This window comes from Microchirus variegatus (genome assembly GCF_963457635.1).
Source record: "Microchirus variegatus genome assembly, chromosome: 4".
NCBI lineage: Eukaryota > Metazoa > Chordata > Actinopteri > Pleuronectiformes > Soleidae > Microchirus > Microchirus variegatus.
The window spans coordinates 13,660,953-13,805,131 of NC_139805.1; the positions used below are offsets into that span (position 1 = coordinate 13,660,953).

Genomic DNA, 144,179 nt, shown 5'->3' on the forward strand with positions numbered 1-144,179 from the left:
AGCGCACACATGCATGCACGCGGTGGCTCGTGTTGCCTCGCCTCGCATGGCGCTTCGCCCCGAGAAATGGCACCGGTGAGCCGGTGATGGTCCTGGAGCAGAGCAGCAGTGAGCGATCACTGTGCCACAACACACGTTTAGACCCAGTCTTCATCAGCCCTTTGTTTGTTTGTTTGTTTGTTTGTTTGTTTGTTTTATGTTCTGAAGAGAGAGACAACAAGCTGAGTCCATTTCTGCCTGGTGCAGGTTTTTTTTTTTAAAATATATCTTATTTGATCAAACATTCTTCATAGCTGTTCTATAATGGACCACTATTCAATATGATTCAAATGAAGTGTGCTCAACCTTCTCAACAAACATAATGTGATATTCATTTTGGTAGTAAGGCAACTTAGTTGAGTTTTTAAGATTGTGTAGCAAATACATGCCTTCCTCAGGCTGCAGGGACGACACACTGCTCCATCCTTTGTGCATAAAAAAACCCCAAAAAAAACCCATCTGAATTAATGCTAGTGAGAATTCCAACAGTTTGTAAGGAACATATTAGCATATCAAAGTGGCTACAGCCTTCACACAATGGACAGTCGTATTTTCCTGTCACAGGTTTTGGCTGAAGCCTCAGAGAAGCCTTGAGAAAGAGTGAGTGAGTGAGTGTGAGCTGGTGAATGTGAAACACTGAAATGTGTATCTTTGCCTCATTCTTGTGAACACGAAGAAGGTCTGTATAACATCTCGCGCAAAAAAAAAAAAAAACACATAATCTCACTTGTACCTATTTGCACGGACACCAGTGTGGGAGAGTATGTTGGAGATTTCACACGGCATGGTTGGAAAAATTAAAATGCATTTCAACATTTTTCAATCCTTTAAAAAGAACAACATTTTTTGTTTTTTTGTTTTTAGAAATTGTTATTCCATTTGCCAGCGTCTGAAAAACAGGTGCATGTACACTCTGTGGAGGTGATGGAGACCACTGGTGAATGCAGATTTAAGAAACTTTCTACTCGAATGTCTCATTGTCTGATGTCTTTAGCTCCAGCGTGCCATTATGAGCGTTTCATGGTTGAACCCAGAGTGAGAGCGAGAGTGCATTTTTTCTGTCTACATCCTTGTTTCCTTGATGGTGCGTCCGGTTTCAAAAGAACTACAGCTTCCCTTGATCTGCGAGAGGACCAGATTGCGTCTCTTTGCTTTTGTGCGTTCGTTAAGACTCTTCTGGATCGGCACACGGCACGCTTATATAATGTGGCACAAAGTGCTACATGTCGCTCTCCTCCTAACTCTTTACATCACACTTGATCAGCACACCGGCGAGTGAGAAATGAGTGAGGGAGTGTGAATATATCCAAATTTGTTGCTTCATCCTCCGTGGAGATGTTTTTCCTCCAGAACGGCAGCTGAGATTTTGTGCCATTTCCGATACTTGACTGGTGCGCTAAAATGCAGCTTTCATATCCTCACATTTATACACAGCAAGAAGCCATGCACTTAGATTCTTCTCTGTTTGCTGTTTAAATCACTACACACTGCCAAGTTGCTACATTTGCTCACTTTGTTTATTTTTTTTATTTTTTTTTTTGCACTGTCTCATATGCGAGCATGTCAGCCAGGTGTCTTTTGTGTGAGCAGCGATTGGCAAAGTCCCTATGACTGATTTAAGGGTTGCATTGTGCCTAAAAAGGACTGTTTGTGCCAGTGTAGAGATGTTCGGCTTTTATCCACAGCGAATGCCAATTTCAAGCTCGTCTTTGTTTTTTCCTTCACTAGCATTACACCTTTTGTTAGCTTACAATGTAAAAGGAACGGGGCACCGAATTCAGTGTCTTGCAAATGATGTGTTTGCTACTCCACTGCAAAGTCAGGCAAATGACGGAGATTGTGAATGTGTGCAAAGTAGATGTTTGCAGTCGAGTTAAAGCGTTTAGATTTACTTCCCATTGCTTATTTGGCAGGCGAAATTGTAGGCTTGTGTTCTCAGATGCAGTCCTTTTTCGGTTGCTTAACCACCTACATGGAGCCATACTGTGCAGATAACTGTTTGCCATTAAAGGTCATAAACAAGACTGTAAAAAGAAAGCTATGGTAAATTTGATGCACTGTACAGGCCTTTGGTGGGCCAGAGTATCTGCCCTTTCATGACTGATTTTATTTTACGATTGGCAATCAGTAAAATGCAGTGTGCGCCAGTGTGCGTCCCCCCCCCCCCTCCCTGCCATTTTGTGAAACATTTGTTTCCACTTGCCAAAGGCCTCTCGTGCAGCGGGGGATTCGGTACCCCTGAAATGGTAGGTGAAACTTTCTGCTTGCCTGAATAATTTCCGAGCAGAACGTTACACAGCAAGGACATAGGTGGTGGAAAAGTGAGGGTCAATTCAAGCTCCTGTGACAAGAAACAACATGGATATTAGCCGATGGCTCTGGTGTAGTTCTCTGCTCTGGTTAAGTGGCAGCCTTCCTGAGCTTATCTGGCATCTCTTTTTCATTGCTTCCCTAAAAGCTACGTAAAAAGGAACGGCAGTGCAAAGTGCAAAAGTGGGTTGTGAAATCTGCTCTGCCCCGGTCACAAAACGACGTATATATAACCCACTGGCCCGGTTTATGATTGTAGCTCGTGTTTTTTTTTTTTTTTCTGTTCATTGTGAACATAACACAGTGTTGGTTTTGGATATGATTTGCTGTGTGCCATTAGTAGTGTGTGTGTGTGTGTGTGTGTGTGTGTGTGTGTTTGGGTCACTCCCAACACTGTCAATACAGCAGTGAACTTTACAGGAATCTGTCCACAGAGTGTTTTTATTTAAATGTTTTATTTTTTATTTTATTTTTGTAAAGAAACGTTATGCAGATAACAAGATGAGCGATAATTGCTTTATATCACTTGAATAATTAAAGGATAATTAGAAAATTACAAAGTGGTTTTTAATGAAAAGGGGGAAATGAATTTGTTTTCACGATTACAATTTAAACACGGTAGTAGTTTTAATTGGTCTCATAAAATGAAGGTTTATTTTTTATTTAAATAATTTAAATATTCCACACACACACACACACACACACACACACACACACACACACACACACACACACACACACACACACACACACACACACACAGAGAGAGAGAGCACTGACTCCCTGTTTGTGCTATATGTGAACAGGACTTGTCCTTATCTGTGCACAACTGCAATGCTATTTGGGAAAATATTCAATTTCTGTGTGACAGAGGAGAACCTGGGAGGCTGGGCTCTGAGCAAACAGCAGTTATTGCGGCTCTGCCATAGCAGCCGAGAGCAAGATCTGGCTGGGAGAGAGACGGGGGATCTGCAGACGTCTGCCAGGGGAAGGAGTAATGTCTCGGCTGGATTATAGCAGAGTGAAGCACATCCACACTTAAAAGCCCCCTTTTCCAACAAGACAGAGCTGTTATTTAGGAAGGGTTTGTTTGTGTAAAAACTACAGAGCAATATACGTCTCCCATATAGGTCGCTGTTGTCCTTGACAATTGTGACTCATTGCATGCGGGAAAACTTTTCCTTACTGTGCCTTTTCAGTCCTTTAAAAAGAAAAAAAGAAATGTGGATGATTTTCAGCATATCCAAATCAATCAAACAGCAGTTTTTTTTGTCTGTTGCAGTGCTTTTTATTTTATTATTTTCTCTTTAGTCTCATTGGTGCTGGATCTAGTTCTAAATGTCTGTCAGATGTTTTGCATACCAGTTGTTTTGAATACATGTTTTGCATTTTAGTAAACGGTGGTGCCAGCTCCTAGAATACTGAATACAAAGCTCAAAAACAATTTTAGATATATAGCGTCGTTGGCAGCAGCAGCAGCAGCAGCAGCAGCGACCTGATGAAGCTGTATGAAAATAAACCCATGATAGTATGTCTTCCAATAGAGGGAGGTGATGGTGATTATGATTACATAAAATTGTGTGTGGTTTGCTAGTTCCCACACGAGTGTCCTTGTTGATGTAGTGTGGGGTGCTTTAATTCTGGAAAAAAAAAAACAAAGTAGATGCTCACCTGGCTTGGAAGTTGTTTTTTTTGTTTTTTTTTATGTTGGAGTGCAGTTTACACGTAATCACTGATTTGCAATGATCACGCAGATGAAAGAGTATGAGATAAATCTGTGAGGAAACAAGTGGAAGAATTTCAAGTAAATGCACTTCAAAGCAGAGCATTTGCAGTTGAAAACCTGCCAGGTGCGTCTCCCGGCTTATGTAATGTACGCTATATATGCATCACCCGCATATTCCATCCTATGTGCTTCTTTAGTTGTCTGCTTGATTTGAAAGTCTGAGACTTTGGTGTATGACATCTTATTGTACAGTGTTCAGTGAGGGAGTGTGGAAGCTTTGTTCCAGTCGTGTAGTTGCCAAGTCAGATGGAGTGTGGCGTCTGGTCTGGGAGTTTCAGAGGAATATCACAGGCATGGTAAGTTGCTAAAAAACTAAGCTAATCAACAAAATAATCGTCTGTTCAATTGCTCGCATGCCAGACACATCAAACACCACCGAGGTTGAAAAAAAAACAATCAAATTATCTCTTAATGATTGCTCATGCTGACACACGAACACTGGTGAGCTGCTTTTGTTTGTCGGCGACATATGTGAGGGAGAGGGAGTTCGTGGTGGCTCGCTGTATATTCTTTGTACATTTTTAGAATCAACGACGTGTAGATGTGTATCATCACCTGTAAAACACACAAAAAAACCAATATAAAACACAATGATAACTTGCATTATTTGGCATAGAAACTGAGAGAACAGTATTAGCCTGTTAATTTCCAACAGTGAATCATGAATCCTGCTGCTTTTATCTTCGCAGTCTCCTCCATGTGTGGTCCTCAAAATTTTTTTCTCTGTTTCCTCTGCCGGCTAAAGTTTGGCACTCGCGTCTGCTCACTCTCTATTTTGCTTTCCGCCTCATACCCCCCACCCCCCCCACCCCCACAGATTTTTCTTTCTCTTTCTTTCTTGCTCTCTCTCTGCGTAGATAATGTCTCTGCAAATGATTTAACCACCCTTGTTGAGGCTTCTTCCAGTAATTCAACAAGCCGAGACTGGCCGCTTTACAGGAAAACAATAGTCACGTTATCTCGCGTAACCACAACTCTGAGATTCAACAAAACTCCGCCTCGGACTGGACTTTTGCTACTTCAAGGGTCGTGACTGAAGAAAGGAGTGAGGGTTTTCTCTCTAACACTAACTAAATACAGTAAGAATTTGGTGGCCGTTCATGTTCTGTCGGCGTGATCATGTCTGAAGCGTAGCATGTCAGATCCACAGAGAGGTGAAGTTACTTGCTTGACTTAGGAAAGCATGCAGGTAAGGAGGACTTGGTTATTCATTAATCCGTTTTGACAAATAATGTGAATTCTTGTCGCAATATTTAGTTACTGATTTTACAAATTTGTCATAAAATTCCATTTAGACAAATTATGTAAATTTGAATGTCATTTTTAATGATTTTTATGATTATTGTGGTTTATAATCTTGTCTCAAATGTTGTCTCAATCCTCCATATTTTGACTGTGTTTGCTTCAGGTTAGAATTGGCTGTGTTTTTTTTTTGGCAGAGCGAGGGGAGCTTTGATTGTGTTGTTGTGGAGTGGGATTGACCTTATGTGTCAGAATGAGGTTTTTCTAAGCCTTGTTTCACAGAGTACTCTTAGACTAAAATGGCCTTAGGAGGAGTTGATCTTGACAGAGATGCATTGTTTCAGGCAGCCAATAAACCACCGCACTGAGTGGGTACATCTGTGAACCTCATCTCGTCTACAGTGTGGGGCTAGCAACAACACGGCAACTGTCACAGCTGCACCTGCTGCTGTCTCCGTACAGAGCATCCCTCTCTGTGGCCCACGGAACCGCATCACTCTTTTTCTCCGTGACAAGCCAGCGGCAGTGGTCTGTGCTTGGGTCAACTGCAGAGAATCTTCTTGGGGAAACATTTGAAAAACAGAGGACAAAATGTCAGTCCCCAAAAAAGAGATGTTAAAACGAAATTCCTTGCCCTCAGGGCTAGGATTTGGTTTCATTGGAGCATGGATATAAAGTCCCGCCTGTAAAACATTGTGGGGTTTACAATTGCCGGCATAATAAAACCTGACCGCCACTTTGAGTGATCATTCTTTAGTGCATTTGTCCAGCTATGGTAACATTGTGGGGTATGATATGACAGCAACTTGTCTCTCCATAATATTGTGAGTGATGAATCCAGATAAGTGGGGCAGAGTCTTTCACATACGCAACCACCCTCCATGTGTATTGAGGCCATTCAGAAGATGATGTGATCAGTTAAGAAGAGATTCAGGAGCATTAGTGGCTCTTAAATCTTATATGTGCTTATTTCCTGCACTGCTGCTAAAAGTCACAAAGCCAGGATCTAACGTCGGAATAACATGAATAACCCTCTTTGCCTTCACCTCAATTTGGTTCACTGAATGCCTGAAAGAGAAAAGATGACTATTGGAACAAATGTACATCAGGACACAGCTATCATGCTGTCAAAAAAAAAAAAAAAGATTATTGGACGGGAACAATGCTGAGAGGATTTTCAGCCAGAAGAAATGATGCAACGTATCCATTTTCCTGCTTTCCTGCCAAATTGAATGTAGGAGTGTGAACAGCGATGCAGGCACACGGGTGTGACTTGAATGCAGATAGTGTGGGATTAACACAGGTGAAGATTGAGTGACAGTGGCCGGTGACTCCTCTTTACAGCTTTGCTTGTACAGCTGTGCCAGTCCTGGCATTCATTGTTGCCCGTTAGGTCCAATTCCTCTTCCACTGCCGGGAGGAGAGGTAATGAACACCTTAAATACTGCAGATAAGTTGAGCCCCTGCATGTGAATGTAGATTATTCATGTATTTATAATGGAAATCAGAACGCTTAATATTGACACCTCTGTGTGACGGTGCAATTTGATCTTTTTGGCATTCGTACAGGAAACATTCATTTGCAGGCGGCCCTAATTATTCATCATGCCTCCCTCTAAATGAGGTGTGAGGCAGCTCCGCTGCTGCGAATCCTGCTATAAATCACACATACTCTGCTTTATCCAGAAGACTGACCCGTTTGTCTAATTCAACTATTCGGCCCCTGAGCAGCGGTTTTAGCAATTAAGACGAGTGTGAGAACTTCGGCTTCTAATTCTTCACACCTGGTGTGCTATCACTGGGAAGGAGGTGTGGAGCCAGCAGGAAGGCATTAGCCACAAAATGACAATGAAGTTGACGAGGTTACATCACAGCGTTCTTCAAATCAGAACAACCCATTACAGGCATTTTTGATGAGGTAACTAGGGACTAATAACAAGAACTTAATTATTATTAGAACATAATGACTGGGTTGACTTACGTGTAAACATCAATGCTTCATACTGGGCATTATTCAGCTGATCTAATACATTTTTTTAAATAGTTTATTACATTTCAGTCCACATTAAATCCATTTATCTAAATCGGTACATTTTCAGATACAATTGTCTTCTTTGTCAGACAAAAACATGTATGTATATATATATATATATATAAATAAAGATATATATATATAAATTAAAGATATTTAATTTACAATATACATACATACTGGATATATGCTTGCATTTTAAATTACAGTCCTATGATCAAAGTAAGCATTTTTTTTGTCCTCAATCATCGTGTAATAAAATCAAAGACCAGTTAAATGATGACCAGACAGAAATCTCTGAATGAGCTCCATGAAATTCACGAGCAGTGCGTCTGCAACACATGTCTCATTTTTAGCTTTAGCATCAGAAGCTGAACCAATGTGATGAGTGGTTATTTTGTAATAGCTGATGGAAATGTAGAAAAAGGGGTAGCAGTGTAAAGGGGACAGTTAAATGGGCGGCACCAAACGCGTGCATTTCTGTCGTTTGCAGAAGGTAGAGCCACTGGCGTGTCTGTCATTCATCAGTCTGAGCTGATTACTAGTGAATCTGGAGTGAGCTGACAGGTTTGTGGCTTCTGCAGCCATTACCATCAGAAATAGGTCCAGCAAGCCTGGAGGTAGGTGAGGAGCTGCGGCTCCAAGAGGCAGAGAACCTGCCTGAAGGATGGAAGGCAGGTTGCTTTGCTTTGCTGTGCCCAGAAAGCTGTTTGTGAGTGTGGTGATGTTGTAGTTATTTTGATTAGATTTTTCACTTCAAAGGCTTTGGCGCATGATGAATCCCAGGAGCTCACGAGATGAGCAAGATTTACACATTCACCCAAAGAGGCTTGTGGATTCCTGTGCATAATGTAAGGCGAGTGCGTGCAGACTTGACTTGGAGGACAGACAGTGGGTTGTCGTCTCGTGTATTGTGTTGGTTACCTGCAGACTTTTTCACTTGGGCAGAGATCCATGAACATAAATCCATAAATACGTTGATGGTCTGACAGGCCCAGCCCATAGATACGATGGCCCGCTGGGATGTGTCCAAGTATTCCCAGTGGCCAGTGCAACACTGCATATGCTGTTATGATCCACCCCCCCACCCCCCCACGCCGCAATCTCGTGCACACCCGTCCCTGAGCAATAGCCCATAATAACCGCCGCAGCTGCATACTTGGTATTTAAACTTTAACAGAAGTTAAACATTTTGTGCCAAGACAGAAGTGTGTAATGAAGCTTGCAGAACACAACTGATCCAACTGGAGCATGCAGTAATAGCCCCAAACAAAAGTGCTAATTGACACTGTGGATATTTTTGGTGTATAGAACAAAAAAAAAGTATGCCAGAGATTGGGGGAATGAGTCAGAGGACATGACTAAACTTTATTATTTAGTCAAGAATTTCTGCATAAAAGTTTAGTCTATTTGCTGGTTTTAACCTGGTTCCCACAGAGCCACATTTGCAGTAGCTCACTGCAATGAAACTTTATGGGATACAAATCCACACTTTTGTGAAGTGTTTGAATTTGTTGAATGTTGAATTAGTGAACTGTTAGGTCACACACAGCATGTTTAAACAAAATAAATTATAAAGCAATTTTGGCATAACATTTAATTTTTTGTGATTTATTTTTTTAAAGACTTTTCCCTCTGTTGCAAAGGTTAAACATTAAGAATTAGATTTCATACAGATGGTAAATAAATGTACAGTTATTATTGATTATGCTGGAGCAATAATAAGACTCCTCTAATATAATCTGCAGGCTCTTTATTATGTCAAGAAGAAGTCAGAGGAGATGTTGTTCTGAGGATTCTTTCTCCCAAGCGACGAGTATTACCATCTCTCCCACAAATTGACTTTTTTTTTTTATCACCCTCACTTCATATTCATAGTCAGCTGTAGCAATTTCACTTCAGTGGATTACCTATGTTTGAGATTAAAATCTATGCTTTACATTACATTCCGCGTGGCAGTTGAGATTCGCACCCCTTTATGCAATCCGCCATTATCTGGCAATTCAGTTTGTCAGTCTTTCAGCGTGTGTTTGGGAATGTGAATCCCTTTTGTGATTCAAAACAGGAAGGCCTCGTGACAGGAAGATAATTTCCTTAAAATGTTCCTCTGCCGTCAGATTAGCAGTCACCTGCTCCTCTCCTTGTTACTCCCCTTGTGTCTTCAGATTCTGCCTTTGGCTCGGTTATTCAGAGAACAAAAAATAAATAAACAACATATAAAAGAAAGCAGTATTTGTTTCCCCCCTCCCTGTTGTTATCACAAAACAGTAAACGCATATTAAACATAAACACGGTGCAGAAGCGGTGGCTGCTGTAGCTGCAGTTCCTGCTGTGAGTGATGGGATGATAACCTAAGCTGCATGTTTATTTACAGGTGTATTTTATACAATGGTCAGTTTGATTCTTGAAAATAGATTTTTAACAAAAATGCTGAACCTTTCTTTTCATAATTGTCCCTGTATCGTCATACTCTACCACTGGTCTGCCATCTATTTAGTGTTTGTGGAGTTAACATCTCTCTCTCATCCAAAACTGAGGCGGAAATTGTTCTCCTATTTAAATATCTACACTCTGTCAGTCCCAAAGTGAGATACTGCTCCATTTTACAGTGAGCCGGCAGGAGTAAAATCCTACAGCACCTTAGTTATTAAAATAGGGGGCAGGAATGAGCCAATCTGTGCTTGTTTGCATCACAATCCCCCACATAGTCCTGATGTTATGCTAATGAAGACGGTGGAGAAGGCTCAGCCCCAAAACTGTCCTCTCTCTTCACAGCTGAAGGTGGGGAGAGGGCAGGGATTAGTGACACTGAAACTGCACAAGGAAACCTAATGATGCAGCCTATAAAATTCAAATGCGATTCAAATGAATATTTTTGTTATGTTGCTGTGTACACATTTCATAACGGAGCTTGTCTCTCTCTCTCTCTCTTTTTTTTTTTAACATTTTCTCTCCTTTTTTTGAAAGTCTGTTTTAGTTTATTGTGCAGCCGAGTGTATAAAGCATCAATTTCTGAAGCAGCAGCCGGATGCCTTTTAGACATTGCCTTGACATGTGTCTTTGAAAAAAGGCCAATATCCCTTCATCAGGTTTAACAAGCACCATTACCTGTCAGGGCAGTACTGAGTGAAGATTTAAGGCTGACAAGTGATTGCATCCAGGAAAGACTACACCTACTCCTTTTGTCTGAGCGCACTGACGAGACATCGTGCTATACCTTGTTTTAGGTTGACACACGCCGCTTCCTCTGTCTGACGAATGCATTCATGCCATGTTTTAGATTGAAAATAGATACAGCAGCGCTGGGACAGAAATGTGCGAGGATGAATCGGGCTATAGCAGAGCCCTGTCTCTGCTGAAATAATTTGTTTGGTAGTTTTCTATTTCAGTGAGGACTGAGGTATATGTGACGTCCCTTATTTGGGTTGTTTGTCCTCCCTCTAAGCCACAGAAAGGTTAAAAGCCTCAATTAGACATTGAGCCAGGGTTGGTCGTATTATGCACAATGCCGTTCTTCGGGAAAAATTAGCACCCTTCAAAAATCTAAATAGCCACCAATCCAGAGATGCTTTGCAGGTTTTTACAGCATTTTTCGAGACATTTTCAAACGGTTTTCTTTATTAAGTAATATACAATGCAAATACATTGCAAATGCTCAAGTGCAATGATGAGTTTAATCCAGTTTAAAGCTATTATTAAGCCTTTGTTAGATGCACCACTTACCAAGGAGGAACTGTAGCTCAACAAGCAAAGCAAACAAAGAAGAGAAAGAATTTGGGGCTTTTAGGCTTTTGAGACGTGGATTGTGGAAAACATGGCTTTGTGTCTGGATTGTACATTCAGTGGAAGTCAAGTATTCTTTTATGACGCGTCGTGCATTCAAGGTGAGGTTAAACGCCCATCATCCCTCAATTTATACCATGAGATAAGTGAGAAAGGCATAAAAACAGATGAATTTCTAATTGTCCTGCTCACTTGTCTTCCATTTTAAGCGTCTCTCACAACTCATCTTCTGGGTTTACCTTCTTTGTGCTTTGTATTGCTGCCTGCTACCTTAAAAAAAAAAAATCATTCTGTTTAATAACACCTCACAATCACTGTGCATTATTGATGTTGCGGCCCTTAATAGAAGGATAGAGCAGGTTTTTTAACCATTCAGGTGCTCTTTCAAAGCTGGGGGTGGGAGGTTGAGGGTGAGGGTTATCTGCTTACTGGTGCATATCTGAGTAAATACAGCACATTATTACCAGAGACTTGGACGCTTCTCTGCAAACAAACATTGTTGTATTTAGTTTAGAGTGGCACCGCAACTAATTAAATGCAGAACTCGGTAACAGTTATTTCACTGAACGTAACCCCAATGAGCAAAATCTCTGACCTCCACTTGTTTACTTGTTCACTGCTGCTCAGTTTCAAGCAGGCTGTCATGAATGATTTAAGCAGTTTTATCTGACACCAAGTGGTTGTGTCTTTGAATCTGCAGTTTTTGTCCCCACTGCTCGACTCTGCTTACCCACAATGCTGCGTGCTCGTCTTGCATGAATGCAACAATAATGTACTCGTGCTGAAATTGAGAAGATGACTTGGGGAGAGTGTCTGGGCCAACTGTCGGGCTCAGTTTGTATAATCCCTGATTTTTTTTTAAACTAATTTAGCCATGGTAAACTGGATCACACAACAAATGTTTCTTTTATTGTGTCCTAATGCGCTCTCCAAGCACAAACCCTCCAAGTATTTATGTGCACATTCTGATTGGGCTCGGTTTCTGGATGAGGGGGGAGTATACACGACATACTGCATATGCTCTGTGTATTCCAAGGTGAATCATGCTGTCTCAAGGACTTATTGGACTTGATTGGCAGGTACTATCACCATGAGATGCCCATATAATGGCAGGGCTCCCATTCCTGACCTTCCTATTTATCTTTCTGTATTAATGTCAGCCTATTAATTCCTAAGCGCAGGAACATTTGGCAAAGACACCGTTTAACAGCCCTGGTTAAATCATTCTTATCTCAACAGACCTGAAAGGAGTAGTTTTGTGCTATCAGCAGGTGGAAATGACATTTCGAAAAATTTCATTTGAGATAATCCACTTCACTTTCCAGTAAAACATCAAAATTACAAGTAAAATGTATGGAACCTGTATTAAAACTTTGTTACCATAGCAATTCACCTGGCTATAATCCATGTGGACAGACAGGTGTAGGTATCTTTCACCGCTAATAGGATTTTTGTTGCACTGCTAAAGTGATTATCCGTCTGTGGAGTTCATATGCAGTATATTCACGCAGAGAGATATATAGCACAGGAAGCGCCTCAGGAAACATTTGAAAACAACACGTGAAACATACTGTTTACAGCTTACATATTGACATTTTTTTAAATGATAAACACGGTTCCCTCATATTTAATTCTACACCTGTAATAGAGAATTTTCCATTTCATGAGTTTTTTTTATTTTTTTACAATGGCTATATTTGTGTGTCCATAAATAACTTTCTTTTTTTCTTGTAGCCGGAGAGCTTCAGAGTTTGCTTCATAGTTGCTCCATTTAGTATCCATAGGCCCTGACCAGTGGGGAGTACTTTAATCGATTAATTGAGTGGCTCATAAAAATGATGACTGTTGCAAACACTGAGAGCGATGGGCATGACGGCCACCGCGTCTTTGTCACCCACTCTGGCTTTTGCAGTGTGGCTTTCATGAGAACTGTCATTTGTTTGGACTACAGCATTGTGTGACTCTTCAATACATTTTTTGTTTCCACTGACATTACTGTTTGGTTGGGTCTTTATTCTTTGTTGTATTTATTACACTGCACTGGCGGTGGTTTTAGCCAATTGTTATTTAAGTTATAGGTTCTTTGGGGGTCTGAGATTAGTACTCGGGACTCCTTTGTACGCCTGACCAATACAAATAAAATAAAAAATAATATTAATTTCCTTCCTGATGTAGTAAGTGTTAGGCCCCCGACTTAACTGGCAACAAAATACTTCAGACTGTTACGCTACTACTTTATAAATTAATAGCATACCCCACCTCTACTACGCTGTTGTTTTCCCCTTCTCTGTGGTGCACATAGTTGTCTATTCTGTGCCCCCCCCCCCCCCTAAAAAAAAGTCATACGGTCCTGTTGAGCAGCGTGTTCCTGGTATTTCAGTGGTTGAGCTCCTGTCAGGTCAGGGCCGTCGTTCTGGGCACCAGCAGTCAAAGAGTGTGTGGTTGGGTGTCATTCAGCTCCTCTGGCCCTGTGCTGCCTTCAATCATTCCCTCAGCAGAGGGTTTAGCCTCTGATTCCTCTCTGCCCCATATTTGACTCAGTGGGGCTCCAGATTCATCCGATCACCTGCCCAATCTCTCCCCTCAGGAGTGTGAATTTTCCTGATTTACGCTCGCAAAATTGTACATCTTCAGCACTGTCAGTGCGGGAATGCAATATCTATGGGGAATACATTTCCTCGACAGCTGAGGCTGAACATTCTGTAACTTGAGCTCTGTGTCGCTGAGTGTTTGATTTTTTTTTCCCCCTTTAAAATGGGCAAGAAATACAGAGATAAGTGGAGCATTATAGTATGTATGAGTTCATGTATGAGGATGCTGTTGGGAAATCCCAGGAGAAACCAAATGTGTTCTCCCCCTGCAACATGTGGTGGTCAGTTGGTTCTGATTTACATTAGAGTGAGTCTTCGGCCCCAAATTTCCTTTCTTTTGCATTGCTCTGATGTTCCATGACAATTAACATCCCAACTCTTTCTTGAGATTTGTTGAAAGCTCGGGGGCTAATTCAAGGGTCAAGCAAGACTTGCAAGCTGTCAGTCTTTTATTGTAACTGGAGTCCCCCTCCCCCACTTGGATTCTTTATTCTGGGTCCCCCCTCTATTCTCCCAGACCTTGTTTAATGGAATGGCTCGGCTCCTCTATTCTCCTGCGGTCCTCTAACAGCTAGAAAGGGACAACACGAAGCTTTGTCTGAGGAGGCTGGCATTCTTTCACATCTGCCTCTTGTTTTCAGACCCCCGCTGCATTCAAATTTCAAACTGTCTTTTTCCAATCCCCCTTCCTCCTCCCTAATATCCCCCCTTCCTCCCAAGTCTTTCATTTTTTTTTTTTTCCTAAGGAGACCAACTGAGCTCCCGCATTTCAGAATTTTCACTACGTTGTCAATTATATGGCACATATTTCATGTACACATGTGTTGAAACCCTCTGGGCCCATGTTCACATGGCTTATTCATTTCTCAGAGTACTTAAACATCTGCCTGCATTGACTTTATATTTAGCCAAAACAGTGCGATGCCTGTTGACATTTTAACAATCTGTGCTTAACAATCATAGATCATTGCCATGATTGTGTGTGCGGTGCCCGAGAAGCAGCCACGATGTTGATGTTATTCATCATTTGTCTGCGCTCCACCTCCCGCCGTATGAACTCAGTGTTTTTGCAGATGCTTAAACCTGTTCTGAGCTCACACCCATGTTGAGGACTTCTCAGGAAAATAGTCAAGGATTGGGTCAGTGGCGGTTTCTGTTGCAAGGTGAAGAGCGAAAAGCAACATCCAGCTGAGAGGGGAGATCTCTGCACATTAATGAGTAGACTAACAGCCAGGCAGACTCCCTTAAGTCTGTGCCTCTGGTGCCTCAGCATGTTAAACACTCACAGCGTGATACAAAACATATTAAAGTATAGCACTGTTATCATCGATTTTCAGAACACCCAGCCCCGTGTGCAATCAACATTCTGCATTCTTTTTTTCATGGCAAGAGTTTTGCCTTGGAGGCAAAACAGTTTTAAGGCATCTTCTTTGTCTTCACATTCTGACACAGAAGGTCTGCTGAGCATGCTGCCTCTTTTTTTTTTTACACTAAGCAACGATGACAGGGTAGCAAGAATAATCATGTTGATTCAACACAGTTATCTCAGCGAGTTATCGCAGTTGTTATCCCTTTTTAAAAAAAAAAAAAATACATATACATGACAGCCATAGCCACCAAAGATAAACACACATAATGGAATGAATGCTTCTTACGTGATATTAACATTTATCAACGTTTATATTATATATTTTTTTAATGCAAACAGTGGATGAAAAATACCATGAATGAATCGTTGTGAGAACTCACAGGGGGGGAACTCACAGTGAAACAAATTCAATGCTACAACTAACACACCTAGTGATAGAGGCTGAAATGACTGGGTAAAATATTCTGTTAAAAACACCAAAGGAAACATATACATTATGCATGACACACACTTTATTTTGTGTCTGTGCGTATTTCTCTTTTTCTATTTGAATAGGTCTTGTTTGTCACACATTCACCTTAAACTGTATCAAGGTAGACATTTACAATTTAATGTTATTATTATTATTAAAGTACTTTGGCTATATTTTAAATCTGAGTTTTCACAGTCCATTTCTTACTGCCGGATACTGAAATGACTGAATAGGATTATCATCCCTCAGATCTCAGCTGCAATTCAAGTATTGTCTGCCTCACTATAAGTGGACAAAACAGTGAAGAGCTAAGACTGTGTGCATGGATGAGGATCCTTAAGCCTCCGTGATCATTGTACTGCTTTATTGTGGAGACAATCTGCTTAAGGCCTAATTATACTGCGTCAACCTTTAGTGTAGGCTGATTTTATGTGGGCACTTGCCCGATAAATATAATTAACGCTACATGCACAGATCAAATGAAAAACATGGGTTAGCGTTTTGTTGGAATCCAGTGTCTGGTCTCCATCATCGACTGTCAACTGTCGAGTCTCAAGACTGCACATTATTCCATTGAAAGTAATACACTGTGGGTGCAGTGCTCTGTTCCTGTTAACCTCTGTTAAATGGCTCTAAAATTAGAGGTCTCAGGTGAGGTGTAATGTCATACTAGGTGAGCTGATTATGGCAGGCTTAATTATAACTTTGTTGGCTAATGTGTGCGCTCTGCATGTTTTCTCAATGATGAATTATTACACTGTCTGAGACCTCAGACAAAATGGATCAAAGACTCCTCATCCCGTGGATATTCTCCAGTGGAGGAGTCGGCCTAACCTGACTGCGGCAGCTGTGACTGAACAAGGCAAACAAATCCTTCACTGTCTTTTTTCAGTTGAGTTCTCTTTTTAGCTGCTAGTATGAGGGATAACATTCAGTTCCCTTGAACCTTGCAAACCATCGCAGGTGGCAGACGTGCAAAAAAATGGAATGTTGTTTTTGAATGTGCTAAATAATACAACAAAAAAAAAACCACAACAGTTTCTAATGGGTTCCTATGTGCCTTGTTGCCAGAGCAATGCCATATCCCATGGTGAACGTGCTAATGGTTCATGGGAGTGAGAGAACGGAGCTTAGCCCACCAGTGTAAACACACAGACAAAAGGGAGTTGTTAGGAGTGTGAAACACATGCCTGGGCGCGCAGGTAGGAATTAGGTTTCACCCAACACAGCTCCAGCACTGTATCCATGACAAGGAGGAGGTCATTTGCTTTTGTAGCAAAAGAAAGCAAAAACAAACATTTAAACAGACTGGTTCTAGAGGGACAGGTATGGATGAGGTGGGGAGAGAGGAATTCTGGTTTGAAGACATGTGAGAGAGAGAAAGGGAGGGGCTGGAGAGATAAGGTAGTTTGTGGTCAGCCATAACCATTTGTGTTTGTTTGTTTGTTTGACTTCGTGTCGGAGGAGTGACAGAGTATCACTCAACAGAAGCACTCTTTCTTTTGAAGTACTAGAAGTGAAACGCCAGTTCGCCATTTGTAGGAAAATCCATATTTGACAAAACAATAGTACGTTTTTAATCCCCCCCCCCCTTTTTTTTTTTTTATCACAAAATAGATGCAAACAAATAGGATTATAGCTGCATTCAGAGCTTCCTGGCTAATGTTTGACGAGCTATTAACATGGACAATCGGGTAAAACATTTTAATGTGCTGTCAGTTTATATAGTTGTTTTGTTCACCATCCAACTTCTCTGTACAGATACTTTTATTAGTTGAAATAATAAAAAGAAAAAAAAAAGAGGAAGAATTCTCAGCAGATGATAAATCATTGCGATTACCGATCTATATCTTGTGTAAGGTTTTACACCTGACTTACACATGCTCTTTGCTTAGGTGCAGAAAATATAATTAGACACAGCACTGATAAGGTTAGCATCGCTTGCTATAGGTCACAGGCATATGAACTGGGTGGGACCTGTTTGAAAGCCCCTCCCGTCTTCCGTTCCCCAGTGAAGTGGTTAGCACTCAGCTGCCATCATGGGATTTCCCCTCTCAGGATTAGTGACCTTCTGAGCTTGTGTCATTTTTAGTGGTATGCACGAGTTTGTAGCATTTCACAGCTTAAGGTTTGTCACATTTTTTTCAGCGGGAATGTATGTCCTGCATCAAGTGCCTTGTGATTAAAGAAAAAAAAAACGTGTGAACGAGTGACTTCTCCTGTGAAATCATGCAGGAAGTTCACACATGGCGTTGAATTGAACTCTGAACTGAGCATCTGTCTCGTCTGTTCCACAGGTGAGAAGATCGACGATGAGCGTCTCTGAGACCAGTTGGCTTGGACTTTTTTAATCAGAACCTTTTAGTCACAGCACAAACCTGCTGCAAACCATCAACGCCCAGGCACCATGGCACACTCCTTGTGGAATCTACACACCTTCTGCTGGTTTCTCATCACACTAGCCCAAGTGCACTCCACAGAGGGTAAGTAAATATCAAACTGTCTTGTTTGTTTTCTATAAAGAAAACATATCGTTTTTGCTTTGATGCCAGTATTTGTTTTTACAGCATCTTTTGAATGCTCTATGGCAGCCGGTGCCAGAGATCTCTTTCATCTTACCTAGGAATATGACATGAGCAATGACATTGAGACTCAAGCCAGAGCTGCTCCTTTGAGCGCTGGCAGTGCTTGTGCAAGTAATTCAGCTCTGAGGGCACTGGGCAGAGGCGGATGGGGGACAATCTTGAGCGCTTTCATTAGTTGGTAAATTGTGATTTGTCTGAGATTTTCCGCTTCAAAGCGTCAGTTGTTCCCAGTGGCATCAGGGCTGCATCCATTTGTAAATTCTTTGCTTAAATGTTCTGTCTCATGGAAGACGCACATATTTCACACATCAAAAGGTATAAAGCTTTATGGTGTTTTAATCATAGCTTTCATTACATCACTCTCAGCTGCACCATAACTGCAAGATTTATGTATCTCACAAACTACATCCTGTATATATTAGTGTTGAATCTAAAGAATAGTGGTGGGTTCCTCAAATGTTTCAAGACTTGATTTAAAGTAAATATCACTGGCATCTTTTCAGTACAAGACATCAAAACAGCCATCACTTTTTTTGGCTTGTGGGTGCCAACTGTGGAAGTTCTGGCAAACTAATTTCGATAACTGCTTTACTGATTAACAAAACTCGGTAATTAAGGATTACTTTTTCAAGTTTGGATGAAAGTCATATCTCGAGATGCTTCAGTCACATTGGCATGATTTATAGCAAATGCAAGTATCATCTGGGCATAGATTTGATTTTTCATGTAAGACGTCGGCGATATGAGTCATGTGTTGCTATTTTTTATTTGCTATTTATAATAGCATTTATCCCATATACAGTAAATCACCACACTGACTTTTTGTATTGTGTAGAAACCACAAGAAAATATTACAAGTTAACAGTCTTTAGTAGTCAGGCATTTGGAACAATTGCTGTCATCTCATGGAGTTTCTGTCCCATGTTGTAGCACTTGGGTTTCACTAACTCTCCCATAGAAGGCACTCGGTAGTGTTAATGAGGTGGGAAAAGCCAGTGAAAAGATCTTGATGTAATGCAGCACCTCATTTATTCATTTTCCTACTGCTTTATCCTCCACGCGAGGGTCACTGGAGCCATTCCCAGCTGACATAGGGTGAAAGGCAGGGTACACTCAGGTCCATTGCAGGGCTAACATAAAACATCCATCCTTAATTGACCACTCCTATGGTCACACACACACAAGGAGAACATGCAAACTTGCATCGAACATGCAAACTTGCATTGTTCTTGCTGTGAGGCCAACTCCTTATGCTTGATGAAGTTAAATCTGACAAAGGACAGGGTCGTGTTTTGAGTCTCGCTGTTGACAGGTGATTCCACAATGCAAACAAAATGGAAACTGAATGTGTCACAAAGCATCAGAAACTGCAGAAACGCCTGTTTTAAATTAGCGGATGAAGTTATTTGCGACATTTGTTGTTCCCCTTTTCCTCTCGCCGCCCCGCCACCCCCTGCTCACTCTTCACACCTGCACATACAAATACACACACGTACACACACCATCTCCTCCATTTCCCCATTTCGGCCTCAGAGATCAACCCACAAACAGTTCATTATAAACAATATCCCCGAGTAAACATGCTTCATTAAACTGCGTCTACCCCTAATATCTTTTTAATGCATTTTTATAATTGAATTAAATGGGTTAGTGGAATGCTGTAAATAGTCTGAAGTTGTTTTTTTCTCCTATAGTTTTTGTGTTTGACAGAAGAGATATGCACACGGCCATTTGCACACGGCCATGATTGATACTGTGGCTGTTGGGGGTTGTGTTTGTTTCTAAACTACTTCTCTATAATATTTTCCCTTCTGCACTTTTATCTCCGGGTTTTTGACACACGTTCATATTCATGTACGTGTCTGCGATCAGCGTTTGTATTTGTTCAGCTGACCCACCTTTCAACACCCGTTTTATTTATTCTCTCCACATCATAACACGGTACAATGCACTGTGATTGCTTGAATCATGAATGGTGCCCAGCAGCGTCTTATTATAACATCAGTGTTTTAATCAGTTTTAATATGGACATCATGTGATATTCAATATCATCTTGAACAGTTATAATATAGAAGTCAACGCTAAACCCCCCCCCCCCCCCACACACACACACACACACACCGTTAAGCTTCGTAATGTGTAAATTAAACAGTTTCAAATTCAATAAGAGCCAGTCCACAAATTGAATTTGTATTTAAGGGAAAGTCAACGTTATAAACTGAGGGTTTAGAGTGAATGTAAAAAAAAAGAAGAGTCAAACAAAAGACTGTTGAGTTGCATTAGGCTCGAGGTAGAATCGAGAGCTTTTGGAGCTTGATTCACACGTCAGCGTTTCTAAATCCCTGCTGTTCTGATATTGATGATAAAGATCTTTTGTTCCGCTCATTCCTACAACAAATGTATTGATTGCTGGAATATACAGTATGTTTGGCAGGGCTAAACTGTGTGTGGTGAAAAACTATTGCAATGGCAGTTTTAATTCAAATTGAAAGTTCACGTTATTATTCACTGTGTTAAAAAAGCTTAAAGAAACATTTGCAGCATTTGCTAATTAGATTTCTTACAGGATGTTATGTATAGAAAAATAATTGTGTCAATCTCTGTCTATGTATATTTTGCACTTGGTTTCCATTCAGGTGTCAAAGCAGTGAGTTGAGTCGCAAGGTTTATATTTACACAGTTGTATGTTTAATTAAGAGGGTAGTGAATGAAGTGGCAGCATCTGTCCATCACTTCAATTAACATGCTTTACTACAACCCTGACCTACCTATATAATTATATATATACTCTATGTATATACTGTATGTATATAGTTTAAACATTAGTACTCGTTTGGCCTCTGGCATTTGGAGAGAGTTGTTTTGAAGCAGCAGCTTTATATGGTGATATCTGCAAATGTCACCATAGCAACCCAGATGAAATTAGGTTTAATTTATTATGTAATGGTTTAAAACCAAAAAAAAAAAAAAAAAGCAGTGAGAATTTTCTTTTGCAACACATGAATAAATTGAATCGCCTGTCTTTCAGAATAATTCAGTCGAGTCTAGTGGGGTTTAAATGATTTGTCTGAATCAGTGACAGAATAACAGTTAACATCTCTTCAAATCCTGAAGCTTGTTAGAACTATGCCGATGCAAACTCCCAGAGCAAAGCGGAGGATTCTGTGTTTAGAGTGAATGAGGTCAAAGTTTGTGGCCTGACAAATTTATATAAGGAAATGTACTGCTTTGAATTGAAAAAAAAAGATGTGAAAAAAAGATATCCTTATAAATAGAATAACATACAGTAGTAAAAGACCATACTTAGTTGAAGTATATAAAAGCAAGTTTCTCATCTATCCAGGTCACAGTTATCTTCACTACTTAGCTATAGGCAATATAACCTCCTAGATTTTTCTGTTTTCTTCCACAGCAAATAAACGGCCAATGAAATCTTGCGGACTAACGATTACTCTGGTCGACCATAAGGGGGCAGCTCTACTGGGGATACCTCTCTAGACTCAGAGAATAGTCAAGTTAAACAGCGCAGGTCGTTGTATATAAAAGCAAAGCATTGTGGAGTAATTTAAGAAGGTTTAATGCAACAATCATTTAATAACAATTGTTCCTTTTCCGTTGTTACAATAAACATCTGGCTTTTGTCAGCATTGGCAATGGATACAGTCGGAATTCAGATGACTCTGTGGGTTTTTAGTGACCTAAAGTCATTCAGGTGCTGCCTAGTTTGGAAGAGGAACTGAAGTGAAAGATATTTCAGTAAGTGTACCCTATGAAACATTTTTGGTGTGCCATTATGTATGTTTCACTTCTGCTTCGTAGCTTTTGTTATTTATGTTTGCGTTGTCGGTCAACAAAGAGAATAATCAGAGAGTCAAACTGGCAATGGGAAAGGAGACGATCGCCATGTTTCTACCTGCTTATTTTGATCTTTTGATATTGTTATTTCATTACCGTGGGCCCTGTGCTGTGCTGCCCGTGTAGGAAAGGTTATACTAAGAGTTTGTGATAATATAAAAACTGTGTTTCAGTGACAAAACTTGTGTGAACAAACCTGACACTGAGCATTTCCTTTACCTCTCGACATCGTGAAGCCGCACCATTGTTTCTCATCAGAATGCTTAAGGTTTGAAGCACTTGAGACTTCTCAAGGGCAACAAGGAAGGACACTTTTAAACGTCCTGTTTTTGTGCTATGTAAAAGGAAGAAAAAAGAGACTCGAAGCCTTCATCTCAAAGTGAATAGAATGAAATAGACAATCAAGGTGTTCTGAAATGTAATTACTAAAAGTAAAAGCCGTGGGCTTAATGTAAGCCAGAGCTTTCGAGAACAGGGCTGAGCAACTCTCAGCTGCGTCACAACCTATTTGTCCTGGTTGGCCTTGCTGTAACCACAAAATCAAAGTTATGTATACAACTTCCTGAATATGACAAATCTTTCAGTTCCCTTTTCACCTACCTGACCTCAGCGTGATCTTTGTCATGGAACATAGAAAAGCAGCTAGCAGGTTAATTCTAATTAAGTTAAGTACATCCACATATAAGGTAATTCTGCAGAGGCAGTGTGATTGTTTATCTCTGATGATCGGCTTCTCATTCTTTCTACCAGGGGCTTCCTTGTCAGTAGCTTCACCTTAACATTTTAATACCATCTGTCAATTAGAGCCATGGGGAGTAGAGATAGATCCTTTGATGTACTAATGTACTTTGATGCACACCACTACATCCCCACACCTGCATTCCCCCAACCACTTAATTTGGTATTTAAGGTAATTTGAAAAGGTAATACTAATGTACCTATTAATTGTCACTGATTCATACTGAAGACAGCAGTAAGACAGTTAAAGGGGTTCATTCTTTTTCACTTATGGCTAAGGCAAACAACTTGAGTTGGTTTTGTCTCCCCCCCCCCCCCCCCCCCACTGCTTGATGTCATCTCAGTTGTTTGCAGCAGACTGGGGAATCTGGCTTCCCATGGAGCCAGGCAGGCGTAGGGCCTGTGTACGAAGGCCCACCATGCTGTCATGTCTCTTTCATCGCCAGTCAGGCTTGGCCAATAAGGAGATAAGGAGACAATGAGCGGGTGAGCAAGCAGTGGCAAGGTGTAACCATAGCCCCCGGGTCTCCTGCCTGCTGAGCACTTCAAATCCTCATTAGGATCTTCAGCAAAGGAAGGAGGGATTTTCTGGATTAGGGCTTTGTCACAGCTGGCTCCAGGTGGGTGTTTGTCATGCAGGAGAATGGTGGAGGTCTGACATCTTGTCACCCTTTTCCCTCCCACCCCACCATGTTCCCTGCCTTCACCTGCATGGCCAATGGGGCAGTTAAACAATGCTCCACTGACTCCCTATGAAAGTCATCGTTAAGGCCTTATCCACACGAGAAAAAAGAACTTTCCCTGTACAATTTTTCTTTTGTAGTTTCTAAAAGGTTTTAAACATGGCATGGAAAAAATGTAAACATGGCATTGTGTCAAGAAATATTTTTCATCTACACAAAAAAAGGACTTTAAACACTGTAGTATAGGCTTGTTCGTGGCACTGTAAAGCTTCAACAGAAATATGCCAAAAATGGAGAAGAGAATGTGTACAAACTTTCTATTAAAATAAAACTATAATAACAGTAATCAAAAAAAATAAGTGGATTCTCCCAGACTTGTTTTCATGTGTACGGTCCCTAATTCACTGCCCTTGCAAGGGTTTCTTATTCCATTCCAGCACAACTGTATGTTGGTGTCTGTGAGCTTGGGCTGCAGCATTAGCATTCTTCTTAATAGTTATTTGCGCCGAGATAACCTTGGGAAGCATCATTAGTTCGTTGTTTACTGTCACTGTCTGTAACTCATGCTGAGATTTTGGATGGGACACCAATGCGGCAGTTCAGACAGGAGATATTAGGACATGTTTCAACTCCGGTTTCTCTTCTCCACATAGTTGTGGCACAGACAATGAAAATGCTATTTTTGAGGCTATTTATCCCCTTACATCTAATTTATTTTGTGGTTCCCAAGCTGTATGTTTTCCCTGTAAACCCAAGAACATGTTTTTCTCAAGCAAACGTGGCCATTTGTCTATTAAGCCATTAGTCTTGTGCATGTCTCACACAAACCACAGGACTTTCTGTGTCTCAACACACGGCTCAGTCTCTAACATGGCCTTAATTAAGTCTCAGACTTTCCTTGGAGAGTGGTTCAGCATGACAGGTCTTCAGACTTTGTGTTAAACCTACCTTCTCTTTGTAGAGGTTCTTGCTGGGTGGGATGTCGTACACCATAGATAAGTCATCCATCTACATATCCCTATCTGCCTTGTAGTTTGCTGTCATGCTTTGTCTAACTTTGTTCTTTCCCTGGTAGAATGATGTGGGTCCCTAACAACTGTATCCCAAACAATCTACAAAACATGTTGCGATAAAACATACAGTCTCCTCACTGAATCCCAAATATGGGAAAACAGATATGACTTCTCAATATCCAGTGCAGTGATCTACTGTATAACCACAGACCTGTTGTTCATGGTGCATTTATTGTTTTGTGCTTTTGTTTGGTTGTCTCTGATCTGGCTATGGCAGATGTGACTCGCGACATATGGGCATCTTTCTGTAAGCAGGCTTCAATTTGTCAGAGATATGCCTCCATTTGAAAACTTGTGCCTTTGTTTGTTTCTTTGTCTGACATTTTAGCCATGGTAGTGGAAGGCAAACATGGCATTATCTCGGGTCGCCTGGAGAATTGAATTGTATAAGAAAAAAAGGCACAAATACAGTACCTGACGCTTCCCATATGATAACATGTTGCTGTGTAGTGGACATCAAGGACTGCAGATGGACCTCATGCAACGGCTGCTGATGAAGTGCTGTCTGGAAGGGGCGGATGAGGAGAATGTTTTTGATTATCCAGTGTAGAAGGTATTTCAAACAGGAACCAGCATGTACACCTTGCGCCAGACAAATGAAACAGCACAGCTGGTCAAAGGGCATATGTAGTGTGGTTTCCTGTTTGCCACTGTAATACTGTGGGATTTCAATGTGATTAGACTGCAGTGGTTGGGTCACGGAGAGTGCAGCGCTGCAATATTCAATTGCTATCTATATAAAGCAAAGCTTTTAATGTGAATGGCAGGCCGATGTTGACTGTTGACTTCGTACTTTACTGCGAGGCTTCACAAGGTGAATTATATAGTGAGCAATTTACTCTCTACACTATCTGATTTGGCCATAAATTACAATTCAGGAATAAAGCATCATTTGAGAACATCCATTGTTGAAATGGCACATGCCTGTATGTTTTTCCGTTCCATATCAGCTAAAATTCTCATTTTAAATAACAACAACACATTTTCATTGTGAGGATAATTTAGGAAAACAAGGTTCACCGGAAAGTGTGGTTTTGATTTGGCTGCCATGCATTGAAAAGTGAGTGCAGAACATAACACGTAATGAAATATTCTGCTGAGGGATCATAATATGTATCCTATAATGCTTGTGATTTCACTGACTGTACTGTTAACACTCAAGAGTCAGGTGCAAGATATTCTTTCTTGCCCTTAGTGGAAATCCTTTTTGTCCTCGTGCTTTCAGTCCTGATTTAGAGCAGCTATAAATCCTGAAGAGGCTCCTGTAAACTACACCCACTAATATAAAGGATTTAGAACCAGGGCCTTTGAAGAAACTCTGTACGTTAACAAGCTTCATAAATGCACTCAGGGTTTCACTCATACATTCAGTTTTTTCCCTGTTTTGTACAATGTTGTAATTGCCCTTTCTTAATAATGAGGCCTAAAACCTGCCTGACCAAAGGCAAACTGCTCTAATATGTTCTCAGTCTACAACAACGTTGTTTTTGCCCATTGGCTCATTTATGTATGGCCTTATTTATAGAGTAGAATTCATCAAGTTTACGTTTCCCTAATTGTCATTTGATCACTGGTAGATCGCTACCTTGTCATAATGACCCCAGAGTGCATACATATGTCATAGGTTTGGGCCTCCGCTCTTAAACACAGCTCTCGAGTAAATGATGGGGAAAAGAAAATAGTTGTGAAAGACATTTTTCCCCTGTGAGAAGGTGTTACAGATCAATATCAAATGCAATTACTCATCTCGAAACAACTCTTGTTTGTACAAGTGTATGTCTTTTATAAGACTTGCTGCACAGTTGGAGAATAGCCTCATCACAGTTGCTCTTGTGCATTAATTTCAATCACACACAGACTAACACAGACTCCCCAAATTATATCCTAACTATCAATAAGCAATAATTACAGGAAATAAATAAGGCAGGCATCTGGCTTCAGTCCCTGCTGTGACAATACGATGGCTGAAAACAAATGAAGGAGTGTGAAAGAAGCGCAGGCTTAGTCTATTGACAAACAGGGTTAATCCAACTCTAAATCTGTTTTAATTAAAGACATTTTTTGGCAATGAGCGAGTGAACAATCAGTTTACTTACATATGCAATGGAAAGTCATCATGATCAGATTCAGGCTCTGGATTATTTGGTCAATACATCACTGACAAATTGAAACAAGAGTAAATTCAATTTGAACTTTGCCTGCCTTTTCTTCAACCACTAGACGATAGAACACAAACAAGAAATGCTATAGTTTCCCTTGTGCTACAACGGTCAGATAAGTACTGTGTAGGTTTGCGGAATACATGTGGAGCCAGGCAGGAGACAAAAGAAAAAAAGGTCAATGTACTGTAAATATTTAAAGGAAAAAAAAAAAACTCTTAGCGTAGAACGAGGCAAGTCTGCAGTTGTGTCTGAATAAAAGCTGCATAAAGAATGCAGTAGGAGCAGCAGTCGTGTCACTGGGCCATGACTACCCAGTTGGTCAGGGAATTTAAATGCCAGGCAGGGGTCACTTGAAGCAGCTGAATAATATGGCACAAATGCATTCACATGAGCACGGTCTCAGGAACAGGAACCGCTGCTGTGGTGTGGTCTACCTTCGCGAGTGCACTCTGGGAATGCAACCTAACCAGATGGACCCTTGTCATTTGTGTGTACCGCCACTGGTGACCCATTGGGAAATGTTTCCTTATTGAATCGAAGAGCTTCAAAGGCTTCATCGGAGCAGAGAGGGAAGTCTGCTGGAGCGATGTATCCGAGTCCATTTTTTTTCATTTGTAATGGAAACTGAGGAAATGATATAGACGCAAGCATAGCATGAGCTGACAAACACATCACATATCCGGTCTAAGAAAAAAAAAAAAATCACAAGAAATATGACTAACATCTTTTAAACTCTCTATCATTTGATATCGTATGAAATTGTCACTGATAAGGCTGAGTAATGAGGTCCAAAGAGCTTTCGGTTGCTAAAAGGCACCGTAATTTATGGCCAGCCCTGTATCAGTTCTGTTTGGGAATAAATCACCACTTCAGTCCACTACTTATGAAGCAAAGCATGCTTTAAATGTAGTCGGCTCACTGTCTGCTTTTAAAACGCGAGGCTTAACTGCAGTACACACACATCTCTAACTAAAGAAATCAGTCATTTCTGAATTTTGAAGGACATTTGCTTCCTGAGTCCTTAAATGTATCACAAAAGTGTAACACAATGGTTGAGGGGCCTTGACCTTTTTTTTTGATAATTTATCGCTGTTTAAGGCAAGGCAAGGCAAGTTTATTTGTATAGCACCATTCTTACACAAGGCAATTCATAGTGCTTAACAGGCAGGAAATACATTTGAAATTAAAACACAATCAATTAAAAAATCAAGTAAAGAAATTAAAACCATTTAAAACATCAAACAATTTAAAAAAAAAGCAGAAATGAGTGTAATATAGGCTCAAATCTACCAGTGACTGTTTGTTAAGGACCATGAGGCAGAATTTACTGTTTGATGGTCACCACAGCCATTTCATTACCAGAAGATGTCCTTGCTTTTTTTGTGTGACCTAAAAAGCACTTCTCCTCCTCTCTCTCCCACACAAACACACACACACACACACACCACCTGGCCCCAGGGCTATCCGATATTAGACAGTTAGATGACATTGTGTGCTTGTGAGAGTGCAGTCAGCCGACATGTGCAGATGATGTGAAGTCAATAATGCATTATGAAAAAAGCGGATTTATGACCTTGATGAGCCCCGCAGAGCTTAATTAGGCCTAAAGGTTGATTTACATACAAGTGTATATGGAATTTGATGAGGCTGTGTTTTCCTTCCGCTGCTCTACATTTTCATTCCGTCTGCTGACAACACTTAATACTTTGTATCTGTTTAATTTCTTCTATATTAGGTACACATTAAGACATGTCTTGGCTACCGATATCTGCAACTGAACACAGTGAAATCAAGCACTACGGCACATAATGTTTCACATGTGCAAGTGGGTAGGATTGTTGTCTCGCAGCAAGAAGGATCCCGTTTAGATCCCGGAGGGTTGCATGTTCTCCCAGAGTGTGTGTGGGTTCGCTTTCCTCTCACAGCCATAAAAAAACATGCACATTAGGTTAATTGGACGCTCTAAATTGACCATAGGTGTGAGCGTGAGAGTGAATGGTTGTTCGTCACTGTATGTTGGCGTGGCGATGGTTGCACGGCCAGTCCAGGTTGTACCCCGCTGTTCGCCTCATGTTAGCTGGGATTGGCTCCAGCCCCCCCGCAACCATCTTGTGGAGGATAAAGCAGTAGAAAGTGAATGAAAAAAACGGCCACAGAATCAAATCCCTTTCCTGTGCAATGATGGTATTTCCTGTGTAGGCTTATGTGTCTACAAGCTCTGGTTAGAGATGAGGTAAGGTCTGTGAAAAGAAGCCAACCTTAACACTAAGAGCAAGTGAGGAAGAAAAAAAAAAATCTTTCATTGTGTCTTTTCAGAGAGAAATGACAAGATCTTTTTCAGAGTCATGTACCTATATCAAAGATGCTCCTGATAGCCCCCCTGCTGTTGCTATGGAGGTAGCAGAGATGTAAATGAACTGGAGTGAACTGGATGGTGGAGAATACAAATGAGGCTGGAATGCTTGGTTCCCCTGCTGCTCTTTGCCTCTTTTTCTTCTCCCAATATTTTCGTTTCTCTCTCCCTGCACACGTATATTTCACGTATTTTGACACGTTCATGAAGTAATATTGTATTTGCTTGGTGTTTTTTATTATTATTTCTTATTATTTTTTTTTTCTGCAAATGGATTTAACCTATTTTTCAAAGTGTGTATTCGGAGATAAAATTAACAAAATGTGTCATGTGTTGAAAAGGAGAATCTCTGCATTTGCTTTACACCCACCTTTACACAGATCTCGATGGATACACGCAAATCCATTTTCTGTGTGATGCTGTGCATTGTGAATGGTTAAAATAAGAACATGAAATCAACTTTCCTTTCTCTGAGAACGACTGGGGTTTTTCCCCAATCAACTCGGATATAAATATGAGCTAAGATTTTGTGTCAGTCTATTCTGTGATACATATGGCATAGCTTCAACGTTGGTTGTCAAAGACTTTTATAATCTACAGATGTTCTGACCCGAATTACAGGGGAGAAAAAAACCTCTACATGAGCGACTGTCGTTTGCTGTTAGCCATGCCCAAAAATGACATCAGCTTTCAACACACGAAGCAGAAAACAGATATTCACTTTTGAGTTTCAGTCAATGTTTAGACATTCAGAAGAATATTAAAATCTGGCATGCCGGTCATTTTTTTTTACAATGGTCACACAGTCAGCAGTCTAATGCATACTCTGCTGTTTGTGGGATATATGCAATATTTTCTTTCTTCTTGTCCTCCCCCCCCGTGTGTGGACATGACTTCTTAAGAACACATGCTGTTGTAAAGGAGATACTGGATTATAGAATCAGCACTGTGGGGAGAGTCTTGACTTAAAAATGACTTTTCTTAACACACTCTGAGAAGGGTTGGGGTGGCAGAACCTGGAGACCTCAAGCTGTATTTCCTGTGTCCACAGAGCTAATTCTATAGGCCACACATTTCTTTCACCCCAAATCCCCCCAGCATGTGACCTTGTTTGGCTCAAGAGTGCCAAATAATGGTTGGCTGAGCGGAGATGCTAGCTCATTTACAAGCAGCTGTTAAGCTCCCATCCGAATAACGAGATACATCAAAGGGCTGTCTTAACGTTAGACGACAAGCGTCGGGAGCGTCCCCGTCACACTTTAGTCTGGCTCTTGACAGAAAAAATTATCTGGTTTCACATCAAAATAATCTGCTGACCTCTTTTGTGCTCTGGCCACAATGACGGCAGCATGAGTGGCTGAATGGACCTTTTGATGAGCCTCTGCTTTGCCCTTGAACTAACTTTAAAAACTGTTTATATGATTCAAGATAAGCATTTAGTGATCCTAAACACTAGGGCTGCACAATGTAGGATGCGGATTTTCAAAAAGTTACCCGCAATATCTCCATCGGCTCTGGTACATATGCCAGGACTAGAAGTTGCCAGTTTTTTTTTTGCAATATCGTGCAGCCCTACTTAACACCTTTTCTGTCATCAGATAGCGCTTCACCACATGCATTTACACGTGTTATTAACATGCATCTCCGGTGTCCACATCAAGGTCCGATTGCAGCCCTATCACGGGTCATCCTTCCTTCCAACAGACTACATCCGATCACAGAAATCACATTTTAATGCCAGGTGTAAAGGAGTGGGGGGGGGGGTATGAGGGTTGAGTCAATTTGTCCTTTATGCTGCATAATCGACACAAAGCAATAGTGGTATAACCTTCCACGTCTTGCACTCAGTACATGTATGGCTGTTCCAGAAGCTGATTTCATCCCCATATACTTGGCACGTCCTTCATGACATGTCTCTTAAATTCATCACAATAATGTCAAGCTTCAGAGGACTTTGCATAGTAGGCTGTCCCTACATGGCTGATGGAGATCCTAATGACTCCTATTTTCTGTGAAATAGGAAGGCATTTGGTTTTATTACCTTAGCCAGCCTCGGTTACAGTCATATCCTACCAGATGGTCAATTTCCAATTGATTTGGCTCATCAATGGAAACAAAAAGGATTAAAACATTACAGCACCAAAGAGATGGCGCATAATGGGTCCCCTTTACATTTGGGAGTTTCTCACACTTCTTCAGCTGTGGAATCATCACAAAGGTTACACATGGTAGTAAATGCCACCCTGGGAAGCTTTAAATAGAGTTTCCTCATTGGTGTAATAAAGTGCTATTACCCATGGAAATAGAGGTCCTGTACACCAATCAAAATCAATTACCAACACGTGAGAACAACATGTACCATAAGGTCATGTCAAAAGGTTTAGTGATCGCATATTATATAAAAGCAAACAGCTGTTTTGTTGATGGCAAGACACAAAACCACTTCAACCACAACGGTTATTTACACTTGTTGGGTGTGAAACGGTATAGTCAGTGCTTGTAGTCTAATTTTAGTCCGTGCAAAGACAGAGTAGAGCCCCGGCTGAATGGTTTGCCTTTGTATGATGACAGTGATCGCTGCTCAGTACAGTGCTTGTCACATGAGGAGGAATTGAAATGTTTTTCTAGTGGTGGTGGGGTGGATGTGTGACCACCAGAATGGCTGATTAGGGAGTGTCAACAAGTCCATGAGAAGACTTTAGCCACATGTCTCTGCTGGACCATGTTGCCATGGTCACAGGATTGAGCTTTTCACATATTTTGTTTTGGCTCTATTTTAACTAGCCTCAGCTTGTAGTCTAAAGTGCATGACACAAGTGGATTTTGTCAGAATTATATTCACCATTGCTAATTAAATTTTACCATAAGGCTACATCCACACTTCCACTTTTTATTTAAAAAAAAAAAAAAACACTACTTTGGGTTTTTTATGCCCCTAACATGGAGAACATTGGACATTTCTGGATGAGCAGAAAGTGAGATAATGATGCAGTCTCTTAACAATTGGATCTTACCAGTTACGACTCAAATACTATGTGGTAAATGCAAAGCGTTTCTACAATTTCCTGTCAGTTACAGTTCCACTTAGTTAGTCCAAGAACAGAATTCTCCTCTGTTACATTTCACCATAGCCATGTCTTATTAATAGTATTTTCTGCAACTCAGCAGCGATCTGTAAAGAGACGTCCTCCTAATGCAAGTGGATTTAATGTAAGAGTGTTTTACTGTGGACGAAGCTTACTTCTGATACAGAGCTAAAGCATTGAAATGATTATATTACATTGTATTATATTATAAATGTGCTTTACGACTAAAATTCCTTCAAACTTGCGTATAGACAGACATGAATTCACAGTAATTCCAGTTGTTTCTGCCGGGACACATGGCTTTCCTGCAATTAGTTATAGTGCAGAGAATGTAACTCTCTACTTCTAAGGTGTTTGATTGATATTCATCGCCCTATTCAACCCATGTGTAGGTTTTGATGCACTATCAGAGTGAAAGTACATCAAAGCTAGTAACTAACATGTCATATTTGGAGGAGGTGTCTGAAGTGTGTGTTACCTGTGAAGAGGAGAGTGCTCACTTTCTCCTTTGAGTTTGGTAAGTGTCATGTGGCTCTATTTTTGCACCGCTGTGCATCAATGGCGTGTGTGGCACCGTTTTCGTTTTCGGTCGGCAGCCGTTTCCGAAATCATAGGAAGAGCAGAGGTAGAAAGCCACCGGAGACGCCATAACACTTCCCGCTGTGCCGATACACTTTTGATTTTATACAAAGTGATTTGAGAAGACTCACAAAAGCTCAAAGTAGATAGTAAGTAGAGAAGAAATGTCAATATTTCACTGTGCATTGACACTCTTAAATGATTTACTTTTGCTGTATTAGAAGTAAATAATTTGCATATCATCTCATAATCTACAAATAGTTATTCAAATGGCCCTTGGGCAAAAAAAAAAAATCTTTATGAATATTTCATTCTGTTGTGCTTGCAGTGCATTGTCATGTCACATCATGATCCATGGCAGGCATGTCCAAAGTCTGGCCTGCAGGCCAATCGTGGACCTTGGTGAGATTTTTTTTTACGGCAGGCAGCTTTGGTTTTATAATGTATTATTTATGGCCAGGGAGGGACTAGAACAGAAAATGGGCCTCAGTCACGTGTCATCCCCGTTAGCTCAGTTGGTAAGGAGTTGCGCTGTGAAACAAGATTCCTGGATTAGAAACCCACCTGTGACAGACGGATATATTCACTCATCTCATATTATGTTATTAGACTCCATATGTTGAAGAAAAGCATTTTTTTCTCGAAACGGACTAGTTTAATGCATTATGGATATGGGATTACACCAAATTTCCACCGTACGTCAGCACCACGGTTTTGCGATGTCCTCTGCCCAGCGTCAATCCCCACTGTGCACTGCTCACATTGATTAGAGTGGCAGCGATCAGCTCCGATGACTGCGGCGCTGACGCACCCGGTGGAAATCCTGGGTTAGTCTGGTTCTGGTGCCGATGGTCTTCGCGGTCTATTTTGGTTTGTTTAGAACTATGCATATGTGAACGCAAACTGTACCCACGTCACATCTGTTTTCTTCATTGTAACATGTTTCTGATTGGTGCGGACCAAAGCAATCGAACTATAGGTGTGAAAGCGCCCTTAGCGTATTTTTATTTTTGATGAAATTGCAGATCAGTGGTCAAGGCCTGTATGACCACAGCACAGGGTTATGACCATCACTTCACAATTATGGCAGACATTTCACACACAAACATCTCATAATGATCACAACAATAACAAGAACAGAAGATCAGATGAGCTCATCTGCACCACTGATAATCAATGAGTGTGATGTTGGTAACGTATTAGAAACATATCAGAAAATGAAAGAGCACATGTATTATGGTCATGCATGGAGCTGAAATTTGTTTACTGGACTTGTGATTGTCCCCACATTGATTTGTCTGTGTCCCTCATCTCCCCATGTACCAAAAGTACCATCTGACACCAGGGTGAGAAAGTAGTTTAGCATGAAGGTCTAATCAATGGAGAGAAGGTCCATGATGCACAGACCCAGCTGGCATGAAAAATGCACTGAGAGGACAGCAATTTACTTTGATTTGAACACAAAAATGTATCATTATTACAGGGCCTGTCATCAGCATGGGTTGAAAAGGTGCTAGTGTATTTCGCCCGAGGTCTTGTGGTACTCTCAAGCACACATTTACCTCCTCAGTGCTCCGGTCTCAGTTTTCCTATTTAAACAGAGAGACTGCATCAATTCTAAATCCCAAAAGCAGAAGCAGTGATTGCAAAGGCACAGCGGAGTGATTTAAATGTTTTAACAGTGTTCTTGGGACACCGAGTATCGGTGTGTTTGGCTGTGGATTTGGAGATCAAACTTTTGCACACGGCCAAAGAGCCAAATCACTTCAAAAGTAGGCCAGCGCCGTTAAAGCATCATAACCAGTGATGCGTATTCACGTAAAAGTCTTCATGACCTCTATAGTAACAGGCAAATGGATATGTATGGCATGATAATGTGATATAAAGATCTTCAGCTGTGTGGCATATATACTTTCTTGGTGTCGCGGCCTGTTTTCATATCATTTAAATCTTACATCGTTTTAAAAAGCTTTTAATATGTCATGACACCGTATGTGGCCAGTCGTTTGCCTTTTTAACGAGACAACCTGTGAGAACAAGGCGGTGTGCACCTGTTATGTTTGAGTCACAGTTTGATGACAGTACAGCTGTACTGTGGCATTGACAGGTGTTTTCTATAGGTTGAGCTTGCTGACGGTGAAAGGAGCTATGCCTGAGTGTGTTAAAACTTGCTGTCAAATACCGATCCTTACATACCATTCCTTTCATTTCTTTTCCAGTTGGAATTTTTCTTTCAAGCCAACTTTTCTAAAAAAAAAACTTTCACTTCACTGTCACTTTTTTTTTTACTCCAGAGAGAAAAGACATGATATATAGCTGAAATGACATTTGAAAGCCTTTACTTTTCATGACTATTGGTCACACGAGAAAGTGGGACTTCCAAAAGAGCAAGACGATCTCAAACTCATTATTTCTTATGCAGGATAAATAGGCCAGAAAAGCTGCTGTCGCCCCATACAATTATATCTTCCGTTTACCCTGAGCTTTTCATAGACGACCTTAAAAGGAGGAGTTTAACCTTATTGGTGCGCAAGTGATAGATCAGGCAATGCAAACTGACATTTATCTCCTTTGGAAAATATCACAGTAGCATCTCCCGGTGTGCAGCACTATACAGAATGCTAATCCCCTGCCATGGCAGCATAGCATTTAATCAGATAGAGATAATTGTATTGGTAGTTAAGCAATGAAGCGTCCAATGGGTTAAAACAAACCTTTTAACTAAACAGTTGCACTAAGCATATCTCACAGGATGACTCAAGGAAAGCGCTTTGTAAATATCAAATGTCCATAAAGATTGGTGTGACTAGGGAGCGGCACTGGAGGTTGTGACTACACTGTATTTTCAATGTCTTTAGGGGAATAGATGCTTAGAAACAGAGACAACATCGAGTCACATGTAACACTGTTATTTAAAGACTCAAATAGAGAAATACTTGGCAAATTTAGGTCAAAAAAGGCACATCTAAAACTGTTTTTAAAGCATTAAGCCACTCTCCTCTAACACTTGACATGTAAAAGGCTGCTCTGACTCAAAATATCTCACATTTGGATCGGTATAGTTCTGAATGTGGAGATTCACTAGTCGTGAGTTCACAGTGTAAATATGGTTTTTGGCATTGTTCACGTTTGCACAGCACAAAGCCACAATATTGATTTCTCTTCTATTTTTCCTACCCCCTCACCCTGTCTGACAGACACACACACACACACACACACACACACACACACATGGGTTTGTGCCGCAGCTATTCTTCTGAGGACACTACATTTAGACAGTATAAACAAAGCGTTAGCCTTAACCTTAACCAGTTAATGCCTAACTAAACCTAACCATGATTCACACCCAGCCCCTTAACTTATCCAGTCCGTGAGAAATGAGCTCTCCTTCATTAGGACCAGGTTTCCATGAGGTTTACTGGTCCTCAAAAGGTCCTAAAGCGGTAACAAATACAAGAACACACACAAACACATGCGTATACATACACGCTCTTCTCTTTTTTCAGCCTCCCAGTGGCTTTGGTTTGACTGTCAGCACTGCAATGTGGATTAAATTGCACTAATGTTGTACTGATGCTTTTTGTATTTTTTTGTTTTGCTTACGAAAATGTGCATTGCAAGTTAACCACAAGTCTCCAGTGACTCGTGAGTCTGTGGTGATGACAGTATATTCGCATATTGAAATGAAACATGAAACAGCCGTGTGGCAAAGAAAAAGGAAAAAGGAAAAAACAGGTGCTGGGCTGAGTTTTTACAAATAAAAACGGCATGGAAAATGAATTCTCAATTTGGCCTTGTTTTTTTCTGTCATTTCGGATGTCATTTTGGTTGTAGGTGTTGTATTAGTGTGTTTACTTTAGATACTAATGCTCACTGGTGCAGTCACTGTGTGAAGTCTGATGTACAGTATGTAAGGCTCTGCCCACATAGCTATGCAGTTTCTTTTAATCAGCAATTATTGCTACTTGTTACACGCAATAAAGTGTTCCTTTTGTGTTTATGCAGCACATCCAGCTCTGTTTCTTCCCCCGTGTCAGCCAGACTATACATTTCTCTTAGATTTCCACTGATACATTCTCTTTTCTCTTGCTCTTTCCTCTCAGGATTTAGTCGAGCTGCCCTGCCCTTTGGCTTAGTACGGAGGGAGTTGTCTTGTGAGGGTTATCCCATCGATCTGCGATGTCCAGGAAGTGATGTCATAATGATTGAAAGTGCCAATTATGGCCGAACGGATGACAAGATCTGCGACGCCGACCCTTTCCAGATGGAGAACATCAACTGCTATCTACCAGACGCCTACAAGATCATGTCACAAAGGTAAAACTGCACGCAAACCACACTGTAGTCCCAGCAGTTGTTGTTTAAAAAAAATGAGGTATCAGTTAGAGTTGCAGGACCCTCAGAAAATAATTGAGAGGGCTCAGCAGTAACCGTTGCATAGTTGCCCTGAGCAACCATATCTGGAACACAGTCAAGCATTTAATTTTGTCTGGTTGCCCCTGTTGGCATCAATTTCCCATGTTTAGAATAATCTCCTGCTCCCCTTGCTTTTGGAGTAAAATCTTCCACCAAGGAGAATAACAGGAGAGCTCCAGGACTGGGTTACAATCTGAGTCCAAGTGTGTTAGCACCGATACAGAGACAGCAGAACCTGAATGAAAGAGAATTAAAAAAAAATGTATAAAAAAATACCATCAACTTTGGAGACAGAAAAAAAAATCACATTTATGAACTTTATGATAAAGTTTATGATGATTTAATATGATTATAAAATCAGACAACTGTCATAGATTAGACCATTTAGCAGTTTTTGACCACCGAGATAAAACAACATATATTTGTTTAACTTAAATGGGACATTTCTTAATGTAGAAATAGCATACAATTTTAAATGTGGGGCGTTTTGCTTGTAATCCTGTTTTATAGCACATGCCACTTGACATTAGAGTAGCACTCTTCTGTGTTGGCCCTCTGGTAAATCCTTGATTTGGCATGACCACCGTAGACACACACACACCATGTCTTCTAAACTCCCAGTGATTGATCACTGACCACATATGTACCCGTCATTTGCAAAGCCTCTGTCTCTGTAGCCATCACTCATGTGAAATGAAGGATGATTTGGTGTGGAAAACAAACCCCTACTGAGGTCCATGTTCTTGCGTGCACACACATGCATCTCAGCAGGGTTCCACTGCTTGCGCTGTATACATGTGACCTTATACATGAGACCAGTTGTCACATAGGTATGCCATCTGAGCCCAAAGTGCACGGGATGGAATGACATATGAGTGCCACAGAGAGAAATATTGGATGGTATGAGACCGTCAGCAACTCCTGGCAAGTCGCCTTGGGAAATAAAAAAAAAAATAATAAAATAAAACAGTAGAGCCCTTGTATTCAGGGGGTTTATTGTCAAGCCTTGTTTGATGAAGTCAAATAGCTGACTCACATTGTCTGTCTTTAAAGGCTGCAGCCTGCCTGCTCCCTGTTTGCGACCCTGTGTATTACAATGCCCTCACCCTGGCTTGAACAAAAACAGTCCACTGAAGCACAAATACACAGATCTTCAGCAGGAGCTGCCTGACAAGAAAAAAAAAAAAAAGGGAAATGAAAAAACAGTCGCGTCCAAACATTCTCCACCAGCGCCTGTAGAGGAGTCAAGTTTATTCCTCATGCGCATATTCTAAGAGTGCCAGAGGCCATAGTTCAGATGTTATTTTAAATGTGTTTTTAGCATTTCAACGGAACTGCTGAGCTATCGTCCTCGGAGCAAAGGGAGAAATGTGTGTGTTTTATGAAACGGGCCTGATTACAAAAGGTGTCTCTGGTGTGGGTTAAAAAAAACTCACGTAAAAGGTTTATATCTGATACAAATGGAAATCTAAAAGAGATCAAGCGGTACAAAAATAGAGACTATGGCTCATTTTTATTTAAAGTGAAAATCCACATTTTTAATCTCTTCAAATTCTTGTGAGCTACAGTACGTATGAGGAGGAACGGCTATGTTTTATGTGAAAATGAACCACAAATTTAGTTCTTACAAGCAAAATAAATATCCCCGAATCCCCAGAAATGCGATAGTGTTTTTTTTGTCTATTTTGAATTTAATGCTTGTGTTCGCCATTACAAAGTCTGAGCACGTCATTTCTCCACCACAAGTCCAAAACTGAGCTGAAAGTTTCCATATGTGGGGCAACACGTCGCACACACACACACACACACACACACACACACACACACACACACACACACACACACACACACACACAGTACGGAGGAAAAAAAAAAGACCTACTGTACAGTTTCAATCGGTAAATTAGTAAAGTGCCAAAAATATTTGTTGCCGTAATTACCCTGGCCTACTAATTTCAGTGCGAGGAAAGAATATCACTCCAGCACTTGGTGGAAAAGTGTGTTCACTTTTGTGCACGTGAAGTGTGGAGAATTACATTGAGTCTTCGCTGAGTTTGATAGATCCTGTTGGCACTTGAAGTTGTTTTTATATCTGGCTGGCATATTATATTCATGAGCACAATGATTTTATGAAAATAGCCTTAGGACTGTTGTGGCTCAATTAGAACATTCAGCTGCAAGCAATTAGTCGACTCAAGTGGGTGATAATCTGTACTGGAATTTTTCATGTGGACACCTCTCCAGCAGATGTGAGAACTGCATGGCAGTACAGTTTGAAAGAATTAATTTGTTGATAATAATAGTCAGTGAGTTGATTTTTCATGTTCTTCTGTTCAAGATTTTGAGTTTTAATAATTCCATTTCCTCGTCTGCTCTGATGATAATTAGTATAATTGCAAGCACTGTAATATCGAAGAGTTTATAACTGCAGTTTAAATATATTTAAATATTACTCGTCACACCGCCGGGTCATGCACCAACCATCTGGTTCTTAGCCTTTAATTGATTTAATTGTAACCTCAAGTCCTAATCAAAGGAGCTTGAGGAATAGCAAAGATGACACTGTCGCATCGTGACTAATACTTTTCAAAAAACCTACATATACAGATATACAATATGAATAGATGTCCCAAATATATCGATTGCTCGCCGACTAATGAGCTTCATTGTAAGTATTCAATGACAATGTCATTGATTGTTGTAACCTAACATGGCTGGGGCCTGTCACGCATGGATTTTCCGAGGAGCGTATCGTTTTCAAGAATGATCAATGTAGCAGTGCTCTTTATCAGAGGCTGTACAATTCATCTGTGGCATTTCAGGACAGACACGAGCTGGACTGTGGTGAGTTTTTGTTAGTAATCATTAATTAAATATCATGTGTATCAATCAGGTTTTTTTATTTTTTTTTTTCAGCTTAAAGGTGCATTACGTTAAAAAAAAAATATTTTGCAGACCGCAAATTATGTTTATGTTTTGAAATCGTGTTTTGGCATGTGGCGCCACCTACCGCCATCTACCAATCATTGCAGTCAGTAGAGTCTCAGCTGCCGAGCAACCAACAGGTTGCAAGCTAAGTCTGAGCTACTATGGCAGAGAAAACAAAACCTAAAAGACCTTGGTATTTTGAAGTCGAGTGTACTAACCATTTTTGGCCACATTCTTACATATGGTGCCTTTAAACCTGGGGATGTAAATATGGAAGTAGATTTGTGTCAATATTTTCAAGCAACACTTTTTAAGAAGCAAATACAATATGAATTTAATCATTCAAAACTATTGTATTTTATTGTTTGAAAATACACTTGTTCTTTGCACCGTTGTTTTTTGTTTGTGATTCTGACCATGAGCCAGCCTTAGGAAGCTGCCTGCTGATTGGCTACTGAGTTTTGGCGCAACATCTCAATGAACCCCAAGTAGTCACGTGCTTGGACTCACTGTCCGTCTGGAACTTGTTCCCCAAGTTTCCCCCATTAACATCCGAAAAAGTATCTAATGTTTGTCAGATAAAAAAAAATAACAAATCAGGAACAAGAACAAGTGTATTTTCGAACAATAAAATACTATATCTTTGAATGGTTAAATCAATATTTTATTTGCGTCTTAAACAGTGTTTGCTTCATGAAAAGAGTTCTTTGAAAATATTGACACAAATCTAATTCCACAATGTAGCAGCTGACTTGTAATGTTAAAATTACCCAGCATTATTAGCATGTCATCAGCTGTATTTTCCAGGTTTTTGTCGAGATAGTTGAGGCAGTCCTAGAGACGGAATAATCTTGCCTACACTATTTATATCAGTGACAGGACTGCTTGCTGGGCTCTCCGAGGAGCTCCATTGTTGCCGCCTGACAGCACACTGCCTTGTTCTTTGTCTCTGGACATACAGTGTCGGTGTTTATTTAAAGCACAACAGATTAAGATTTCATAAAGATTCCAGATTCAGCTCGGGCGTTTCAGAGGGGTGTACACAAGTTCATGAGCCATGAAACTGCTCTCTACTCAAGACTTTATCTGCGATGATGTGCTAAATTAAAAAGTGTCTGAACAGTCATTAGTGCACATCATTAAACAAACATCTACTAATGCCAACAAGTAACACTCATGCAATAAATTTTGGTGTCAACAAAACTTTTTTTTTATTCATTAGAATAAGGGGGAAATTGATTTTGATTGGTTAACTGACATGCTTAATAATAACAACAGGGCTGATATACATGCATGTGACATATTCTGTCAGTTTATGGCATTTTTTTAACCATAAAAGGGTCAGAAAATGTCCTGTGATTATGTGCTTTTTGTCAATTTTTCCAGAATAACTTTCAACATCTGGCAGTTATTTACAATTAACTGCATGTTAAAATAGTGTATTAACAATTTAAAATGAAGAAAAACAGTTAAAAAAAACAAAAAACAGTGAAGTTGTACACAGACACCAGATTTTATGTTTTAAATTTGAAATTTAAAGAGTATAACATTTAAAATAACATTTGTTTGAGTTTTTCTCTCAATGTGCAAAAACAGGACAAATATACATTGCAATTATTGTTATATTGCCAGCCCTGTTTGCAACGTTGACTTGACTAATTATATTAAATCATCAATAACATAATAAAATAAAAAGATTGATTCATATCTGAAGGCTGACCCTGTGACTTAACACTTTTTTCTTTAGTTTCTTTAGCGTTTTCCATGAGTGTGACAGCACTGCCTGCTGCTTTCTTATAAATGTTGAACTTTTCCACTTGAATAATACGACAAGTGTATTTTTTATTTTTAAATTACATAATTCTGCAGCATGATGATTCACCTTTGCTGGTTAGGAGGTTAAAAATAAATTGCTGTTGATGGAGGGATATGAGTCAGACAGCAGTCCTACTGACTTTGTAATAGACTGGACCCCCACCACCACCCCCAAATATTGCATAAACACAAGCATATGACAGTAATTACAAGTTTCTGGGATGCCTTAGCCGGATATTGGGTCAGACCTCGAGTTGAAAGCAGGATGCTAATGGTTAATTCCTAACAACCTATTTCCTGAAACACCGTTGGAGCCCCCCCTTCGAAAATACTCTAAGTATACTCATGTTGAAGGGAACATACATGTGATGTGTGTGGGGGGCATGTGTGTGTTTCATGTCCTGTCTGCAAATGGATTTTTTTTTTTCCCGGTGCCATTCTGTGGCCCTGGAAATTATTTAATTTTTCAGTGGCCTGTCTCCTATCAACAGGCTTGCCTCTTGAGAGAGATGTCTGCCTTGATAATTGTGCCATGAACCTCATCAGCATTTCAGATGAAATGGAGCTAGACGGGTCACTTTGAGTTTAAGAGATGCTAATTTGATTGAAATTCAAACTGGGAGCACCAGGAAGTAGATTTGTGCCTCTTTCTGTAATGTGCTCCCCTCACTCATGTCGCCTTTTCTCCTCCAGTTACACAGCGATTGTTCTCGGTGCTGCCGCTGTATTTTCATATTGTGAATTTCCGAGTGACGACTTGGGCTTTAAGCAGTGAAGGATAGACGGTCATTGTGTGATGTCACATGAGCGGCACGTGTTGTTAGAACCTCCATATTTGTTCTTTTCACACTAAGTCAGTTTGAAAGCAGGTGGTGTAGAATAAGACCAAGTCAACTGGGTTTAAAGGTCTCATATTATGCAAAATCAACTTTTTAATCATTTAAATCCTTATATTTGGGACTTTGGAGGCCCAATCATTCGAAGTGTGAAAAAAGATGACTCACTCATGTTTTTGTGGTCCTCCTCAGTCCAAGTACAGGAGATAAAACACGCAACGTTGACTTCCGCGCTCACTGGGACGACACAAGAAGCAACATTCCTGGAATTGTTGTCTCATAGAGCTCCGCTTTGTCCATAAAACACGCGAGAGTGCTGGCGAGGGGAACAGTATCCGAAAACCAGAAGTCCGCAAAGTCTATTCTTGGCTCCACAGTGCAGCACAGAGTTCTACACAAACCTCCAGCCTCAGAGGATTTATCTGTCCAGTGGATACATGTTATATATGACAACAACAACAAAAAAAAACATGATATTGATACCATGACAACCATGATATTTAATGTAGTGGCACCAAATATGTCTAGTGAATAGGACATGCCATAGTTAAAATGGTGTAAGTAGATGTATTGTTTCTGAGTTAAGCTGTGTTACAAACCACACAGCACATATAGAGTCATTGATTAAAATTACTTTTTCTATCTGAGAAATGGATTGACTAAGCAGTTTTGAATTACAGTTGTTTATGGTTCTTTAGACCAACTGCAAATGAAGCATTTCACCACCCGTCTTAGTGGAAATATATAGTGTTGTATTTCTCTTACTTAAAGCAATTTATTATATGTTTAGCGCATTACTCTCTTGTCCAATTATTCATCAGACTGTGCTTTGTGATGACAGCAGAAAAGGTTAAATTGCATTTAGATACATGGCATCAGGAAAGCTATCAGTTGTTACCTTGTTGGCTTCTTATCGCGCGATCTCTCAGGAGGGAGTGCTCATTTCGAAAGGATTTGCAGCGCCGCACGCAGCATTTATGACACTCCAATTGTGCTCATGTCTGCCTGTCCCAAATGGTCAGAGATGTGATGGGATTACGTTTGGAATACTTCAGTCTGATTAACAGGCTGATTAAAGCAGAACGTACTGTAGCTTTGTCCTGTACGTACTTAGAATATCATTTAAGGGACAAATTAAACCGCATGCTAACTAATTACATAACACTTTAAATTGTAAGTGCTTATACACAACTACAAGCTAAACTACATTACACACAATAACAACTGTCAAATGATGATGAATTTTTGGAAACAGTTGTATTTCTGATATTAATTTGATTTCAGTTGGCAATTTGTTCCAGAGTTGACAAACTTTAATGCCCTTAAAACTTTAGTTTTTATTAATTGTTTTGTTTTTAGGGTTATTAGATATTACTGTGTACTGTGTAGGGAGCAAAACAGCCACACCTATATATTTAAAACTGGAAAACAAAATTAAAAAATTTTTTTGCATTTAAACTGTGATCAGAGGTTTCCCACGACATGATCTGGAATATCAGCAGTTATTTAATGTCCCAGGCTGAAACGATTCTGGGTTAAATGTATGTCACGTTAAGACCTTCAACAGTTGGCTCATTTTCTCTTGCAGTGCAGGATAAAATTAATTTTTAGGCTACTATTTTTGCCTCGGTACAATCCTGTTGAGCAGCTGGGGTATTTATAGAAATTGGAAGTTTCACTCTTGAGAAAACTGTGGAACATTTTCGGTTAACTTAACATTCATTATGTACATAATTAATTACTATATAGCCTCAGACTATCAAAAGCAAGTGAGGAATATCATATTTTACATGTATTTAATTAGAGTGCAGTTTGAAACCTGCGTCTGGGTATAGGCCCAAATGTTGGAACTTTTTTTTTATGTGAGGAATTTCAATTACACGCACTCGCTCAATCTGAGGGCTCGGTCTATACATAGTGTCATTGGGGCTTTGTCAGTTTGTCTCAGGAGATGCCTGTGATTTCACAGATCAGACAGAGTAAGAGTCATGCAATCCCAGCTCTAAAATTAGGGCAATATATCAGAAAGAGCTATCAACAGCTATGTCAACAATGTTTCCAAAGAAATATGAGGATCTTTTCCTCCCCAGTGCTTATGTTCTGTTGTTTAATGGATTTGACTGGGAAAAGATGACAGGTATACGTCTCATTAGTGTCATGAATTTTATTTTCAATATCACTCTTGTTTCATGTGCCGAGCATAAACCACGGCGTTCATTTCCTGGACTCGTTGGGATCTGTTAGATAAAGCGCTGCAATTTATTTGGCCTCGTGCATTATATGCTAATGTGTGACAAAGTGGGACGAGATCATCAAAGTGACCATATAATATATGTAAAATACTGCAGATGTCATGAAATATTACCCACAAAAACAAGCGGGGTATTATGGGCCCAGCATGACGTGCATGTTTTAATTCCACAGCAGTCATTAATTTCCATAAAAACAAATATAACGTGCTGATTTTCTCATCTGTTATCACGTGCGAGGGTCATTAATACAGTGAAACGACCAGCGAGACCTTCGCTAAACACAGACACATACTGAGTCATAAAGTGTTATTATGACTATGTGATACAATACACCATTTGAATATGACCTAAAAATTCCCCCTCTCATGATGAAAATGTTCTCTGTCATCTGTGTTTGAAAGATAAATGAGCCAAACTTTTGAATGGCGTACATGCAGACTGCAGGGAAATGGCCAGCGGTAGCAACAATGTTTTTTTTACTGCTACTATTTTAATACAATAACTTATTTCATTTGTTGGATAAATACTTGTGCTGTAAAGCACACTTTCTTATTTTACGGCATGCACCTAAATGGTGGTTGTTTTCAATCTGGAACCTAAAGAGGGCACACTTGTAGCCCCGTGTGTCTGATCAATGGTCTACACCTCAACGTTAACCAACTCTGTACTGTCTCACTGTGCTACCTAACATTATATTAAACACCATTTGGACACAGAGCAGTTATTACCTTGGCAGCCCAAAGCAAAGACAAAAAACACAGAGCACAATGCAGTGCAACCAGTAATACATTTTCCAGTGATTTGCTTTAAATGGGTGCAAAGGCCTATGATAAGAAGAAACAAATATCATCTGTGGTCCCTGCTAAATCAGCAGAACAGCGGTATTGATCTGGCGCCTTACATTGCCAATAGAATTTTAAGTCCCCCCCGGTAACACATAAGGCTTTTCTCGGGATATTGATGTCATTATCATGATTTCAGTACAGCAAAGGGGTGGTCACCTGCAATTCCCCGGGTCTCAGAGCAGACCACAGGCTCAATGAGAATGTCTGCTCTCCAGATGTTAAAGGCATGAAGCAGAATTTACGTTTGACACTGCATAGGACTGCTGTAAGGGTATAAAACATATATATATATATAAATATATATATAGATAGATTTTAATACATAGGCTTTTTAGGATGCAAAGGATTTTTACTTTCATTTTATTACTTAGGACAACATAATTTCCTATAATGATGCACCCGGTAACTCACTGAGTTATTATTATTATTATTAGGGTCCGAGTTTCCTTGAAATCAATTTCCCCAAAACGCATGGATTTTTTTTGAGATCGCACTATCCTGGTCGAAATTTCCGTCTGACAGTGGTTTGGTGAAAGGGGTGAAATTTAATTTTATTGTATTGTTTTTTTTTTAATGCAGAATTTCATTTGTAAAGATTCATTCAGATAGAGTAATATAAAACCTTGTTGTAAAAGTTACTGGAAAAGGGCAGAGGGGACAAGAAGGCCACGTAACCTTTTGGATTCTTCCATTTAGCTGTAGACAATCATGCAAATAGTTTGAGCTCTTGGAAATTTTTTTTGAAGAAGTTCACATGTACTTTAGCTGCGAAGATTCAAAGGCAAGAGCTGAATTATAAGCGGTTCACTTGGCCCCGACTGTATTGCCAAAAGAGCTGAAAGCATACAAACTTCTTTGTTGGTGAATATGAATATTTCACCATCTGAACATGAGTTAAGAACTGTTGGTTTTGCATTATTGAAAAATATTTACTCCACATGCACACAATTTTTGAGCAGTTTGTAATTTATTTTACTTCAGAAAATATCTAAATGTTATTGGTTATTAAATGTGTTTGTTTCTGTTTATTTGACAGATGTAACAATCGGACCCAGTGCATCGTGATCACAGGTTCAGATGTCTTCCCTGATCCCTGCCCAGGAACTTACAAATACCTGGAGGTCCAGTATGAGTGTGTGCCCTACAGTAAGTACGACCCTTCTGTCATGACTTGAGAACTCCCTCCCCCCCCTCCTTTTTCCTCTCCCACACATCACATCCTCAGTGTCTCTTTTGTGCCCTCTATCTCTCGTGTCACATCATATCTTGTCCAATTTCTTCCCTCTGCCTTGTCCAGACAGTGAGCTTTCTCCGTTTGCAACACCTTCCAGCACCATTTTCCTCTGTCTCTTCTTCCATCTGTGTCAAACCATGAGCATTTTGTGAAATATGACCTGTAAAAACCCTGTGGTTCTTTTCTGCACCGCCTTTATTATTGATGCTGCTCAGCGTATTTCGAAAAGGATCGAGCATTCTGAGTATGAGGCTGCAGAGTGTAGGGAGGGCAGAGAAAGTAATGCTAACTCTCCACGATGGCAAGTTAGTGGTTCATTACTCAAGTCTTGTATGGAGACGCCTATCAGGAGAAAACACAGCTCACCTTGATGGCTTAATATATAGTACATCCATACTACAGGTGTTGAAATGTGTTAACAGATGTTTCATTATGTAACAGAGCAGAATGACTCCGCTTGTAAGTCAACAAGGTAATAATTCATCTAAAGAGATAGTGTTAACATTTTGTCTTCTTCGTGGATGCTAAAATATTCATTGCCATTCAGCCTCCAAACAATCTTTAGGTTGCCCTTTGCATTCGAATTCCCCTTTGTCCTTTAAGCTGCCATGTTCATTTGCAATTTGTGAGGGAAATTCCCCCATGTAACCTTTACAAACTGATTAATGGCAAAGATAAGATGACTAGTGAGAGTCACTAATCAGGTGGAACTGAAATAATTAGAGTGGGAATGATGGCTAGATTTAAGCATTTGGCAGCACTTGCAGATATTAAAAAGAATATCTTGTACACTGATGTCTTGAGATATGTTTCAATGTCAAGTCTGCAAAAAAAAAAAAAAAAGCCCAAAAACGATTAAGCCCATATATAAATAATGTACCTTAATTCCTCAGAACTTTTTGTGTTTGACATATCACTGCTTCACTGCTCATTACCAGTATACCTGTTCACACTGTTGCCCCTAAGTGTTAAATCAGAACATATTAGTGGACATCATTAGATGGTGAACCTCATTACATTGTAAAGGTTAACCTCTCCAAGGCTTTGAGAACCTGTAATAATGAGCCAGCTCATCAAGCGAAGCCAAATCCTGTAGCCTGTATATTACGTGTCAAAGAATGTTTCTGCATTTCCCCCCCCCCATTTTCATAATGCCTTATTGTTAAGTGACTTATCGATTCTTGCGTGTCTTGCTGTGTTACCTCAAACCTTAATAGCAGGATTAGCCTCAAGGTTCACTCATGTTCACCTTGTCCTGTTATGATTATCTTTTGCCTCCATGTTGCACCAATGAGACAGACAAGGACTGCCGTAGTGTGGTGAACAGTAAACGCCTGCCCAAGGACTCCCACGTCTGGCAAAGTCTGTCTCACAAAAACAATTCCAAACAGGTCCTCACTACACTCTTGAGCAGTTTCAAAAATGCATGTCTGTAGCCCCGTCTTTTTGCTTCTCAAGGTCCATGCCCAACCAGTGTAGGACCAAGAACACAGAATGTATCCTATCGCAACTGCCCTGGTAAGTGCTTAGTGTTCTCCCAGTCTGATGTAGTCCACACAAGCCCAGTCCAGCATTCCCCACTCAAACCCTGTTGTAAACTATGTTAAACTGTCGTTTAAAAGCAAGTTCCGTGTTTTGTCCCCCCCCCCCCCCCCCCTCAACAATCCCCTGTCTCCTCTTATCTCAAAATAAAATCCACTCAGATTTCCACACTAGATCAAACCAGTACTTTTCCAATTTTCACAAGTAGATCACATGCCAAATTCCAAGATTTGTGATTAAAGACATTGAAGTGGATCAGGAGCTTAGGATCCCTGGATTTGCTGGGACACGAGCCTTCAGAATCTTGTTTTGCAAGAAAAAGTATTAAGTCCCCATTAAGCTGATCAACGACGGGACCTCAGACCCCAGTGTCCTCATTTTGAGTCATTACCACTGCACTTTAAAGTCAGTCGGTCCCATGAAATACAAGCATTTTAATAATAATGAGTGATTAATGAGTGATAGACAGTTGTCTTTTTTGTCACAGACATAATATAATTTGGTATTTTATTGATTTATTCAGTTGACCAAGCCTTTTCATAATTGCCAAAGTCATTTTTTATTTTTTGTTTTACTTCTGTACGAGAGGCCTTTCCTACAAGTTTTCCACCATTTTCACCGTTTTGGCTTCATAATTCGGTTCTTGCCATGAATGCCCTCATTAGCAACATCACCTTCATGTTCCAGCCAAGGATGTAAATGTCGCCTTCACCTAGCACTGAGTCACCCTCAGAATTGGCTCTAGTATCTGCTTGAATCAGGCAACATAAAAAACAAGATGTTCCTTTATTAATAAGCCTGTTCTGTGTAGGCTATTTGAAATGAGAAAAAAACAAGTAATAGTTTCATCCATGGTTTTACATCTTTAAAAAAAAGAATAGTACCAGTGGTCATAAAAAGTGTTAAAATGTCCACTGCCCATCACATGCTAATGTTGGTAAATGCTGAGGTCCATGTGATTAGTGTGTTAAACTGTAAACGCATGCGTTTTGACTCCCCATTCGTTTTTGTGTTCACTTTTATTTTGGTTCAGTGTAGTTTTGATGCATTCCTTTAATTAAAGACTATTGAAATCCACCTATAACAATATAGGAAAATAGATTCTATAATAGTCTAATGCATAGGAGTAGTTCTTACAAAGCAGGAACTCCCAAGAACAGCGGTTCTCAACCTTTGTTGAGTCACGACCCCCCAGAATCACAACACCCAGATGCAAATGTATTCTTTGCTCAGGCCACATACAGCAGCAGATGCACTGTATGTTGGCAAGTGTTGTTTTCCGTCTCTAAATATTTTGGCATGTCATTACTCTAAACCCCACAGCTCAGCAAGTGGGTGTTTGTGCTGTGGAATGGTGAAATGAGAATAGCTAAATTAGGGGGTGCATGTGCAGGTGCGGCTTTGTCCTTATTACTGAAACCGAGTGGAGGAGACAGACAGACAGACAGACAAACAGAAAAAAAGTAATTAAGTTCAGTTTCTCAGGCTGTTTTTTTCTTCTTCTTCTTGATTTTAAATAGAACGTTTTGGTCCTTATTTTATCCTGACTTAAAATGATTACCGTGAATGTGTAGTGTTAGTCTGGGTTGGGTTGTGCCATCTTTGTTTTTAATTGTTTCTGTGTTAAAAGTGTCTGACTCTCTTCCCTTCCCCCTGTGAAATCTGCAGGTAACCTCCACGGCTATCTGACTCTTTCTCTTCATCCAGTGACTGATTTGTGTTTTCAATTTTTACATTTCTACTAACATCATCACGTTTCTATCTTGTGTTCTTTTCTTTCCAGAGGCACACGCCATCATTGTCTCTGTTGCTCTTGTTTGTGTTGTGGAATCAGCTTGTGAGAATTTAACTGTTGACATGTTTGCCTCCCTATCCTTGTTTGGTCTTGTAGTTAGCTGCAGGACACTTGAATTTCTTCTCCAGAATGTCGTGAAACTGTGTATGGATTCTTCGTAATCTCTTTTTTACCATTGAAGCCTACGTCAGAATACAAAGTCTCTTAAGATCCGGCACTAATTGGAGTTTGAGAGTTGCAGAATTCAAGTTGAACCCAATTTATTATTGCTCTAGTTTTGCCATGGTGCAATCTAGTCTTAAATTCATACATTATCATTCAAACCTCTGAGTTTGTTTATTGTGAAGTATTAGATGCTGAAACATGAGGCCATAGTAAGAAAAACAATATTGGAGTTTGTTGTCTCGGCTTGTGAGATTAAATTTGTAATCAGTTAGTGATGTTTTTTTTTTTTTTTAATCTCAAATTAACTGATACTTAGTCGCAGTCCAAATGTACCTTCAGTGTCAAATAATCTTCATAATGATGTCTAGAAACCTCCATACTCTGACCTAGGCTTCTGACCAAGCAGAGAATCATATTTGTTCATTCTCAGAATATTTTGCATCTGTGTACAAGTATGAGAAAAAACGTTTTAAAATGAAATCTGAGGTCTGTCAGTTAAACAGATACACCGTTGCATTTCATCCAGGGTCAGCGCACACAAAGTGTGAAGGACCCTATTGAAATTGCAAGGGTTTGTATACTCACTTACTGACTATAGTGATTGTTAGTGAAGTTGCCCTCAGAGTGCCTTGTTAGATTATATATGTGACCTTTGTCATTAGGCTCTGCTGCTTTTAGGTACAAATTTCACGGAGGCAGTTGGATGGAGCACTGGACTGGTTTATTGCTGCAACATGGGACAAACACACAACCAGTCTGCTGTTAATACACATGACGTTTACTGTCGCTCGAACTACAGCGCATCATTCGACTTCTGATCGTATAGTGGCATCATTTGCAAATTACAGTTCACTAATCTCACATCAACACATCAATCACCTGCCAAGCTCCGTTTTTTGCATTTACATATTAAAACACACACAACAACATTACACACTCAAAAGTGCAAATAACATACCTGCAACATGGGACAAACACACAACCAGTCTGCTGTTAATACACATGACGTTTACTGTCGCTCGAACTATAAAAAAAGAGGAGTTCCGTGTTAGTATACTCAAATCACGCACACTCTGTACTGTTCATAGCTAGCTTAAACACTGTTCGCACGTGTCGGTAGCTAACCTACACACTCTTTGCACATTCTTACAATAATTAGTCACAAAGCAATAAAACCACAGGTTTTAGCAGCGTTTCATTAGACAAGCATCTCATACAGTAAATGCCGATTGATTTTATATGTCAGGTGAAGCATAAATTACACATACAACGGAGTTTTATGTCCGAGCGAACAGAACGACAACTTACCTACAGCGCATCATTCGACTTCTGAGCACTAAACAAGATGCGCAGCATTAAGTGCGGCACAGCCTTCCGCTGTAGATTTTCAAAATAAAATGACATTGGTTGTAGTCCCAAGTTTGACAGGAATTTACAATAAAGACAAGACATTATTACACCGTTACATACACCCCCTTTAAATTCTGTTAAACTCCAGACAAATCCAGAGTATCATAACAGGAAAACAAGAAAAAAATAAATAAATGTGGGGTTGCTCAAAGTGAAACCACATCACCGACGCGAATTACAGCCGACACAAAATCCTCCCCTAGGGAGTGCAAAAGGATTAGGAGGTACCAAGCCCAATACTTTCCACAGACCAATAACAGGTGCCATATACACCTATTGAACATCGTTCAAGGCAATACACATTGCATACCCAAGCTCACAAAAACAAAACAAATAACACCTGGACGTAGCCCAACAAAACTGGGGGGGTGCAGGGGGGGGGTAAACAAAACAACTACAACATCAACAAAAAGAAATCTCCTGCCATTCAGACCTTAAACAGTCCATGGAAAAATGCATACACAGGGCTCGAACCAGGAAAGGTCTGCTCAACCTTTTGTGTCGACATCTCATGAACCAGCTTCTTAGGGGGTCTGACATGTCTCCCATATCTGGTAGTAACTGCACCACCCTCGCCTATATGAGCACTAAGGGGCTGTGAACAAATAGCAGTGCTCCCACCATCACCTTCCACAGGAGTCAAGGGAGAGATTTCTGGTACAGGCAAATGAGAAACACTGGCAGGGACTGAGTCAGGTAAGTGATTCACACCAACAGGGACTGAGTCAGGGGAATGAATTAGCCAGTCCATAGTCCGGTTGTAGCCATCTGCATCATCTACCTCTACAGAGTCTCGACCACTTGCGCATGCCAGATCCTGGTCATCCGAATCCACAAGGGAAGCAGGAGACTCATCCACGGTAAGAAAGTCAACCGGGAGAAGAAGGTTTCGGTGCACAACTCTCTCTCTGCCAGTTATGGCATCTCTTATCCTGTATACGTTGATCCCAGACCTCACTGACACAACATCATAAGGTGTGGAGTCCCACTTGTCAGCAAGCTTCCTTTTTCCTTTCTCACCACGGTTGGCTAACAGCACTCGATCTCCCGTAGCCAGTGGAGAGCCCTTGACTTTCCGGTTGTACAGCCTGGCATGACGTGCTTGTTCATCAAGGCTGTGTTTCCGAGCGATCCGTGAGGCCTCACTCAAATCCCGCTTCAAATTTAGGACAAACTCATTATGACTGATCACTTTGTCATCTTGAATCACATGCTGAAACATGACGTCGACAGGGAGACGTGGAACCCGTCCATACATGAGGTAAAATGGGGCAAACCCGGTCGTCTCATGCACTGTACAGTTGTAGCAAAAGGTTAGAGTCCTCAGCATCTGAGGCCACCTGGCTTTTGCAGTTGGAGGGAGGGTTCTCAACATATTCCCCAGCGTCCTATTAAAGCGTTCTGTGACACCATTACCCATTGGGTGGTAAGGTGTGGTGTGCGACTTCTTCACTCCCGCCATCTCCAAAAGTTCTCTCAAGAGCCTGCTTTCAAAGTTGGCCCCCTGATCCGAATGAAGCCTCTTAGGAAACCCATATACACAGAAGAAATCATCCCACAATCGACGGGCAACATGTTTGGCAGTTTGATTCCGACAGGGAAAGGCGTGCGCCATTTTAGAGAAGTGGTCAGTTATAACCAAGACATCAACCACTTTTTTGTCAGACAATTCAGCTGTCCAAAAATCGATGCACACCAGTTCCATCGGTTCAGATGTGTGAATGGATTCAAGAGGTGCACGTGCTGCAGGTTCAAGGGTCTTGCCGACAACACATCTCTCACATCGTCGTACATGGTCCGTTACGTCTGTTTCCATGCCAACCCAGAAAAAACGTTCCCTGGCGAGGGAGAGAGTACGAGCACGGCCCTGATGACCAGCATTGTCGTGGAGGCCTAGGAGAATCTGGTGTTTAAGGCCATCTGGCACAACGAACTGGGACAGTTTTCTGTTCAACCGGTTGTCCTTCTTCACCCTGTACAAAATGCCATTTTGCACTCTGAGTTTTTTCCAGTGTCTGAGGAGCTTACTGACGCAGGCAGGTTCAGCTGCAGCCTCACGTCTGGTGGCTTTCCTTTTCCGCTGCACATAGAACAGGACTCTACTTATCGTTTGGTCTCGCTCCTGATGGCTCAAAAGTTGGCTCTGAGGGATAACAGTGGAAAGATCTTCATCAGGCAACTGTGGCAATGGTAGGTCAGCAGTGAGATTACCACAACCATGATGAGCGCTTAGTGCAGCCGACACCTCATCTGAGCTGATGGAACTTCCCTCAATCTGAGGATCAAGCACATCACTGAGGTCTGATGACTGTGACCTCGCACTCTGAACAACCTGACAGTTGTTCGTCAGTCGAAAAGCATCCTGCACTGTGCCTCCGACAACACCACTGACTTCGCCCAATAATGCAACATAGGGTTCTTTTAGCAAGCGGTGACCAACACATGATTGAACAAATGGTTCACGGCTCAAAGCATCTGCAACAGTGTTCTTAATCCCTGGAACGTACTTGAGATCAAAGTCAAACGCTGCCAGCTTGGCCACCCACCTTTGCTCACATGCATCCAAGCGTGGTTTTGTCAGGATGTATGACAGGGGATTGTTATCCGTCCAGGCGGTGAAGTGTTTCGCCTTCAGCCAATGACTGAATTTGTCACACACGGCCCACTTCAATGCTAGAAATTCCAGCCTGTGTGCAGGATAGTTCATCTGAGACCGGGACAATGTCTTACTGGCAAAGGCAACAGGCCTTGCGATTGTCTCACCAGGTGCTACTTGAGACAAGACAGCTCCAATGCCATCAAAAGAAGCGTCAACAGCAAGGATGAAAGGTTGGTCGAAGTTAGGATGAGCCAAGGTGACACCATGAGCAAGTTCATGTTTCAGAGTTTGGAACGATTCCTGACATGCAGCAGTCCAGTCACTTGGTGCCATAGCTGGTGGGGCAGAGAACTTCTTTTTGAACTTCCCTCTTTTCTTGGCCTGAGATTGAACTTGCCGCCCTGAAATGAGCCTGAAGAGAGGTTTAGCTTTTGCGGAGCAGTCAGCAATGAAATGTTGGTAATAAAAAATCATGCCGAGAAAGGACCTGATCTTTTTCCAGGAAGGTGTAACACCATCATCTTCCATTAACTCTGCTTCTCCTAGATCAGTAATGTTCTTGACCTTGTCTGGGTCTGTTCTCACCCCATCTGCACAGATGATGTGCCCCAGAAACCTAACTGAGCTCTTCAGGAGATGACATTTCTTGGGAGCCAGCTTAAGTTTGTGAGATTTCAGACGAGAGAACACCATCCCCAGACGTTCAAGGGCCAACTCCTCACTGGGGGCAAAGACCATCAGGTCGTCCAAGTAGCAGAGCAAGCTGCTGAAGTTTTCGCCACCAAAGATTGACAACATCATCCGCATGAAGGTCGCGGGACTGTTACATAGACCTTGGGGCATTCTATTGTACTCATAGAGGCCAAAGGGGGAAGAAAAGGCTGTGTACTTCTTGTGTGCCTCATAAAGTGGTACATTGTAAAATCCAGAAGTTAAGTCCATGGTGGAAAAGAAGACGTTTCCCCCAAGTGCAGCAAGGGTATCAGCTTGGTGGGGCAGTGGGTGCGCATCTTTCACTGTCTTTGCATTGAGCCACCTGAAATCAGTGCAAATGCGCAGGCTGCCATCCTTCTTCCACACCAAGACGAGAGGCGAAGCGTACTCACTGTGTGACTTCTGGATTATGCCTTTCTCCTCCATTACAGTCAGTGCAGTCCTCAGCTCCTTGTACTGTGTTGGTGGCACTCTGCGGTAGGGCAGACGAAATGGCCTCTCGTCCACAAGGTGTATTTTGTGGACAAAGTCTGTAGCCTCCCCACAGTCCATTTTGTCCCTTGAAAAGACTGACTCATACTCCACAACGAGGTGCAAAAGCCTATCTTTCCACTGGTCAGACACCTCACAACCATCCAAGTCCAAATCTTGTAGCCCTAAACTGCTTAAGACCTCTTTTCTCTGCTCCGGTGACCTTGTCGGCACAGGGCCCTGCATAACACTCTGGACATTGAAAGAAACCTTTTCAGGTGAAGGCAGCTCTTCAACTGCGACACATGGGAAGACGTCTGCAATCTTACAGTTCCTCCTGAGAGACACTGCCTTGTCGCTAGGATTGATTAGTTTTAGTGGGACCCACCTATCGCCCCACAGAGGTGTAACAACACGACCAACCAGCACATTTCTGGGCCTTGATCTTGACTGAGTCGGTTCGACGATGACTGTGCTCCCTACTGACAAATGTGTGGATGCGGGCAGCTTGCCCCAGACAAGGTGTTCACGCAGAGGTTCAAGTGTAATACTCTGCCTTAACTTCACTGTGCCGACCTTGTCAGGCATGGGTCCTCCCCGCCATTTTTCAGAGTTAGAGAGCAGGGATAAAAACTGGCCACAGTCATCATCTGCAACGTTAAATGGAGCAACCATAAGTCTCCAATAGTCTTCGGACTTTTTCATCAAATGTATGAGTAGCTTGATAGCATTACTACCAACAATCATGTCGTCCGTTTGTCCAGGAATGACCAGTGTTGGGATGAGCAACTTGCAGCCATAGATAACCACCTCCAAATCACAAACTGCTTTTGGGTAGACATGGTGACCTCCTGCACCAACAACAACAATATCATCAGCAGGACTACTCTCCAGATCGGAGCAGTGTTGCAAGAGACGTGCAGCAGCAGATTCACTTATAGAGCAAGACATGGAACCACTATCAATCATAGCTTTCATTTGAACGCCACCTGCAACACAAACATCAGTGTAGAACAAGCTGTCAGACTTCTGGATTCTGTGGGTCGACTGGAAAACAACTGTCTTTCCAGCTGGTGCAAAGGAGCAAAGAGATTCATACAAAGATTCCAAGTCATCACTGTCACAGCTGGGAGACTCACCATCATGATCCACACTGTCCTCCCTAAAGTGCGGACCCACTAGTTTTCCGACTGCTGATGAATGGTTAAGGAAGTGCGGCCAGGACAAGCACGACTTGAGTGGTTTGGCGAATGGCACTGAAAGCAGAGCTTATGCTCACGGCAGTGAGCGAAGGCGGAGTGAGCAGCGTCACGACAGACAGAACAAGGCAAGTCATGTAATCCTTCAATCCTGGGACGCCGCGGACCAGACTGCCTGGTCGGACCCGACTGAACAGGTCTCTGCAAAAGCACCTTCTCCAGCATGGTAATAAGACGTTCCAGGGTAGCAGATTCTGCGGCCTGCGGCTGTGGTGGGTCCTGTCCCCCAATCAGTGGTACAGGTGGTGGAGAAGCAGTGTGCTGAATGTTCATTGTTACTTTCTCCTTGGCTACCTTGCTCACAGTGAACGACATGCCTGAATGATACTCACATAAGATTTCTTGGACTTCATGAGCAGTCCACTTGTCCATGGTCTTTGAACGAAAGGTCATAGAAAGCTCAGGAGTGGGACAGTTCTTTATGAACATGCGTGTTACCTCAGTGCCAGGACTCTCCAGCGTTTTGCCATGCTCTTTCAGGCGTTCAACAGCAATGTCAACGGCACGGTGTAGCCTGAGCCAATAGTCAAATGCCTCCTCGCCTTTCTCAGGCAGAGTGGTATAGAAATCTGCCAATGGAAGCGGTGAGCATGAGGCAGAGCCAAAGTGCTTTCGTAGGAGACCATAGATAGCCTCAGGGTCACGGGTGATGTCTATGTCACTGTTTCTGGTACCGACCCGGGCAACGTCTTTTGCCTTACCTCTAAGATGAACAAGGATCTCCTCAGCTTGTTCCTCAGGTTTCAGGTTACTCTTCTTAATATAAGACCTCATGAGGTCCTCCCACTCTCTCACAGACACAGTGTCAGAGCTCTCCCCTCTGAAGCATGGGGGATCTTTAAGCTTTCTGTGGGACACAAGCTGCACATGAGAAGCGTCAAGCATGTTCGAAGTAGACATGTCAGCGTTCGCTGGCGAAGTGGCAGCATTGGTTAAGGGAATACTCATTGGTGGGCTGAGTTGGGTTATAACATTCTGTACAACCTTCTGAGTAACATGCTGAATTACATCTCCCATCTGATTGACAATCTCATTAGCGAGGGCCTCAGGGGAAGGGATAGCAGAACTGGTGTGTTGAGGCACATGTGAATTACCCACAGGGCTTGAGGACACATCCCTACTGATCAAAGGGAACCCCGGTGTACCCACACTACCCCCCAAAACAATTCCACGACCATGTACAGGTGTCTCAAACTGTAAGAACCTAGGAGAACTCAACACTCCTCTCCCTCTGCCAACACTGAGAGGGGTGCTATCCACCTCTCGAATAATACTCATTGTGAAGAGAAAAAAAATAAATGTACAATGTCACAAACAAAATTTAAATACTCAAAACGTAACAAAGCAAGTGCAAACGAACAGCAAGAAAACAATAAAACTCACTATATACTCTGACAGCTCAACTGGTCAAATAAAATTTCCACCTGAGTACCCAAAAGAGGAGCAGCAGCACTAAGAATCCCCGGATCGTGCTGAAGAAGTCACCGTCCAGCTGGAGATCGATGAGTCACGGCACCAATGTGACCTTTGTCATTAGGCTCTGCTGCTTTTAGGTACAAATTTCACGGAGGCAGTTGGATGGAGCACTGGACTGGTTTATTGCTGCAACATGGGACAAACACACAACCAGTCTGCTGTTAATACACATGACGTTTACTGTCGCTCGAACTACAGCGCATCATTCGACTTCTGATCGTATAGTGGCATCATTTGCAAATTACAGTTCACTAATCTCACATCAACACATCAATCACCTGCCAAGCTCCGTTTTTTGCATTTACATATTAAAACACACACAACAACATTACACACTCAAAAGTGCAAATAACATACCTGCAACATGGGACAAACACACAACCAGTCTGCTGTTAATACACATGACGTTTACTGTCGCTCGAACTATAAAAAAAGAGGAGTTCCGTGTTAGTATACTCAAATCACGCACACTCTGTACTGTTCATAGCTAGCTTAAACACTGTTCGCACGTGTCGGTAGCTAACCTACACACTCTTTGCACATTCTTACAATAATTAGTCACAAAGCAATAAAACCACAGGTTTTAGCAGCGTTTCATTAGACAAGCATCTCATACAGTAAATGCCGATTGATTTTATATGTCAGGTGAAGCATAAATTACACATACAACGGAGTTTTATGTCCGAGCGAACAGAACGACAACTTACCTACAGCGCATCATTCGACTTCTGAGCACTAAACAAGATGCGCAGCATTAAGTGCGGCACAGCCTTCCGCTGTAGATTTTCAAAATAAAATGACATTGGTTGTAGTCCCAAGTTTGACAGGAATTTACAATAAAGACAAGACATTATTACACCGTTACATATATATAAAAAAAGATCAACAAGTTAAAGGTGCATTATGTAATAAATCTAAAGCAACTGGCCATAAAATCCTCCTAATATGTCACAGAGACTCAGGAAAAATGTTCATATAACAAACTGAACTCACCAACAACAACAGTACAGCCAAAATCTTTTGCAGACTGCAAATCATGTTTATGTTTTGAAATCGTGTTTTGGCATGTGGCGCCACCTACCGCCGTCTACCAATCATTGCAGTCAGTAGAGTCTCAGCTGCCGAGCAACCACAGGTTGCCAGTTACGTCAGAAAACGAAACCTAAAAGACCTCGGTATTTTGAATTTGAATGTAGTAACCGTTTTTGGCCACATTCTTACATATGGCTCCTTTAAGCATTTTGTGAAATATGGAATGAAATACATACATTCACATCATAGTATATGATAATGTATTTACTGTAATAGTTTACATTGATGATGAGTCATTTTAGCATAATATGGTAACCCATGATTAACTTTCAACTATCAACTTTAACTATCAACTTTCACATTGGTTCAGTCAGTGGCGGTTGCTGTTTGAAACAAGTGAAGCTCATTTCAGGCACAATTATTTATCCTTAAACTCTTTCATAAATATACTATACTATTGTTTTGTTGTATTTACAGTGTATATGTACAAATGAAAATCCACACAGGACTGAGGCAGAAATGGCTTCTCTGTCGTGTTTCTGCAACGCTGTCAATCAAAAACGGGTTCTGCCTTTCAGACAGATCCGCCAATCATCACGCAGAAGCCCAGCGTCTGCATCCACCCACTACGCCCCATCCGTCACCTTTAGTTTTGAAATATAAATACAACACAATACATACTTGACGACATTTTAGAGGAAGCTGAGATTCCCTTGCTGTCTTAGAGCAATCGCCACTGTTCAGAATGGTAAAAATGACACCTATATTATATTTACTTTTTATTTCAAAAGATATGCATGTACTGCATATACACAAGCTGTATCTCACCGTAGGGCTGGAAGACTTGGACAAAATCCTACATTGTTCATCATAATTATCATGATAAATGTTGCATGATTCAAGATTGATTTTTGTGTAAGTTAAAGGGGATGTGTGTAAGATTTATGCTAAAATGGTTTATGCAGTCTACAGTTTGTAGAGCGTGGTTGGCAAAGTTACCAAAACAGACCCTAATGTTGATTTTACTCTGGTTGGGACATTATTGAAAGGCATATTTAGGATTTATTTGTGTCGGTATGACATTTCAAAACCACTCTGCAGCTAGATGTATTAAGGCGGATTTCCACTGGGCGCGTTACAGCCACGGCACGTCAGCGGCGCGGTTTTTCTTCGTCCTCTGCCCGGCGTCAATCCCCACCGGGCGCATTACGGCAGCGAACCGGTGCCTTGGGAGCCAGCGGTATTCACGGAAGATCGCGCGATAATCCTGAACAGACGCGAGTTTGCGAGATCCCGTGGTAGACTGTGTGTACAAAGGAAACAACAACACAGCTTCTTTTCATTCTCCAACGTGGAAGAACTGTTGATCTGGTGTCATAAATGATTTTATGATTCTCCACTTCAACAATCAGTCTCTCGTCGTACATTATGACTCTCCGAGACGCTCTGATTAATTGACTGTTGACCTGGCAGCGCCGGTCACGACGTAATGTTGATGTGAAGTTGTGACAGGCTATATGACCTGCGTATTGTGTTGAGCTTGGCGCGACTCAGCAGTGGCAACGGCAAAAATGGAACTGGTACCGATCTATCGCATCTGGTGGAAATGCTCACATTGATTAGAATGGAAACGATCGGCAGCGGCGCGTGCCCAGTGGCTGTAACGTGTCCAGTGGAAATCCGCCTTTAGAGCAAATCTGGGCGTCTAAGTGCTGTGACCTGCATTATTGGGAGGGCGGTACAACAGATCCAATACATCAAACCAAAACATAAACAGAGTTTGCGGTATTTAAATTGGGATATATATATATACTGTTTATATATACTGGCTTTAGTGATAACAATGATGCAGCCAGTATATACCCAATTTAAATGTCCATGTATAGACCGCAAACTCTGTTTATGTTTTGGTTTGATATATTGGATCTGTTGTATCACCCTCCCAACAATGTAGGTCATAGCACTTAGACGCCAAGGTTAGCTCTAATTTAGCATTTAATTTAATCCCTGATGACATCAGGTCATTTTGTGACTTAAGATAAATCATGTCTTACATGTAGCCCCTTTAACAAACCTGTTCATAGTGGTTTCAAACAACAACCAGCAAATATTTCATACATCTAAAGTCAAATATTCAAAGTGAATGCATGGGTTTTAACTCGACGTTTGTTTGTGCGATGCATGAGCGTTATATTTCTATATGGTATGCTATATGAGGCTCTGTTACATTAGTTTGAAGTAGGTTATACTGCAGTGTGTATACAGTTATTGAATTATTGCACGACCTTACCTCACCTCAGTTTAATTTGAAATTTAAGTAATTCAACATTGTACATTCAAGTGTAAATTAAAGGCTAAAGGGCTTGTTTTCATAGAATTGGAATAATAGAATAAACCTGGTTTATGGTGGTGGATAGATTTGAAGAGTGCAAATGTTTAAAGCAAGTATAGTTACCATTTAATACCATTTAATTATTATTCAATCAACCAAAAGGAACATAATTTATAATGTGAATCCCATGTGAATACAAGACATCCCCTGTGTGTCAAAGAAACATCCAGTATCCTTTAATAATGTCAGATGTGACAGAACTGACTGAAGTCATGCATCTGATGACAGCATGTACTTAATTATTTAGATTTAAAAAAAGAAAAAAAAATCTATCCACCACTGTGTTAAAAACCCAACTGTTATAATTGAACACAGTTGTGATCAGATCACTGATGTACTAACATGACCTTTTTCCCTTAGACCGGACCTTCTTGGCTGCGTGTGTGTCAACTTTTTTTTCACCTTTCCTCCTTTCTCTGAACAGGCGTACCTGACTCTGTCTCATGTCTCATAACGTGTTCTGCATATGTAACCATACTTATGACAGATTATTCATATTAATCTCTTTTTTTCCCCTTGCACTCCTTTCATTCTCTCTTCCAACGCTTAAAATAGAAGTGGAGCAAAAAGGTAAATAACAGACACGAAACCCCAGCTCCTTGTTTTGTGGCATCTGGTTGTAAACTACCTTTTTTTCCCATGGTGGCCCCTACAAACCCATTGCAGACATTATCTATACAGCCCCCCAACTGTATTATTGATGACTACAGTAGTGCAACAAGAGAAATAAGGCTGACCATAAGGAAGTAAGCCAAAAGATATAAATGGGGTGTATTGGCTGCAGTCCATATAGGGGCTTCCTCTCCTCATTTTCCCTGGGTGCTTCTTCTACTCAGCAGAACCTCATATTGCCTGGCTTCAAACCCTTTTCCATAGCATGCCATGGTAACAGTGTTTCTTGCCCCCTTTTTTTCAAGCTATTGCTTCCTGTTGTCCCTTTGCTTTCCAAGCCTCCCTCTCTCTTTCTCTCTCACACACACACACTCCCCATTACTCTCACTTGACCACTTTGCTGCTTTTTATCTGTTGATTTTTTGTGCCTCCTCTTTTGCCTCAGCACGACAGCCTCAAAACGCCTCAAGAGATGTTTCTTCTATTTTCTTTTTTCTTTTTTCTCCAAACATTTTTAATGGTTGTGACATTTGCACCACTCCGTAATGACAAGCCTCTCCGGTATACGCTGTACCATAGCAAAGGTGGTGAAACCAAGACACAACCAAGTACACAAACACTTTGCGGACTCTTCTGACTCCTGCTCTCTCATAACCTCTCCCGTCTTTTGCCACGTGACTTTAGTTGTTGTTTACAGGACCAATTGTTTTGTTAAATTTTGTTTCTGTTCTGTTTCCCCTCATTTGTGTTCTATTCCCAACAGTAAATGTCTATGAGGCCACGCTTCTTTTTTTTTCTCTCTCTCTTTCTCCTTCACTATCGCTCTACTTTTTACATTTAAACATTATGCTTAACACTTTTCCTGTTTCTTTTTTCTTCCTATGCACAAAACCAAAATCCTTACACTGCCTGTAAATATTGGCTATAGCCATTAGTTGTTTTGGCCACTTCTCTAATGTGTGTTTGTCCCCATTCCTCTTGGACATCCCGTAAAAAAATGAAGACATTACAGATTTGATTGACATTACATATCGGTTAATATAGTCTAATATTACACATGTTAACCCATGCCTCTTTTTTTTTTATTCTACTCTTCTCCCATTACTAGTTTTTCTTTGTCCTGGGACCCTGAAAGCTGTCGGTGATCCTTCCTTTGTATTTGAAGCGGAACAACAAGCTGGTGCCTGGTGCAAAGACCCACTGCAAGCTGGTGACAAAATCTACTTCATGCCTTGGACTCCTTATAGGACAGACACTCTCATTGAGTATTCCTCCTTGGAGGACTTCCAAAATGCCCGACAAACCATCACATACAAGCTCCCCCACCGGGTAGATGGGACTGGATTTGTGGTCTATGATGGGGCCGTGTTTTTCAACAAGGAACGTACGCGCAACATCGTGAAGTTTGACCTGCGGACTCGTATCAAAAGTGGTGAAGCAATCATCAATAACGCAAACTACCACGACACGTCGCCCTACAAGTGGGGTGGCAAAACAGACATTGATCTGGCAGTCGATGAGAACGGGCTGTGGGTGATCTACGCCACGGAACAGAACAATGGCATGATGGTAATCAGTCAATTGAACCCCTACACGCTGCGCTTTGAGGCGACCTGGGACACGGCATATGACAAGCGCTCAGCCTCCAATGCCTTCATGGTGTGTGGAGTACTTTATGTCGTGCGCTCCACCTATGAAGACAATGAAAGTGAGGTCAGCAAGAGCCTGATCGATTACATCTATAATACCAAACAGAACCGTGGGGAATATGTTGATATCCACTTTCCAAACCAGTACCAATACATTGCAGCTGTGGATTATAATCCGCGAGATAATCAGCTCTATGTGTGGAATAATTTTTACATCCTGAGGTACAATCTGGAGTTTGGCCAACCTGATCCAGCACATGGTAAGAACCCAAACCCCCAGTCATTTCTCCTGCAAACAATATTGTAAGATGGAATTGCTGAAATTGTGATTTTTTATTTTTTTTGCTGCCGTCAAGCGCTCTTTGTTATTCCTTTGGAATTTTCCATCTACATATCAAGTGTCACAGCTGACTGATTTTTAATTTAGAATCTCATATGTGCTGGATATATTTCCAAAGCTTTAGAGTAGAGAAAATTATTGTGTGTAGGGAGAGGAGTGTTCTGTGATAAACAACACCTTAAAGCCACTTAGCATATCATGAGGGATCAGTATCTCAGGGATTCGGGGAGGTTTTTCATCCGGATGTTCTCCCAGATGGTGAACGCTTGAGGGACCCCTGCTAGCGTACCCCTTATTTTAGAGACCGTGAGACAGGGAGAGACAAATATACTCTCACGCCTGGAAACATACATGCCTGGACAGGTGCAAAGTCTCGCCTGGGGCAAGGTTAGATCACAGTGATGCTGAAACTCCAAAGCTCCATCGGCTGTTAAAAACTCCTACTCTTTCAGAGTTAAAGTTCTGTCTAAGAGAGAAAGAGATGGTGCACACAAAGGAGATGGATCAATCAGTCAGAGTTGAATCATTTAAAATATGCACCATGCTTTTAATTCAGCTGTCAAGAGCTTAGGAGAGACTAGCCCAGGCTTGTCATGGTCCTTACACTGAGACTATAACATTAATTATCCTAATCCCTTCCATGCCCAGAGTTCGAAGTCAACGCAGTCAGTAATGAGCCACGGAGGTCAAGCAACTTTTCACAGATTATCCAAGAGCTCAGTGTTTATTAATGTTTGCTTGTCTAGCTATAAATACGGGCATGTGCTAGGGCGGCTAAAGTCAAATTAGCCAGTGGAACAGCATCAATCTTGCCAGGAAAAAAAGCAAGTCTGACCGTGACAAAGAACATCATCCAGGATTGAAAGCGGAATTTTTGTGCACTGTGTAAACTCCTGCAACAACCACGAGGACAGGGACAAAGAAAAAAAGTGAAACTTTCCAGCTCTGAATAACATGTTTGAAGTTTGACAGTTTTCAGAATTATCATTTGCATGTAACAAGTTCAGCCACAGACAATTTCCCTCTTTTATGTCATGTCCAAAAAATAATTTTCATACACTCATTTCAACCCACATGCTAAAATACCAGATAGCTGCTGTAAATTGGTAATATTAATATATATATATAATGTTCTAATAACACTTGTGATTTGTCCCCTATACACAATATTTCACAGGATCTTCAACACTCTTTATATTTAGCTTGGCTGTTATAGATTTTTGGAATAAGCTGTGTATAGGCAGACTGCACACTCTATTGATTTATTCATTTGTTGAATGGATGCTGATTACTGATCATTGATCAGAGGTCAAGATCAGAGGCTCTAAAAGGACACACCCTGAAATAAGACTAGATTCATGCTGTTCGTGTGCACGGTGCCTATGTGTGTGTGTGTGTGTGTGTGTGTGTGTTTGAGAAACGTTCTTTACACGTGTTAGTTCCTCACAAACAGATCGTCTGAGCACCAACAACAGGAAACCGCCGTCCTTCATGTCAGTCTCGCTCCCCCGCAAATACGTTAATGACTCATCTTGATATTAACATATTATCAACATCTATTTGCTGGTGTTATTAAACAGCTCTGTCCTGCCATATTTGCGCCAGCGCTCACACATCTTTATGTAATTGTCGACAGGGACTCTGCTCTCTTGTCTTTGACGAATGAGACGTGCGCCTGCTGCTGCTGCTGCTGCTGCTGACTAATATATGTTGAGATGCAGCTGATGTGTAGAAAGGAGAATGGTCCAGGATGATCATCAAGATGTCAATAAACTTGTCCTCCCACATGGTTGATGTTGGCACATAAATGATGGCACTTTTTTCTGGCTGTCACTGGACGCCCTCTCTGTTAAATTGTGATGTCTGCACTAAAACAAGCCATCAGAATGCGTCTGTGGTTTTAATAGTTTTTTTTTAGTAAATGTTTTAACAGTTCTCTGCAACAACAAAAAAAACAAGTTTAAGTTTTGCTAAAGTTATTGCAAGCACCTCATGTGAAGTCTTATGACAATAACAGGCAGAAAGCATTGTTAATACAGCAGAGTGTGGCTAATTATTCATGTAGATGCCAGTGCTGTGTTAATTGTTAGTATTGTATTTTCAAATGGGAAATAATGATGTGCAGCTTTTGTGTTTAAAATAATTTCCATCTTTCTTTCCAAACATAATACAGAGGATGAGTCAGTGTGTCCATGGGGGTCAATACTGACTGTGATTGTATGTATTTGCCATAACCAGATTTTTCAAATGCACAAATTAGTAAATCGCTTGATTCCCTCTGTCGTGAAATACAGTCTAAGTAATGTTTGAGACCCTGTGTAGCAGACTGTTGGGTACTTGTCAAGTCCGGTAACATCGCTCGTGTCGAGGCGAGATCACCGCTTGTAGGATTATGGGAGAGTAGATGGGGTCACTTCCAACAAGCAGCTCCACAGGAAGTGGACATAAAATGGGTCAGTAAGTTCCTCTTTTAGCTTTGACCAGCAGTGCGATAATCCATTCATTTAACCGTGGCCCCGTGCCTGTTTCCCGTCTTGCATATATAGGAGCTAATAGAAAGACATATTCCTTTGTCGCGTATTGTAAATGAGATGATTAAATTGATTTAAATGAGGTATGCCCAGAGAAAACCCATTATGCACCTATTTCTATGGACCGTTTATTCATACCACGCTCTAAAACATGGTCTCAAACCACTGAGTAAGCATATCAAAAGCTATTTTTTACCAGAAGTGTGCACAAACAGAACGATGGGACACAGGTGAGCCTCGGAAACCTTTTATTCATCCCTTGTTGCAAAATTAGATTCTGAATCACTTCCATAAAAAAGCCCCCAGCGCTGCAGTTAACGCCCACACAAATCAAGACCTCCTCTTTAATTGTTTAAATGTCAATACATTTGCATACGGTTTCTGTCTTTGCCGCGGCCCCAAATTATACATTTGCAAGTGGGGATCGTAAGGAAGAGAATGACCCAATTTGTTTAAAATTACAAGGTACGGCTCACGGAGGCGACTTGCCAATTAGCTTACAAAACTCTGCATGTGGTCAAAACAATGCCCCGTAGATGTGTGATATGAAAGTGCTTTACAATGCAAAAATGCTCAGCTGTTACAGATGCTTGCGAGTCATATGCATTAGCAGTTACCCCAGAGAGGCTACCTCTTATAGTCTGATGAATATACAACTCTTGAATAAGCACCACCATGATTCATCCCTGTCTTCTGCAGCACCTACATAGAGGTCAACTTGTGCGTGGCATCATTTACAGGAAAAACACAGGAAACACACACACGTATACACACACAGAGAGAGAGAGATGGATAGTTTTTATATCAACCTGAAGCTCGTACAGCCATCTCAGGTGGTCAGGTAAAATGGCAGAGACTCGTGGCTGCTCTGTGTTAGGCAGTGGTACAGGAGCAAGGCTGGATATCTGGATGTGTAAAAAAAAAAAAAAAAAACAGCCAATTTGTTTGTTTGCCTTGTCAGTGCACCCCACCCCTCTGTCAGCTGCCCAAGTGGACAGCGATGTGAAAGGAGAGGGTATTGATGTGGAAAATCACCTTTTTTGCTTTTGTTTTTCTGTTCTCTTGTCATATTCTCCTTTTAGCAGTTTTTTTTTTCTGTCTGCTTACACCGCTCTCTCTCACTATCTCTCTATTGCAGTCTGCCTGACCTTTTCTGCCCAGTCTATCTCTTTGTCTGACTATCGTTCTCTCTTCAGTCTCTCTTTTTCCCACTTTCTTTTTTTAATACTATTTCTACTGTAGCTTTCCATTGTTCCACATCCTCCTCCTCCTCATTCATTGTCATCTGTGAGCTATGTGTTTTACATCTGGATATGTTGACGCATACAATATGTGTGCATCTGTTTTGGCTGCTCTTCAGCTAAACTCTCTGACTGCACACTAAGGGACAGGGTTTAAGTAAATCCTCAGCTGTCTTTGGAAATGTGCAACACACAAAAACAGGACAGCATGTGCATAGTAATCAGGAATCAAACACAACAGTATATATACAGATAACTAAGAGAACATCTTTATTTACATGATCATATTACCCAGAAAAGATTAACACTTAATGATTTTGTCTTACATCTTTTAAATCTCAGTTACTATTATTGACAACCTATGAAAAGATATGAGCTGCCAGTAATGGGCTAATTCAACAAGTGCCTTATTTTTTTATAGCACTTAAAAGTGTCTATAGATCTTTGAATTTTCCAAAGGTTAGGACACTACTGGGGAGTGTATGTGTAGCAAAAGGCCTTTTTTACTGCTTTAGTATAGTGTCTCCCTATATGCCAGCCACTGTTCTTTATTCCTCCCATGTAGCATTTTTAACCACCAGTTTATGACTCAGCGTGACGTTATTCCTTGGACGTCGTGACCCACTGGTCTCATTCTTGGTTACGATATCGGGGGTGAATTTAACTGGGGCGATAAAAAGGGGGGGAAATCCCACGATAGGGATTTACAGTCTTGTTCACAGTGTCTCTGATATTACATCGTGGGATAATACCTAACCAGCGTGGTGTCTGGCGGCAATAAAGGCTACTCGGCACATGAGGTCAGCGGGTCACCTGTTTCCTGCGAAATCTGATCATGATCTCTGCCGCTTCTCCGGCGCTGAACATAGAGAGACATCACGACCAGTTGTTGTCAGTCCGAGGGAAACAAATGAATTTCTCACCCAAAAACACGTACATCGAGATAATGTTTTCTCATAGTCCCAAGCTGCCAGTTATCACTTTTCCCAGAATGTCTGCACCTGCTGGTGTTGAACTACTGTGCACAGTGTGGCCAAATGATCTCCCGACAGCGTATAAGCGTGTGGGCAGCAGCAGAACCGAGGTTATGAATTTAGAATCTCACAAAGAGTTGTTTGACATGAAAGTGAGAGGAGGGAGTGTGATTACGGTTCGACTGAGCCCCGTGGCCACAGGGATCCACAGTCCCTTGTTTGACGACAGTCTCTCTGTGAAACAAAGCATATTAATAGAATTATTAGTTAACTCCCCACTCCCCAACAAGCACCTTCTCTGAGATTTCTTTTACCCAGGGCTGATTATTATGTCTTCGTATTTCTACTTTCCTTTAATCTCTGTGTGCGCGGATTTGCATGAGGGTCCATGTTCCGCAGCTGTGTTAATGTGCGTATGCATGCGCAAACTTATGGATGTGTGTGTCTGTGCGCAACTGTGTACGAACAGCCCTGAAATAGACACCCTTCTGTGTGCACAGCATTAAATATCAGTCCGCTTGGCACACTTAAGAGTTAATGCTTGAAATTTGAGGCACGTACTGTACCGAGAGAGCTGCAAGGAGGGGGGGGGGGGGACAGGCTGGTGTCTGGCAGCTGCTATGTCTGTTCTCTATACTTTGGTGTCTTTTAGTGTGTGTGAGGGTGTATATGAATGTGTACATGTGTTTGTAAGAATGCATGGATGTATGTGTGGGTGTGCTCTCTGACTGACTGCCTGGCTGTGCCCATATGAATCAATGTGTTTGTGTTGTGAGGATGAAAAATATTGGACACAGCAGTAAATAACATAATCCAGCTATTAGGTTTTGTTCCCAACGACATGGACATATACTGTACACACCCTCAGAAGGACATGACTCCTGGGAAATTATATGAATTTTCTCTCAGCTTTCTTCATATTTACTGCTGATACCCAAGCAATCACACGCCATGTTCCCCTCCACGGCAACAAATGCAACAGAGTGAAAGACGTGTAATCCAATTTCCTTTGTGTATTATTGTTATTATTGGTAGATATCAAAATGCAGCACAAATGTATTATAAATCATCACACTATTTCATACTCAAGAACAGCTCCATTTCCATAAGCATGGCTGCGTCCAGCGAGGACTGAGTGAGTGGAACACAGATATTTCAGCAGCAGCATTAGCAGAGGGAATAATTTACACTTTTTTTTTTTTTTTTCTTTTTTCACAGTTCAACACCTCATTTCAATTAACATACACTCAGTGCTGGATGTTTTGAAAACTGGTGGGCTGTTCCAGGTTTTTTCCGCCCACCATATTCTCTTGGTCTCCACACAAAAACCAAGCATGGCCCCATCTAATGGCAGGAACAGATTTTGAATTGTCTGAGTTCCATCAACTTATTCACTTTTTCTATTATTTTTCCATTTGGAGGGGTTTACCACCCAGGAGCCACATTTCACCTCACAAAAGACACTTTTTTTTAATCATCATTATTGTGTCCCACTAAAATGGGAACATAGGTAAATCCCTTAAGTAGCCTTGTTTTACACCACCACGAGATAAATCCATGACAGAGTGGGGGATAAACACGATGAGTCAGAGTTGGTAATAATTTTTAACTTTTTATGTGGGAAATTAGCTAAAATAAATGATTTGTGTGGGTTCCCTCACCATTTTTCTTTCTTACCATTTTTCTTCCCCCGCAAGATAAACATTACCTGATAATGTGTTTGAAACATTACCCAGATGAACTACCATGCAGTGCCGACTAAAAGTAAAGTCATTAAGCATAATATAAAAGACACACATGCTGTCAGCTTTCATTTTTCATCCTGACATGAATACTGAGTCTGGGTAAAGTCTAATCTAAACATGAGTGTGGATGGTTATACGTTTGCATATTATATGCTCTGACAACATTCCTAAAACAGCCTGGTCCGATAATCTAAATGGGATATTCTCTGTCCTTTAATCAAGAGGATACTGTTCAGCGATCTTGTTGGACATATGTTTCCATGGACGAAAACACAAATATTAAGTCTTAGTGATGCATCATAAAATGTATGGGGGGAAAAAACAGATCAGTAACCTAACCTATAGGTTAATTCCTTACATTTTTAATTGGATTAAATTTAACCAAGCAAAGTCATAAAGGCAATGAGATTATTCTTTTGCTGCCAGGATTATGGGTCGACACGCTATGTACACAGAAACAGCAGTGGCCATAGAGGCTGCATTGTTTATGTATGAATCTCGCAGGGAAACATAGCCAACATGCACATTAGCCTCTTTTTCACAAAGGAAAGAGGATTAGTTTGCATGGCAAACATTAAATTGACACCTCCCGACTGACTCATTTTAGCCCCTCTGCTTATGTCTTTTTCATAATATTTCTTGTTTGTGAAGCTTGGACATGCAGCTGTAGCCTGTGATGGTATACGCATAAACGACATTAAGCAGCATGTCAGCACAGTCGTGTTTCTTTTTCGTATTTCCTGTCTTACCCAGCACAGACATTGGGTCAGCATATCCACCTCGCAGCAGTTTTTCCCCAAAAGCAAAAGCCGTACAATTTTCAGTCCATTTCCCAAAGCTTTAGGAGAGCCAACCCCATTAGTTGTAGCCTCGTATTAAACAAGTCTAACATTAATTTCCTCCACAGTCTCTCTGCTGATAGCAGGTAGCAGCGGAAAAAACACTTCAAATACATTTTATTGTTCATTTGTAGCTCGAGCGTGGAGCTCGACATCCCAGCAGGTCATGACAAGCAGCCCTCTTGAGTGAGGCGGGCAGACAAGATATAGTTGTTAGTTGACATGCAAGAGGAATGTGCTCAGATCACAGCCGATGCCGCTTTGATTTATTGGTTGTAGTTGTGAGCCCTTTATCCTAAATCAAGCTGCCGAACAGTGATTCATTTTCATTTTATTTCTGTCTGGATTCTAAACTCCCCACCCACAAAGACGTGGATCTTATCATTGTTATCTTTCATATTTTGGAAATGAAAAAACCTATAATGGGACCCATAGATGCCCTGGGATCTTGTGGACATTTGCCAATGCAACCCTGACCCAAATGTAAAAAAAAAAAAAAAAAAAAAAAAGTTAATTATTTTCTCACTGTGTCAACACACATTAATATTTAATTGCTGCAATTTTACATGTGAGTATGACATTTACAGTGGTATTTTAAATCCCTGTTTTTGGATTATTACTGACACTCAGTGGCTCAGTGATAGAGTGAGTCTCTCAACTTGGAGGTTGTGAGTTAGATTCCCAGCTCTGCTAGTCTACATGCCGATGTATTTTGGGCAAGGCGCGTTGCTCCTGATGGCTGTGCAGGCATAGCGTACGAGTGGGTACGAAAGATGTGTGATAGAAAACGAGCTGCACATAGATGCGCCGTGTGAATTGCAAAACTGTAATGTGAAGCAGCTTAGAGTGGTCATCAGGACCAGAAAAGTGCTGTATAAATTCAGGCCATTTACCTTGCTAAATGCTACTGCTGTAAGGACACTCAGCACAGGTTTTTGTCTCAGCCACTGTGACGGGCCGAGCAGCCGTGAATATCACTGTTCAGTAAAAAAGGATGCAGGTATAGGGGAGGAGAGACAAGAGAAAAGGATGCTTCAGTGAAGCCAGCCAGCCAGATCTGCCTTCAGCTCAGTGTCAAAACATCCAGTCAGCTGTGTGCACCTTTATGTCACCTGCTCGTGTGTGCGTGTATATGTTGTTCCATACCCCCCACCAGGAAGGAGAACGCACAGTCATCTCGTCTGGTCATTTATTCATTCATTGTCTACCGCTTTATCCTCCACATGAGGGTCACGGGGGGGGGGGGGGGTAGTGGCTGGAGCCAATCCAAGCTGGTCACCAGTCCATCGCAGGGTCAACACACAGAGACAAACAACCATTCACTCTCACATTCGGTCAATTTAGAGTGTCCAATTAACCTCTGCATGTTTTTTGGACTGTGGGAGCAAACCAGAAAACTCAGAGAACACCCCACTCACACACACACACACACAAGGGACCCCAATGGAGAAAAGCCCTCATTCAGAACAAATTCGACCCCAAAGCACCAGTGCTAGCTACTCCGCCATGTGGCCCCCTCATCTGGTCAATACAGCCTAATAGACCACAGGTAGCAGCCAGCCTCAAAGACGATTTCCCTTCAGCTCAACTGAGCCGAAGCCTTTCATCCACATCATGGGGCATGTGGTGTTTGTAGCACTTGTGCGTGTTATGTGTGCTCGTGCTTAGCGAGAATAGAAGGGGTGGTTTACAGTCTGATGCTTGACCCCATTATTCAGTGAGAGCCTCTTCTCCACAGAAAGAGAAACCGACTTCTTCCTCTTCTCTAACATGTTTATGAATTCCCCCTGACATAATTCTCTTTGTGTGCATTTATTTGTGCCCATCCCCCCCGTCTCTCTATTCCCCCTGTCCTGTCTCTTGACTCCCCCCCGCCCCCCCCGCCCTCGTCTTTGTCGCTGCATCTCTTCGATGTTTTCACCAGCGGTTGTACTACCAAGAGCGTAGGTGCTCGGCTCGAGCCGTGTAACGGCACCTCTTCACATTTGCTGCATGCTCTACAGGCAGCCTAATGGAGGAAATCAAAGTACTCAAATGTGATTAGGTTCACTGTGCACATTGCATTCCAATCAGAGCTCCTTTGACGGATATAGCACTTCCTTTTTTGGGGGGGGTGCGGGGATTTGCATTCCATTCCTACAGAGAGGTGATGCTGCCGATTTCTATCAAATACTTTGTATTTACAGACATTTCATCTGTGAAAACTCCCTCATGTTTGACTTTTATGATATGTAATTACAGCGCTGCCCACTTTTCTCTGCCGTATCGTATGACAGATGTACTCGCACTTTTCTCCATAGTGCCTCATGTTAAATGTAAGGGGAGTGCACTATTTTCTCCTTTCTCAGGACTGAAACATATTGTTTTTGCCTGGGGCATTGCATGAGTTACTGCACACCTGTTTTTATCAGAGTTGTAGGGAGAAACAACTGTAAAATGAAGGTTCAGGCACCAGTGCTACGCGTACAGGTTCTGTGTTGCTCTTGTGAAATTTAATCAGCCATGCCACAAAATCTCCCAGGCAAGAATGATTGCCAGCCAGGAGGATGTTACTGTAATTATTGTCTTGTTCACTGCAGACTGAGTGCCTCGGATAAGCCATAGTCAATGGGAAGGCAAATACGCTTGTTGCACAAAGCACTTAGCAGCAATTTACACAACAGGATACTTGGACGTATAAGCATTAAAAGTGTTGAACATTTTAAGAAAAAAAATTAAGAATGTTACTCGGTGGACTCGCCATTAAAATTTTGTGGTACATGAGGGCATCTGCCCACGAGAAGGTCAAGGTTTGAATCCCTTCCAAAATGTCGTTACCAAAATTCTCGATATTAACCACATTATGTGTCCCAGGGGGCCACACTAATGAGCAGACTTGAAGCTGCTGCCATAGTTCAAACTACAGTTTTTGCTGTTCTTTGTATCCCCATAACTGCATCGTGTTTATCAGGGAAAAATCTGCGTATGCCAGTGAGAATCAAACTCCTGCTCCACCCTTAATGTAATGTGTCTTTACCCTCTCCGCTCTCTCTTCACAGCTCCACCACTGTCAGAAGTCACCACATCCCCTCCGCCTCAGAGAACTACAACCTCCACCACAACAACCACAGTGCACCGGGGCGTGGCCAACACTACTGCCACAACAGGGCTCAAGGAAGGCAGCAGGGGAGCACCCAAGCCACCTCCCGTGATTCTGCAGACTACTTCCCCTCCACCTCTGGAGTCCTTCCCTTTACCCGAGCGCTACTGCGAAGCCACAGAGAGAAGAGATATAATGTGGCCTCAGACCCAGAGGGGCATGCTTGTGGAACGACCTTGCCCCAAGGGAACACGAGGTAAACAGGGCCTTTACTCACCTCAGGGCCGCATAGAGCACTTGCTGCTTTCAGTGTGACCTGAAGAGTTTGTTAGATCTGTCTGATCTTCTCCTTTACACTTGTTGTTTTTATATGTAAGCACTAGACTGAGTGGATGCACTTGGAATCAGTGAAGACTCATGTAATGGTAGTCATGTTTTTTTTTTTTTTTTTGCTTTTGACTGTATCATTCCAGGTTGAAAACATGATTACAAAATCTGTAATGACTGCGTCTCTCAGAGCTTGCTTAGAGACATGAATCTCTCATTTGGCCGTGTGTGTGAAATAAGGGCTAATTAGGATGGGAGAAGAGTGGCTCGATAAGCCGGGGAAAAATGTTTTTTTAGCGGAATTTACTTTGCAGAAACGTTTGTGACTCTACGTGTTTGGAGTTTACCGAATCCAGCAATTTCTCCGTAATTTGTCCTCTGACAGCACTGGAGCAGTCTAACGTAGTGAAAACAAAATATGTCTGTGCTGATGTGTCTGTGTGCGTGCTTAAGCAGACTATGTGGCAATTTTAATGATTTTGCATGTTTGTAAATATGTTTGGTTGCAATTTCTTCTCTTTTTTTTTTATCTCTACTTGTCCTTTGCTGCCAAGTAAAGGACTTCATGAGTAAATAAATTAGACGTGACTTGACTGAACTTGACTACTCTGTTCTTGTTTTCCCTGTCAGGCACAGCCTCTTATTTATGTGTCCTTTCCACTGGGGCCTGGCACCCAAAGGGCCCTGATCTCAGCAACTGCACCTCCCACTGGGTCAACCAAGTCGCCCAGAAGGTTTGTAAACAAAGAAGGCACAGACAAAATAATAAAAAACACATCCTTATGGAAGACTTCAACTCAGAATGTCTTTATCACTGTTGCAAAGAGAGGGAGTAAATCTGGCTCAAATTACTACTTGAAAGTAGCGTTTGTCAGCTATAGAAGACGCCTGCAAAAGAAGACTTTGATATGAATTTTGTAGGACAACTAAAGCAGTAAATGTCTCGCATTGCAGTCAGAAGAACTGCAACATTATATATTAAAGAAAAATGTGACAGCCAACCTGCTTTAAAGTAAACCAGACACAGAGTAGCTGAAAGTTAGATGATATTATGCCTTTAATATGAACCGGCTTTGTAGAAATTACTGTTCCCCTTAAATGTGAGGGCCTTTTACACTTTCTATTTTCTCAACTCTGAGTATAATGCATGCAGATCTAAGAGCAGATATATCAACCAGCTCAGTGTGTACTTGTTTTTTTCTTACTTTACCACAAAAAAATGCTACCATGGCAACATCTCCTGCTCGAAGAAAAAACATTAAACCCTTTGTTCACAAATGGCATTTCAAGGACTTGTTCAACTGTGATAAGTCAGAAATGCAGATGTAAAGAACCCTCTGAGTCGCTTTTCTTGCATTCCTGTGACGCTCATTTACTCTCTCTTCCACCCCACCCTGTACCCGCACACACACCCCCCCCTCCTCCTCGCAGATCCGCAGCGGTGAAAATGCAGCGAACCTCGCCAACGAGTTAGCAAAGCACACTAAAGGCCCCATCTTTGCCGGGGATGTCAGCTCCTCAGTGCGGCTCATGGAGCAGCTTGTGGACATTCTGGATGCTCAGCTGCAGGAGCTCAGACCCAGTGAGAAGGATTCAGCCGGGCGAAGTTTTAACAAGGTAAAAAATGACTATTTAAAGAAAATCCTTGACTGAATTTTCCCACAACCTTTCTCTTGCTGAATCACTCTGCAGTCAAGGTTTACACGACCTGTGGGGGTTTATCTGTCAACTTAGAAATGCAGATAATTTTTTTTTTTTTTTGGTTTGTTTTTTTCCCTTTGGTCTTCCTCCCGAATAACACTGCGGTAATACGGTTTGTTGTTGTTATTATTGGTCCCCTTAGTCCCTGTTTCAAAGTCAGATAAGTTGTGAGACAAACAGAGCGGAAACAAAATGGTTGCATGGTTTTAGACTCTGACAAGACTTCTGTATTCTGTCTGTGTTTGGTTAATTAACATTAGCCAAACCACTTTGAGTCGTCAAGCAGGTCAGCAGCACATGAGACAGGAAACGTCACTGAATATTTAGTGCAACCAGCACCTTGTCTTTACAAATCATTTGAGAAGCTTGATCTTGTGCAAATTATGTCTCTGTTCTTTTTTTCTTTTCTTTTTTTTTTTTCAAATAAAAAAGCTTCAAAAACGAGAAAGGACATGCAGGGCGTACATGAAGGTACTGGAGAAATGCTTCTGTCCACTCACTTGCTGCTGCCCCCTTGCTCTGTTTCCGATTATGCCCCAACCCAAGTTGAGCAGCATGTACTCTGCATTGTCATGTACTCCCTTCTCCCTGTGCTTCCTGTTTTTTTGTTGTTGTTTTTTTCGTTTTTGAGTAATTGCCTAAGACACAGATGCTCTTGCACCCAGTCAGAGAGATGTCATCTCCAGTTACTGTGGTGACTTCTTTTCATGGATGTGTCTCTGAGTTTTTTTTTTTTGTTTCCCCCTCTGTGCATTGACAGTGATAGTCTATTTGTTTTTCATTCTCGTCTATGTCCAAGTCAGCATTGCACGTCTGGTAGCACACCACGACACAACACCCTTACACGCTGCATTGTTTCAGTTGTTGCTGCTTTTATGTTGATTCTCTCCCATGCTTTTTTTAAATTTTTAAATTTTTCCAAGGACCATGACCTGACCTTTCTTCACAAGTAACATAAAAAATTCACAAGAACACAGGTTTAAGGTCATAGAAATCATTTGTTTCATAAATTATAGGTGCAAATCTGAAGCTGTGTGTGTGTGTAATAGGGTTACTTAGGTCAATTTTTTTTTTCCTCGTTTCATTGAATGCAATCAGGTTCACACATCAAAGTATTTCATCCATATATATCTTTCCACCATTAGGGAGCTCATTGTCCTACACCTGCCACCAAAGTCACCCACCACAATCCAGATCTCTCCTTTGGGAGGGTATTAAAATGGATTGAGCTAATTAGCCAGTCAACGGCCATGCACTCATAAAAAGAAAAGAGGAGAAAAAAAAAAGGGGGGGAGAAAAATACACATACAGCGTCTCACCACCTCTCTTAAAAAATGTCACATCATCAATTTGGTTTTTAATGTCACGATATGTGCATTTAAAGTCAGAGGTACTGACAGTATGAGAGAAGGTTTGTCACCGCAAATGGAATGACAGCCCTTACTTGACTAATGAGAGAATGAGAGGATCCGGGACACAGATTGTTGAGTCAGCAGTATCTGACATCTGCCATACTTGACACAACATCACATTAGCAGCCACCCCCCCCCCCCCACCCCCACCCCACGCCTTTCCACTAGCCACGGCCTGATTAGACACATTGATTTAATTTTTTTCCCGAAGATAACCAAGCATCATGGTGGGAAGTGTGGATGGGATCATTTTTGCAGGAATCGTGCATTTCATTACAACACATCATGTCTATTATTATTTTTTATTCCGCAGCGTACATTTCAGGAAGACTAAATAAAATATCTGCGCTTAAGTACGAGTTGACTCCAGTTCAAGAGTTAAAGAGAAGAAAAATGACGCTGTACATTGAAATTAGAGAATTCGAACAACGTTTGGCGCTTGAACAGGCCGTCTCCTGCTATCTTGTTATTGGACAGAGCAAATAGGCTCAATACGCTGTGACCCGGGCGTTTGCCCTGAAGCAGTGTCCTTGAAAAAGAAACCGAATCTGCACCAACTCTCGCTCTCTCTCCATCTGCATCTGCAGTTTCGCCTTCATAATCAATAGACTTTCAAAATATTGTACTGTATTATTTTCCCTCATCATATTCATTTAAATCACATCAGACGTAATTGTTCAAGCACAGTCTTTCATTTATTGTCATGCATGTCACTGCTTATGTATCTGCTTTATGCATGCTTTTTGTTTTTCCTTTCCAAGACACTTGAGTATCTTTGTTTTTATTTGCATTTATATTTGTTTTGGGGTTTTTTGTTTGGACACAGGCCATTGTGGACACAGTAGATAACCTTCTGCGACCAGAGGCCTTGAAGTCTTGGCAGGACATGAACAGCACAGAGCAAACGCACGCAGCCACCATGTTACTGGATACTCTGGAAGAGGGAGCCTTCGTCCTTGCTGACAACCTCATGGAACCAGCCTTTGTTAAAGTTCCTGCAGACAATATAAGTAAGTAAGGCAGAGTTTTTTTGTGGCGAGCAAATGACAAGCATTCTCCACTGATGCAAGCTCAGTTAATTTGATTACTTTCAATTCGTTGAGAGTAACTCTTGTGATAGGAAAACAAGGCTGCCACTTGAAAATGGACTTGTTTTCATAATAAGCCTCTAAACCTCAGGGGAACAGAAAAACAACGCATATTAGGTTTAACGAGTCGCTTACTGACAAAGTGATGAATATCAGACAATTAAATAGACTGGATCGTCTGATTGCGCACGCTTAGTTTACAAATGTATGCGTCGAGACCTTGTAACTCTATACATTAATGTGAACATTAGCCTGCTGTGGAGTCAGAAAAACTCCATTGTTTATCCACAGCCTCCTCTGTTCCCTTATTTTCCTCAGCATAAATGAAGGTCATTTTCTCAGCAGTGTTTTTATGCACATTAGAGAGAGTCTGAGTGCAGTAAAATTATCAACCTGTGACTGACATTTTTATTGTGCAGCTTTTTCAGCTCCCCTTTAATCTCTGCAACATTTCACTGTGTGTAGAAATGTCAAAAAGAAAGCTTTGGCGTGATCTTTGTCCTGGAGTCAACGTTATATAACGACTAATATCTTGTTGTCTTTTTTACCTGCATTTTTCTTCTGTAACCCACCTGCTGCTGCCTCCCTGCACCTGCCAGTCCTAGACGTGTACGTACTCAGCACAGATGGCCAGGTTCAGGATTTTAAATTCCCACAATCCAGTAAAGGTGGGATCTCGATCCAGCTCTCGGCCAACACTGTGAAGCTCAACAGTCGGAATGGTAAGCTCTCTTTCATTTACCAGAGAAGAAAGAGAAAAGAAAAAAGATGATACCTTTTTCATCTAATACGACAAAGGGCTTATTCAGTGTTTGAGCAACTACAAAATGAATCTGTGTGTATCAAAAGTGGAAAAACTCCCACACACGGCAGTGACTTTACTTAGTTTTATTCATGAGTGAACAACTTCTGCCTTCTTCAGGTTCACTCGGCTCAATTGGACAAGTATTCACATATATTTATGTGCATTTTTCTCCCACTTCCAGTCTAGTTTTGAGTCATGAATAGTGTTAGTGTAGAAGCATTGACAAGAGAGAGTCCTGTCATTTAAACTGATGACGCTTTCAAAACTCACCTTACACTAATTTGTAGTTTTGCATTCTTGAGACGTACACTGAAATAAACCTCCAGACAATGCATTAAATTTTGAGCCTTTTGAAAGACAAACTGTTTACTGTTTACACATTGTTACAGAATCCTGATTTTTCTCATTCTCTGATTTACAGGCGTCGCCAAACTGGTTTTTGTCCTCTACAAAAATTTGGGCCAGTTCCTGAGTACAGAAAACGCCACCATAAAGATGGCCAACGAGGCTTATGGTCGTAACGTGTCGGTGGCTGTCAATTCTGACATCATTGCTGCCTCAATCAACAAGGAGTCCAGTCGTGTATTCATTAATGACCCAGTGATTTTTACCCTGAAGCACATTGATGTGAGTCTCCCAGCTTGAATGAAATGAGAGGTCATATTTAAAAAAATAAATAAAAAAAACTGCAGGAGGGAACATCCAGAGTAGACAGAGATCTGCAATTTGAATTGTAAATGTCTGTCTGGGTCAGTCACCAGTTTATTTAAGTCATTGAACATCAAATTAAAGGAGTCTTTAGTGAATTCTTAATGAAAACTAATTCTTTAATCAACATTGGGATACAAATGATACCCATTTTCTTTTATAGTGGGGGAATTAGCTCCTAGATTAGCCATACAATCTAGGATGAAATTACTGGAGCACCAATTATCTTCCGTCTTTTAAAGTTGTCACGAGAGTTCCCAGAGGGCCGTGTGTTACTCCATTCTTTATCAGCGAAATTGTGCAATTCTAAAGACGTGCCGTCAAACAATTATGCTTCTCCATTATTAAGGCCTCGTACACCCAACCATGCTTGGGTGTGTTTTGCAAGCATGTGCCAAATGAGATACAACATATGAATTGCCTCATGAAGAGCTGTGGAGTGAACAATCCTCATCCATGTCATTGTGGAAAAAAATACTTTGTATGAGTAGGGGGTAAATGGCCTCCGTGTTCTACATGTACTTCAATTTCAGGCAGTCAATTATTTGGACACTTAACCATATCTCTTGTTATCTGCAGATGGAGCACTACTTCAACGCCAATTGCTCCTTCTGGAATTACTCTGAGAGGAGCATGATGGGCTACTGGTCCACCCAAGGCTGCAAACTCCTGGATTCCAATAAAACACACACAACCTGCTCCTGCAGCCATCTCACCAACTTTGCCATCCTCATGGCTCATCGCGAAATCTCTGTATGTCTGATTACGATTACAACAATAACAGTGTCATTGATTTAAAGATTATTCAAATGTAAAACATGAGGAGTTCCTTATCAGTAAATATGTTTACTTCTCACAGACTGAATGTCTTATTAATTGTAATATGTAATCATTTCTCATTTCCCTCCCCCAGGTCAACGACAGAGTCCACGAGCTCCTGCTCACCGTCATCACTCGAGTTGGGATCGTGGTGTCGCTCGTCTGCCTCTCCATCAGCATCTTCACTTTCTGCTTCTTCCGCGGCCTGCAGAGCGACCGCAACACCATCCACAAAAACTTGTGCATTAATCTCTTCATCGCTGAGTTAATATTCCTAATTGGTATCGATATGACGGAACCCAGGGTAAGCTGTGACCGTTGCACCCGATTGATTCAGTTTTGATTCATTCCTTCTCTCTCGATCTTGCCCCCCACACTCTCACACACACACACACACACACACACACACACACACACACACAACGAAACAAAAGACCCTTTCAGGGTGAAATTGATGAGATTTTAAGCATTGTTTGTTTTTAACCTTCCCAGCTTGTCCCTGACACGACATTAGAGGGACAGCACCATTTATATAGATTATTAAGGAGCCATGTCTTCCACCTGACAAGTCTTTTTCTTTTTTTTTGCTTAAAGCTGCAGACACCACACCTGCATCCATCAGTTTCTATAAGCACAAACATACATTTAACAAATGCAATAATTTTCTCTGTAGCTTCCAGTGCTGAGCTGTATTGGTGGCACTTTTCTATCACATCTATTTTATTTTAATGTGTTGAATTGAATGCGTTGGGAATGAATAGGTAACAGCTAATGTCATTTGTTAAGGTTTTTTTTAATGATGGGATATATACATATACTTATATAGATATATTTACTTATATGTGATATGTTAAAATCATTTCACAAGTATAATTTGAATGGAAACTCTGATCTGATTATATTGTTTAAATGTCTAATTTGTTTTTTCTGGTGTAGGTTGGATGTGCCATCATCGCAGGGATCCTTCACTTTTTCTTTCTGGCCTCGTTCTCCTGGATGTGTCTGGAGGGCGTCCAGCTTTACCTCATGCTTGTAGAGGTTTTTGAGAGTGAATACTCACGGAAGAAGTACTACTACGTGTCCGGTTATCTCTTCCCCGCTATCGTGGTCGGCGTCTCTGCAGCCATTGACTACCGGAGCTATGGAACCAAGAAAGCGTGAGTGCTGCATTCTGGGACACGCTTTGGTGTCGACTAAGCTGCTATGTTTGTACGAGCAGTTTTTTTTAAAAAGAAATGTACTTGTTTTGTTGTTTTTTTTCTGCAAAGACCTTCTGTGCATAATATATGGAGTCTTCTTCAACTCTGACAGGAATGGGCAGCTGTTCAATTTTTATGTCATTTCAAAGTGGCTGACAGACTCGACACTGTGGTTTCAGAGGGGGCGCAGCTACATTAATGCCTTTCTGCTCAAAGACCCTCCTGTGACCTCTTGTTTGTAAATGCTCCCTTAAAGAGAAGAGCACCATGCTGAAAAGCCTTTTACATAGATTAATGGCCACAGACCAGCTAAAACCCAGCTACTTGGGGTCGGCTCTTTTGTTTTAATATTCAGCCTGTGATATGAGCATTTAAATGTGCTCCAAGTTAAATATTAGCTCGAAATTATGCACTCAATATTATTGCCCAGCTTCCCAAAAATGGATTTCTTTCTAAGTACTTCAGCTGCAGAGACAGAAATACAAAGCTGATATTTGATTTTTGTTGTTTTTTTAATATGTGCTGAAGTGTGTTTCTCCTTTGTCGTAGGTGCTGGCTAAGTGTGGATAATCATTTCATATGGAGTTTTATAGGACCTGTCACCTTTATCATCATGGTAAGCTGTGTTATTTTCCTTTGAATACCGAGACTGACAGGGTGAGGAAGGGCCTGAGAGGGTGATATGAATGAGATGATGGAGAGAGCTAAAGGAGGTGAGATGTTGAACTCGGGGATAAGTCACTGGGATTTTTTTGCTTTAAGTCTCACCGTGTGATGACAGGTTAATTTTGCAGCAAGGAAAAAAAAAAAAGATTTCGAGGCATTCTTCATTTCCCTCCTCTCACTGACTGTGACAAGGATCTGTATTTGATAATGTACTTTTTAACGCATTTACCCAACTCCCATGAAGTCTTACTTTGCAGACCTTGCCAAACGGCCTTCAGGTTTACAATATTTAAGATTAAGGGGAAAGAGAGAGATTAAAAATCGCCTCAAGGCTCAATTTCACAGCACCTATAGTAAGATAGCACTGTGAGATTTAACAGCTTTTTTTTTTTTTTTTTTTTTTCTCACTCCTCCGCATCTGCCTTCCTGCGTGTTTGTCTGCTTGTAGTAAATAGCAGATGACAGTGTCAGGGAGAAGGGGAGAAGCAAAGGCACCTATCTGTTTGGTCAAGGACTATCAGGGGTGAAGGACATAGAATATCATATTGACATATGCCCCATTGAGGCATGCAATTATTTACTGGTCATGACATTATTATCTTCTGCTCCACCAGAGAGGTTCAGAAGAATGACACCTTGGGGAGTCTTACCTCCCCGTGCAAAAAAAAAAAAAAAAAAGAGGAAGAAAGCAGGTGATATTTCACAGATACAGTATATCCACTCAGCCCAAGTATTGTCTTGCCCTCATGTTACACCAAAGGAAGAGGAAGCTTCTACAAACTTGTCTCACTGCTGTGCAGGGGAGGGTGGCATTTGTTCAGTGCTGTGTTCATTATCCAGTATAATGGTCGGCACTGTATCTACACATGCGCTGACCTCTGCTGAACGTCAAACTGACACTGAAAATATACTGAAGAGAAAGGGGGCACCCATGTCAAATTCCGGCAAGCCTCTGCACACCATTGGCAGCCTGCTCGCGCCTTTGAAAGTAAAGATATAGCTCTTTGTCTGTGTGGGAACACAATAAATAAAAGATGAATCCGCACACTGGACTGCATTTCACACTTTCCTAAAAGAGAGACATTGGTGTCATCCAATGTAGCATTCAAAAAAATGGAGGAGGAAGTTGTGAAATGTCTTTGTTTTTACTGATTTTTTTTCTCTCTCTCATTTTTGTGAGTATATAATTCAAGAAAAGGAAAAATTGTGTTGAAGCAGACACATAGCAAATGCTTTGTCAGCCACACAGGAATACGTTTCCTTTTCCTGTACTGGGCCCATGTTATTTCCCAATCGCGTGTTGTTTTCTCTGTGATTTGCATTAAAAATGCGCCTGCAGTGTAAATTATGATGGGGATCCCGATGGTGATGGCCAGAGAGAGATGGACTCATGACCCTGTGAGGAGCTAATGTATTGTAGCAGAGCTAATGTGTGACAGGAATGAGGTCTTTTTGCTGCACTGGCTCAGGCTTCACAAACGGCTTCTGTGGTTCTGTGCAACAATTGACTCAAAAAGACAAAGTGCTATGGAAAGGAGCATCTCAGGGGAACATGCAGGAACAAGGTTTGTCTACACGATCCGTGACCCTGGTTTCTCTACAAATTGGCTATGTCCTTGGCAATGAGGGAACACGAGAGAAGGAGAAAAAGAACATAAACAAGAATAGAGGGGGGGGAGAAAACAGTGCTGCTTCGGTTCATGTCGAGATTACCCACATGGCACCCTGACCATGTTTGTGCCAAGTAACATTGGTTTTGACCTGGGGTGTGCAGGCTCGTTTCTCATCCTTTTGTTCCTCCTTCTCCTTTTATTTCTTCTTCTTCTTTTTTTTTTATTTTGGCTGAAACGGCTTCCAAATACGGACTGAAAACAAAAGCGAGAGGAAGCCATTTAGATCCTTTTTCTGAGGCTGCGGTTGCCCTGTCTCTGGGCACAGGGGGTATTAGCTCCATGAAAAGCGAACATGGAAGTAATGAGTGGTGGGGGGAGCCATTAGTATGCTTGAAATAGCTTCAACATAAGACCTCTTGGATCATGACATGTCGCGAGCAGTTCTTATCATCCGGACAGCTCCATCTGCACCTTTAATATTTTATCCCCGGCAGTTCATTCGGAGTTCAGTGTGTACACACACACACACACACAGTCCAGTTCAGGGGAAAAAAAAAAAAAAGCTTTCTCCTGTGTCCCAGTGTGGCGAGGTGCTTCTGCATGGCTTGCAGTGATGATTCAGAGACGGAGAGATAGAGTGCACGATCGAGGCGAGGCAGCGCTGCTCCAGCGAGGGGGGGATCCCCACGGGAAGGGCTGAGAAAGCATGTCGGTGGGGGTAGGAACATGTGCCGTGCTGCTAGGTTTCTTTAAAGTACTGCGTCCCTCTCCTCTGTCTCATTGGATCCATGTCACCACTTCAGGCTGTGTGAAAGGGGTTTTTAAAAGTCCTCGCCCTCCTGTTACTCCTCCTCCCTCCCCCCACTCACTATTTGACTCACGCAGGCAACTGATAGAAATGATGGCTGATAGCTGCTGCGAAACAAAACATTGTTTCAGCACCATCTGTGAAATAAAAGAAGGTTCGCAATTCAGAGAGGGGGCTTTTTTTTTTCGAGCCCTTTTTTCACTGCCTGGGTTATTGTGTGCGACTCCATGAGCTGATTGCATGTGGAGGAGTGATGTATTGATCACAGGCAGTCTTTTGATAGCAGTGTGCACTAGAACATGGATAATTCCTGTGCAAGAGTGAATGGCCATGGTCTGAGTCTGAGCTCATAAAGGTCATTCATTTATTTCATGCCCTTATGAAGGCAATACATCTCATTTTCTACCTTTTCTACAGTATCCTAGTGTTTAAGATATAACACTAAAACGGTTGTGAGGCTCACCGTGACTAAAAAAAAATCTATTTCTGTGGCAGGTGTGTGGGTTTTTTATGACGCTGCTCTTTAGTTTTTCATGTAGCACAAAGACACTGTAGCTTATACACATTTTGTCTGCTGTATTTTTTTTGTATTTGTCCAATCCTTTGATGTGCACAATTGGAGACACATTTCATTTTTTTGTGCGTTTCTCAGATACTCCCTGACATCATTTATACATGGCTGGCTCGCAGTACAAACACAGTCTGGTTTGTCTGCTGTGAGTGCATGTACACGCTGTGTCAGGGACTAGTTTGCCACAGAAGAAATCTTTTTGAAGTAAATTATTTTGAGCAGCTCCTCGCTGGCCCATCCAGCCTTTGTGTTTCAAAAATCACACTATTGATTTTTAAGGCAGTGCATAAAAAAATGCACCAAGAAACACGCCACATATTAGTATCCTCGACTTAAAGATTTAGTACATTAAATCAAGTAAATGCTTTTACACTCGCCCCTTCCCATTTTTCCTCATTCACTATTTTCCTTCTGTCAGCACAGAACTTATAAATTAAACCTGGTTAGACCTTATAATATTTCCCTCTGCAGAAAAAGGCACAAAAAATGACATGCATTTGTCGTATCAGAGGTTTTCTTGTTTCTCCTGTTACTTTCACTCCCTTGTGACTTTGCCACACTGTTACTTTTTTTCTTACTGTGATGGATTTTAATGCATTTCCATGCTCTTATTGATATAGAATGACACTAAATTTGGCGCCAGTCAGCCCGTCTGAGCTTGGCTGGAACGATAGATGTTTATTGGATTAGTCTGTAGACATGCAGAGATTTGAAGGCTCTCCCCTTTTAATATATTTTATAGACAAATTAACAGGTTTTTGTTTTTTTTTCTTCTTCCTCTCCCTCTCTCAGTGTGTGCTGTGTCTCGAGTCGTACATCTTCATGCATTAACGCTACTATTACTCTGTTTTGACAGGTCAATCTCATCTTCCTGGTCATCACTATGTACAAAATGGTGAAGCACTCTACCACCCTGAAACCAGACTCTAGCCGACTGGAGAATATAAAGTAAGTAAAGTGACTGAACCTGCTGAACACCACTATAAAACTTCACAGTAAAACGCTGCTAATGCCCTCCAGGAGAATAAGGCTCTTTTACTCTTGAGGTAATGATATTTTTTTTTTCTACTTAATAATATTTCACCAGAAAAAAAGAATAAGGAGTTTTCAGTGCTGGACGAGTGAGTGAATGTTTGAAATATCTAACGTCTGTTTTCAGGGGGTCGTTTTTTTTAAAATCATCCAGCTTAAATGGATTTAACAGAAGGATGCAGTATTTTTGACCGCAAAGATCTTAAATGTAATGCAGATTTTGATTTTGACTCTTGGCATGACTTTGCTTGTCATGATGGCTACATAAACCCTGTGAGTCATCTTTTCATCCTTTGTTGTTTTGCTCCAAGCCACTCGCCGCAGAGCTGCACTGGCATGACACACACATCTACACAACTATGAGCTGTTGGTTCTTGTAGGGTGGGGTACAGTGGAACAGCTACCATGTGTGTGTGTGTCTGCTGCTGCTGCTGCTGCTGCTGGAACATGTCAAACTTTCTTTTTCTTTAATAGATCTCAGCTTCTAACCCCAGAAAGGGAAAAAAAAATTCCTTCACAACACAGCAGCCACCATCCGCCCTCCCCCCTCCACCATCATCCCACTTAGATTTGAAGCTTTCTGAGTGGCATCAACATTTTTGATCGTGTTGTGCTTTGAGTTCTCAGAGACCCTAATTGTTTTGTTTTGTTTTATTTTTACGAGCTTATGTGAAAACAATAGCCATCGCTGTTTACTTCACAATGATTTTCCGAGCTTTTTCCATTCGCTGTCACATGATTCCTTTTCTCAAAAAAAACCCCCAGCCAAATCCTAGATTTTTTTTCATTATATTTCCATTATACAACTACCACAGCTTGGTGAGGAAGCATCACTGTTGCATTTTGGCAGTGTGATAAAACTGCAATCAGGAAAAACAATCAGTGAAGGGCTTATTTAGACTTTTTGGTTTATTTGAGATAGATTTCTCCCTTATCAAGACAACCACAACAGAACTAAACACAGTGACACTCAGATCCGTGTGCATTTTGCTCCTCTATGTTGGAACCGATTTCTCTTACGCTTGTGCAGAAATGTTGTATTAATAGCTGTTTCTTTGTGATCCTTTTCTGTTTATTGTGCCAAAGTTAGTTTCGCAGCGTTTGTTATTGCATGTTGCATGTAAATGCCAAGTTAACGCACACCCTCTCCTTTATCTCCTGCCATTCTCTTCTTCTCTCTGTTCTGTGGTCCGCACCAGTAATTATCGCGTTTGTGACGGCTACTATAATACCGATTTGCCTGGGTAAGCTTTTCCTGCACACCTCAGATCATTTTTGCCCACTAAAAAAAATCACACACAGAAGCATACATGTAAATTCAATCACAGACGGTGTCCTTTGACCAACTGCTTAGTGCACTTTTTAAAAATTATTTTAAGTAAACAACACACAACTTTCAGTTGTTGTTAGACCCTTTATTGCACTGCCTCCCCTGATATCGCACACAAATGCCGACAGCAGTCTTGGGCTCTGATCTAATTGTGTTTCTCTCTTCCTGCTCATCATGCTCTCTAGCTATGAAGATAATAAACGGTTTATCAAGTAAGCACATGTTGCAAAACACGTCTGTTCTCCAGCCTGCAGTTTATTTTCTCTCCTTGAATATTCTTTCTTTTTTTTCTTTTTTTTTTGGTTACTTTTTCTTTTGCCAGTCCATCTCCTCCCAAACTACGGCTTCAAAGCTATTCATCCACCGCCCGTGTCACTGTTCACCGTGTCCATCATCTTGAAATCCGGTGTTGTCGTCGTGTGTGTTGTAGTTGATGATGATGGTGGTGATGCTGTGTGTGTGAGCATTGAACCGAGACCACTGCAAGTGTCTGAAGGCTCCACAGGACCTTCACACACAAGGCAGGGAATCTCCCTTTTCCTTCTCTTTCCACGCCTGCCTAGTTCTCCAGTTCTGATGACACACTCACTAGATAATACTTAGCATGTGGTAGTATGCTGTGCTCTCTGATTACGCCGGTCTGTATGCTTTTAGTCATAAAAAAGTAATTTACAGAAAACCAGATCATATTTTCCCCTCCCTCTTGTCTGTTTGATGACAGGAATTACATTTAAGTTGGGACTTGGGGACAGTGGGGAAGCGGTTTTTGCCAGTTTCCATTGTATTGGTGATTACAAATCCCAGTTGTTATACTGTCAGTGAATGCCGCTCATGGAGAACTCTCCTTTTTCTTTTCTTTTTTCCCCCCCTTATTTGTCCTATTTGTAGATCCTGGGTCATGGGAGCATTTGCTCTGATGTGTCTGCTGGGCCTGACGTGGTCCTTCGGTCTCTTCTTCATCAATGAAGCCTCGCTTGTCATGGCGTACCTTTTCACCATATTTAACACCTTCCAAGGAATGTTCATCTTCATCTTCCACTGCCTTCTTCAGAAAAAAGTAAGCTGCTTGTCATGCACACTGCTCAGAGACTGCGGTAAAAGGCCGTCAAGGCAAAAAAACGCTTCCAGCAGCATGTGAAATCAGCCGGCCACCGCATGCTGAAACACTGTTTGCTTGGGGATCTAAGTCATCTGTAAAGTCAACATTATATGTAAACATGCGGCTCTTTGCTCGTGCAGGTACGCAAAGAGTACAGCAAGTGCTTCCGCCACACGTACTGTTGCGGAGGGCTGCCAACCGAGAGCTCACACGGTTCTGCAAAGACGTCCACCACACGGACCAGTGCACGTTACTCCTCTGGTACACAGGTAGGCCCACGTGTTCACATCTGTAGAGTCGAACCAGAGCAACACAATGTTTCCTCCAGACTCACTTTTAGCATCAGAGGTAGATCAAGAGACAAAAACATAATGGCACATATTACAAGCAGCATCTGCTTCACTGCATGAGTACCTTTCTTCTTGTTCTGCCCCTTTAGCACTTACTTTAATCCTTTTTTTTTCCAACGTCACACGCATGGGAAATAGTGCTGCATAATATGTAAAGAAGAAAGAAAAAAAAAGCATTTGCTCTATCACTTTATACTAACGGCTAATGATCATTATTAGACCATACACCCAGATGTACTGGAAGAAACACCGTATTATTTAAGGTACTCGTGCCTGGAGCTCAAGATGACTTGGGTGAGAGAACTTTTTAAAGAAACACTGGCTACAGAGGAAGACAGCACATTAGTGAGGAGTGATACATGTATACAAATAAATGAAGGTTGCTCTGAAAAGTGAGCGGCCTGGTTTATAGATAGTCCTAATGGCTGACCCTTCTTGACCTGACAGAGTCGTATCAGGAGAATGTGGAATGACACCGTAAGAAAGCAATCAGAGTCGTCCTTTATCTCAGGTGACATCAACAGCACCTCCACCCTTAACCAAGGTCAGTTCACACCTCTTCACAAGCACACCTATGCACACATTTCATCATTCAACTAAAAATATCTCCTTCAAGTACCAATGATCTCACACCACCGTGCAGGATCCTTCCTTGGTGAGCATAATAAATGCCTTCTGTTAGAAAACACAAAGCCGTGCAGCTAAAGGAGAAGAGGGAGAAAAAGACCTATGCCTGTAGTTCTTCCTCTTCTGCCAGCGAAGGATTACGAAAAATCCCTCCTCAAATACTCGGTGCGCTGTCACTCTGGCTGGTAACGTCAGTCTTAAATTGGGGCAAGGCTCGACGAATGTTTTTTATTTAAAATGACGGCTGTTGAGAACTCATGCCCAAGCTCAGGGGAAACATGGACAAAACTAAAAACGGGGGGCATGGGGGGTAAAGTTTTATTACAGGAAAATCTTAACGCAAAAAGGGGCCATTTGGTGCCAGGCGTACAAGGTGGCCTCTGTTACTTTGCAGAGAGATTTGTGAGGGAGGGGAAAAAAACTGTCATTTATTATTTAGCCTGAGCACAAATATGGTGATGAGAAGATGATGTTCAACTCTGGCCGACCTGGGGTGCTTAGTGTGTTGTTAGGCTTTCTGCTGCCTCTGAAATGGCTTTCCAGGCATGCAGAGGAAGACTGGGTTTACTATGCCTTTCCCTTTCTTTATTTATTTATTTATTTATTAATTCATTTTTTCCCTGTCATGTTCCACAAGGTTAAACAAGAACACCTCAGGCTTCAAAGTATATTATGACTCATTGATAGATCAGTAACAATATAGAAATGTTTTTTTTTTGTTTTTTTTTTTGTTCCTACACCATTTCCAGAAGCTCTTAATGTAAAGGTTGGATATTGATCACTGTGGGGTGTAATAGCCTGGTTACCCAGGAGAGTCGGTGCACTAAAGCAGGGCTCTATCTTCTGGAAGCACTTCCCTGTCATTACATTCATCCCTGGAGACTTTCCAACATGACAGATGGCATTTAACACAGGTGATAAATGGCAGCAGAACATCCTTAAAACATACTGGAAACCGACGCGGTGGGGGAACCTGAAAGGAAGATCGACTTTGGAGGAGAAAAAAAAAAAAAAAAAGCCAAATATAAATCTAAATGAAGAATTTGATCTGAGAAACTTAGAAGGAGTCTGATTTTGACATTGGGAAGATTTTTACATTTCTTCAAACGGGCAAACATTTTGCATATCACAGGATCATTTATAGGTAAAAGGAGACGTTTGTTTTAAAATGATATACAATATGTTCCAAAAAAAAAACAAATAAAAATGACTTATGAAAAGCACAATATGCAGTAATGAGCACACTCTGTCAGGTAATGGAGTGGGTTCTGACTGAACTGCAACACACATAAAAAATTTACTTGAAATCAGAAACACCTGCTATTTACAGTTGATCAATGTAAGGATTATTTTGGGCATCTGCAGACGTTAGCTGGTTTGTTGCTTCCCCAAACTTAAATCGGTGTGTTCTCGACTTCAAAATAAACAGCCCAGTTTCAGATGTTGCCCACATGACACCACGTCCCCTGAAAGACGAACGTACTGAACAAGTCCTTCATTTTCTTTTCTTCATTAATCTTTCTGTCACTGTTGGCCCGACTACGGCAAACTTATCTGCTCCTCTTCTGTCTTGCCATTCCAGGAATGACTGGGAATTATCTACTAACAAATCCACTCCTTCGACCACAAGGCACTAACAACCCTTATAACACCTTACTGGCCGAGACAGTCGTGTGTAACACCCCCACGGCTCCAGTGTTTAACTCGCCAGGTGCACTTTCTTAATACTTTTGTCATGCATTCAAGCTTTCACTCTCTCTCTTTCTCCCTCCTCTCTTTCTGTCTTTCTTTCTTTCTTTCTTTCTTTCTTTCACTCCTTCTTTGTCTCTTCCACAGAGTATACGGTCAGCCAAATTAATAGCAGGATGTTTTGCAGTATCACCTTTCCCTCTAGATCATTGTCTTTCAAATATTTGATCCAGTGCTCATTTTTGCGTGTGCGTGCACGTGCATAAACACACACACACACACACACACAAAAAAACATGGCGTGTGTCCGTGTGAGAGAATATGCAGACGTTTTCATGTCGGACAGAGATTTTTGTGGTTTGTTTAAATCCAGCCTCTCTGCTCATATTTCTCTGAACTGGACATAATGATTAAGATGGTAAAGAGATACTGCACATTCTGCCGTGAGATCATGTAAACAGTGGTGTAGACTTGAAGCTACAATATAAACGGCGTAATTATTAAGATTTATGGTGCTGAATTTATCAGGTGATTTGTTACTTGTGTTTTTGTGGGAGTTTTCCCACTTAAATACAGATCAACGTGAAGAAATACTAAGATGTCTGTGAATAAATGTGTTTATAATACGCAAATATTATGAAAACGTCGAAGGATATATCTGTGATTGTTGTGTTCTATTGTGTCATGAAACTGAAACGGCATTTTTGTGTCATGTTTTGTGCTCTTCCCCCTCCCCCTGCGTCCCTCTAGTGACCTACAGAGAGACAAGTATGGGAGTAAAACTTAACTTTGCCTATCAAATGTAAATTTTTTTCAGCATGCTTTTTAAAAACAACCAAAAGCACCCCCTGGCACAATCACTGGTTTACTTAAGACCATTAACACACACTCAGTGAGCAAGTGGTTCACAAAATTACCGACCCAAATTTTTGACAAAAAAACAAAAAACAAATGAAAGATTTCTTCAAGCATTTTGAATAAATATCCTTTGAGATCTGACAGCTTTATCACAAATACCCATTACGCTGCTTCTCTGTCTCTTCTGCCTAATTTGTGAATTTAATAGACCAACATGTGTTGCTTCTTTTTTTCTTTCCCCCTCTGGAAGAAAGGAGCATTTTTCAAAAAGGTTTATTTATCCTTCCTCCTTCCCCCCCCCCTTTTCACTTTTCTTTTCTCTCTAAGTGTCGATCCTCCTGTGGCACTCAGGGATCTCAGTGTCCTCTAGTGTTTCTGTCACACCTTTCCTGACAGCACCTGTCACTGGACACTAAATTGCCTCCTATTGGCATAAACACATGGATGTCATGGCAGCGGCTGTTTTTTTTTTCCTCTTTCTCTAATATTTTTTTAGCTTTAACTTTCACATTTAATTTAATTCCCAATAAGCTGTGCAAAATCTGCACCTTTAACACCACTGTTAAAATCTCTTATCACTCTTTTTTCTTATCAAATGTTGACATCTGTTGTTCTTCATGGAGGCTTGTCAGCCATAACAGAGCACATTTTTCCTTTATCTCCTCGCTCAATCACGGCATCACTAATATTTATCCGTTTTTGCTGCTGTTCTCCATGACCTCCATGCTTTAAGAAATTCCTGACATGACCGCGTCTGACCTGTGCAGCGGCTTTGTTTTTCTTGAGCTGTTCTGCTAGTGGCCCGGGTCTCTCTGGGAACTGTCACTGTGACGGATGCCAAGTGCCGGGCTGCGGGCGCTCTCTGACCTTTGCCAGCTTTGGGCGCATAAGCTGCCGACAAATGCACAGAAACTGTGGCAATACAAACAGAGCAAAATATAAATAAATAACCGAACAGGGAAAAAAAAAAAATAGTAGCTGTTGGCATTTAATTCATCAAAGACAAAAAAATTGTGTAATGCTTATTTATTTCATTTGCTGAACCCTTGCTCTTGCTAAGTTTTACTTTGTGTTTTTGTTGTTTTTTTTCGAGTGATTCTTTTTCATGTTACAATAAATCATTTTACTTTCTTTTGTACATCAGCTGCTCTTAGACCAGATAGCCTGAGCAGACAGACATGATGTGAGTTGTCTTAAGTGAGTCTTTTCACCTGCTGTGTGTGGTGATGGTGGAGTGCTGCTTGTGGGCTCCCCTTTGTAGTGAGAACGACGATGGCTGTCTCATGTTGATACACGACTACTTTCCCTTCTTTTTTTTTTTTTTCGTCCATGTAATCTTTTCCCATCTCTGTCTTTTTTCTTTCCTTTGGCACATTCAACCTATTAGTTGCTAGAAAACTGTGTGTTGTAGCTTGCCCGTTTGTGGCTCCATACCTGTGGACATCCACTTTTGCCCCCATGTATTGTGATGGTGATTACTGTCTCAGCTCATTGCCTTAATGTTGTTTGGGATCTTTTTTCATTGCATTGTCACTTTTGTGGCAGACTAAAAATGCACAATGCTCTGCTTAACTCAAAGCAAATTTTCAAAAAGGGAAAGTTGAAATGTATATATGAGAAAGTAAAATGATTTCTCATTGCGACTAATGCATGCCTGTATATTGTATGTCAAGGATTGTGCCTACTAACGAATTATTGGCATGGCTTAATTTGACTTGAGTTTTTTTTCCCCTGTGAAACTGCATCCTAAACAGCATTAAACTGTTTGTTTCTGTCATGGTCATTGATATTGACTAATGCAAACTCCCCTCACGTATTCTTCTCTTTCCAGGGCACTCACTGAACAATGCGGTGAGGGATACAAGTGCAATGGATACTCTACCGCTAAATGGTAACTTTAATAATAGCTACTCGCTCCACAATGGGGACTTTGGCGACAGTGTGCAGGTAGTAGACTGCGGCCTCAGTCTGGACGATGCTGCCTTTGAGAAAATGATCATCTCCGAGCTAGTACACAACAACCTGCGTGCCTGTAACAAAAACCACCACCAACAGCAGCAGCAGCACCCGAGTTTACACCATCCGCCCCATCAGCCGCCACCCCAGTACCACCACCACCATCAACACCACCACGTGGAGCGGGCTCCACCCAAGGTGACGGTGATAGGCGGCAGCCGCAGCGAGGACGACGCCATCATGGCTGACGCTTCGTCTTTGGTGCACATGAGTGACACGGTGGGTCTAAGGCTGCACCATCAGCAGGAACTGGATCCACCGCTCATTCCCCAGCGGACTCACTCCCTTCTTTATGCACCCCAGAAGAAAGTGAGGACTGACGGAGGAGTTGAAACCTTTGTCAGCCAGCTGACGCCCACCAACCCCGACGATAGTCTGCAATCCCCTAACAGAGACTCCCTGTACACTAGTATGCCTAATCTGAAGGACTCGCCATACCCAGAGAGCAGCCCTGACGTGGTGGAGGAACTGTCCTCTTCTAGGAGTGAGAATGAGGACATTTACTACAAGAGCATGCCTAACTTAGGTTCTGGACACCAGCTCCAGGCCTATTACCAAATAGGCCGAGGGAGCAGTGATGGTTACATTATTCCTATCACTAAAGAGGGCTGCATCCCTGAGGGCGATGTGCGGGAAAGACAGATGCAGTTAGTGACAAGCCTTTAAATGTATTTAAATCATCTCCAAATCTCCTCCTGCACCTTTTGCAGCCTTTTTCCTGTCGAAGGAAACACGAGGGAAGGACGAGAAGGGAGGGGAAGGGAAGAGTTTTGTTTTATGTTAAAGAGAGAGATTAGAAGCCCCGTCACTCGCATCGGCCATTTACAAGCCTCCCTCTTCCCTCATCTGCATCGCCATTCCCAAACGTCCTGACAGACCAATAGACATGTTGCACGGCGACGGCCGTGCAAAAGTTATTAAAGAGACTGTACATAAAATGCAGAGTCAGATTTTAAGAGACAAGCCAACTATGTATTTAAATGTGCTGCTGCTGTTGAATAATTGAGAAAAATTTAAGGTACAAAAAATTTAAAAAAAGTTTTTAAAAAGACAAAAAAAAAGAAAGAAAGAAAGAATAATTACTGGCTACATCAGATCAGCAATTTCTCAGTCGAAAGGTTGTACATACACCCTCCAACATCCTCTTTGAAACAAGTTTGTTTGTTTTTTTCTGTTGTCTTTTTTTTGTCGAAAACAAAACAACACACCAGGACCTGGACAATGTTTATGGAATGTTCCTTATTGGACTCTTACAAAAAGGAATAAGAAGTACTGGTTGCCCAGAGTCGTTCACCATGAAGTCTGGATTGTATAACCACTAGCAATCAAGCCCCTGGCCTTATATTTTCTCAACTGTACATTGAACTGTTGTCAAGGAAAATGGCTGAAATATATATTTTGTTGTATTGCTAGTGTAAAATAAAAATTCCATGGGGAAACCGTTAATATTGAACAAACCGTTTAACTGCAAAACTTTACGTTTCAGAGACTATTGTGTAGAGGTTGCACATAATGTTATACAGTGTGTTTATGGTCTCACTACTTCATTCTTGGTAGTATGTTTGAACATAAAAGCTTATGAAAAGAAGGATTGAGCAAAGATTACAAAGATGCATTCTCACTTTTTTCTCACTTGTGAACAGTGTTTTTTTTTTTTGCTTAATAAGTTCCATGATACCATCCGTTGCAATATGTTTGTTCGGCGTTATTTTTAGTAGATCGGGGGAACAAAAACCCAGTACAAGTGATTTTATGCATTGCACAGTTTTGTGTAATTCTGAATGAAATAGATCTTTTTAACAGTCATGGCAGAGTGATGGGCAACTTTCTATCATAAATGTAGTTCTTCCACCTGGTTTTGGACATTTTATTTATTAAAAATCTTTCCAAAAAGATCATTGGGAAATCTGTGAATATTTTCCAGCACTGGTATACATGCTGTACTGTAGCTCATGTTTTTTATGTAAACATGTTACCAAGGGGCTCGTCAATGAAGACTGATGTACAGTTCAACACTTGTTTAACAAATAAAATAAATGTGAGATTTTTGTCAATTGCCAGTTGCTTTTTAATGGGTTCCGTTTGGTTGAAGATCAAAACATACACCTTTGACTCAGGTCCTAAGCACCTTGAAAGATTAATAGGTGAATTTTTTTCTTTCTTTTTTTTAAAATTAGCTTTTTTATGTATTTTTTGTTGTTATTGGTTGTTGGTTTTTTTTTGTCTGCTTTTTCTTCACTCCCAGCAAAGTAGAGCTCATTTCACCATCATGTGTTAGAGAAGCCAAATCTTTCCATGTGATTCAAAGATGAGAAAACTCAGGTAGGAAAACTGCATTGTAAATGTTCCGCTGTGTGGCTGTAACACTAATAAAGGTTCACAATTACACTGGTTCACAGCATTGTCCACTTAGTATATTATTGAATGAGCTCTGTAGTCCTGGTATCATTAAGAAGCCCGGCATGATAAAAAAAAAAAAAAAAAAGAATCTTGTAAGATGTTGGCTTTAATGCCGTGTGGGAGTGGAAACACGTCCGCGGATATAACAAGCAGTCAATGCCACACTTGGCTGCTGTTGGAGAAATATCTTACATATAATATGCGAGTATGACCTGTGTTTGCTCTAATTAACGCCTGCTACTGCTGCTGCTGCTACCGCTGAAGCCCACAGTCAGTCCCTGCGCATCTTATGCCTCAGGTTGGCTAATGCTAGTTTATGAAGCAGTTTAATGTAATACTAGTCTAGGCAGAGTGACAGCTCTCAGCAGGGAAGCTGAAAATTGCACTGTTTACCATTTGGCACGGAAGGCAATGACTCAGAAGTTAGCGGGGAGGAAAAAAAAAAATGCACTTTATGTCAGAGCCGGTGCACATAATGCTGTGTGGGCTCTGTGTTGTTTTGACTTTTTCAACAATTATGTGACATTTTGTGCAATTATCCTAGGCTCCAAATTGTCATAAAAGAATTGTTTCTTTTTCATATATATATATTTTTTTTTTTTTTTTTTCATCTCACCCCTTGAACGTCAGTTAGGAATCAAGTGTCGAGGTGGTTGTTGATTGCTGAAATGGCAGACTTAATGACGTGAATAATAACGAGCACGGGGGGGGGGATTTTATTGATTTCCATCCTGCATTGTAAAAAAAACAAATACAGCCACAGTTGTTTTGCATGAGAGCCTCTGTTTGAATACACAATGTGTCAAGAATACTTCTGAAAATACACACACAAGTTTGGACGTACTTAAAATTGTGACATAAAAATTATTATAGTCATTTTAATTAAATAACCTGAGATGGAACCTTTAACACAGCTGCCCTCTCTCACCAGCGTATTCTCTTTACCTGGAACAGAATACAGTTGTTTCTGCAATGCATGACGCTTAAATGTACTTCCAACACTTCTGTAGTAAGAGTCGGTAGTTCTCCTCGGCAGACATATAAATAGTTGCCACTCCTTTCTTCACCCCCCCCCCCTCTCTCTCTCTCTCTAGCTGCTCTCTGAATTTATTTTCATTATTAAGTGCAGGGAAATATGATCTCGGATTGGCTATTTTTCTGTACCGGGGAATGTGGACTCGGCACACTCTGGGTTTGCGTGTGGTCTTCTCACCATGCAGCATGGAGCCTCTCTAATTCACCATCCATCGCTCAGGGAGTGACTCGCCCTTTGTCAAACATTGATTCAGAAGTAGGCCAGGTGCCGAGGGGCTGAGAGCTTGGATGCTCCCACAGAGGAGTAAGTCGTCCCCTGGAAACAGAGGTAGAGAACACCGTCAGCAGAAATGGGGTGAAACTGCTAACCGGCCATTTGTGATTGTCAAGTCAGAAGTAATTTTCAGGATCTAAGGAATATCTGTAGGATATGATGCAATTGCACGAAAAAGTGGTTTTTCTGTTGTTGAAATATTGTGTGTGTGTGGGTGTGTGTGGTTTTTCTTCTTTTTTTTAAACTCCAAAATGCTCTCAAGGTAAATGTTTCTCTTTTGAAGACAGAAATCAGTGCAGCCTTTCTTCAAAGCCCTTAAAAGTATTTTGGTCAAACAGAGATTTAGTAAAATTCCCCTAACTAAACTGTTGCAGATCAATTGCATTATCAATCTAAATTAAATGTCAATTATTGTATTGCTATTTTTATTTTATTTTTTAAATTAAAGATGGACACATTTGTGACTTTTACCATTTTTATGGACGGAAAAATTCATGTTTATTAGAATATAATCTTCACATTCGACAACAAAAATGCAATCCTACCAGTGCAACGTCTATATATATAAAAAAAAGGTAAAAGTCTAATTTCTAAAAACATGCACACACAAACACAAATACATTTCACCCACCACTGTTTTTGTTGCATGGTCCCATAAAAATATAGCAAATTTAGTTAAATTAAGGTTCTCATATAAAAGCTATTTTCCATTCATTCTGTTTGTGTTTGAGTTTTCAGAAAGCAGCAGTTAGCTTTCGGGGTGGGATGGATCTTCTGGGTGGTGTTGATGACCCACTGGAGCACTTTCCTCTCCGTTGTTGTGCAGCTGGCAAACCACACGCAGATGCAGTGTCAGTATGCTCTCCATGGAGCAGCAGCATTAAGACCCAAGCAGCTTTCGTGTGAGGTGTTGTTTTTTCCTGAGGACCCTCAGGAAGTTGAGTCTCTGTTGTGCCGCCTTGATCACTTGTGTGATATACAGTGTATTATCATTGTCCCCTTTAAGTCTATATTGTAGCGAGTTGGGTTTAAGAAGTTCCATTTCAAACAGATGGGGGTTGCTTTGAGGTTATCGATAGTGGCTACAATAGCTTCTGCTGCTGCTGCACCAATTCCTATGTACAGAAAACAGTGGCAATTATAGATGCCATCAATGTGGATAAAAGCGATTGTGTAAAAGCAAAGGAAAACGTCTCAAGCCACAAACAGTCACTGGAAGTGCAAAATTAACTTTCCAAACTCTTGAAGTCAAAGGGGAGCCTTTAACTGCTCACTCTTTTCTTCCCTCAGCCTCTTTCGTCCTGTCCCCAACTTCAAATGTGCAGATTTGTGGCCCATGGGTGACTTAGATCTGGTCCCGTTGAGGTGAAAAATACAATTAACCTGCAGCTCCAGCTGCCTTCGCTATAATCCCTTCCCATAATTATGAAATTACCAGATGCAGGATTTCAAATGAAAAAGGGATGAGAGCAACTGGCTCAGAAAAAAAATGATTAAATACACCATTCCCAGCCTGTATACAGAGTTGCAATTCACCACAAGGGGGGCACTAAATTCTTCTGGCACGGGGTTAAAAGGTGAGACCTGAGGAAATCCTTGTAATCAGAATAAGAAATGTATTGGGGGAAAAAATATGAGGATTTTTGGATTTTGAAATAGTCAGAGATAACTAGACAGAAATACATTTATTTCAATTTATATATTTATTTATCAGTTGTAGAATTAACACACAAATTACTTTTTGGGCAATTCTTATTCTGAAATAGTACTTTCACAACAGCTAAATAATGAACTATCATGAGCAGCTTATCAAACAGAGGGGAAAAGGAGGTTGAAAATGTTTTTATGCATGTAAAAGTTTACATAACGATTTAAAAAAAAAATTACAAATGCCAATGTATTCTGTACATTTTAAATGTGAAAATTCTAAAATAAGTGACTGATTTTACCTCATGTTAAATCCCTTTTTTTTTCCAAATGCAAAACTAATTATTTCACTTAATTATTGTGTATCTTGTCAACTATCTTAAAGTACGCAATGATGATCTGCAAGAAAAACAACCAAGATAATTGCCATTATTTTTAGATAATAGTAGTTAGATTTCTAATTAAAACATGCAGTGTTTCACACAATGGAAACATCCACAGATTAGATCAGAAATTCTTACGTAACGGTAAACATTGCACATTGTCCTGGAGAAACACAAACAAAACTTCCCTTTCATCTTGTGTTCAGTGTCTCTGCTGCAGAGATGCTCCATCTTATCAGTAAATCTAACATTTGTCTGATAAACTCATCGGCTCTCACCATGGAGAAGCCTCGGGCAGTAACAACGGTATCCTGCTGCGTTCTTACTCCTGCAGACCAATATAGACGACTCCCACTCACGCGTCGCCAACCGTACGCCGAGAATGATACAAATAATCCATTATGCTGCCGCAATCCCACCGCATCAGCATCTGTATTCATCGTTCAGCGAGAAGAGAAGAAACATTTAACGACCTAATGGCTGCTCACCTAGGCCAACTACTGCACTTCCTCAGGGCACCGCCTTCCATTTTTACACTCAAAACAGTGCAGTTTTAATGAGAAGGCTCAGAGATATAATAAACATTAGATTAACTCTCATATTTGAGCGGGCCAGCACATTTCTACGCCGGAAACAAAGGCTGTCACAGCACAGTGTCTTTGCAAACTTTATATTTTCCCTTTTTCACGTGTTATTGAGGCAGCCGAAAGGATGAATGAGACGCAGGATGGACTGTCCTGTAACAAAAGCTTGACAATCAATGTGCGTCCATCACTCGCCGTTTTTCCTTATCAGGGAAAGTGTGAAGCGTCGGTTTGTCAGGAGAAACAAAAGTAGTCAGTGGATTTGAAGGTCGCTTCATCTGCAGTGCTTTTCAGATTCTTCCAGCTCCTGACAGTAAACCGTGATTCATCAAAATAGGAAATGAATCATTATTAATGTAAAATCTCATAGAGAGAAGAAACAAATCTCAGTCGTATTTCTATTGTCATGTAGGGCAAACAAGTTACCACATACAAGTTTAACTGTTAAAAAATATCACCGTGTTTCATGCAGATGTCTTGCCTGAGAATCCCAGTGATTCACAGTGTTAAATAAGTGAGACCCACAAAGCAGCTGCACAACCGTGTTTATAAGTGATAAACGGAGGGGGAAACAGTTGTAACCTTGACTATAGTTATAGCGGCATTGCAACTGAATATTGATTCCGAGTTTCCTTGCTGGTGGCAAAGGTGCAAGGCGACTACGAAAACAAGATATAAAATATATATTATTAATGTCTGCAGTCGGACTGTAGCATCTCATTAAAATTCAGAGGGGACTTTGCAGAGGAACCTTGTCATGCTAATTCTGGCCAAATGGTCCCACAGGGTCCCGGCAGCTGTGAGCGAGCGCGCGCACACACACACACACACACACACACACACACACACACACACACACACACACACACACACACACACACACACACACACACACACACACACACACACACACACACACACTTCGAAGAACATTTTTATCTCTGATCTTTGTCACGTTATTTTCACTGCCTTTGTGTTGTCATTGTCCTATTTGTGTAGCAGTTTGTCATAGTCTAATAGCTGGTTAAGACTGTAAAATAATAGGTACAATAAAAAAAAAAACATCCCCCAAAGAAGCAGAAAGGACCGTCCAAATAAGCTAATTTCCCTTAGAAGTAATGATTCAACAAGATTATAAAATGTTTGGGAATTTATTTGAGTTCGGTTCACTCATTAATGAATAATCATCTAGTTCACAAACCTATGGTTTTATACTCGGACCCAAAGCAATGACGCAAGAACGTGTGAACTCGTGAGAAAGAGAGAAATAAAACAATAAATAGAATATACAGTGCATAAGCTGCATAATTTAAAGTCTACACAACCGTCAGGTCAGTTTTAATATAGACTGAGTGAAGTGATGTGAGATCTAATCTAATTTCATTTTATTAAAATAAGAATGCGTTTCAAGAAATCAATTGCACTTTTCAGATTCATAGCAACAGTTAAAGCCAGCAGCAGCACCAGCACACATCACTACTGCGTTTGCAAATGCACATTAGATTGAAGGTCTGCGAATTTGATTTGCATAAGCAAGATTGAAAAACAACAAAACAACTTAATGCGGATCATGTAAGACTGTAAATAAATAAATGACCTCTCCTACACATCGAAAGGAACGCTGAAATAACTCATAACAGCACGTAGTTTCAGTCTCATAAAATATGCTACAGCTGAATGAAAATAAGAATTTGATTGTAGAAGTTGTTGGATGGTGTCGCAAAGGAGGGAAAAAGGAAAACCTTGCAATTTATTCACAGTAAATTTCGTAGCTGATGAAATCACCGGCATGACCTTTAAAGCTTCCTCTTTGAGCTTTTTTATCTTAAGGTCCGATTTTCTCACAAATGACAATAAGATGTCTTGCCAATCATGTAAATTACATCTCAGATTTAATGGATCACGTTGCAGATTGGAAGGGAGAAAAGCATTATGTTGACTGAAAAAGGGAGAACAAGCAATTAATGATATCTGAGCTGGGGTTTCATATCTCCAACAATCAAAATAGATTTAAATGATCAGATGGTCTAATGTCAGGCATGCTTCTGCTCTCGGAGCCATCGCTCTGGTAATACAGAAGGCTAAATTGCTTTTAGCTTATTTGTGATAATCATAGTATTGACACTCAGCTGTATGAATGGTGCCTATTATGAGTTCTAGCAGAGACTCTGGAAATAGACTTTTAATCTGAATGTATTTCAATAACAGAGTGTAATGGATTATGGCCTCACTTCTGTCTGATTGATTAGTTTCACCCTTTATGTAAAGCACAAGTCTGGCCGCCGCTGCACATGTCCAGACTGGGATAGCATTTTAATGGCTGTGACGACTTTGCAATTCAGCGCATAACAGTGCACGGTGGTTATTATGGTAAATGCTCATTGGATCTCGTCTGTCTTGTATAAACCGACAATATTTCCTCCGTGGACATGCACTGCTCAAACGCATTAAAGCAGAGCTAGGGGGAGATCCCAACAGATGTTGAATGGCTGTTATTGTCTTGAGCACATCGGATGCTCTTATTTCTTTCTTCTTTAGCTTGAAGTGATGCGAGGTAGGAACCACATTACGACCCACTTTGATGTTATAGCTTACAGCTGCGGCTCGCAGATCAGTGAAATGAGATCATCAGCAGATATTTAGAGGGAACATTGGGTGGCCGATATTGGGTGGCCCTGCAAGGTTATGTGCTGATATTCCCAAGGCCATCGAGGGCAAACTCCAGATGCCATCCCCTTGCAGGCTGAAAAACAGTTTTGCTACGAACCCGCTTTAAATGGCTTCATTTCTCTAACACAGCTGCCAATCATTGTTTTGCCTTAAGTTTGTGGAGTTGCAGATGCCATGTTGAGATTTGTTCTGGGATGGAAACACTAAAGCTGCTTTCATTGGTATTCAGAGTGTTAGATCTAGTATCTGCAGGGTCTGTCTTTATGTGGCCAGTGTGCCAGCAGCATTGGAGGACAACCAGATGCAGAGAATAACAAGTGGCGCTGGGGCTACAGCTAAGGCATCAACATGTGTCATCAGGATAAACATGTCAATTTAAGTGTGCAGCATGCAACGTGTTGTGCCTTGAGCTGCGCTCCCTGCATTCATTTCATGTTGTCTGAGTTCAAAGTGTTTGTCACCCCGTTTTTAGTCACATTGCCAGTTTCTCTCTGGCAGCTAAGGGACCTCACCATGGTTGCTGGAAATGCTGTTTCCGCTTAACAGTACACTGGGTCACTTGGTCAATAGAACCAGAGGTCCAGTGGGGGTCAGGGCAGATGACTGCGATGCCGATACATGGAAGAAATGCTCAGAGGGTTTACAGCTAGAGCGGACGAGATTGATAGAGGAAGAAAGGAAGGCTATAGAGACATATGAGAGAGGGGAGAGGTAAAAGGTGACAGTGCACAAGGGAGTGGGTGGATGTAGAAAGCAGCCAAGTCGAACAACATTTTCTTCAATGCACAACTCTGCTGTGGTCAATACATAATGACAGTGTGAAAGGCTGGTGGGCAAATTATGGACGGACAAAACAAATGTGCACTTGAATGAATCACAACTACGCTATTCTGACAGACTATTCTGAATGTTCAGTGAAGTGGCATATAATTCATTATTGAAATACACTATATTCTTAAAGAGTTCAGGCCTGATATTAAATAAATGTTCAATGTTTTTCAGTGGCCACAGTTTTGGACAGTATCATGAATGACTGTGTGTTCATCTTTATCCAACAGCTGTCACTTCAACTAATTTTATTGTCAACAAACGGTAAATAAAAACACTGCCTCACAGAGAGACAGGCCCATAGCAATTTACTATACTTGTAAAACACAATCATATAAATCGCCCACCTAAGAAATCACATGCACTCATAATATCTATATAATTGGCACAGTAATTTGACACCTCTCAGTTCTCGCTGCTATTTGACAATGGGCACAATAATGAAAGAGTATCTTTTTAGCACATCCGGTAATTAATCTCATGAATACATATTGGTGTGTGAATTTTCCCAGCATCTTAGATTTTCACCTTTGCATCTAATAAACACCCTCAGCAGCAGCAGCAGCAGCAGCAGCAGCAGCAGCAGCAGCGAAAACTTAGTGTTAAGCCACAACCCAGAGAGGAAAAATGCCGACGTAGCTTTTACTTCAACACCACATTCCTGTAAATCCAAAAGTGACTTTGGCAAACGTGTAAAAAATCTCCAATCTCTCAAGATAATTTTGGCAGACTGAGGAAGTGTCACTCTCAGAGTTCACTGTCTGACAATGAGCGCTGTGAATCTGCCTCGCGGGAATCAACCACTCAAAGTAATAGTGATAATATTAATTGGGGTCATGTGCTCAATGCTTATTTCCCCATCCTTTACAACATCATGTACATGATATAATGAGTCTGCTTAGAGGTAATCTGGAGAATCCATTACTCACTCACTCACTCACTCATTGTCAACTGCTTTATCCTCCTCACGATGGCTTGCGGGGGAGCTGGAGCCAATCCTGGCTGACATAGAGTGAAAGGTGAGGTATGGGTGGGGTATAAGTCACCGGTCCATCTCAGGGCGAGAAGAACAACCACTCAGTTTCACATTCACCTACAGTCAGTTTAGAGTGTCCAATTAACCTCTGCATGCACACACCAGGAGAACACAGAGAGGTCAGGGAACAGGGATTCAGATTGGTGTCCTTCTGGCTGTGAGGCAACAGTGCCCGCCATTACGGCACAGTGTGGCACAGAATCCAAAGCGAGAAATATCAACAGTTTGCAAGTGTGAGTGTGAAAAAATGAATCTTGCAGCAGTGCAAACAGGTGAAAGCGAGGTCCTACATCTCGGTTCTAAAAAATTAAATTGCTCATGCATTAAAACACATTACCAGCCTAATTTAGTGTTTCGCTGCACTTGGCATGTAACCTTTACTGTGTGTCCTCGTGCCTCTCTATACCATATTTTCCCTATGATGTTTAATTAAAAGAGAGGGCTAATGTTTCCATAATCTCTGGGAACACCTAACTTACTCAGTGTTTTAATTTATATACATTTGGAATTTGGCAAAATGCTTGCTGGATGCTTTTCTCAGTTGTGCATAACCTCTCTATTTTGTTCTAATTCTGGGTGGATGTTGATTGCGCACTGATGTGACTCACCTGTGCTTCACTTTATAGGTCACTCAGATCACTTGTGGCTGAAGAGAAGTGAAGATCTGCACATCAGCACTTCACATTTTCAGGGCTTACGAGAGGCAGGCAGGCATTTTCCTTTTCATCGTGACATTTTAGCAAACTAATCACCACAGTGCTACAGTGCTAAATACACCAAGAGAAATACACGGTTGAGACAGCACAGATCATTTCTTCAGGCTCATTTACCTGATCTTCACCCTCTTTGTGTCAAAATCCTCCTTGATGTATTTGGATTGCTGTCTTTCTTATCAAACACCCAAGGCGATGTGGCTGCCTTGATGCTTTAGCTCCTGGCTTCTTTTTTTTTTTTTTTTTTTTTTTTTATAGATACATTGTGTGGATTATCTTCTCAAGGTACTGAAGCAAAATAAAACAAGAAAACAGACCTGTTTGGTTTAGCCATTTGATAATATTAATGTTAGAGGAGCTGCTAATTAGTTGCGCAATTGGTTTATTACACAAAACACAAAACACAAAATTTAATCATTGATTAAGTCATCAGATAAAAGCATTATTAGACCATAAACAAGCCTTAATGTTAAAACAAAACCAAAAAAAACTGTTGATTCCTAACCAGATTGCAATTTTATTTTAAGACAAAAGAAAGCAATTACTGTTAACTGACATAGAAATGATCAACATACATTGTGAATGCAGCCATATGATTAAATGACTTTCCTCATGCTGCCCTGAAATAGATGCATTTCCTCCTACTGTAAATCTGTAAACCTGCCATATGAATCCATTTGTACCACTGGGCTAAAGGAAGTGTGTATTTCATTTTGGAGCGGGGACATGAAATGTGTTTTGTACATATCACAGTCTTTTTTTTTCACCTGAAACTTTTTTTCCCCCCCATTTTTCCACTATATTATTCCATAGACCATTTGAGGTAAATCCCTGTAGATTGATCAACCACCTGAACAATGCTATAGAACGCAGACAGTTGTCATTAGTGTAGTGATAAAAAACACGAGAGTGTGTCCCAGAATAGAGACGAGTGGGGAGGATCAGGTCACTGTGAACCCACAGCGAAGGGTGAAGAACGGAAAGGAGGGGAGACTTCGCTGTGTTTCACCTTCATTAGCCGGGGTCACCACACATTCTCACCCAGCCTGAGTGTAGTTAACTACCTCAGCTGCCATACGTGATGACAAAGTGCACTAAATGGAGAGAAATAGGGAGACACTTGCCTTGAGAACGAATATCATTCCTCATCAGCCATTTATTAAACTTTTCTATCACTGCTGTCACCAGAGGATAAAAAACATAACATTTGGGTTTTACAGGTTTCTCGTTTTACAGGTCACGGATAAACCTCCGTGTACTTGCTGAAACATTTGGACTGAAATGTGTTATGATTGGCTGTGTTCCAGATTTGTTTTAGTGCCTCAGTAGTAATGAATATTAATATGGCCTCACAAACTTCATACATTTTGAAATGTGTTGTCATACAAAACATGATGTCGTAGGAAAAATTGACTTTGAATGTGTTTATCTGTCTTGCGTGTTGATCCTGCAGTACACTGGAAACTGGTCCAAGGCACTTCTGTCTTCTGGTTCACTGTGGATAACGACAAATGCACACTAGATAAATCCTGAGCATGCATATCTATCTATAAAGCAAGTTGTGTCCGTGTGGGTGTCTGTCTGTCTGTGATGGGCAAATCTCAATGACCGTTAGTCAAATCGCCCTAAAATTTTGGATATGGCTTTAGCATGGCATGATGGTGTGCATCCTTGAATTTAATTTTCGCTGATTCATCACGATACACCAGGCATCGCGTCTGACGGCGCACCAGGATTGCCAAGAGTGTCAACAACGGGTAGGCAGCGGCTCAGTTCACACTATGACATGGTGTTATACTGAAAAGACAAAGTCGGTATCGATTCACCAATACGCAAGCACATATTTATTTAGCATTAGCATTCTACTATTTTGCAGCTTACTTGGCAAACTTGTTTCCAAAAGTAAGGTAGCGAGGCTACGATTAGCATTAGCGTAGGGCTAACAACACTGTGCAACCTCATTAGGCACAATGTATTTTATTTTATTTTTTTTCCGATTAGCATTAGCGTAGCTAGCTGTTTTATGACTGTCAGCCACACCAGTGTATTATGTTAGCCTTTACGTTCCTTACCATGCATTACCCTAACTGAAAAATCTTCTTACTGCACTAGTACATGTATAAACCGAAAGATGGACTTGTTTTTTGTTTACACTTTGTGTTCACATCTTATCATGGTCGATAACATTACACGCTACTCACAGGGGTGAAATAGTTAAAATATAAGAAACAATAAGAGGTCATGATTTGGCACAAATGGATTAAACGATGTTCTTCACAAGGAAATGGAGAAAGCACTCACTGACCACAAACCTCCAAGGCATCTCAGTCTCCAACAATGCCCTTATCTCACAAGGTTAACAATCCTAAATTCAAAATCAAATCCCGTCTTCCCCGTGTCATAACCTATCGTACATCCCCACACAATTGATCCCAAATCTGTCTTTACTTTCTGTGGTTTTATGTGGGCTCACACGAACAAATCCATCCAAAAAACATAACCTCCTTGGCAGAGGAAAGGGGTGAAACAAGCATTGTGTTATTGAAATGATATTGACATGGATGCAGGAATGTTTGATGACGAGACACAGCTTTTCCTTTTTCTACACTTATTTACCCCCCCCCCCTTTTTTTTTTGTTATGGCAGGGCGTTTTATTGCTGCAGCTGTTGTTTTCCATGTCATTTGTATTAAGGGATGAGAAAGCATCCTCTCAGTGACACGGCTGTGATTTATAATCTCTGTGAATAATTCGCAAAATATTCAATCTCTCTCTCTCTCGCTCTCGCTCTGTTGAGATACACTGATAGAACGTCCTAATTTTAGACGACCCACAGGAAGTTAAGGACATAATCTGTTTTAGTGTGATTGTCACGATACAAACTACTTGGTTTGACTTTTATTTTTTGCTGTTACTGGTGATGTGTTTTTGTCCTTGTCGGTTTTTTGTGAACTTCCTGTTTTTTTATTTTGACACATCCTGTTTTTGTTTTGGTACTCCCCTCTTGTCATGTCACTTTATGACTCCCTGCTTTCCCGCCTTTTTGATTACCTGCCCCGCCTTAATTAGCTTCACCTGTGTCTCGTTGTCTCTCCCTTCTCAGTGTGTGTGTATATATACTCAGCCCTTTTCCCTTTGTTCTCTGTTGGATTATCTGTTTTGCTGCGTTGCTTTTGCCTGTTCTGCCTTAATGATTCTGGAGTGTTCCTCGTGTCCTGGTCCCCCGTGGTTTTTGATCTATGTAAGTTTTTCTTTTACTTAACCCCCGTGCCCTCTTTGCTTTGCTTCGCTTAGCTCTGTTTCCTGTTGTATTGTATTGTATTTGTTTGAGTCCGCCTTTGTTTAATTGAATCAAACGTATTTTTGTCCTGCACTTGGCTCCTACATCACAACACTGACAGTGATCGCTGCAGGCGGAAGCTCAGAGTCAGCTGCTGTGGACCTGTTACGGCATCGTCATTGTCTATTAGCTTTATTCACGAGCAACAAGGCTTTCGAGTTTCGAGTTTCCCACAGTTGCCAGCATAAAAATACAAGTGAGGTGTTTTGCTGGCATTGGCGCTGTGCGTCATGAAACTATAATAGGAAGTGTATTTCAAAATGACATGAAAATGTTTGCGGACAGATATGCAGGCCTCGTCCTCAAGCTGCTGGGTATGTTTTTCTTTATTTGCATTGCCGCATAGATAAATCACTTGACACCTTTATAGTTTGTGCTATGGACTACAGAGAATTGCTTTTTCTGGAAGAATGCAGTACCTTTGTGTACATAACCCAGTGCTAGTCGATTTATCATCAGGCAGTAATTTAAGTAATTAGGGCAGTGATAAATCTAATTTTTTAAAGAGGTTCAGGGACAATTGTGCTATTGAATAGAAGTTCAAACAGTGCGTTATACAGAGTACAGCAGTGTCCTCGGGGCATAAAACAATTTATCTTTAGCCTTTCAGCTTTTTTTGTAAATCAACTTTAAAGTGTAGTACTGCCATCAATGCAAAAAAAATGCACTACTCCCAGCTTAATTTAAAGTACATATGTATATTTGTGTTTGTCTGTTTTTATCAAGGCAAGATAGATCAGCTTTTGTGAGGTTTTTTGGGGTTTTTTGTTTTCTTTTTTTGCTTTTCCCCCTATATTTTAGAGGCAGTTTATAGATTCAACAGTCCTGATCTCCTTGGAGGCATGCCCTAGATGAAATAAAGCATACACCTCAATAGGTCTCCATGGAACTGGCAGCTATTTGACTGGCTCTTGGAAGATTGACAAGTGAGCATTATTTTTCACAGGGAAGTGTCAGGCAGTCCCTTATGTGATGTGTAGGCATGTGGAGGGCTGCTCGCTATCTCTTTCTCCACGTCTTTCTTTTTTAACACCTCTGCTATTCAAACCGGTCTCCGAGCATTTAAATGATCAGAATTCTGCAACATGGCTCTTTGCCCCGTGCTGTCAAATTTGGACGGATATGTTTCAGCAAGAGAGAGATGTTGACATGGATGATACGCACACACACAATTTGCCCACAAGTCCAGCGTCACTTCTCCAGACAGACAAACGCCTCTCGGCATACCCGGCTGTTGAGCCGGGCAGAAAAGTGTAAAAAAAAAAATTTGCTCCTCAGTGGAGATGCAGTCAGTCATGCAGCTGAGCTGTCCAAAAGCAGCAGCTATCTGTTCAGTGAAAGAGTATTGAGGGCATAAGGCCAGAGTCTTCTTATTCAACATTCACTCATTTGTCAATCTAAAACAAATCTGTTACAATTGGGGGGGAAGAAACAGCCCTGAAAAAGATATACAATTATTTAAAACAATCATTTACTGGTTTAAGAAAAACATCACCCAATTCATTTTGACACTTTTCTTGTTTTTAGGACTCTTTGGGAATGTATGTTCCGAACATACATTCCCAAAGAGTCCTAAAAACAATTGTATCTCCAAACACAAATATCCAATTATTCACTCCAGTCAACACAGACAGATGAAATATAATAAGAGAATAAATTAGCTACAGTCAGTCATTGACGTCAGCATAGTTTTGTATCTATTGGATCAAAGCTTGCCAATTTTCAGGAAAAAAAAACCAACACATTTTAGCTCGCAAAGCCAGATCCATCGATGTGTCTGCCTTCTGGCACTAAAGGGAATATGGCTGTCTCCATTATCACTCGCCATTGATAATAAAACATGTTAATATTGCTTCATTAAACTGTGGCATGCTCAAGAATATTGTAAGTGGTGATGGTCCATGTAGATTAAATACGATTTGTGTGAAGGGAACACTGACGGTGCATGACTACAACGTCGGCACAGCACAAACGTGTCGCGGCTTCGGTCGCAGGTGTCATCGCTCAGCCCTAAACCTCTCTAAGTGATGTGACTAAACGGGGGTAAAAAAAAATGCAAGTTTCCCTTTATTTTCAAGCGGATTCAATGAAACGTGACATCACAAATTCTGCAAGATTACTTATGTCACGAGCAACTGACTTCATTTACAGAGCCAGTCATTCGTGTTTCTCCTTAAGTCCGACAGAGGACCAGAGGATGACTGCGCACATCTGCCTGACTATGGAGACATTTGTCCGAACAGAAATGTCTAGTGAAAAGTGGATATATGCTCAATGAATGGTTCACTGCTGCCAGCACTTATAAATCTGGTAATGTTATCTTTTTGCGTGATTAATCTGTCTGCAGCCGTTCTTGTCTGAATTTTGTAAATTATTATTCTAATACCATAATGAAATTTGGAACATCTCTCATATCTTGCCCGACTGAATGGAATTCTGAATTGAATATATAACACTGACCCGAGATAGTAAAGAGCATTTTGGTTCATTAGTTAGTCTTCCATGCATGATAATCGCAATTAGCATTTTATCTAAAATAATGTGGCGGAGTTTAGATGTAAATCTGGTGTGAGGGAGCAGTGCTTAAATGTGTTATGAATGTGAGCCGGGTCTTCAGCTGACCCTGACACCTGGTCAGGATGTTAATAAATTGCCTGAAAGAAATCTCTCCCTATCTAGATGAGAAAGCTTTTTTTTTTCTGGTCAGCAGAACATATGTCTGCTCGAGCTCAGAGAAGTCACAACCTGTCTTCCTTGCTACTTGCAGACTGGAAAAAAATTTTACATATTGGTCACAAATAGTATCATCTGCCCAGGAAATCCAATATCCCTAGGATATATCTGGAATTCATCCGTTTCACCATGTGCATGGGATTCTGAAGAGACCTTAGAGTCCTATAGCGGGATATATGAGCATTATGATGGCTATGATACACAACATTGACATTCTGAAAGCGACTCGTTCTTTGGATTTTCACAGTGGTGGAAATTGAACAAATCAAATACACTGTATCTAGACAGTGATCTAAATCCTCAGAGCCCTTTTCAAACTATTTGGACATGAGATGCATCACTAACTTTCTGCAGAATCGCCTCTGCATGTCATGATGTTGACTATGACCCCCAGTGAAACTTTCTAAAAGGATATATTGAGCTGTGTATGGTGGAAAAGTTCAATTTTGTGGATGAATTATATTCTTCTCTCAACCTGAAAGTCACAATCACCCCATGTTAATGGCTCTGTATTTGTTAGACTTAAGTAAACAGGGACTACATTTCCTTGCGTCAGCCTAATGCAACCAAGTGTTAGGTTTCAGATCCATTGTAATGATTGCTGGCAGGGTTGAGGGTAGTGAACAGCTGGAGGCTACCCATGTGTGCCCAACTAGCAGGCAGAAGTATGTGTGTGGGAAATGTGTGCAAACACGAAGGATCCTTTCACTGCAGGCTGGAAAAAAAATGTCCTTCACAGAGCCTAATTTACAGATAGCCCACAAAGGACGCAAGGTCTGACACCACTAATCTCCTAATTCTCTGACAAACAGAGGATGTGTGGCACACAGAGGAAGGAGGAGGACAGCGTACAAAGACACTCCAGTAGCTTTAGTGTTATAAATGAAAACTATAATCTGCCTGTTTTTTCTAAATGGCAACCAAGTCCACAGTGGCCTGTCCAAGACACAGTATAACAGAAATATACAGAAAATACCGTCCAACAAAGGAGGTAGCAGCTGTGATGAGATCGCTAAATCTGGGGGGGAAAGTAGAAAAGACCTCATTCCATAAGAAGTGGTGTTTTTTTTCTTTCTACTGTTTATTTGAGACTCGTCCACACTTTACACTTCCTTGTTAGAGGAAGATCAAAGAGTTGGTGCTTATTAACATTGTGTATCAGGAGTGTGCTCTACCTGGACAAAAGGCATTATAATTGGGAATTATCCTCGTTTGAAGTAGTGGAGGGATGCATTCAAAATATGTTGCACTGCCATGTTTATTGGCAGAAAAACATGCGTGTGTTGTTGTTTTTACGAAAAGCTGTAGCCAAAAATTGGAACTATGTTCATATTGTTGTGTCACGATTCATATATTGCTGAAAAGTGCTTCACGTGGTTAGAAATATGTGTGCGTGTGTGTGTATATGTGTGTGTTTGTATGTATATATGTATATATACGTGTGTGTGTGTGTGTATGTATATATATATATCAGTGTTGCATTGTCAGTTTGTTTACTCAATAACTTCTGCACGGAAATATCTCAAACTGCATGGAATAGGTACATACTGCGCGGCTACTTTAATTTGTCACTTTTCTAGCGAGAACACACGTTGCATCCTCAAAACCTTTTCGTGGATTTGTGACACAGAAAAAAAAAAAGTTATGTTTGCATTTTGCTGAAGCTTTTATTTTAAAAGAACTGTGGCTCCTGAAGAGGAACCACAGGGATTTCTGGGAGCTGATGGACACATTTTCCTATGGAGAGCTTTCAGTTAGAGGCGAGTCTCTCTAACCATCAGCCCACCCTGTCACACACACACATACACAGAGCTTTTGCAGCATATGTATGCTGTCAGGAAGCATGCATACGGAAAGAAAGAATAAAAAAAGAAAAAAAACATAAAAGCTTGCGCAAGCTGTACTGCGAGAGACTTCTCCACCTGTCATCAAGCCATATGAAAATGTCTTTATACAAACACATGCTGCAAGGATATACACATTCGTCACCCTAACTGTGTTATCTTCTATGATGTGAGACTAAACTGCACAGAAGCAATGGGCAGAAAAAAATCTTTAATCTACAGCTCTGTGTCTCACTGCTGCGGGTTTGCATGTACAGCATCAATCCATGCACTGTAGGAATATATTACACAGTCATTGTGTCGCAAACAGAGAAACAAACATGTTCAATATACACATCAGACGTTTCCAAATGTCCCCATTAGAGGTGTGACTCTCTTCATGTCTTTCTGCACATGTGTAATATGTCGGAGTCTTATTTCCATGTCCTGGCGCCACTTATACTCAAGGCAAACACAGGGCGGTATGTGTTGATGATTGTCAGCAGTAGCCATTTATCATCTGTCAAGCTTCTGTCCTCTGAGGAGGTAAATACACCCAGTGAATTATGGTTGTTTTAGTCTGCAGGCGGAATCCCACATGACAGCCAGCAGAAGGCCGTGACAAAATCATTTATGAGGAAATAGTTTATCATGGCCATGGTAAACATTGTCCATCACACATGAGAAGAGCAATGGATCTTAGATTTTGACGTCCACAAACTTGAGACAGACTTTTGGGAGCTGAAGTGGGGGAATAAAAGATGTAATTCAACGTGATGGAGGGAGAAAACAACATAATCATTATGTTTTTGTTGTGTCTCATTTGTTCAGAGTCGGATTCATCCATGTGTGTGAATATTGGTGGATCTGTCTTAGAAATAAGGAATGAGAGTGGAAGGCATTATGATTCATATCAAAGTCAAAGCTTTATCGGGTGGTGGTGGTGGTGGTAGGGAGGGGCTGTTTTTAGCAGCAGCAGTGTGGAGTGGACTTCCTACTTTAAAAGGATCACAAATTCAAGACTTCTTTTTCTCGATTTTGTTCTATTTGTTTACTTTTCTTTGATGTATCCAGTATAATTCTTCTGGTGGTGGAGGAAGGATTTAAATTATTCACTTCACAGAAAAGTGAATGCTAATGTAAAACACTCTTGTGTACACATTTTAAAAACAGTATGGGCCCATTGCTTCATCTTGAGTATGACATTGGTTTTTTTTTGTCTGTCAAAGTGGAGATAATGTAAACAACTGGCATTAGTTAATCTGTGACAAACTATGCTATTTTTAAGTTTGTGTATATTGTCAGGGAAAAAATAGATAATTTTGCATAAAATGTAGTGTTGTAAAACGTATTCAGAGCACTGAAAGGAGGTATTATATGTAAGATATGAAACCTTGTGATTAAAATTTAAAATATTAGGAAATGTTGTAGCCCTCCTTTGATTGATGATCCAGCCAGACTAATTTAAGAGGAGCTGCACTTGCATTCCATAAATTGTGAATATAGCGGCTGTTATAAGCAAAGCCAGTGTTACAATTTAGCTTTCCTTTATCTCCGACATATCATGGTCATTTTATAACTTGGTAAAATACATTTCTTGCAGAGGTGATTGCTCTCAGACACCAAGGGAACCTCTGTTTCCTCTTAAATGTCCCTTATCTGCACTGTTGTATTTACAATTCATTACTAAATGTGCGCTCGAACATGATCGACTATTTAAACACTTTAAACACCAACAGGTTGTCTGACCATCTGAAATAACTGATCCTGAAATGAGCTTCCCCTGTTTAAGAGAACAGCAACTACTGCTGATTTCTTCCATGTAGCTCCTACTACTAAGCTACCTCAGAGTTCGACTAGAGCTTAAATTCAGTTCTTAAATGAAGGATTATAAGTTGTTCACCCAAACTGTTATTGCAGTTTTTCAAAACGCACTGGACATATTTGGATTAGATTTTCTGGGGGTGCAGGTAATGACCCAAGGAAGAAATTATTAGATTCTGGTGGTAATTTAGACACGAGTGTGGATTCTGAAGGTTTGCACTCTCCGAGTGCTTTCTCTATTTCCATTGGTATTTAAGGTGTGTCCTTAAATATGTGTGTGCATAATCGTACAATTTACACTGCTCTAACTTCATGGTATAATTTATGTTTAGCAGTCGCCTGAACAATAATTCACTCTGACTCACGGGCGTATAAGGCACATTCCTGGTGGAAAGTTTGTGAGTGTTTCTGCCAGATGGAGAGTGTATCGTGAGAGAAGGGAGTGTGGGGCCAGTTCCACACCTAGTCCAGCAAAGCCATTAACAGATTTGACCCCGCTTTTCCAGACTGCAAAAGAGATTTCTGGCTATAGCCACATTTTCTCTAAAAGCCCTCTGGCAATCTCAGCAAATGGCCCCCCAACATATGGCGACATATGCACCTGGAAACAGGGGGAAAAAACATTAAATTCCGCGCCGCACACATAACGATTGCATGTCACACTTATGGCCCACGACAGGATGTTAGGAATTCATAGTTGTCACATTTTCTCATCTGGTAGGTTAAAGAACCAGAGCCTTAAACTGTTGCCAGTAACATATGTATGCAGGCAGGTGCTTGTCATGCTTATACACAAAATAGCGCAGTCTGACTAACCCGCTGTTTCACTGTGAACAGTACAGAGTCTCATCAAAAAGTTTGGTGAAATGACAAGACTTTGATCGGTTTTGTCCTAATCTCCAGTTAGGCACCAATTCAAAATATCTGGGCTCAAATCCAGTGGCTTAAAAAATAAAGACTCTCTCCTGCAGTTCTGCCTTCACTCACGCGGTCGTTTCAGCCTTACAAAACTTGCAGCACCATTTGCTGTGTGAGCACCGTGAAAGTCGTCCGTTTCTGTTTCGACAGTACTCCTAACAGCGTGTGGAAAAATCGGTGCACACACTGTCAAAGACTTGAAATGATATTTCAGATGAAGGGGATCATTAAAGATAAAAGCTAATCACGAGGTGACCCGTAAACGCTCAGGTATTGTAGGAGAGCCTGCTTTGGCTAACTGCTGTGTTCAGGCATTTTGACCACTTTATATTCCATTTGGAGAATAGGATCACTCATGCATTAAAGAATATCTTGTAACACTTGCTGGTGAAGTGTCTCCACTGAGCAGTGCAACTGTCTAAATTGAAAATTAAAAATAATTTCACAACCTATTTCACTCAATTTAAGATATTTTTTTTCATGAATTATGTATTGGTGTAATACTGTATGTAGAATTATTTTTGTCTTTTTAATGTCATTCCTGCTTTTGGTGAAACGCATGCACGCGCACACACACACACACACACAGTCAGTCCAGTGCTCCTCTATTTGTGATGCTTTCCTAAATCACAAAAACAAAGTTTTGCATTCTGCCTTAGGGGGCGATGGTAGCTCAGTGGTAGACTGAGTCAAGTCAAAGGTTGTGGGTTCGATTGCCAGTTCCGTCTACATGCCGACGTGTCCATGGGCAAGACACTTGACCCCCACATTGCTCTTGAGATAGATGTGCTGTATGAAAGTGTGAATGGCAAAACTGTGGTGTGAAGCAGCTTTGAGCGGTCATCAAGACAAGAAAAACACTATATAAATAATTTCACGGTTTTTAATATTCAGTCTATGTCTTCAACTTTTTTTTAAAGAAAATGTGTCTTCTGAAATATGTTATGCAGAAAGAAGATTTGAGTGACTCCTCAAACAAAAAGGGACATCAGCATATTAAGTCAGGCAATGCACCTTCCAGAGCCAGTTTTCTCTGAGCAGAAGCCGGGTGGTCCATTAGGAAACTATCTGCTGCTTTTACAGAAAAAGAAAAAAAAATCAATTTGATTGGCCATTACTGACACTTGCCCTGACTCCACCTGCTGATACAGTATTCTTCCCATCAGCTTCTTTTCCAATTTGTGCCTTGTGAGTATATCTACATGGTGGTGGTGTGTTTGCCCGTGCCCAACTTTTTTTGCATGTTTAACTACTCCAGAACAAACTGAGCCATAAAAGTTAGTCCAATTTCGGCTCGTAGATTATCTCTAATTTGCCACACATTAGAGTAAAAACTGTTTTGCAGCTGGCTTACATGAGGGTTGCAGTTTCTGTCACCATGATCACACATCATTTGGTTATTAAATACTGTTGCTAAATGGATGGAAATTGACTGTATTTACTCAAACCAAATTAGTGTTCATATATATATGTGAAGCAAAAAATGTGTATGGTTAATAGCACATTGACTAAATATAAACAATAATATACATCTCATTTAAATTAAATGTGTTATTTTTCTCTTGATACAAGAACACTTAATTAACTGTTTTTATTTTCTGTATTACTGGTGCAGCACTTGGGGAGGAAAAGCTTTAACTTTATAATAATGATAATTAAATTTAGCTGGCTCAGCAGGCGTCAGGTAAAACACCTTATATTATAAGGTGTGAGGTCTGCTTTTCTTCACAAGTTTCTTCACTGATTTATTGCTCGTTATTGCCGATGATAATTTTAGCTGAACATTTCCGCGTATCTGTTTGCACATTCTTTAAATGAACGCACTAATACGAGAACAGAATATAAATAAATGCTGTTGAAATGAGGTCGACTGATGAAATCTAGGCAGTATCATCATCATATAATTAAAACTTCTCAAATGTTTGGGGTGTCATTTAAAGAAGAACAGATTTACACATCAAAAAATGAACGTGTGTAATGGGATTATTAGTATATATAATAATATATTAGTATAAAGAACACCGTGTAAGTTTGTGTGTCAAGGCAAATAAGTATAACTTAATACGCAGTTGTACAAATTAACAACACTATTTCCTCGTTTTAATGCCTAGAATTAGAATTGCAATACTGAATACAGGTCAGACTATACTTCTGCCTGCAATTAAGACAAAGATGCTTAGTTTTCTCTCGATTCAGCACCGCTGCGCAGCAGAGATTCACCCACACCTTCCTTTCACACTCCCTGAGGTGAAGCTGCTTTTAAAGATTTGTGGAAGCCTTGTTTTTATTTAGCCTGTACCTTGAAACTTTGTGATTATGTAATTCACACGTGTCATGCAAAATATAAACATCATAACACGTGGAAGATATCAAGGTTCTGTTGTTCACAGTGACATAGCGATATGCCCTCAAATAAATCTAAGCATGTTGGCTTTTTCTGAACCCTGACTTCATCTGTGGGCATCTTGTCTCAAACACAAAAGAAAATAGAAGATAAACAACATGCCAACTTAGCTTGGTTTGATTTTCATATCACCAAAGGTGGCGTTTGGTTTAAAGTCTTGAGTTTGTCCACCACTAATCAGAACGGTTAGAGCGGGATCCGTCATGACTTTGAGTTTATTTTTGGACATTCATTTGATGACATGAAGTTAGACTTATGGTGTTTGATGCGCCAAAACATCAACACACCGAGTATGTGGATGCTCATCGTGCAATCAAAGGTTTTTCATCAGACCCCTCTCTGTAAACATGGACGTCCCGATGCAAACCACACAGTGATTAAGAGGAGTCTGCAGTTTTCACTGAGACTTTCAACTTCTGCCAAAACATTTAAAATGATCAAGAAAGGCATGTAGTTTTCTCCCTCCATCTCGATGGATATTCATCAATCAGTGAGTCCATAGCTCCCAATGATCATCCCTTGACTTGCTTTGTGATCCTTGCTTAATGATGTTGTAGTCATGGAGTGACAAGTCTCACTGATTTTCCCAGATTCTAGGTTTCCTAAACAGTTGTGGGAATGTGAATCCTTTGGTTGTCGTCTTTGAATCCCTTATTTCATGCAACTCTTGACTACAAACCCACACTGATATTGTGGATGCTGTATTTAAAAGCATAGCATGTCTGAGAACCTGATTTGTTATGGATATGTGTGTGCATATGCTGGATGACGAACCAGGAGCCAAATAATTATACTACAACCTATGCTTTGATTTACGATTTGATTTAAAAAAAAAAAAAATCAAATGGAAACCAACGAATGTGACCTTTTGACGTGGCGTTATGAGCCTCGCTCCTGCTGACATTAAAAGTAATGTGGAGCTTCTCTGTCATCTGCTTTAGATAAGAGTGGACTGTGGAAAAAAAGTCAGAGTTCCAAAAATCTGATGATGTGGTCTACGAAAAAATGTCCGCGTCTATGCGCTGTATCTTTTATTTATTGTTTTTAAATACTTAATTAAGGAGTGATCTATCTTTCGAAAGGGAAAATCTTTTCAGTGATCACAAAGCTGGGTATTTATATGCATTGAATCCCTGTCTGACAAATCAGTCGCTGATATGAATATGTGGCTGATTTGGCTTCATTAACTCATAGCGGATGAAGTCACTCGCAGGATCATTCGCAGTTGCCAAAAATAAGATAAACGGCATGTTAGACTAATGGCCTCTAACCTGCAATGATGAGTGTCCTCATCAGTCAAGGCCTTGTTGATGAATGCTTAAGGCTCTGCTGAGAACTTTGCCATTACAGTGTGAGGGCCATCTGTCTGGTGGGGGCAATCGAAACCCTCAGGACTGGGGCCTCTGCCAATGCTGCTCTGGGGAAGCCTCCGGACAAATGGGTGTCAAAAAGCTAGGCAGGATTTATGGTTGGGAATAGGGAGCCTGGTCAGATGTAAAAGAAGAAAAAAAAAAAAAAAAGAAGACGGATTTTCATCCGTTTATGTAGCAGCGGTGTAGCTGAAGTTGTGCTGTCAGCAGAAGAGCTGGCGAGCTGCCATTCTTTGGCTGAAAAATGTTCACACAAAGTGATCAATAGATCTTTGATAAGGCAAACACACCCGCGCTTGTGGTCATTCTTTCAAGTGTTTCATGTTGGACACGCACTTATGTCGTCAGGCTTACTCATCAGAGCAGCTCGTTTTGATATACTGAGCTGAATTGTTCGGCTTCTTACTGTGACTGTCAGGATTAAGAGCCTGATGTCTGCCAGAGTTGGAGTATTTCTCGTTTGCTTTGACGTATTTCTGTACTTGCGGGAGTGTGGGTATGTATATTTGTCACTGGATTACAGGAGGTGCTGCTTAGAGCGGACACAAATGTCATTGTCACATAAACTATAGTTCTGTGCAGCAATCGAGACAAGAGAAGGCAACATGATGCCTTTTACTCCTTCTATACAACTAGTATAATGTGAAAACAACAGTATTTACAGGCGCTTTAGGCAGGATTTATTCACCAACAACTCCATAATAAACTTTGAACTTGATGTAAATTTCGTCATTAGAGAGAGTAGGTATTCCTATTGGTTGATCCTCTACTAATACTCTGCATACAGGTCTGTTCTGGAGCTGGATTGCTACTCAAGCAAGCAATGTATACTGCAAAGAAACCTAAAGAAAATACTCTCAAAGAGAGAACTGGTATGTAGAGAGTAAATGCACTAAAACGTGTCAAGAGATTGCCTCTGGTTATTTTTTGCATCTGTACATCTGGGTGAGACGAGCTCAGGCCAGTGATCCCAAAATGTGGTTATTTTAACAAACTTATTTACTTTCCAAGCAATTTTGCCAGCTGTAGCTTTTAGTATTTTGCCAAACTGTATCCAACTGGAAGTATGTAATAAATGTAGTGGTAGTACTAGTAGTAGTAATGTTTTTATAAATATTTAATTAAATCATTAAAATGATATAGTACATTTATTTTCTTTTTTGCTTTTGCTTTCTCCCTTTAAGGGTCACCACAGCGGGTTATGTGCCTCCATTTTGTCCTCTCCCTTGTGTCCTCTTCAGTTTGACCAACTGTCATCTCATGACCTCCTTCACAAAGTCCATGAAACGTCTTTCACTTTTACTCTTACCTGGCGTGCCTCTTTCAGTTTATTTCCAACCCTTTAAACCTGAGCTGTCCCTCAAATAAGCCCATTTCTAATCCTGTCCATCCTGGTCACTGCCTCCCACAACCAATCCCAACTCCTACCTAAATTCTGCCGAACCTTGAACCTTCTTCCTTCTTCAGTTTCCACCAATTAATCCTTCACTTGTTTCTGAAGTCATCCCACAGACTACCATCTGATGCTGCCTCACCACATTCTCCCCTGGCGTCACCTTGCAGTCTCCTATCTTCAGATCGTGTCTTCTGCAGTTTACCTGTGAGCATCTTCCTCCACTCTTATTGGTCTCCCTATAGCTCCTCCCGCTTCATGAAATGACGTATTTACTGCAGTATTTCCATTCTTTTTTTGCAAAATCCACCAGGAGAGTGTTTAAAAAGTCCAGTTGTTGTGGCTTCTTCTTCTTGTGGTTTGTACTTGGATATGAGTGTGAAATGAGTGGTTGTCAAGCTACTCTCGATTGTATTTACTATTTATGCAAAATTCTATCGATCTATTATTAAGAGGCAGAGGGAAGTGACCTTTTAATAAACCTTAACTATTCATTAATATGAATTCACGAGTAGGAAAGCTCTCTTTCTTGGATGAGATCAGACATTAAGTTGATTCCATTTGACATCCTCTGTTTTATATATTGTGTATATATACATCAGGTTTTTTCAATTCCCCTTTTATTTTTATTTTTTAGTGTTTGTTTATTACTGATATTTTCATATTCGTTGATTTTTGTGAGTCATAATTAATAAATTAATTCATAATAAGTTATTTGTGCATGTTTGTTAAACATTGTCCTTCACACAGTGTTTTTTTTTGTGAATGAAAACAAGTTCATTGCCATTGTTGTGCAAAAATAGCATGTGTTGTAGCCTCGGCCCTGGACTGATGCAGCCCTCCCTCCCTCTCTCCCTCTCTCTCGCCACATGTATTTATATATAGCTGAGATGAATGATGACCATGCTGCCACAGAAGCCACACTGACATGTCCTTCTTTGTTAAAAGCCAACATTGCAGCCCTTTTAAAAGCTCAGATTTGGTAAATAAGTGCAGTGAAGCAGTGAAGATAAATTGTCCCCATCACTCAAATCCATTTATCTCTTCAGACTCTGATATATTTAATTCTTTATCTACAAGAAGGGGGCATTACATCGTCCTGAGCAGCCCGTGAGCATCTTCGCATCAATGTTCCTCCTCAACCTTGTCCAGAATTTACCCTTAATTTTTCATCAGCATCCGTTGTATGTTGATTTTTTTTGGGTGGCCTCATAAGCAGCACTTAAAAGTCTCATGGGGACAAAATCCTGATTTAACTGGAGTCATTATATTTTGGGGAAAGCAATCTCGTTCAGACAAACTTAATTTGTGTCAGCTACATTTGGCCATATTTGGCTCCCTTTAGTGAACAATTACTGAATTCTTTTCACTTAGGTCTGATTGAAAAGCATCTATTCAAGTTAACCACACTTGAGTTGGTTTGTCAGCCACTCAGAGTTCAACATTCAAACGTATTTAGTTTAATTCATTTTACTGTCTGGCCCACACTGATTACATGACACAGCTTGTTTCCACTAAGTCTGAGCGACATCACAGTTTAGTTCATGGAATGAAAAAAAAGAACAATGTTAGTGTTAGAACAATGGGGCTGCTATTAGGGCTCTGATTTAGGATTATTACCATAATCGAATAATCCAGTACTTGTACCTGCTTCCCTAACATAGAAATTATGATGTTCACAAACCAAATGTATTCAGTTTTACAGATTTATTTGTTATATAAGGAGCAAAGAAACCTGAACATATTCACTTATGGAGCTGAAAACTTGTTTTGCTTTTTTAATTATTAAAAAAAAACAAAAAAACACTGAAGCCGTTCGAAACAATTATTAAAATATAATCAATTAATAAATAATTTGTTGCAGCCCAATTGCAATACTCAATTAGTGGATCACACTTATAAAGCAAACTGACAAAATATGGTGTTTGTATTTGGCTCCAAAATGACACTGAGGTGTTTTGCGTGTTTTTTTTTTTTCCTATCATACTTGTTTGTGTTTTACAAAATGGTGACAAATCACCCGTGCAATTATACGGTATAAAGGTTTTCTGAACTTGCACATTTTGATGCTTATTATTTGTTCAAGCACCAAAACATTTATTAAGGTCAGAGAAAATCATACATTACCACAAAGTAAACGGTGAAGCAACGCATTATAATCAATGTCAACTTTAACACATTCTGAAGAGGGTTTTTTTTTTTTTTTTTTTTTTTCTTTAATCACTTGGACTCTTGCAGGCTTTGTGATTCACTTTGCTCCCAAGATTCTAATATGAAGACTTGTGCAGGATTTTTCGAAATGAGTCATTCTTGGAAGCCGTTTACGTTTAAATGTGCATGAAAAATGTATGGAAGGAGCCAGAGGTGTTCTTAACCAGGGCGCTGGAGGAGGATTGTGTTCCTGCTGCAGCTGTTAACCAAATACTGGAATCTGCTGAGATGACATTAAATTAATTGACACATTTAAATAAGTAAAAAAAAATACAACTAAGGCAACATATTACCATTTCATTCAACCTTTGCTGATCAATATACATCCCATATTACACAACTGAAGCAAAACAAATTCAACTGTCTTCTTAGACGATTTAGACCCAGAGTATCAAAAGGCCAAGTGTCTGTGGTGAAACCATCTGTCCTGCACAAAGCGCACAAAGAGCAGTCACTGGTTCAGAAAAAAAAATAAAAAATCTGCACTGCAACAGCTGTGTGTCGCAACAGCTGCATTGTCGCAATGGATGCGTGTCACAATTTGCGAGCGCGAAAAGCGTTCTGGGAAACCATTAGCTAATAAACCTCATGCTGTTTTTTAGCCAAGTGCAAGTGCAATCTCCTCTGACATCATGATGCTTCCATGTTTAAGGAAAAGACAAATACAGACAAGTGAAACTGAGGTCTGTGAACCAAAAAAAAAACAAGCTATTGGTTTTTGGTTGTGTGATATAATTGATATTCTACCAAAAAAAAAATCGACTTTCTATTCTCCTCTCAAACGCACCCTTTTCATTGTGATAGTGTAAAATTAGAAACTAATCTATCAGACAAATAATCTTAATACCATTTTAGGGGATTATACCTATACAGAGAATGAAACTTTGGCTAATAGGCAGATGATTTATTCCCGCTCATTAATGTGACTCATTAATCCACCATTTAGTTTTTCAGTCTTTATACACAATTTTGCCTAATTGCATCATTTGGTATCTGCTATAACGTGGTCATCAGAGCTTTTTATCCAATTACCATGCATGAGAGTTGTATTTCAGGACACCTCAGTGGAGATAGTAGAGAGACATTTTTGTTGTGGGGGGGGGGAAACACCGACTACTGTTTCTGTGATCAGTCCCAGAATATGAATTCAGCCGGATGCCAGGTTTCAGAGCTTTCAGGCTCATTTGGAAGTGCATTTGAGACCGATAATGGTCCAGTCCAGGAAGTTCTGCAGGTATTGTTTGGTGCAACAGAGCGGTATCTGTTTTCAGCATGGAAAGTAGGTTGGTGGAATATCTCTCACAGATGTTTACTCTATTATTCACATTTGCATGATGTGATATCAGGAATTGTGTGTACAGAGGAGATGCCTCTCAGGCAGTATGTGCACTAAATGGCCTGGGAACCACTTCCATCAGTTCAATCCCGTGTGTCTCCGCTGCTACTTTTTTTTTTTTTTTTTTTCAAAAGCTGAAACGATTAAGAAAAAATGCAAGAGATCTGAGAATTGTGTCAATCGAGTATCAACAAGACTGTACTTTCTGTACCATCGTTCTTACAGTTCTTAACGACATGATTTACAATTTCACATAATTCCCATCAAACATTAATGTACTAATCTCTTTTAAACCCATGCCTGTCATTTCACCTATCCCAACAGCCAGGCTTGTTGCTGTTGTTTAACTTGCAAGAAACACATTAGACGGATTAGATGAAACAGTAAAGACTGAGCACTTGCGTTGCTTTCTTACATTAACCTCCAATATACTGCATTTTTCTTTAAGGCAAAAATAAAATAAAATAAGTTATAAAGTGAAACCTCTCCAGTGCATCAGAAGACATCATACAACTGATTTCACTGGCTGAGTTTATTATAGCTAATGCCAAGTAGTCAGTTTTTGCAATTGAGTAAGTGCCTCTTTAAGTTTATAAGCCATTCAATATTTGAAGTTGAGCAGTAAACATGTACTTTAAAATCGTCTTAGTTTGCTCCTTTTAAGACAGCTTGATACTGAGCAGATATCACCTCAAAGTGAATTAAATATGTTTGCCATTTTATATAAATCAAAGAATGACAAAACTGCAGTATTATAATGACAATAACTGTTATGTTGGTCTCTAGATGAGATTTGAAAATGTACATAAAAAGAAATGTATCTGTCAAGTTAATCTTGAAGAAATGTGTTTTTTTCTCTTTGTGGACAATACTTTCTATATTTAAAATACTACTAATAGTACAAAAAAAAATACCACTGCAGTACATACGCAAAAACCCACATCATTACACAAGTCCACCTCTCTGTATATGCTTCATAAAACATTCAAAACACTTTCCCGGGCAATTGTAGCCAGAGGCTGTCAAGGTTTTGTCTTTGTAAGAATCGGAGAATATTGGTCATACTGCATTGTTTGTCCTTGAGTCCCAACAAGGGCGAGGGATTTGTTTCCCCGAGTCTGTACAGAAACAAAGCGGGAAAATCGGGAGGCAAACACTGGGAGCAGAAAGTCACGGCAATAGTTTTGAATGACAAGGCTGACAATTCTCAGAGTGCATTATTATATTACCTTTGAAAGAAGGGAAAGAGCAATGAAACAAGACATTTGTTAAAGTGGAGTGCAGAGAGTGTATGCAGGTAACAATAGACATATTTAATACAATCACCTGCCATCCAGGACGCAGGAGAAATGATTCATACCACCATTACACAATGCAATGAAATGTTATTGGGTATATGAAATTCTAATACACATGCATAAGATTTAATAGTCTCTGTATTGTGGCCTACTTATTGTGTTTGTGTGCACATAACAATTCCAGTGTTAACCCTTTCACTATTAGCTACGAGAACTGTTACCATGATAACTGATGACTCACTTGATCCAATAAGTAAATAGCTTAGGAAGAAGTGAGTGTGCAGGCGGTAACTTTAATCTACTTATCAATCAGAAATTTGATTAATCTTCAACAACAAAACAAAAACACATAGTGGGGCTCGGTGGAGATGACAAAACAACACTGCGCATAAATATATATTTGAAACTTATTACGCTCGGTAAATGAGGAAACATTTTTCCGTACGCCAGACTTGTACCACTCGTTTCTTTATATCAGCTTTAAAGTGAAACTTCCCTCCCACACAAGACTGTACCGCTGTACTCTCTGCTGTGGCTTTGGTGGCTTTTTCAGTGTTTTAAGATAAAGGGTGAAATATGAGTCTTATGTGGGATTCAAATTTCAAAAACTGAAACCAAAGTGGTTCTGATTTAACCACAGACTTTAGGTAAATGTCATCATGTTTGATCACCACTAATAATACTGACTCATTCCCATGAAATAAGTAAAATATGCAAACAAAATTACAATGATACAAATTAGTTCCCACGAAATTGGTAATACGTGTGCACCAAATACTAATTTGTTCCCACAAAATAGGTAAAAGGTGTGCATGAAATACTAATGCTTTTCAACAAAATAGGTAAAATGTGCGCACGAAATACTATACTTTTAAATGTGTGTATTTCATACTAATGTGTTCCCACAAAATAGGTACAAGGTACATCCATCCATCTTCAACTACTTTATTCTCCACATGAGCGTGATGGGGCTGTGCTGTGCTAAGCTCAGCTGACATAGGGCGATAGGCGGGGTCACACCCTGGACAGATGGCTAGTCCATCACAGGGTCACATACAAAGAAAACAACCATTCACTCTCACACTCACACCTACGGTCAATTTTAGAGTGTCCGATTTACCCAATCCCCACATTGCATGTTTTTAAATCCGGAGAACCTGGAGAAAACCCATGCATACATTTCATGAATAGGTATAATGTGCGCACAAAATGAATAATATTAATTATCTGTTATATTCGTTATTATACAAAGTGTTTCCTTTTCATTAATTAGTTTTATGAATGCATCAAATTATAACGTGATATCAAACCACACTTAACCTGCAAAATATTTATTTTTGTTCTGTATCTAAGAACTAAGTATAAGCTGCTCTCATGGTTTCAGGGTCGTTATAGCAACAAGTAGCACAAACATAGTCTATTGACTTATCTAATCAGAGCTTGACAAAGTTGTTCAAACGCAGTCTCTGTCCTCGGTAACTTCCCTGGAAGTTTAGTGAGAAACACCTGAACTTACTGAGCACCGTAGGTGTCGTCCACTGTGTCCACTGTGCTTCCACAATATCTATTTATCTGCTCAGAGTGCAAAGCCAAAAAAACAGGAAAACATCAATGTGGCCGAAAACAGTTGTAAGGGGTTGATCACCTTACGTTGACTGGAGACTTATTCTCAATCAATGGGTTTGATGTTGTTTCAGTGGCTGGGAACAATTGATTGGTGGGGGGAAAAGTAATTGGTCCTCATTTGACACCGGAGTGAGGGTACACTCCGACAGTTAAACTGGTGAACTGCAGCAGACGATGAGCTGTGGATCAACTGTACGTTTGTGTCCCGGTGAGAAAAATAACCCACAGTCCTTCACTTTAGTGTAAAACAGAGTTGAGCTTTTGATCCATTCCCCCCCCCCCCCCCATCTCGTAACGTTTAAACTTGCTGCGATGAGAATTCCTGTCATGTCACTACATGTGAGGTATTTGTTTCGTAGCAATATTTATGTATTCATTCATATAGACGTTTATTGAGCAGGGACAAATGCATAAAACATTATTTCACATGAAATGCGAAGCAGATGTATTTCTATAGCCGAGGCTAATTTGCGACCCCTGTCCCTGGTTAGGCCTTACATATTAAAACAAAAGTTCAAAGTTAAAAAAAAAAAGTAGAAAAACATTTAAAATACAAATACAAAATAAGGAGAAAAACATAAAACAAATAAGGGTAGGAAACTAAAATTGTACAATAAAAGTCTATGTTCACAGGCTTGTTTTGATTTTAAAGTCATGGTTGGAGGGGGAAGCAGTACTGTAGGTTGTTATGATTATTAACATTTTTATTTTTACTAAATAGTATAGTGATAATGATGATATGTGTATGGAATAATATGTGTTTTAATTAAAACAAAAAAGGCTCATTAGTTTTTGTTATTGCTCATCATCGTTCAAATTGTGCAACTCTATAATTGTAATTCCAGTGAAATCTTGTTTTACTGTTTTAATGCTGAATCTAATAGATAAAGTAAGACTAATACAAAGTGAATTCTTAAGAAGGGGATGTATGTATCATTTGTAACCTTTCCACTGGCGTTATGTGTACATGCATTATGTACATATAAATATTTGAATGCATTCAATTGTTTGCCGTGTTTATTTGAGTAAAGAAAGGTCTACGCTGTTGTGTGTATTATACCCCTGAATTTGTCCTTTCTTCTAATCAAACTGAATTATGACTTGGTTGTTTTGGCAAAAGTCCAGGGGTAAAATATTGGATTCTGAAAGGGCAGAGTAATTATTACAGTGGGTAATGGTGCACTGCAGTACATTTGGATCTCTTCCAAAAGAGTGCGTGATCTCCCTTTTTCCCTGAGCTTAATCTGTCAAACAAAGCAAATAAGAGTGAAAAGTCAAGGTGGATTACACCGTGAAAAAAGTTGAGACGCAATTAAACTCTGACTTCAGCGCTTATAAACATGTACGTTAAAGGACGGGACATTTTCAGAGGGCAACACAATATCAAGGGAGTGGATACACACACAAGCTGAAGCACTTTTATTCATGATTTGCGAAACTCTTTGGGTAAAACTAACCCGAAAGAATTCACTTTTAACGTACGCAGTAAAGGTGTCATGATGTCAACCATTTTGTAGTTTCCTGGTTATTGAGCAGATTTAGTTGCGCCTTAAATTGGTCTTTGCAGGAGTTTGTCTCAAATGTCACTAATTTTTGTGCTTTGAGTGCAAATCCTACAATGGCTTTGCAATTTCCTTTTTAATTCCCTCTGTCCTCGGGCAAACACTGTTTGTGCGTGCATGGCCACCTCTCTCACTCCTCCGCTCCGTGGCTGCCGTAGTCTCTCTCTCCTCCAGAAGATCTCTCTCTCTCTCCACTCCCTCTCTGTGCACATAACCAGCTAATTAAACAAAGCACATGAGTTGATTAAACAAGTAAATTGTGCTAGTCTGAAATTGTGATAATTAGGATAACCCAGAGTTTCCCCGAGAACATTAACTGTGATGGATGTTTCATCCCCGGCTCAGAATGGCTGCGCTCCGACAGCACATGAGGATAAAAACTCCTCTTGTGAGGAAAAGGAAAAAAGAAACCAAGTCTGTTCACTTCTCTTGGACACGGGCTGTTATTCATCAATGTGTATGCACAAATGATTCAATATTCATTCATTTAAAGTGTCTTACAGATGCTCAAACATTTACAGTGGCACTTCAGCACTGCAGTAAATGTATTTTTATTTTACTTAATTTCAGCTTTATTGCAGGTCCATATATTGTCTTAAAGGTAAGTATCTAAAATCACTGCTTGAAGAGGGTCAGCACTGTCCAGCTTGTAGTCGCAATACTTTTTATTTACACTATTTTAAGTACTGACACTTTTATTTGCGTACCAGTGCTTCTGAAAAGATGCCGCTTTACTCTTTTTAGGTTATCTGTCCAATTCATAATGATCCAGAATAATCATATCTCAGGTGCTCTTGTACTTGACATTCACCTGTTCTAAGTAGGTAATACATTTTATTTATATAGCACAAAATGCGTAAAAAATACATAAACAGGGTAAAAACATAGACTTGTTTCAACAAAAAAAACTGGAAAAACACAATAAAAAAAATTATATATCAATAAGAAACCTAGTCTAACTAAAAGCCTAATGAAAAAGAAACGTTTTTAACTGCCTTTTAAAAGCGTCAACAGTGTCAGTGAAGGGGAAAAATATCTATTAAAAGTGTTTCAAAAATGTCATTAATGCTTAGTTATCTGACTTCCTGCCACATTTTAGGACAGCATCATATCGGGACACCAAATAAGATGGACTGTGTGCTTTAAGTTTAAATCATTGTTGGAAATGATGATGAATGAGAGCAAAATGTGAAACATACAGTTAGTCCAGTTTTTTAGTCATTTTAATAGAAATACTGTAGAGATAGAATATTTAAATAAATAAATAAATAAATAGATAGATTGTGAACGTTACACCCTATGGTATCTTGTATTTACTGATTTAGTTATACAGACAGACAGATGGATAAGGGGAGTAGTGGCACTTATTTTTCCCCACTTTGAGCGCTGCCTAAAATGGTACCTACCTATAATGTCTGTATTTGAGTATAGATGTACTTTTATAGATGCATTTCACAGTGGTTTCTATAAACCTGCTTATTGATTGATTTTTCAGAGAGATTGATGTTGAGGACAACTTGGAAGATTTAAAAGGATGAGAAAAGTAAAAGGAGACAGAAAAGTCCAGGAGAGCCATCCATTATTTTGAGAAAACTCTCAGAATAACGTTGTTTATCGTGCCCTATTAATATAATATTGTAAAAGTAAAAGTCTGGAAAGTGAGCAGCTAAATTAACAGATAGGAGAAAATCATTTATTTAGTAACTTGTATCCTCAAGACGGTAGGAAGAGAAGGTTAATTGTCTTTGTTTTGTTAACTTTGTTTTCAGGAACACTGCACCAGTGTTTCCCTGCGTTTGTCAGTGGGTGGTGGACAAACAAATTATCTTTGCCAGTAAGTGGGATGAGCGAGACATGTTCTGTGGACACCAGACATCATCATTAAGCCCACCATTTCTCTACACAGACACTTGATTATTTATTTATCAATTTATTTATTCATTCATTTATTTATCGCGAGTAAATGGAGAATTTGAGTGGCAGTGCTTAAAATAGAAAGAAAAAACAAAAACCTTTTGTCATCACTTCTCACAGACCCTCCCATACTGTGTTAATGTATAGTATTTTCAGTAATTCACTGAGGAGAAATTGACCACACGCTTGCATGTTTTTATGTCTTTATATTGCGAATATTTTAGTTCATTGCTTTTATTTAATTTGATAAACATTCACTCACAAAATAAATGTGAAAACAATGTTATATACACTTGTGTTTAGGTTCAATTAGAGCCTAAAAGAAAAAGAAAAACCCCCGGTTAGTGAAATTACATTTGGAATTGTTGTAATAACACCAATCACTGTTAAATACTGTATGCCCAGAGCAGATGGAACTCCATAACAGCTTTTTTTAGACCGTAGTGAGACAAGTATATAAAATAATGGACAACTGTGATGTGTTCATCTGTTCAAATGATGTCAATAAACAGTTCCCATTAAACTGTAAATCTTGCTTTGCCCCGTTTCCCTGAAGAACCATGATGACAATATTGAAACTTTAAAGATTCTTTTTTAAAGTGTTCCTTTAACTGTCAAGAAGTTGAAAGACAACGTAACCAAAAGCAGAAAAAGAACTTCCCATCTTTTCTCGGGGAAATTCCACAGAACCGACTGTGTTCAGATCTCTCTGCTGCCTGCAGCTAACACAATTGATTTTCTGTTTCCTTTCCCGTTTTCTTTTATTTAATTAATTCATCGTCGGTGTTTCCACGAACATAAAAGGTCAGGAGGTTAACCGTGATCAGCTAGGCAGTTGAACAGAACCTGAGTCTGCAACTGGGGACCTTGTGCTTCACCCCTCTCTTGCTCTTCCCCTGCTCGTCTCACAGACTGTATGAAAACGTAGTCTGCCAGAGGATGAAAAAGGCGAGATGCAGAGGACAGAATAGGAGGAGGAAGGAAGCTGCTGGGGTAGTGGGTGAAGGGGAGGGGACAGGCAGGACCTGATTAAAGACTGTCTTTGTTATGTAATTAGCTCCAAGAGAAGAAGGCCTCGCTGCTGCAGGGATGGAGAGCAGCTGGCCTGAGGTTGTCTAATTGCCTGCTCGGATTCTTTCCAGGCTTCATCCTCTGGAGCTCACGCCCGTAATGGCACAGATGTTTACTGCTGGCTACAGCCACCAAGGCTACATGGTAACCACTGTCTATTTCTACTGTTGTGATCCAGTGACACCTCTCTCTCCCGCTCTCCTGGGACTGCCATACATCCACGATGTCTGAATGGGCTCAGCTGCTTACAGAAAAACCGGAGAGTCCCTATTTATAGGGCGAGCGCTGACATGTTTGCGTGTTCATCCTTGAATCAGTGTGTGTGCTCATTTGAAAGCAATAAATTATTCATCTGGTATTATTCCCCCCACTTTTGGAAACTCTTAACTTGTGATTGTGAGGTTGTCATTTTCATTTTGACCTCAAGTGTTATTGACTCTCGGTCCTGCTTTGAGTTGCACCGTCGTTTGAGGGCTGTTATTAATGTTCTCTGCAGCTCAGCGCTGTCATCAAACGATCTCCAATGTTTTGTTTTTTGAGGATCACACCTGGGCAGCCTCTGTCTTTATTGATGGACATGAAAACATTTTTTTTTCTGTAAGGACCCTTATACTTAAAGGGCTGTTTCACCCATTTTTTTTGTCACTTGGTCAAATGAAGAATTCACTTAAAATCATTACAATGCTACTGTGTTCATTTAATTCACATTCTTACAGATTTGGATTGAATTTGACCAGTTATAAATTATAAAAAAGATTTTGCAGACTTCAAATCATGTGTGTTTTGAAATCATGTTTTGGCATGTGGCGCCACCTACTGTCTACCAATCATTGCAGTCAGTAGAGTCTCAGCTGCTGAGCAACCACGGGTTACGTCAGAAAACTAAACCTAAAAGACCTCAGTATTTTCAATTTGAATGTAGTAACTGTTTTTGGCCACATTCTTACATATGGCACCTTTAATTTTAATAATTTTGCATTGCATTAGTCTTTCATCTAACAAATAATTGCAAATTATAATAACTTGAGTCATTGTATTCGAGGCAGCAGTGACAATAACACGAATATGAATACAGCACATGCATGACATAATAATTCTGTATAGTATCATCTTGCACAATTGTGTACCTCTGTTGTTTTTCCACACCTGCGTTACTATATTTTATACTGAGAATATAAGCGTGTTTATAAGTTAATATAGAGGCAATTTATTTTTGCCTCCTCCTCCTACATTTACACTTCTCCAGTGGACATAGAACACACACTTTCCCTCCCTCTGGGTCGACTGGCTCTCCAGGAAGAGGCTCATCTTGCAGACTGTCTCCATATTTTAATTCACCACACTGTAAGAAAAAAAGCCAGTTTCTTTTTGGTGTTGTCATCATATTGTCATAGAACTCCATGAGATGAGCGTAGCAGATGCATGTAGGTCAGTGAGGTTCATTTTCTCACAGTGCTGACTTGCAATTTCAAATAATAAAACAAAAAACGGTAGAAATAACAACAGTCGTGCTTTAAACTATGGATGGATTGGGTGGATTCTGTTCCCATCACAGGCCATGGACGTTGCAGTAGATCTTCTTTAGAGCCTTATTCATCAACTGCAAATGTAGGTGTCCAGTACCTCCATATTCATACCAAGTAATGGGTAGACATTACAGGTTTAAAACCTCATGCATTAGCCAAAACTCTTCCACGATTTATCTGTGCTGTAGCTGTGTATGCTTCTGCTCTGTTGTGTGTATCCTGTGTCCATGGATGCCTGTTCATTTACAATCAAGACAATTGTTTCGGTTCCATAATGAGCTCCAATTTATATGTTCAAAAGAGGGCAAACAGAAAGGAAAGCACAGTGACTGAACATTACGTCAAGGACCCTTTTAATTTATGAACTCTACTTTTTTCCCTCTACATCTTGCAGACCACCTGCACACACACACACAGAGAGAGAGAGAGAGAGAGAGAGAGAGAGAGAGGAAGAGAGAGAAGGGACATCCACATCCATCTCCTGTGTGTATTGTGGCTCACAAACCTGGAGGTGTGCAGGTGTTGTGTTTTGCGGGGACGGGCTCTAATATGTAATCATTTACAGTCTCTTGTCAAAATTGCTCCTCTCAGTCTGAGAAGTGTCAGTATTTATTTCAATGTTTTGCTGGCTGGCGTTAACAGAATGCAAACACATGCGCACATGCACACACACACACACACACATTCACACAAAACACGCTTACATACAAGGAAGCAGCCAAACACCTGCATCGTCCTGTCTCTCCAGGTCTGCCCACACTTCCCCAATGCACAGCGCATTCTCTTTTCTGTCTGAGTCGCAGCTTGTGGGCCTCATACACATTTTGATGACCAATACTCACACCCACACACACACACACACACACACACATTCTTTGTAGCTTTTGCTGATATTAAAAAAGGAGAAAGCACCTGGGTCTATGCAGAATAATGAGGACAAAGCCATTCTAATAAGTCTGGGGGATGAGTCCAACTGCAAGAGGAATGAGAAATGAGGAGGAAAAGAACAAAAAGCTGAGAAAGTACTCCAGGACAAATAAAACCATGGCTGAAAGCTCCATTACTGGCTGGCTTGTCTCTCCAGGCATTGGACACATCTATGAAACTTTATCTGCAGCTTTATTTTGAACGTGAGATCCAGGAATCCTTCAAGGCCACACAAAAAAACGTTTGATTAATACAGTATCTCTTATGCATTTCACTCAAATGAGTTAACGTGTGCTGTGTTTTACGGCTACACATTATTAAAGTGAGTGGAAATCCATATGTTCCACACATTCTACTCGTTAATTATGTTGAGCCAATTAAAACATGGATCAATTGTAAATGATCACATGGAAGTCAGTGACGATCTTAGCTTCAGGCTCATCTGAGTCGAGATTATTTTTATCACAAACTCACAAGCCTCGCAGCACTCTGCTGTGTAGATGTATAGCATAATAGCAACCGCCCACCAGTTGTCCTTCCAGGGGGAATTACATCCCATGTTAGCAGCAGACAATGAGCAAACAGTCTTTGGGCTGTGAGGCATACAGTCTCGCTACCTTTGTGCCAATCTGCCACCCAAAGATTGCTCCCTCATGAGGTTGACTTTCCTCTAAATTGAATTGAGATTTTCAATAGGTCGGTACAGACTGTCAAATCCATCGCTCCCATGATAAATAGTCATTTATTGTGAAGTGGCAGCAGGATGGGACAGGTATACCCATTGAAACACTCACAAAGACTCTCTGAAACAGTTTTCTCAGACAGCCTGGGTGGTGAGACCCAGCCTTAGCAACACATATTTGGTACACGCCTGGCAATTGCCATGGAGCTTGACAGACTGTCTGGATCTTGGCAAGTGTGTCTGTAATTCATGTTACTGTTGTCAAATGTGCAGAACTTTGCACCGCACAGAGTGGGAATGACGTGTTTGTATCTGAAGACCGTAGGTTTGAAATTAAGTATTAACTAAGTTTAAATAAACTGCACAAGGTCATTTCTGAGGTACGAACAAGGCAGCACTTAGAAAACATGACATGAGTACTAGGAGTGGAGAAGTAATTTAGCTTGTGTGAATGTGTGAGAGAGAAAAAGCCATCGCATTCTCATGGAAATGCTAATAATCACTATAGTGACACCTTGGGGCTCTCTCATTATTTGTAAACAATTTGCTGTTGTACAGGATTCAGTGTAGATGTGACTTCCACAGCAGACATAAAGGAAGACACTGAAAAAAAACCAACACAAATGACCATAGAAACGCAGAACAACGCTTTTAATCCCAAATAGTCCCATAGATTGAAAAAAGAATGAGATTTGTTTCCATTCAAGAGTGCCATTGTTGCCATGAAAGGCTGAGTGGGAACCTGCTGGTCATTAATCTGTTAGTTCAACACTGTGCTGACCCAAGGCTAGAGCGAGTGAGCACAGTCTTAATAGCACATTAAACATTCTGTTGTGTTTACATTGGTTTTAGGGTGAGATTTACAAGGTCCTTCCCTCTTCACTGATTGAATACCTGTAGTTATTATAGAGCAAAAGCAAGAGTAAAAGGGGCATTCAATCAGCTCGTTCTAATATGAAGAATGTGCTCCATGTAATTATGCCTGGCTCAAACACTCGACATGTCTTTAGTTTATTTGTTAAATCGTTGATGCTGCATCAGGGTCTAAGAACACACTGCAGGTACAAGACATTCTGTGCTTGCCTGCAAACAAACCTATCCTATGTCGAATTCACAGTGAACTAAATTGGAGTGTAGCAGGCATCGTCGGGAAGTGCCCTTAGCTACATTAAAATGTTCTGGAACATTTTTATGCCTCTGTGCAGGGCGACAGCTGTGGCTGGAAACATTATGTTTTCAGGTTGTTGTTTCAGGTTGTGAACATAATATTTCTGTAATGTCTTGAGGGGAACGTCTTCCCTTTTAGCACAAACACTCGCTTGGAATTATGCATGAACTTATCAGATTTTGGAATCTCAGGTCAAGGTCACTGTGACCCATAATTGTATATTCAAACTGGGGACATTTACCGCCCACCCCTATTTTGAATTGCTGATTTTGGCCCAATCGGATTTCACATTTTTACCTCTGCCCCTTGGCCTGTGGAACTGGGTTAAAAGGGCTAAAATGTACCCCTACAAAATGGGACGCTCCCTCAAGAAAGTGATACATCTGCTTAAGTGGCCTGTTTTTATTATAACGAGACATGTCAGAAAATGTCTTCAGTGCTTGGGAATACCAGTCGACCAGTTTATGGTATGTACGAGGAGTGCAAACAACTGACCTTAGTGTCCTTGGAGTCTGATAATCTGGGAAAAAAGTGGTGCTTAGTGCTTACACTTGACCCTACATGTCTAAGGTCATTTTTACACCTAATAGTACGCTAGACTTGGTACAATTGGGGACTCGGTTCATGCAACATTCAGACAGTCTGAGTTCGCTTTCACACTGCACTTTAGAAGAAAGGACTGAACCTTTTGAATAACGTATTCTCCTCCGTTGTAGTTTCTAAGATTCGATTTAGAAGGGCTGGAGTGAATGCACCCTAAATCTCAGACATCGAATCGAGGCACTCGATGCCTTCACGTGAAGGAGGCATATGGGTAGGGCTTTGCGTTATGGGGCAACGGGTGAAATGGCACTGAGCCATTGTCCCGATAACTTTTAAGAATATAAAACATTCTGAAGGCAAAATTTGTCACTGACACGTCAAACAAAAATCTTCCCGTCTCCAGGGTTGTGGTCCTGTGGGTAACCTGTGCGGCTGTGACACACAGGTTCATCTGGTGTTGTGAGAAGTAGATCCCACACGAGACTATGTGTGAGGAGTAACTCCGGATGAGCTCAGGTTGCATCGCGAACATTAGGACGTGATGCACTGTGTTCCCAGCTGCAGACTCGACTGTTCATGAATGCCACCACTGAAGCAGCTACAAACTCTGCTAAGTTAGACTGAGTAAGACGAGTGAATTCTCAACTCTGGGCCAAATATAGAGACAAGGAAGTATGTACTTCTAACAGACCAATAATCATCAGTGATATTATTTAAAATAGTGACCTTTTAGCATTTAAAATTCTTACTGCAATCACTGAATGAGTGTGGCTTCATGTAAATGCTGCTCTTTAACTCAGTTAAATCATGCACATCCACGTGACGGTGTCCCACTGTCTGTTTTTGTATATATATATATATATATATATATATATATATATATATATATATATATATATATATATATATATACTGTATAGCATCGAACCTCATTTTCATTTGTCAACAACAAGTGGAGAAGTAAAGTCAAAGTGTGTCTGCCTCCGACGCACAGCAGAGAATTATCTCATGATGAGAGGGGATGACAAGGCCACAGTTACACATCTTAAAAAACATTATATACCTTACTATCCACAAGCAAGGTCAAAGAGAAACAATGGGACGGAGTACTGGCTAACCTTAGCTGTTTCCCTGTCTTTTTTACTTGAAGAATGCACACCAGCACGTCTGTCGTGGTCTGCTGTTCGTTTCCTCTCCACTTTCAGCCGCCTAACGCATCTCCACATCGGATCCTTGTTTTACTTCTCCTCTGATCAAGACATTTTTGAGAGAGGTCAAGAGGCTTTTTACGTTCGTATTTCAGATAGTTAGCAGGAAGCTACTCTCTGCTTGTTCTGCCAACATCCACTATGTTGAAGTGCTGAGGGATATGTTATGGGATGTGGGTGGTGGGTCCACCCATCCATCTTCTACCACTTTATTCTCCACATGAGGGTCACTTGGGGCGCTGGTGCCAATCTCAGCTGACATAGAGCTAAAGGCGGGGTACATCCTGGATAGGTTGCAAGTCCATCACAGGGCCACATAGAGACAAACAACCATACCATTTCACACTGACGGCCAATTTAGAGAGTCCAATTTGCCTGATCCCCAAAGTTTTTGGACTGTAGGAGGAAACTGGAGAACCTGGAGAAAACCCCCATGCACAGACTGGTGAATATTACTAACCACTACACTAACTGTATAAGTAGTTACTGGCCATTGTTATCAGTGAAGCCAGTATTTTAATTTTCAGTTTCATTAGTGTCAGATGTCATATTATAGTAACTGTAAAAGTATAGTAATAGTAAATGTCTTGATAAGATATTTCATGAATATATATTTATTCACTTTTAAACCTTTCAGTAAGCCACGATTTGCTGAATTTGAACTTTCATGAACTTGTGTTTCTCACACTAAAACAAAGGAGGGTGCACTGAAACAACAGGGCATTTTATTATAACATCTGGAGGTGAAGGTGATTTATTATGTTGAGCTTCTTAACATTTCACTATAGCTGTGATGTTGTGGCTTTGTTTGACACGATCGTGCTGCAGCTGTGTATGTGTTTTATAGTGTGCAGCCAGCGCTTAACAATATGTCCTTTTGATGTGTTGTTATGCACAGTAATTATGTACTCTGACCTCATACTAATCCCCCGATGTTGCCTTAAAGTTCATGTTTTAAAAACTATTAAAAATGTTTCCATCTGAGCCTTTGTGTCCTCAACACTTTTCAAAGTGACGCCTTTGCTGTGACCTCATGTTCATCTCTTTCTCATTAACATAATATCTCAAGAGGGAATTCATATTAGGTTCATTCAACTGGAGGTTGAGGTCAAAGGACAAGGTCTCTTAAAACACATTTAGCAATAAATACAGAATTACTCTCAGCTAAACAGGACAAACAAGTACCTTTTAATTAGATTCCTTTAAAGGGGACATATTATACCCTATTTATCCAAGTTAAACTAGTTCCCATGTGTCCTAATGAATGTCTGTGACATGCTTTGGTCAAAATATCATAAGGAAGAAGCACCACAGCAGTTCAATCACCCTGCCAAAACAGCCCTGTTCAGAACGCTCTTTAAGTCCACCTTAAAAAAAAGAAAAAGTGAAACGAAACTTAAGGGACGAGAAATGACATCAGCCACAGAGGCTACTGGGAGCTAACAGCAGTTAGCATTTGGAAATGTGATCATTTGCAGGCTCTAGCAGGCACATTACCGTCATATATATCATGTATCTACTGTACAGATAAATCCTCTGAGGCTGGAAGTTTGTGTAGGACTCTGTGCTGCACTGTGGAGGCAAGAATAGAACTTTTCGCGGACTTTGCCCTCGCCAGCACTCTCGCATGTTTTTTACGGACAAAGCGGAGCTCCACGAGACAACAATTCCAGGAATTTAGTGTCTTGTGACGTCCCAAGGAGCGCGAAAAGTCAACATTGCATGTTTTATCTCCTGTACTTAGACCACAAAAACATGAGTGAGTCATCTTTGTTAACACTTTGCTGACTGATAGGACCTCCAGAGTCCCAAATATAAGGATTTAAATTGTTAAAAATTTTGCATAATATGTCTCCTTTAAAGTCTTCTCTGCATGTTGTTGTTATCTATTCGTTAATGCAATATCCTTGGGAAGCCTTGATGGAAAATCTCAGTATCTGGTGCAAATATTCACTTAAATTTCAGCATTATAAAGAAAGTTTTAGTTTTAAAGACTTCTTTACATACGTATATGAATGTGGATACATTTATATGTATGTCATGTGCCATGTTTTGAGTGAATGAACTTGAATTTGAACTAAGTGCATAACATTACTGAAGGATTCTTGTATATTTAATTGAATTTTTATCTAACTCTAAACAGATTCCACTTTGGCATTTATGTATTATGGTTTGCAGTTATTGCCTGAAACTAGAATAAGAACTAAAGCGGCATTCATAATGTTGTTGGATGGCGCATTTTCATTCCAACATGATCATAATGTTAAATTTGGCCTACAGTATACTGGCTGTTACAAAGGAATCATGTGGTGCCACTTATGACCAGTACACAGATCTTTCTTTCAGTTCCACAAACATGAAATCCACAATGCTCCTTCGCATATGAAATAATTTAGCTCAGGATGTAGGAACTTATCAAATGAAATATCAAGCCACATATGCTTTGGATTGCTGGGGCTGTTTCCTAGTGCCTATCTTTAGCTGGTGTCCCCTGTGGTCCTGCATTTTAATGGTGAATATGCCTACCAAATGTCTGCCGAGTCTCCAGAGAAGGGAGCAAAAACATTCAGTAGACAAATAGACAGGAAGATCCACATGCACAGACACACAGCGCTGCACAGTAGAAAACTTGGATTCGTGTTAGATACCTTTTTAAGACAGCTGCTTGCTGCACTACTGGAGCATATATATAAGTGACATATTTTTGGAAAACACTGTACATGGAGAAACATTTGCTGAAAACAGTATATGTGGATAAACACTTGATTGCATTAAGAAGCACTCTGCTTTTGTTGTGAGGTTATCCCTGTTTGTTGTTGTTTTTTTTTGGGGGGGGGGGGGTTTAATGCAAGGGATGAAACTACCTGCCATGCTCGTGTCTGCGTCATTTATGCACCTAAACAACAACATTTACTGATGCGGTTTTTCAGGGAGAAGCTGAATCCACCAAATTTGCACCAAAACAAGTCTTTGGCCTTTATTCCAGCAAAGTTGCTCTATTTAATTCATTTCAAGATTATCTGAAAAGGGGTCATATCAAACAGTGTGAGTTAAAATACTAATTTTAACCAAAAGCATCAAGACTGCACTTTCTGTTGATTTTTATGTTAACTTTTTTTAAGCAAGTATTTCAAAATAATTAAATAAAAAATAGTTTAACTTGTTTATCCTCCATCTGCTTTAATATACACAGTACATTATTTGTAAAACCACATTAACATTATTATAATGATTAACACTTCGGCCTCACACGGCACAGAACTGTGCCACAGGTGCACCCTTGGTAAATTGCCACAAGAATAATACACAACTACTTATATGGACATCGTGGGGTGTGTTTGTTTATATGCGACATCTCCAGGCTGTAAAAAAAAAAAAATTTCGTCTTGATGTGTTGTTGAATCAAAGTTATGATTCATTTAAAACAGGAGTAGCGATAATTGTGCAAAAGTCACAAAAATAAGCAGTTTTCATTTTATTTTGTTGATAAAAACAAGTGAAGTGAACTTCAGACTTTTCCAAATTTCCTAAATTCAATCCGATTTATATAATCCTGAAATGTAGTTTTTGCTCATGTGTGTTTATATAGTTGGTTAAAATAAAAATAAAAAACACAGGATATAAAACATTGTATGCTGCACATTCTTATCGCCTCTGTATAACACAGTCATGCAAAACATCAGCCTAAATGCTCTGTGTTCTCAGGGTTTATTGTCTCTTATAGAAACTTACATTCATATCAGACAATTTCCCAGATCCAAAGGTTATTACGGATTCAAAAAGTTCTGTTATAGACATACATACACACACACACACACACACACACACACACACACACACACACACACACAGCGAAATCCCAGACACAGATGAATCTACTGAACGTGTGACAGTCTCTACTCTGCAGTTAAGCACTGCCCTTAATGGTGGGGAAGGTCAAAAGTCCACCTCACAGCGGAATGTGAGAGCAGAAACATCACTAAACATATGGGAAAGTGTAATGTCATATGGCAGCTCTGGATATACAGGCACTCTTTGTCTGCTAGGCCCATATAACGTTTACTATGGATTTCCAATCCCCTCTAT

The 144,179-nt window shown here is 40.6% G+C and overlaps 1 protein-coding gene across 1 annotated transcript; it reads left to right on the forward strand.

The window, feature by feature from the left end:
• Positions 1-18,031: 18,031 nt before the first annotated feature.
• Positions 18,032-96,313, forward strand: adgrl2a (adhesion G protein-coupled receptor L2a; the record flags this gene model as incomplete). The annotated part of the gene is made up of 22 exons (XM_083887828.1): positions 18,032-18,107; positions 36,842-37,055; positions 46,867-46,976; positions 63,640-64,440; positions 74,889-75,185; positions 75,887-75,990; positions 76,688-76,873; positions 77,390-77,428; positions 79,196-79,379; positions 80,057-80,179; positions 80,684-80,889; positions 81,550-81,723; positions 81,884-82,093; positions 82,726-82,946; positions 83,538-83,604; positions 87,503-87,594; positions 89,897-90,065; positions 90,248-90,376; positions 90,905-91,001; positions 92,667-92,795; positions 93,524-93,541; positions 95,463-96,313. The coding sequence occupies 22 exons, from the start codon at positions 18,032-18,034 to the stop codon at positions 96,311-96,313; spliced, it is 4,497 nt and encodes a 1,498-aa protein (XP_083743954.1).
• Positions 96,314-144,179: the final 47,866 nt, after the last annotated feature.